The 142,822-nt window shown below is 32.2% G+C and overlaps 17 protein-coding genes and 1 non-coding gene across 26 annotated transcripts in view; 10 read left to right on the top strand and 8 right to left on the bottom strand.

Annotated features, from left to right (window-relative positions):
• Positions 1–4,759, bottom strand: part of LOC137807669 (G patch domain-containing protein TGH) — an 11,258-nt gene extending 6,499 nt beyond the window's left edge. Inside the window, exons 1-4 of the mRNA XM_068608419.1 lie at positions 4,411–4,759; positions 3,704–3,794; positions 3,518–3,612; positions 2,605–2,708 (exon numbers count right to left, since the gene is read on the bottom strand). Of these exons, the coding sequence (XP_068464520.1) occupies positions 2,605–2,708; positions 3,518–3,612; positions 3,704–3,794; positions 4,411–4,545 (425 nt within the window). The 5' untranslated portion in view covers positions 4,546–4,759. The remainder of the gene's footprint in view (positions 1–2,604; positions 2,709–3,517; positions 3,613–3,703; positions 3,795–4,410) is intronic.
• A 4,220-nt stretch (positions 4,760–8,979) lies between these two features.
• On the top strand, positions 8,980–12,886 carry LOC137807668 (protein Dr1 homolog). Of its 4 annotated transcripts, none has more exons than XM_068608415.1 (6): positions 8,980–9,206; positions 9,302–9,364; positions 9,847–9,936; positions 10,885–10,979; positions 12,177–12,245; positions 12,401–12,886. In XM_068608415.1, exons 2-6 carry the CDS (start codon positions 9,310–9,312, stop codon positions 12,560–12,562), a joined length of 471 nt encoding a protein of 156 aa, XP_068464516.1. In that variant the 5' UTR covers positions 8,980–9,206; positions 9,302–9,309; the 3' UTR covers positions 12,563–12,886. The 4 variants fall into 4 exon arrangements, with proteins under 4 accessions (XP_068464516.1, XP_068464518.1, XP_068464519.1 ...); XM_068608417.1 differs by having other exon boundaries at positions 8,982–9,206; positions 12,404–12,886; XM_068608418.1 differs by having other exon boundaries at positions 9,061–9,199; positions 12,404–12,886.
• Positions 12,887–12,959: 73 nt separating this feature from the next.
• Positions 12,960–14,960, top strand: LOC137807667 (protein MIZU-KUSSEI 1). The gene has a single exon (XM_068608414.1). It carries the CDS (start codon positions 13,780–13,782, stop codon positions 14,578–14,580), a length of 801 nt encoding a protein of 266 aa, XP_068464515.1. The 5' UTR covers positions 12,960–13,779; the 3' UTR covers positions 14,581–14,960.
• Positions 14,961–26,925: 11,965 nt separating this feature from the next.
• Positions 26,926–31,492, bottom strand: LOC137807666 (kinesin-like protein KIN-8A). Its single transcript, XM_068608413.1, has 7 exons — positions 30,445–31,492; positions 29,598–29,871; positions 29,343–29,393; positions 29,143–29,235; positions 28,498–28,863; positions 27,708–28,391; positions 26,926–27,336 (listed from the first exon to the last, which is right to left on the bottom strand). Exons 1-7 carry the CDS (start codon positions 31,104–31,106, stop codon positions 27,304–27,306), a joined length of 2,163 nt encoding a protein of 720 aa, XP_068464514.1. The 5' UTR covers positions 31,107–31,492; the 3' UTR covers positions 26,926–27,303.
• Positions 31,493–41,229: 9,737 nt separating this feature from the next.
• LOC137807665 (DEAD-box ATP-dependent RNA helicase 27-like) lies at positions 41,230–46,116 on the top strand. Its single transcript, XM_068608412.1, has 12 exons — positions 41,230–41,691; positions 41,816–42,001; positions 42,119–42,304; positions 42,695–42,778; positions 43,227–43,268; positions 43,494–43,565; positions 43,654–43,953; positions 44,449–44,487; positions 44,561–44,665; positions 44,949–45,017; positions 45,106–45,231; positions 45,733–46,116. Exons 1-12 carry the CDS (start codon positions 41,338–41,340, stop codon positions 45,904–45,906), a joined length of 1,737 nt encoding a protein of 578 aa, XP_068464513.1. The 5' UTR covers positions 41,230–41,337; the 3' UTR covers positions 45,907–46,116.
• A 1,430-nt stretch (positions 46,117–47,546) lies between these two features.
• LOC137807664 (early nodulin-like protein 6) lies at positions 47,547–48,822 on the bottom strand. The gene is made up of 2 exons (XM_068608410.1): positions 48,295–48,822; positions 47,547–48,028 (listed from the first exon to the last, which is right to left on the bottom strand). The coding sequence occupies exons 1-2, from the start codon at positions 48,476–48,478 to the stop codon at positions 47,682–47,684; spliced, it is 531 nt and encodes a 176-aa protein (XP_068464511.1). The 5' UTR covers positions 48,479–48,822; the 3' UTR covers positions 47,547–47,681.
• Positions 48,823–49,010: 188 nt separating this feature from the next.
• LOC137807663 (piriformospora indica-insensitive protein 2-like) lies at positions 49,011–51,545 on the bottom strand. Its single transcript, XM_068608409.1, has 2 exons — positions 50,596–51,545; positions 49,011–50,391 (listed from the first exon to the last, which is right to left on the bottom strand). Exons 1-2 carry the CDS (start codon positions 50,806–50,808, stop codon positions 49,180–49,182), a joined length of 1,425 nt encoding a protein of 474 aa, XP_068464510.1. The 5' UTR covers positions 50,809–51,545; the 3' UTR covers positions 49,011–49,179.
• A 19,494-nt stretch (positions 51,546–71,039) lies between these two features.
• Positions 71,040–76,591, top strand: LOC137807661 (uncharacterized). The gene is made up of 8 exons (XM_068608407.1): positions 71,040–71,393; positions 71,693–71,906; positions 72,772–72,895; positions 72,978–73,315; positions 74,303–75,106; positions 75,286–75,400; positions 75,571–75,770; positions 76,204–76,591. The coding sequence occupies exons 1-8, from the start codon at positions 71,314–71,316 to the stop codon at positions 76,294–76,296; spliced, it is 1,968 nt and encodes a 655-aa protein (XP_068464508.1). The 5' UTR covers positions 71,040–71,313; the 3' UTR covers positions 76,297–76,591.
• On the bottom strand, positions 76,507–78,351 carry LOC137807662 (peptidyl-prolyl cis-trans isomerase CYP26-2, chloroplastic). Its single transcript, XM_068608408.1, has 2 exons — positions 76,925–78,351; positions 76,507–76,780 (listed from the first exon to the last, which is right to left on the bottom strand). Exons 1-2 carry the CDS (start codon positions 77,980–77,982, stop codon positions 76,678–76,680), a joined length of 1,161 nt encoding a protein of 386 aa, XP_068464509.1. The 5' UTR covers positions 77,983–78,351; the 3' UTR covers positions 76,507–76,677.
• Positions 78,352–82,258: 3,907 nt separating this feature from the next.
• LOC137807660 (single-stranded DNA-binding protein, mitochondrial) lies at positions 82,259–84,742 on the top strand. The gene is made up of 4 exons (XM_068608406.1): positions 82,259–82,590; positions 82,676–82,902; positions 82,976–83,076; positions 84,206–84,742. The coding sequence occupies exons 1-4, from the start codon at positions 82,342–82,344 to the stop codon at positions 84,286–84,288; spliced, it is 660 nt and encodes a 219-aa protein (XP_068464507.1). The 5' UTR covers positions 82,259–82,341; the 3' UTR covers positions 84,289–84,742.
• Positions 84,743–86,136: 1,394 nt separating this feature from the next.
• On the top strand, positions 86,137–88,960 carry LOC137807659 (uncharacterized). Of its 4 annotated transcripts, none has more exons than XM_068608405.1 (5): positions 86,137–86,278; positions 86,400–86,806; positions 86,947–87,068; positions 87,695–87,847; positions 88,610–88,960. In XM_068608405.1, exons 2-5 carry the CDS (start codon positions 86,585–86,587, stop codon positions 88,704–88,706), a joined length of 594 nt encoding a protein of 197 aa, XP_068464506.1. In that variant the 5' UTR covers positions 86,137–86,278; positions 86,400–86,584; the 3' UTR covers positions 88,707–88,960. The 4 variants fall into 4 exon arrangements, with proteins under 4 accessions (XP_068464506.1, XP_068464504.1, XP_068464503.1 ...); XM_068608403.1 differs by having other exon boundaries at positions 86,896–87,068; XM_068608402.1 differs by having other exon boundaries at positions 86,152–86,806; positions 86,896–87,068.
• Positions 88,961–93,328: 4,368 nt separating this feature from the next.
• Positions 93,329–93,401, bottom strand: TRNAK-UUU (transfer RNA lysine (anticodon UUU)). The gene has a single exon. It is a non-coding gene; the product is annotated as a tRNA-Lys (tRNA).
• A 1,914-nt stretch (positions 93,402–95,315) lies between these two features.
• Positions 95,316–98,817, top strand: LOC137807658 (arogenate dehydrogenase 1, chloroplastic). Its single transcript, XM_068608401.1, has 3 exons — positions 95,316–96,646; positions 97,045–97,173; positions 97,660–98,817. Exons 1-3 carry the CDS (start codon positions 95,511–95,513, stop codon positions 98,588–98,590), a joined length of 2,196 nt encoding a protein of 731 aa, XP_068464502.1. The 5' UTR covers positions 95,316–95,510; the 3' UTR covers positions 98,591–98,817.
• Positions 98,818–100,334: 1,517 nt separating this feature from the next.
• LOC137805924 (uncharacterized) lies at positions 100,335–102,399 on the top strand. Its single transcript, XM_068605799.1, has 3 exons — positions 100,335–100,576; positions 100,778–101,184; positions 101,535–102,399. The coding sequence occupies exons 1-3, from the start codon at positions 100,412–100,414 to the stop codon at positions 101,971–101,973; spliced, it is 1,011 nt and encodes a 336-aa protein (XP_068461900.1). The 5' UTR covers positions 100,335–100,411; the 3' UTR covers positions 101,974–102,399.
• Positions 102,400–104,063: 1,664 nt separating this feature from the next.
• On the top strand, positions 104,064–109,166 carry LOC137807656 (putative AC transposase). 2 transcript variants are annotated; one of them, XM_068608397.1, is made up of 5 exons: positions 104,064–104,375; positions 104,479–104,552; positions 104,980–105,201; positions 106,795–107,666; positions 107,990–109,166. In XM_068608397.1, the coding sequence occupies exons 2-5, from the start codon at positions 104,507–104,509 to the stop codon at positions 108,905–108,907; spliced, it is 2,058 nt and encodes a 685-aa protein (XP_068464498.1). In that variant the 5' UTR covers positions 104,064–104,375; positions 104,479–104,506; the 3' UTR covers positions 108,908–109,166. The 2 variants fall into 2 exon arrangements, with proteins under 2 accessions (XP_068464498.1, XP_068464497.1); XM_068608396.1 differs by having other exon boundaries at positions 104,152–104,375; positions 104,483–104,552.
• Positions 109,167–109,439: 273 nt separating this feature from the next.
• Positions 109,440–113,796, bottom strand: LOC137807657 (uncharacterized). Of its 2 annotated transcripts, none has more exons than XM_068608398.1 (7): positions 113,419–113,796; positions 113,177–113,305; positions 112,297–112,646; positions 110,996–111,740; positions 110,817–110,913; positions 110,684–110,738; positions 109,440–109,869 (listed from the first exon to the last, which is right to left on the bottom strand). In XM_068608398.1, the coding sequence occupies exons 1-7, from the start codon at positions 113,630–113,632 to the stop codon at positions 109,807–109,809; spliced, it is 1,653 nt and encodes a 550-aa protein (XP_068464499.1). In that variant the 5' UTR covers positions 113,633–113,796; the 3' UTR covers positions 109,440–109,806. The 2 variants fall into 2 exon arrangements, with proteins under 2 accessions (XP_068464499.1, XP_068464501.1); XM_068608400.1 differs by having other exon boundaries at positions 113,177–113,300; positions 113,419–113,759.
• Positions 113,797–118,665: 4,869 nt separating this feature from the next.
• Positions 118,666–119,691, top strand: LOC137807655 (oleosin G). Its single transcript, XM_068608395.1, has one exon. It carries the CDS (start codon positions 118,893–118,895, stop codon positions 119,373–119,375), a length of 483 nt encoding a protein of 160 aa, XP_068464496.1. The 5' UTR covers positions 118,666–118,892; the 3' UTR covers positions 119,376–119,691.
• Positions 119,692–128,943: 9,252 nt separating this feature from the next.
• Positions 128,944–129,402, bottom strand: LOC137805630 (uncharacterized). Its single transcript, XM_068605571.1, has one exon. It carries the CDS (start codon positions 129,400–129,402, stop codon positions 128,944–128,946), a length of 459 nt encoding a protein of 152 aa, XP_068461672.1.
• Between the last annotated feature and the right edge of the window lie 13,420 nt (positions 129,403–142,822).

The raw sequence follows: 142,822 nt of genomic DNA, 5'->3' as shown, positions 1-142,822 counted from the left end.
AATATTGAAGATTACCCAAATGGTTGCTTATTAAAACATCCATATTCTGTAAGAGCATCTCCAATGCAGATGTATTATTAACCCGTTGCTTAACAAAAGGTAGTTGTGTCTTAAAAGAAACTGCGGTGGAACAGTTTCTAAAATTTTAGCAGCATTGCCTCTACAAGGAACGGCGCTTAACAAGAAAAATGAGAAAAATTAAATTAATTTTGAGTTGTCAAAAGGTGACGTGTTAAAAAAAAATTATAGAAGGGTGATATTAAGAACTACCCATTGGAGTAAAACTTGTAAAAATTTGGTATGAATTGCTTAAAAATGATGTGGCATAACAGATTCCATTTAAAGTGAAATAAGAACTCCAGTATGTTGTTTGTAAGAACCAGCTCTGAACATGATCTATGCTAATGTTAATTTACACCATTATATTTAGTCATCCTATATTAACAAAATCAACTCTTCTTTAACTTTTAACTTAGTCCCCTTTTTTTATCCTTTGTAAGTATTTGGATATTGGTTACTATCATCTAATTATACCACTAAATCCCCAATACTTTTGTCTAACAATTGAACAAGAGTGACTTGGATCAAGCAAAGTAAGATTGGAATCCAGGAAAGTGTAAATAAAAGGTCAAATTTGGAATTTCCACAATTTCCTGCGCCACTTGGATCAAGCCTCCATTGAGTGCTTCTTTCTTTGGTTATTCATCCTCCTTCATTTTGTAGGGGTTAGATCTAACCAACTAAACTCTCATGTAATTGGTATTGTTTATATTTATATATGTCTTTTCATTCAATGTTAGTATTTTGCTTTTATGCTTAATGCTTGTTGTGGTTTGATCATCCATAGCTTGATATTTGATTTATTGGGTATTGGAAAACATCTTTTGTAATCTAAAACCGAATCAAAATACCTAATGAAGCTTGTACCTAGGAATGAATGTTGACTCATTAGTTGTCTTAAAACCTTATCGTGAAAGCAAGTTTGCTTATTAAGTGCTCAAGGAATTTAGGGAAACTTAGACTCGTTATACTAAGGAATTAGAGGTTGAGTATACTTGTGGGTTGAGTTTAGCATTAAATTAGAAAGAAATTGAGTGATTATTATTATATGTATGAGGGTGAGGTTGGTGAAGTCTAACCATGACAATAACATCATTCATTTCAAATATATTCTGCATTCTAAGTGTTTGATAAAATCCCAAAAGAGTTTTAATTGTTTTGGCACAGTTTTAATTTCTTGAACATCAAAACAATTTATGGAAATATTCTTTAGTCTAAACTAGTTATCAATTGCAATTATTATTGTGTATTGTACAAGTTATTTGGGAGGACGATAATTACTTACTACTTGCTATTGTGCGATTAGTACACTTCCGAATCGTGCTAACAATCTCACATATTAAGATTGAAAAAAATGGTGATTATAGACATGCACATAGGGAGGATTTCATTAAAAGAAAATCAGACTATTTGAAGGAGAGACAATGACAAATAAATTTTAGTTTCAAGCTTCTAAATTCTTTTAACTTAAAAGACCACAGTGCATCACATTTCAAGGGATCATAAGTTCAACCATTATACTCTCACACCATCACCACCACAGAGGGAAAAGAATTTAAAAGTAAAACTTTTGTCTAATATTTCAAGAACCAAGAAAAACTATAGGTGAGCCTAACAATCATTTGAATAAAAAAAAGCCAAAAATCACATACACGGATAACTAGCATGCCTAAACCCATCATCACCACCACAAAGGGAAAATAATTTAAAAGTAAAAATTTTGTTTAATATTTCTAGAACCAAGAAAAGCTATAGGTGAGCCTAACAATCATTTGAATAAAAAAAGCCAAAAAATTATATACATAGATAGCTAGCATGCCTTATTTTCTATTCCTCCTCATCACTGAAGATGAAAAAGGGAAGCCCAGTGCATGAGGCTCATTTCCACCTAGTGGGGTCTAAGGAGGATAAATGCACATAGCTTTAGCCCTGCAGGCAAACAAGCTGTTTCTAGGATTTAAACCCGTGACACTCAGATTGTAAGGTAGCAGCAACCTTACTGTTGCACCAAGGTTTGCCCTCTCTATGTGAATAAATGAAATCAAAACTAAAATGTCAACAGTTAGTCTATAAGCATGATTTTCAAGAGAACTTTTGGTGTCATTTGATCCAAGTAGCTGGCTCCACCTAGTGAAAAAAGGTTTGGTGATGCTTGTTCACTATAAGGTGATTACAATAGAAAGAGAGAATAACCTTTAACAAAAGAAGGATTAAACACACACACAAGTTGAGTACTGCAACAAAATTCTCCAATCCCTTGAATATTTATAAAACGAATTCTCCAAAAAGAATCTACCATGGGTTAAGCATCAAAAGCTACCGAACAGTTTCCCATTTCTAACAAAGTTTTGTAATACATAAGAATCAATTGTCAAAAAAACATAAAATAGAGGTCTGGTAATGGTTTTCCTGTAAAACACTAAAGCTAAAGTAAAGAGAAGCAAAAAGCATTTTAAAATCCACTCTTAAAAAAAAGAAGACATCACAGATAGAAGTTAATTGATATATAATGACCATAATAACAATTAGAGAAATAAAATGCACCTCTGTTTCTGTTCCTTCTCAGCTTGTTTGCGAGCAACGTCAGCAGCTGTGAAACCAAATGTATCAAACTGTGAAGTAGTCCCCAAAAAACGACCTTCCAAATCCTATGATACATGGAAAGGGTATGTTAGAACAGAAAAAAACTTAATCTACCAAAAAAACCGAACCCCCAAACACCAATTAAGTAACAACCTACTTGATTCCATCCACATCATAGAAATGTTGTAATTAGGTAAGTGATAGTATCACCATTTTTACAGTATAATTTTAGTTCAGATTCCTTCCAGACAAGCAAACAAGATTATATCCCTGCCCTAAAAGCATCACAGTATCTAATGATAAATACATAGCCCTCACCTATTGAAATATTAAAAATATCCCCCACTATGCTCCATTTCAACTAAAATTAAGAGAAACTTCCTTGCTTAAATTTTAATAGAACACACATTCCTTATTTTTAGAATTTTAACATAACAAATTTAATTGCTTTACGTATTCTACAAAGGATTTGCTTCTAACTTTTACCATTTTTAAGTGGGTGCTTGTAATTTCAAAATCTCAAAAGTGATATATGGAGGAATCTATTTATGCTAGTTTAAAGTTAATAAAATTTCACATCAAAAAATATTGAAAATGACATAAAAACGCAGAACCATTTAAAAGGCACCAATAAAATTGATCAACAATGAATAATATATATTAAACTTAAGGACAACTGATCAATATTTACAGAAATATCCAGCATGAAATGGCTCTAGAGTAAAAGGCTGGTTCTGCTTGATATCACACCTCCAATATCTACATCTATGCTGCCTTGTAAGTGAACAGGAGGACTTTGAAACATATAAATTTAAATATCTTGAAAATTATACATAACACAAAAACCTATACTGGCATGTATCATTCAACATACAGATTTCTCGTCTTCATCTAGAAAATTCATTATATTCTGCTCTTTGAATTCTGCTCTGTTCTTCCTGGATGATTTAAATGACTGGGGTGCCCACCCTGCATATTCATTCATAAAGTTAACACACACAGACAGCTTTAAAATTCAATTCTGTAACAGGATGATTATGATTTCCTAATGAACTTATACCTTCTTTTGAGCCCACTGTATTATAGTAACCAGCAGAATAGCCTCCTGTAAATGCTCCATGGAATCTTCTCCGTCCTTCATCGTCTCTGACCTGGAGTTGGTGAAGTCAAATTGTAATGCGGTTAAGATACAGGCAGCATTACGTCATTCCAAATTATCATCTTTTTAAAAGGGTAATTGCACTAAAACCTAGTATCAACTTTAAATATAAATCACATATGTCCACACAATTGTCACAACTACAAAAGCAATCAACTGCCTTTCCTTGAGTCACAAAAAATGTTGAAATGTAAATTCAGTACATGAACTCACCATTCATCCAAAACAACAACTACATAGCAGAAAAGAGATACGATTACAATTAATAGGAACACTTCGAACTTTCAAACTATGTTCCAATAGCCTCTAGTCAATTATTTTCACCAAGTATGTTTTAGTCTGTAACCCAATAGCAATAGCGCTAGGGACATTGCTGACACAAAACAAAATTGAACTCCTCCATTAACTAAGAGGCAGAATTCAGACAACTCAATTCCACAGGTGATACAACAGCATAATCAACTTCAGTTTTTAATTTCACAGTAAGAAACAAAAGCAAAAACCCTAAGTCTTTTGCCATGTGCATTCGTAATTTCTGGAAACAGTGCCAAAGTCCAATCTTCTCACGCCAACGAAACGGAATTTCGGTGGAGAGAGTAAATGCTTACCTCTTGCTTCCAAGCGGGGAGGGTTCGGAGTTGACCGGAAGACTCAGCAATGGCCTTCTTTTTACGACTGATTAAATCGTCCTCACGCTCTATCGGAGTTCCATAAAAAACAAAATCGTCTTCGTCAGACTCCATTTTTCTCCACTGAATCCTTAAATTGAAAGATTATTATTGCCCAATCCAAGTTCAGATGCTGTTATTGAATGACGAAAAACAAGTTAGGGTTTCTCTCAAGCTTGTCTTGGGTGTGCAGAATTCATTGGCGTGAAGAGCGAGAATAACATGCTCGGCGCGTCGGGTTGAGAGAAAAAATCTTTCCATTTTTATACCAGGCGATTAATTTTGCTTCGGATTCGTGTTAATTTCATATTTAATAAATAATTATGTTTTTTTAATTTCTCTTCTAAATCTAATCTTCATTTTATTAATTTCTGAAATTCAAAACTTGAAACTTGAATCTGTAATTTAAAATCATTTTTAACAGTTAAACTTTAATTTTTAAATTACAAGTTAAATTGATAAATAAGTTCTTTAGCCTTCAAAATTGAAATTGATGTTCTCCAGATTTTCTTAATTTCCATATCTAATAAATATGCAAATTTAGTTAAGGTGTTGATATATTACTTTTTGATAGCATTGCATATATATATATATGACTAAGAACACATACAAAATTTATAAATACCTACACCTTATTCAACTCAATTTTTAAGATATAGTTTTTTATTTATTTATTTAATTCCAATTCAACCCAAACCTGAGAGAGAAGAGGCTATGTTTTTAGATGTTAGAACAGTTTATTTGTTTATCCTTTCCCTAATTTATGCGTAAGAAAAATAATATATTACAATAAAATAATAAAATATAAATTGAATAAATTGACTTGGTTGTATTTATTTATATTTAGTATTTCTATATTGGAGAGGGGTCAATTTACACAAAAACGTTCGTATTCAAATTTTGTAGTACATTAGAAAATCATTTTATATAAATCATATTTTCAAAGGAAAATATTAAATATAAATTATTTAATACAAAATTTACGTATATTAAAATAAATGTAGTAGATATTTTTCAAAATATATAATTTAGATATAATATTTATATATTAAAATCAATTTAATATATATTTGTAAAATTTACTAAATGTGAATAATTTGATCAATTTACATTAATAATTATAATGATGTGAAGTTACAATTTAACAGTTTAATCAGTAAAAAATTATAGAAAATATGTCAGAAGAGAGCTATTTTCTAAATGTGTTTCATGATTATGATTAGTAGTCTCAATATTCTACAAGTCACTTGAATTATATTCATCATAATACAACCAAAAATTAAATAAATGATGTGTTTGAAATCTAGAGTGTTAAAAATAAAGAATCCAAAATACTTGACAAATGATCAAGTTTTGATAAATAACATAAAAATATTGATTTTCCAAAATATCATTTTTTAAAAAACTTATCTGCTTTCATACACTAAACATAATATATCAACAATTGATTGACTCTTTAATCAACTTGTTTAATAATGTAATACATTTCTTATACTCTAACTAAATAAATACTTATTAAACTTTAAATAAATATGATGAATTAATAATAACAAAAGAATTTAATAGGTTTTTTTTCTAAAACTTTATTAGTTTTTTTTTCTAAAACTTTATTAGGTTTAATTTTTTATTTTTAATAAAAAATTTAAAATTTTGATAAAAGAAAAAAAAACTAATACTTATGAATAAAAATTGTCACGGATTGAAAACTAATATCTAAATGGTACCAATGAAGTTTAAATGATTTTTTCTTTATATTTATTTTATAATAATAATAATATTATTATTATACTACTAAGTCGAAAGGTGAACCAAAAGGTCGAGTCAAAAAGTTAAATGTAAAATATATAAATAAATAAAATTATAAAATGGTTATTGTAGAAAAGTTCACAATGATAGGGTCTAAATTAACAGGTAGGTGTTTAAAAAAATATATTAGGTAAAAAATAAAAATTCAAATACGTTTTGGATCCAATAAGAAAACATTATAAATATGTCATCAAACTAAGAGGTATGCAGAGTGAATCTATCTGATAACTATATCAAATTGATTATAACTTTGACATCAGATCACCTTACAGACACACACTCAACCGTGAGAGGAGACTGGGAGGAGAAGCCGAGAGATCTGGTTTATCTAGCCCAACCTAGTAAGTTTGTCGGTCATAGGCCTAACCTGAAACAGGAGTGAACCGAAAGTCCAACCTGAAGCAAGAGTGAACCGAAAGTCTAGTATGAAGTTGGAGTAAATTGAAAGCTCAATTCTAAAAGTTCAAAAAAATCCGACAAGTCAACACATTTTGCTGAAAGAATAATAGTTTATCGGACTATTTGTAAGAACAATTATTATTATATTAAATGTTATTTTTTATAAATTTGAATGTTTTCAATTATATTTATATTAAAAAAATTATTAAATATTTAAAATACTTTTATTTTCATTCATATACTCTATTGTTTAATTTTGTTGTTATTTAGTATTTCCGATTTTTAACTTATCAATTAATTCTCTCAGTCTCTAATGTTCTTTAACTTTTCAATCAATTAGTTATTTAAGAAAGAAAAGACGAATTAACTAAAGAGTTCAAAATATATACAAACAAAAATAACGATTAAGTCCATAAAAGTAAGATAGCTGATAAAAATAAAAATAAAATATTTAGAATATTCCAGAGAAAATATTTTTATTAAGAATTTAATTGAAAATATTAAATTTATTATATATTTAAAATTTAATTAATGTTTTATTTTAATGATTTCGTCATTTAATAAAAAATAATATATTTTTAACTACTTGTAATTATTTTAAAATTATATATATATATATATATATATATATTTTTTTTTTTTAAATTATATTATTTAAATTAAAAAATGAGATATACAAATAAAAAAATGCATACATTTATTTAATATTGCATGTCATATTATTAATATATTACCCTAAAAAAGTATATTTGAATTTATACTATAAAGATCATGTTTTTCTTTTGCTAATTTCAATCATTTGTTTAAAACGCAATAAATATTATATACTTATAAATGGGGAAACCAACGTAAATAATGGACATCTAAGTTTTTTCAATTTGAATAAATAATAAAAAAGATTATAGTATTTTTTTTACAACTTTTTTAATTACGAATTTCTTATTACATTTATAAAAAAAATCCAATGATCACTGAATAACTTTTATTAATTACCAATATTTGTTTTAAACGCGTATGGTTACTCGTGACTACTAATGATCATGAATAAATTTGTAGTAGTTTTTTAACTTGTATTCATAACATCACATTTCTGATTAAGCTTTTCAAGTTTTAGCATATTTTTTTTTAAAAAAACTAAAGCCTAGCTATTTCATAAGGTAAAGTATAAGTTTTTCAACAATATTTTTTTTAAAAAAAGTAAAAGGGTAGGTTTTAAAAATGGATAAGTTACCTATTTATAATTATATTATCTTATTATTATTATTTTTATAACAGATTTATAATTAAATAATGTGATTTTAGATTTTAAAAGTGTTGAACATATTAATTTAAAACTATAGTAATTTAAATGAAGTGAAATAGAAAATGAATACAAGAATACTAACATTCTTGTAGCATTATTTAATTTGTATGATTTTAGAGATAATTTATTTTAATAATTATTATATAAGCAGGTACATTTTTTATGACGGTTTTTTTGTGAGATTTTCTATCCTTTATCACATAAAAATATTTTCTTTTTAAGCAGGTAACTAGCATAATTTCTTTAGACAATTTTTTTCTCAAAACCAATGCTACTTTGTGTTTTAAAAAATAATATTATTTTAATATAATAATATCATGCAAACGTGTTGGTGTTTGTGCTTCGCTTAATTAATATAAACTAATAAATTTATTAAATACGACTATTCATAACTAAATATTATTTTTCTTCTTGAAGGTATATAAGTTTCTACATTAATCAAGCCTTTTTATTGCATTTTTTTATTTTATATAACTTAATATTAATATCATGTTTGGTATATTTGAATTCAGAATTGGACATTAGATTACTGATGTAAGGTGTGATGTCTTCAACATAACTTTTATAGATATAATTAATACTCATTAACATAATCATTTTATAAGATAAAATCTAAATTTTGAGATTAAATAGACAATTTACTCTTATATAAATTTAGTGTGATCCAATAAATAAGTACATAAATAAAAACAAAAAATTTATTAAATCGTATTTATTATTTTTACTTACTTGAAACATTGAAGTACCTTTTATATACACATTTATTTTAATTTTTCTTTTAACTTAGTAATAGTATTATTGTTAAAAAGAATGAGGACATGCCTCTTAGAACTCTCAGTTCCACCATTACTTCATGTAAGGTGAGTTTTACTATCTTCTTAATCTTGATTACAAAGATTAGGGAAAATGTGCAGATTTTTTTTTTAAAAAAAAAAAACTAAAATGAAATATGTGATAATTCAAGAGACAATTGATGAATTTGTAAAAATGAAAAAAAAGACAGGAAATGTCAAGCCAACGCGCCGAATGGGAGCGCGTGGAAGAAGGCATCTGGTAAACGCGTTTGGGGCAGTGTGGGTTGCCCTAATCGGATGCGAGCGAGAACTGGTTCTCTTATCCTGTGAAACTGTCATCATAAATTCACCTATCAGCCTCGGCCATGTCCTCGTTCGCGCACCTCCTCTTCCTTCAGCAACTACGAAGTTCAATCGCGCCTTCTCGGTAATAGGTGACTTCTCCTTTTCCTCTTCCATTTCAGATCTGTAATTTTCCCCTATTCGTCTATGTATCTGTGCCCTGATTATTCGTTTCGTTCGATTCTAGGTTGAATCATGGAGCCTATGGACATCATCGGCAAATCAAAGGAAGACGCGTCGCTTCCTAAAGGTTCCCCCCTCACTTTCCTCTCTTTCAATAGTTTATATAATCATATCGAGTTCTTTGGAATCGGTTATTATTGCAAAGGTGAATTCTGGAGACTGCAGAAAAGAAAGATAAATTGTCCGCAATAGGTCTAGTTTTTTTTTTTGACAATTAGGGCTAATAGTAATATATCGTGATGAATATTTTTCCTTTGCAAATGCTGCGTATAAGCTTTCAGCAACCTAATTCACTTGATAAAACGTTTTTTTCTAAACTGCACTCCTAGTGAGATCATATCAAAACGGTCTATATTTAAAATTTAATCACTAGAAGATAGTTAATGCTTTTTTGAATAGGTTTAATTTATAAAATGTTGCTGATTAATAATGAATAGTGATGTCTGGTTCTTTTAATTTTTAGGATACTTGATCGTCAATCTTTTTATTCTCTTTGATTGGCAATACATTATTGTGTATTGCTTACAGAATCTTCTGATTTTTTGGCAGCAACAATGACAAAAATTATTAAAGAAATGTTACCCCCAGATGTACGTGTTGCAAGAGATGCCCAAGATCTATTGATCGAGTGCTGTGTAGGTCAGGATTTTATAATCAATGATAATTTTGTTTTCATTATATTGTCTTTTATTTGTTGACTTAATTCTTTTAGTTTTAGGAAGCCAGAGATAGTGTTGTCAACTATTTTTATTTTTCTGATGTCTGTTAAGGTTAACTGTCTTGGTTCTGGCATGGATTATAATAAGAGATGTCAACCATGCTTTATAGCAGCTGTATACCATTGCAGCTCTGGTCCCCTTCATTGAAGCCCATCGTACCAGCTCATTGTCATGCCTTGTGGTATCAATTGCAGCTGCATTCATGGCTATTTGCACCATTAGTGTGTGCTAAATCCTCATTTACCCCCGCTACTGTTTTTGCTTGAGTTTTTTTGTGTGTTTTTTTTTCTTATTTTGGTTCCCTTATTCGCTGTTCAAAATTGGAAACCATATTCCGAAACTATCATGTGCCCTTATGCCTCTGAAACACGGACCATTATTCTTTGACACCATATTTGGCCAACTCTGATGATTTCTGGCACTTCCTGGTGTTTCTGGTCTTGCCCTACTTTGTGGCACTATTTCTAATGTTCTGCTGTGTTGTTTTTATTCAATTCATTCTCACCGTTTTCTGCTCTTCATTTTGTTGCAGTATCTGACCCACAGGTCTTTCTTGATTTCATTTATGTTTGCTATTAACTAACCCTATCATACCATATTAGCTGTGAATTACTAGAATCTATAGTATAATAACATTGTTGGTAATAATTTCTTTTGAACTTGCTGTATGTTTTTTCATATAAGTTCACGTTGAAGTAACACAATTGTTTGCTAGTATATCTATACCGTGGACACGCTGAACATGTGTGTCATTCATTGCTTATATTGTCTAAAAACTTAGGTAGTTTCTCGTTAGAGTTTCCTGCTTCATATTCTTAGTTGACATTTTTTAAGAATTAAGATCATAATGGTTTATTTGTCATTGTAGAGTTTATAAACCTCATCTCCTCAGAATCCAATGAAGTATGCAACAGAGAGGAAAAACGTACAATCGCACCTGAGCATGTATTGAAGGCTCTACAGGTATTTGTCTATCCTTTAAAGCTTCACATATGGATATTTTCTACTTTATATTTGAGCGTTTGTGTCGTTTCACACCATGCATTATCTTGGGTTACATTTTGTTTGGCTGTGAAGATTTCATTCAGAGGTTCTTAATGACACAGTTTAAGGAAGCTGAGTTGAAAGGATTAAAGATTAGTGATTTAATATTAACAATTTTGTCTTTCCTCTCTGCACGGAAGTTGCAGCGCAACTATTTATGTCTTCATGGTAAAAATTGCTGTAATAGTTAAATAATTACATTCTTATTTCTGATGAGACTGAGCACAAGTTGCTAACACATGAAATTAAAATACTCAGTAAGCTGATTAGGCTCCTCTTACAGATTTACTAGTGGATCCCACTAAATATTCTGCTGAAGGAAGTAATAATAGTACTGAGAAAGACAACATAATATGTATAAACTGAAATTGATTTATTGCATTACTTGTTTGAGGTACATATATCTTTAAAGAAGTAGTCACTTGTTCTACAAGTTTTGCTCACTAGACCTTGTATCTAACTAAGTTACAGCTCAGCATAACTGACTTCAGTTAGTTTGTTACCACTTTGCTAACTATACTATAGATCTAAATAACTGACAGCTCAGCATAACTAACTTCAGTTAGTTAGTTGCATTGCAACAGATGCTGACTAGGCACCTACAAAGCTAAGTGTTTACAATAGCTAGCATGGTTATACTCTATCATTCTATCATCTACCATATAAAAATGTGTGCACATAGACATAAGATACTACCTTCCGAATAATAATACTCTGTAAAAAGAAGTTAAATGAAAAATTAAGTGCATTTAATATCTTAGAAATATTTGAAACGTACTTTCTTCATCTTGTAAGTAGGATGATGCTGTAATAAGATTTATAATTATTCTTTTCTTACCCTGAACCTAAAGTAGCTGTTGCCTTTTCCTTGAAAAATTAGAGTCTATTTTGGTATCCTTCTGAGTTTGATAATAGATCATAGCAATATGCATGCTCTCTGCTGTATATTTTGCATCAGGAGTGCCTTATTAATTGAAAAGAAAAGGAACAGTTTTTTTAAAATGAATTTTTCTATTATGCTGTTAGGAGTGTTCCAAACTTAGGTTCATTGAATCCTTTAAACATGCTGCATACCTGTTTCTAGTTTTGTTTATTTATTTGCTCCTTTCTCCCCAGGTTCTTGGATTTGGCGAGTACATCGAAGAAGTTTATGCAGCATATGAACAGCACAAGATGGAGACCATGGTAATTAATATTAATGCCCCATCTGCATGTTGAATACTTAAGTGATACAATACAACACAACTTAGCATATTCACTTTCTTGAGTCCCTGCCCGACACACAACCTTAATTTCTTGTATGAATTTAACTGTTTTTGTTATTGATTTTTATCTTCCAGCAGGACACTTTAAAGGGTGGTAAATGGAGCAATGGAGCTGAGATGACCGAGGAAGAAGCATTAGCAGAGCAGCAAAGGATGTTTGCAGAGGCACGTGCTAGAATGAATGGTGGAGCCATTGCTTCCAAGCAGCCAGATACTGACCAAAGTTTAGATAGTTAACTTTAGGATCTTTATAGAAGCACAGGCAGCACCCTGACTCCTGTCTGTGCTTCTAATATTGTGTACAAAAACCATTCACTACTTTGCTGGCCTATGTGGATGTGCTCTCAATTTGTATTCTATCGATGTATCCATCTTTGTAAGTCAATGTAATTAGTGAGAGACCATGAAAAGCCTCCCATTTAGCGTTACATGTAATTATTTAATTTACTTTTTGTATCTTCCATATTCTAACAACTCCTAGCTCAATTCTGACAATAGCTACTAAATTTTATTAGATTGTAACAAATTATCAAATACGTAGAAGCAATGGTGTTTGGTTTATTTGTTGCCTTGATTAGAATGTGGGAGATCTTGCAAGCTCGAAATACTGCCGTAAACGGAGTCATGTCATTTCAATACTACAATAGCAGTGTCCCTGTCATTCTTTTTCTTTACGGATATCCCATCAAATTTTCTCGTGTAATTTACTAGCTCATGAACTCTAGACCTAGCAACCAAAGTCTAATTATGTAGAGCTAAACCTTAAGTGTCAATTTTCATAACAGTGCAGTAGGATTGAGTGCTTAGGGGACTAACCTAGAACGAGGTGTCAGTTTGCTGATACGTGTAATGTAGTCTCTGTAGCCAACATGAGCCACGAGAATTCAGTAATGGTTAACCTGATGTCACCATGGTGCGCCTTTGCACTAGAAGACATAGATGGTGCAGAAGAGTGTGCTAAGTGCATGTCGAGTTTCAACAGTGATGGCTTTGTGTTTTGTTTGTTCTTGCTTTAGGTTTTTTAATCCTTTTTACCGTTTTGGGCATCAAGTCAAAAGAGTTTAGTCGAGCACAATGGCACAGGGCGAAGCCTCTCTCTCTCTTTCTCTCTCCCTCCCTACCCCACCAGAAAGTGAAATAACAAACACATTGTCTCCTTAGATTCCTTTCTTTTCTATTTGAAGCGCACTCTATCCCAGTCTCTCTCTGATTTCCTATATCAGCTGGTGGGACTGGTTATGTTTCTTTTGTCAGGATTCTCTTGCACTCACTATATGAAAGGGGGGAGATGGCCAGAATAACAAAGAAACAATTAAATAAACCTAAAAGCCCAACATATCTATCCCCAACAGTAAAAAGAAGAAACCAGATTCATACTCTCTCGTCTCTCTCTGTCTACCACCTGACCTTCTTTTTAAAGCCTGTTCTTCCTTTCTCTTACGAAGACACTAGTCATGGATACAACCTCAACCCCTCAACCTCAAGACTCATCCTCCAAGAGGCATTTCCATTGGACCAACAAGGTTGGAAATGAAGACGTCCAAGTCCCCCCCACCTCTGAAACAATGCCCAAAACCATAGACGAAGACACAAACACAAAGGGAAAAGAAGAACAAGAAAAAGATGACAAGGCTGTTCCACTCCCAGGCCCTGCAGCCACTTCGCAAAAAAAAAAGCTTCAGGCCGTCGCAATCTCAAGGCTCCGCTCCGTCCTCACCGTCTTCGGCAAGAACCGCTCCAACCTTCCTTTCGGCCTTGGTTCTCGAGTCGTCGGCACCCTCTTCGGCTACCGTCGCGGCCATGTCCACTTCGCCTTCCAGAAGGACCCTACTTCCCAACCCGCTTTCGTCATCGAGCTTGCCACACCCATAACCGGTTTGGTTCGTGAAATGGCTTCTGGGCTGGTCCGAATCGCGCTGGAATGCGACAAGGACAAAGAGTCAGAGAAGAAGAGCTTGAGGCTGCTTCAGGAGTCCGTGTGGAGAACCTACTGCAACGGCAAAAAGTGTGGCTTTGCCACCAGAAGAGAATGTGGAGCGAAAGACTGGGAAATCCTCAAGGCCGTGGAGCCAATTTCAATGGGTGCAGGTGTTCTGCCAGTGAGTAATAAGAGTGATGGAGGTGACGGGGAGGTGATGTACATGAGGGCTAGGTTTGAGAGAATTGTTGGGTCCAGAGACTCTGAGGCCTTCTACATGATGAATCCTGACAGCAATGGAGCACCTGAGCTCAGTATTTATTTGCTTAGAGTCTAGTTACTAGTTACTACTACTACCAGCCCTTTCAATTATCATACTTAACTTTCTTTCCCTTTTAGTTTCTTCTCTCTGGATGTTAAACACTAGGCTATTCCTATACTACTTGTTTAGCTAGCTCCTCAATCATGAAAATGGTCTCTTAGTTCTCTCTGTTTTTTTCTCCTTTTCCCCCTCTTCTTCCACCAGGAAGAAGAAGTGGGGTTTCAGTTTTTTTTTTTGGCTAGGATAGAGGGGTAGGGTAAAGGCAGAAAGTGGGAAATTAATTGTGGGTTACCAATACTTTACAGGGTGATGGTGGGGTGGATCATGAAAGGTGTATATGTATAGTATCGTTTCCAATCCTTTAATTAGTGATATGAGGCGAAGGTTAATGCAAATCATCATTGTCTTCCCATTTTTATTTGGTTTACTAGCTTTTGCAATTTCGTGGTGCAGTGTTGTTTTATTTGATTCCACTCGATGGCTTGCCTTTTTTGTACTGTGCTCCTTCACGCTTCCTTTTTTCATTTTTTTACTTGTGTGTTTATTTGCATGATGATTAACTCGGTCCCCATTGTTGAAGGGTTGCTTGGACTTCTAAAATTAAATTTCACAAACCACTGCTACTCTATCTGGTTTAACATTTTACTGTAAACTACTATGTCAGTTCTACGCTTTCAAATTCTGTAAATGATACCTGGTTTGCTTAGAGACAGGGAAGATTGTTTACGAGAATATCACTTCCTCCCCTCTCTCCATGGATGATAACTTCATTATTATTTGGTTTGAGTGCCCTTTCATTTGTTTCCTTATGCTCTTTTTTCCCTGTTTAGTTTGGATTCTTTATCAGCATGTTCTTTTAACCCAACACAGTTTCAGTATTTGGTCTAAAAAGTTAATATTGTTCCAATGATTGCTTTTTATGCACAATTTTGTTTGCGAAGTGATCCCAAGAATTTTTCTTAATGTCTAAGCCTAATCATAGAAGTCATCAAAAGCAAAATTAAAAAAAATAAAAAAATAAAATTTATATTCAGATACTAACAATCTGACAGCAGACCCCATCTTCTCCTCACTTTTTTCCTTTGTTTATACACTCGATCATTTGCTTTCCCTCTTGTTGACTACTTTTATTTTTGTTGGCCTAATTCAAATCTGAAACATACTCACCAGGTTGTTTTCATAGGAATTTGTGCAGCTTTAGTCGATAGCTGTAGACTTAGCCCACTACTGTCAACATTTAAGGCCACTATCCTTTTTTTTTTGTTCTCACGTTATTATTTGAGGCAATCTTATCTGAGATAAGTTCAGCACTAAATATAGACATTTTTCCTTAAGAATTTGAATCTTTATAGAGAGTTTTTTTTGTTAGACCCAACCTTCAATGCTACTACTCTTATTTAATCCCCAGAGGAAAATCCTTTACCCGGAGTGTTTGATCATAATAGTGATAATTCCTTTTGCCTTTCCCTTCCTAGTTTTCAGGCTTTCGAAAAATCCTACTATTTCCCTGCAACTTTGAGAGAAAAGATTGAAGATGAAGAACATATGTGGCTTACAGCCAGGACAAAATAAAACTCTCAAGAAGTCTTTCACCGAAACCAAAGTCCTTTTGGTTATTTTAATCATCTACTCATCATTCTTCTAAGGATAAAGCTAGTGGCTTCACATAAAGTTGAACCACAGATTTACATTATTATTGTTGTTCAAACTAACGCACCAAAATCTCCCTCAACCCACCACATTCAAAAGAAACAGTACTACAGATTAGAAGAATGCCTTAAGATTGTGTGGTACAAAACCATAGGTCATTACAAAATCCTATTGTTTGGTCTTTTACATTTGCTATTGTAGGACATGCAGTCCTTACCAGTGACCAATTATAAGCTTACTGGCTAACTAATTTTTTTACAATATGACAAATGAAAGTATGTATGATATGTCCTGGTGTACAGAAGTGGGGCTGCATGTCAAATAGACTAATTATAATTGAATAATCACTTCAGATTGATATGATGTGTATGCTTTCTTTTGATCAGGCAAGAGAGACTTTTCTCCTACCAGGTTTGAATTTGAGTGACAAACTCAGCGATCATAGGTACCACTTGATGTAAATCAAGTGAGCAAAAGGGTCACACGTACACTTACATGGTACCTAGGAAAACAACCACCTCAAATAATGCCTTCAGGGCAGTACCACGTATTTTCCTGCAGGTTATATATGTGCTGTTTTGGGGTCTACTTGAACAGTACCATATTTCCCAACATGATTAATCAAACCTCAAAATTTCATTCAAATAACAAAGATAAGTGATCTTACAAATTATAAGGAGGAATATCCCTATCAAGTTGTTCAACCTTCAAGTTCTTTGGTCTTCTATTTTAGTCTCTTCTCTCATGGATATTTGCAAAAACACTCTGACGGTCAAGTTAGTCTCATTGCAAGTTCAAGATTAAAACAGTCATTATCTTTTATCATGGGGTTTCCTCCTATTTATAATTTTCTGGTGGGCCTTTCTATGTGTTAGGATTAGTGCAAGTCTAATACTCGTTTAATCATATTTTTAGTGTTTTAGTTAGTTTTTGATTCATAACTACGAAGTTAAGACGTGTTTGACTTGTCCAAGAAGCTAAAGAGTCGATATTTCGTTAATCAGCTTCTCGATTTATCGAAACCTTCCAGTGCAATAAGTTTGTGTAACAAATTACATGAATGAATGTTAGTGTTCTCTTTCTTTCTTTCAAGCATACATTTAACAATAATTATTTAGATTTAATTTGTATATAAATATGTAAAGTGAAAAAAAAAACGATTTTAGTGTTGATTTGAGGTTAATTAAGTTTAGGACATACTTTACCACGAATCACCAACATTAGGAGAGTGATTACACATGATTATGAGAACAAGGTGATTAGGAAGCCCACTAATCCAATGATGTTTGTGGAATTAGTCTATTTAGTTACATCTCATAACCTCCCCCAACATGTTTAGATCCTGAAAACCAACCTCGTGTAGAATGCTATTTTTCTAATAAATTCTTATTTTCCTATAATCTTTACTCATTTTGGATGTTGAAATTTACTCTCTTCAACCGTAAATTTCTTTCTCAACCAAAAGTGACACTAAAGAGCATATTTGTAGGAAGAATATGAATTTGAAACTATGTTGTTTTTGTAAGAAAAACATATTTAAGTAATTAACAACATTCATATATTTATTTATATGTTTAAATAAAATATCAATTGTTGGATATCTCAAGTTATCCAATTAAATATGTTTGATGAAGTCATCAGTTTTGAAGAGAAGTTGATGAAGTCATAAACCTTGAAAAGTAGTCTTGGTGTTTCATAAAGTGTCTAGGTAGCTTAACCTAGTGTTTGATGTCTTGATCTATCTCTTATCTCAAGCATATGATGAAAGGTAAAAACACAAAGTCTTTTTCAGGAGGAGTTAAACTGTTTTGAAATAACTAGAAGGTTTTTCAAAAGTGTTATTAACTTGTTTTAGAAACACTTTAGCTTTTTCAATTGGTTAAAAGTACAGTTTTTCAATTGGTTATTCGAAGAAACAAATTGATTAAAAGTTTTCTGGTGTGTTTTCTTCTATAAGTTATTTGAAATTCTTTAACATTTTTTTTATGTGGAAACAAAATTTAAAACAATGTATTATAGTGATATTTAAATTTTATATTTTTTATATAAAAATAATTCATGTGAGTTATTACAATAGAGTTGTCTTGAAAAATCTATAACTTCAATAAGAATATCTCTCCTTTTCTAACCGTTTTGTAACTACTTTTTAATATACATATTTTTCTTTGTTTTTTAACCTGATCAGTATAACATTTTATTAATTTTCTTATTTATAAAACACTATTTATAATAAATAATAACTATCATCAAATACTTTATAACTATAACATTATAAATTTAATAAAAAATAATTATTTTATAATTACTCTTTAGTAATTGTTATAATATCTAATTTTATTATCATAAAAAATAGATAGCACATGTTTTCACATAAAATTTATAATGGAAAGTTGGTTTATTTTAATTTTTTCTCCATTTCTGCAAATTCTCTCTACCATACAAATTCACTTAAAGTCATGAACCTCTTTCATTATTAATTAATTCTTACAGATTTTTTCTTCAAAGATAAATTTAAAATAAGATTCGATGTTAAATACGAATATTTCTTCCTGCACACATTCCAGCATTGATTATGAAGTTGTAAGATTCAAGGATGAGGACTAAAAACTGCAAAAGTAAATTAATCAAAAAAAATATCTTCAATTTGATACTATGCATATATTCAAAATTTCAAACCAAAATTGAAAAATAATAAAAATTTACTTCAATATGAGATAATTAATTCATAAAGAAAATTAAACTAGCTTTAATATCGAATAGTCGTGTTTCATCAACAACTTTTGTTTAAGTAAATTATCACAGTGACCATGTTTACTTAAAGTTTGTTGAACATATCATTTACGAAAAATTAATGTAGTTTGGCGTGAAAATTATTTTCGCTTCTAATCCAAATTTTAAATTTATTAATTTCTTATAGTAAAAAAAAATTATTGAAATGCATCCTTTTCAGTTTTATTAACGTAACAAATAAATTTTAAGTGTAAACTAGAATATTAAAATATTTATTATTAATGTATATATTATAATATAATAATATAATTTTCATTATGATTTCGTTTGTTATATATATAAAAAAATTAATAATAATCATTCTAATAATTTATTTATTACTCATGAAATTTAAAATTTGGACTAATAATAAAATTAATTTTGCGTTATAATAATAAAAAAAAATATCTAATTCAAAAAAATTACATGTGTTTACTTTGTGAATAAAATAATAATGTCATATTAACGTAATTTATGCTACAAAATTGCAAATTATTTTATGTATATTACTTTTTTTTAAGTGTATGGTTTGATAGAAGAAATTGAGGCCATTGTCCTTTTTGGATTATGAATGTGAAGCTAACTTACCTAATATCTATTATATTGTCTTTTCCTAACTAATTGCCTTTAACATTCACCAACCCAATCCCAATTGATTTGAGGGACATATGAGCCATAACTACACGTTGGTTTTATCTAACTTCCCTTCCTTTATCACTCATTATTATTATTATTATCATTAAAGATTATTAGGTGTTTAAGTCTTAATAATGTATACAAATAGTGTTAATATCCGACTGTAAAATCATAATCATTTTGCAATGCCATTGATGTGTGTGAGATGGGGCTAAGTGGGACTTCCAAATCCTTGCATTTCATAAACTAAATAAGTGAGATATATATTTTTATAAAAACATTTATTTATTTATTTGAAAATGTATAAGCATTGGTGCTTAAACAAACAATCAATTGATGTTAGGGATGTGTGAACAACTGACAAATACAATTATTTGAGTTTTTTTTCATATTTTACAAATACAATTATTTAAGTTTTTTTTCATATTTTACAAATACAATTTTTGAGTTTTCTTTATATTTTTTTTTAAATAAAAACCTTCAGGTATTATTATTTAACCTGATATCTCTGATATATCAAGTAACAATAATATTTACAATAGTATAAAAAAATATTATTAAAATAAAATATAAAAATATGAAAAATTAAACCAAAATTCATATGTTAACATCTTGTTTTTTCTTTAATTTTTATTTTTTTTCATAATAGAAAAGCTTGATCATAAAAGAATAATCTAATTATCCTTTGCCACATATGTATATGTTCTTGATGATAAAGTGGTATTACATGGCTTGTTTTTTGTAGTTATATAATAAGTTCCAAGTCTTTATTTCTCGACATAATGATTTTACTCATCTGCAAAAAAACTAGTATATATTAGAAAATTACTCACATTATGTTCTGTTTGGTAGAGAAGCAGGTTGAATTTTTCTTTTCTTTTGGAATATACCCTTTTAAAATAAATACATAAGTAAATTTTCTCTCTATTTTATTTACTAAATTAGAACTTTTAAATTGTTTATATGGAGTTAAAAATGTGAATTTCTGACCTCTTATGTCTCTTAAATTTTTGAAATATTCTTTTTATTTACTAAATTACTTTAAAATGTGAATTTCTGACCTCTTATGTCTCTCAAATTTTTGAAATATTCTTTGTTAGATTTGGTTAGATTTCTTTGAGAAGTTTTATTAAATGATTTCACACCATTAAATCATGAATTGTAATTCAAAATCTTAAAGATAATGATTTTGTGAGTCTTAGTGATAACTCTTATTTATACATTGTTTGTGATGATAATTTTGTGAGGTTCCATTACTTAATTTTTTTAACAGTAACCCTTACTTATGTCGTTGTTTACTGAAAGAATATTTTTTGTTTTATTCAATTTGTCTTTCATCTATAGCAAAGATATATATATATATATATATATATATATATATATATATATATATAACCATAGCATTAAAACCGTACAGAACCGTACAGATTCTTTTTCTAACATAACATCTCTAATTAAGTCTAATAATGATTTTGTCCGGTAATATCCCCTCAAGTTGGAGCATGTAAGTCTTGAATGCCCAACTTGACCAAGATGGCTCCAAAATTTTTAGCACCGAGAGCTTTGGTGAAAAGGTCAGCTAGTTGTGTATGTGTGGGCACATAGGATGTAAGAAGGTGTTTGTGAATGATTTCATCTCGAACAAGGTGGCAGTCAACTTCAATGTGTTTGGTGCGTTCGTGGAAGACCGGGTTTTTAGCAATGAAGTGTTGCTTGACTATCACAATAAAGACGAATTGGGTCAGGATGAGGAACATGTAGAGAAGCGAGAATGTCTTTAATCCACTTTAATTCTCGGGTGGTCTTAGCCATTGATCGATATTCAGCCTCAGTAGAGGAGGCAGAAACCATCCGGTGAGAGATTTCCGTGTCAGTGGACAACTTGCCCAATCAGAATCACACCACCCAAAGAGTTGTAAGTTGTTCTCTCGAGGTAGGAGTATTCCTTGTCCAGGATGCCCCTTTAAATATCGAACAACACGAAGAGCAGCTTGCCAATGCTCGGAGCGTGGATTTTGCATAAATTGAGATAAAGTTTGGACACTGTAGGCAAGGTCAGGTCGAGTGAAACACAAATAAATTAACCTCCCAACAAGTCTACGATAAGTAGCCGGGTCAGAAAGAAAAGAACCAGTAGCGGAGCTCAATTTGTGATTTTCTTCACATGGTGTAGTGGCGGGCTTCGCACCCAACAATCCGACTTCAGTAATGATATCTAAGGCATATTTCCTCTGACAAAGGAAGATTCCGTTGGGGGAGCAAGCAACTTCAACCCCCAGGAAGTACTTGAGGCGGCCTAAATCTTTCATATGAGAGCATTGATTTAAGTAGCCTTTAAAACATTGGATGACAGTACCATTATTCCCTGCAATCACAAGATCATCAACGTAGACTAGCACAACCAACTGTATGTCATTATTATTGAGAGTAAACAGGGAATGATCCTTCGGGGATTGTTGGAAGCCGTAACGAGTGAGAGAAGAAGATAGTTTAGCAAACCAACACCTGGGGGCCTGTCGGAGGTCATATAGAGACTTTTGAAGCTTGCACACTGCCCCTGGTTGAGATTCTTGGAAGCCAGGAGGGAGTTTCATATAAACCTCATCATCAAGATCACCATGGAGAAACGCATTGTGAACGTGCATCTGATGAAGCTCCCAATCTTTTGCGGCTGCTACTGCTAGAGTTGTGCGAATGGTTACCGTCTTTACGACAGGAGAAAAGGTCTCGTTGTAATCGAAACCCTCCACTTGATGATTGCCAAGAATTATCAATCGAGCCTTGAATCTTTCAATTGTTCCATCCGAGTTGTATTTGATTTTGTAGATCCATTTACACCCAAGTGCCTTCTTTCCAGGAGGGAGAGCGGTGAGTTTCCAGGTGTCATTCAGTTCGAGGGTTCTCGGACCGCTTGAGAAAAGAACAGGGGTTCCTGCTCGGTGTGTAAAGAGGCAAGAAAACTTTGATGATGTTTAGAAAAGGAATCACAATTCACAAAATCATGTATAGGATACGAAACACCTGAGGATTCTGTTGAAGGAGGTGACGGAACAGAGGGGCTTGACGGTATCGTGGTGGCTGCGACAAAATCGCGTAACCGTACGGAAGGCAGCTTCGCGCGATGCCCTCGCCCAAGGGGAACCGCGGCCGTCAGCGGTGGTGAAGAAACCGACGGCGCCGTCTCCGTCGGACGCGACGGTGGATCCGCGGGTAGCGTCGAGGCTTCTATACACGGATCAGAGTCGTTGATAGTGTGGTCAAAGTCATCTGTGAGGGTAGCATCCTCCTTGGCTGGGATGGGAGATGCAATGGGTTGGTTGACGATGCATTCATCTAGGTTTGAGGAGGCAACTTCATGAAGAAAATGTGGGTCCGTTCCAGTTTCTAAAGAGTTGGCAATAATTGGGTTTTGCAATGGTGGTGCAGTGTCCATCTTTTTGGCTTCAAAATATGGAAATTTATTTTCGAAAAAATGTACATCACGAGAGACAAAGAAAGTTTCTGTTTCCAAATCAAATAATTTCCATCCTTTTTGGCCATATGGATACCCGACAAACACACATTTTCGGCTACGACTATCAAATTTATCCTGCTGTCTATTTTGATTATGAGCATAACATAATGAACCAAATACTCGTAAGTGCGCGTAACTGGGTACACATCCATGGATCACTTCATAAGGGGTTTTTCCTTTTAGAATGGAGGATGGTGTGAGATTGATTAAGTAGCCTGCAGTCAAAACGCATTCCCCCCAAAATTTAATGGGAAGATTGCCTTGAAACCGTAATGACCGAGCAACATTCAGAATATGCTGATGCTTGCGTTCGACGCGTCCATTTTGTTGCGGGGTCCCGACACAGGAAGTTTGGTGAAGGATACCTTGTTGAATGAAATATTGTTTTAGATACATGAATTCGGTTCCATTGTTAGAGCGAACCATTTTAACACATTTGTTGTATTGCCTCTCAACGAGTGTGAAATTTTTTTTCAAAGTCACTGATACCTCTGTTTTTTCTTTTAACAAATAGATCCAAACTGCCCGTGAACAATCATCCACAATTGTTAAAAAATATGAAGCACCACAGGATGAAGGAGTTTTATAAGGACCCCATAAGTCACAATGAATTAAATCAAAAATATTCAAAGCTTGATGCGCACTTAAGAAAAACTTATCTCTCGTTTGTTTCGATTTTTCACAAACTTCACAAACTTTATTCAACTCATCACGAGTACATTTCCCACTTATATCAGGAAGCATTTGCACAATCTTAAATGACGGATGTCCTAATCTTTGGTGCCAAAATGCTAGTTGATTTTCCATCTTGACATGACATGCTTGAGTCTTCCGTACCCCACGATACCAATAAAGCCCATCTTTCCGTTCACCTGCTCCAATCAGCGTCCTCGAAGTGCGGTCCTGTATAATACACAATTTATCAGTGAATGTTACAACACAATTTTCTTCATCCGTCAATTGAGGTACTGAAAGTAAATTGCATTTTAATTTGGGAACATAAAGGACATTTTTCAATTCAAGTCCTTCTTCAAGAGTCACTGTTCCCTGTTCGCAAGCTAGAACACGTTCACCATCGGGTAACCCTACGGGGCACCCTTGTATAGTTTCCTTTTCACCCAAATTTTCCAGTGACCCGGTCATATGGTTTGATGCCCCACTGTCAATAATCCACAAATCCCAAATGCTCTTACCAGTCATTTTCTCTAATTCATTTGATTTTTGTTTGCTGATCATATCAACCAGTACCTTCCATTGTTCATAGACTTGCCATCTCAAGTTTCTTGTCGTCATTGTTGGCTTGACTGTTGCTTCCACTAGCGTGTGCCACATTTGCACGTGTCGGGTTACCTTTGTTTCGCATCCCTTGGCGTCCCCTGCCGTTCCATTTGCCTTCACTTTTTGGTCTGTCACCCCACCATTCGGGATATCCGATCAATTGGAAGCATCCCTTCATGTCGTGACCATTTTTACCGCAATGACTGCACGTCATTAATTTTTCTACCATATCTCCACGCCCTTTTTCTTTGTAGTTGGCCTGCATCGCGAGACCCACGACCAACCTCCTTTCTTCCGTTGATTTGGCCATCATTCTCACTCTTTCTTCTTGTACCAACATAGCATATACGCGGTTCAGAGACGGCAATGGGTCTGAGGTCAGAATGTTTGATCTTACTGTCCCCTAGCTTGCGTCATCCAACCCCATAAGGAGTTGATGAACCTTCTCCTCCTCCCTTCGTTTTTCCAACTGAGCACCAATCCCACACTTGCATCCACCACACGTACAAGATGGATTTTGTCACTGTTAGCAAGCTCATCCCAAAGGACCTTCAATTTTCCAAAGTAAGTTGCCACCACCATTCCCTCCTGCTTGCATCTTGACAAGTCCGACCTTAGTTGTTGAATTCTAGGTCCATTCACGACCGAGAATCTTTCTTTAATGTCTTCCCACAAGTTATGTGCAGTCTCAGCACTGTGGATCGTAAGCTTGGTTCAATGGTGTTTAGAATCCAAGAGACAATCATGGACTGCACGGTCCACCAATCTTCAAGGTCGGGTGCCTCATCCTCTGGTTGGATATGTGTTCCATCAATGAAGCCCCATTTTCTCCGGGCATGAAGCGAGATCTTTACTGCTCTTGCCCATTCGTCGTAATTTTCTCCGTGCAATTGGACTTGCGTGATTATGTTTCCGGGATTGTCACTCGCGTTGATATCATATGGCGAGTAGGTCTTCTTAGCACCTCCTCCTTCGTGCTCTGCTTTGTTGGCATTATTCTTTTCTGGTGCATCTGCCATGGTTGTGCACCGTTGCCTTTGCTTTGTGTTTGTCGGGTATCAGAGTTTTGATCTGATACCATGAAAGAATATTTTCTATTTTATTCAATCTGTCTTTCATCTATAGCAATGATACATATATATAACCATAGCATTAGAACCGTACATATTCTTTTTCTAACATAACATCTGTAATTAAGACTAATTATAGACCCATTAATAGTGATTATATTCCTATAATTAAGTATAATTATAGACTCATTAATAGTGATTATATTCCTGTAATTAAGTCTAATAATGATTTTGTCCGGTAATATTTACCACAACAAAATACATTCGTTTGAAATTCTTATCATGAAGACTTTCAATATAGAACAATGAATTGTGACTTGACTCACTTGACTTATGTTAAAAGACAATTGATATCATCTACAACAATCTCTCCCGTAACAATTACCTATTGATAATCAAACTACTGATATTAATTTTGATACCAGTTAACCTATCATGTGTTTACAATTAGGTTAAAAGTTATAGCAGGTAGTCAAGGTATAATTCTTTCTACTCTAAAATATAACAACTCAAACACAATTATTTAATTATAACTTAACTCATTTGACTTACGAACCATTGATGTTATCTTCATCGGTCTTTGCACTCATCACTCCTAACATTATGCTAATGCATAAACCCCTCAACCTCCTCCACCACAAAGTCACTATCTTTTGCCACAGCAATGGTCACACCCTCAACCACTCTTCCTATCCTCTCCTTAAGATCCAACCTCTCAGTCTCGTCAACACTCATCCCATACTGCAAATTGTAGTTCTAAAGAGTCAGGTTGATGCACATAGAGATAGAAAGGTGCGACTTGCAATGTAACAGAGGAACTAAATGGATCTAATATGAGCTCGAGTTTAATTGGATAATTTAAAAAATAATACTTCAGAAAAAACTATCTCTATATTTACTATATAAAAACTATATATTAGTTTGTTAAATAAAGAAATTGATGGATGATTTTATCATTTTTTTAAATGATTTCTCTTCCCTCTTCTCTCTTTTCATCCTCCATAAATCAACGAGTGTTGATATACATACATCCAAGAAGTAAAAACACCTAATGACGTGACTTATAATATATTATTAAACAAGTGTTGGATTAATGTTCATGTTTTAAAGGGTGTCTATGTTTTTTCTAAACAGAATAATACCTTGGGCATGTAAATGGTAAGGTATCATAAAGATAAGTTTTTAAACAAGGTGAGTATCACATATATCTCATTGTGGACTCTCATACAAGTTCTGCATCTTCATTCTTTATCATTATAATAAAGAAAATTCTATGTACAACTAAGAACAAATTTTGTACACATCCAACTTTAAAAACTAGTTGAAAAGGATGTGATTGCCCAAATCATTACAAGATACTTTAACCATGTGGACCCTACCGATGTGAGATGTCAACACACCTTCACAAGAGTCGACCAAAAAGCTCCAAGGCAGAAGAACATGGAAACATGAAGCCTAAACAAATTCATTTAAGGAGCATCACCGGCCCATAGACAAATTCGTACAAGAATATAGGTGCGTCTAGATTGAAAAAACAATGAATTGTACATGTATGATTAAAGATTTTGGAGTTTTCTCCATAAGCTTTAATAGCCTGCAATAATGAAATTGATGTGGGGAGATGGAGGCTGTGAATGAAAAAGCACGTATAAAGATGCTTGAGTCTGCAGCTGCCTACTCAATCGTCCTTGGAGTACATAAAAAGATGGTCACAAAGGAGAGGAAGCATATAAACGTGCAATTATCTTTCTCTCTCTATATGATACTGTAGTACTTCACTGTGCTCTGGCAACTTCCTTTCCACTGGCTCATAAAAATCACTTAAATATTGGCTTTTTGACGAGCAAAACCAGGCTGAAACAAACAAGAAACATTGATAAGTTGGTTGGAATTATCTGGATTAATTTGGACTAATAATTTTGATCAGTGAACTCGTCGTGTTAAAATTAGTTTATTACCCTCAAATCCTATAATACAGGACCTAGTCAGGATCCTTCTCTACTCAACAAACAAGTTTGTATAGAGTAGGAGAAAATCATATTCTTGACATAAACAAACTTGTACACTTTCGTAATCAATCAAATCACATTCTTAGACTTGAAGAGGTACAAGGTATATCGTAATTTTCTTGTTGCTTAAATCCTAGTATTAATGTAAATAATTCTAACGAAGTTGCTATATGCATGTTAAAAGAGAAAGGAGCAAGGAGGGGAGAAGCACTGTACCTGAAGAAGCATGGATGGAGGAGGTGCAGTAGGTTCAGCAAGGACATGACTTCTAGTTTTTCGACCATTTAATGTGGTAACTGATGGACTATTATTTGTGGTTATGTCCCAAAACGATCGTTTCTTGGCAGTGGGGGCTGGTGATCTAAAACGTTGACTTGGACTCTTTATCTCACTATTGTTTGGTTCCTTTGGCCGTAGGCTAGACCTAGTCACCACTCCCTTCCCCGCTTCCCCAGCTGTTAATGTTTGTCTGCCACCGTTCTGTGAAAGCTCGCGAATAATATCATCTTTTTGCTTTAGCTGCAATCTGTGATCCTTCTTCATTCTCTCAATCTCTGCCTCTAGTGTTTTCACAGTCCGTTGAAGTGTCTTGATGGCTAGTTCAGCTCCCTTCTTCTTGGTTTCTGGAGTGAAACAAGTTCCAGCCAAGAAAGAGGATCTACTCCTTCGTTTTTCAATTGGTTGGGCAGAAGATGGAGGACTGGAAAGAGGTTCAGCTGAAGGTGGTGTTGGGGAGGAATGTGAAGCCAAGGATTGTGCTCCGAGAGTCAACAACTTCTGCTGATGTTGAACCAGTTGTACTCTTAAGTCACGATTCTCCTTTTGCAGCTCAAGTACCAGCTTGGCTTGGTCAGTTTCTATCGCAGGCACTGGCAATTGATCCTCAATTGCATCGCTTACCTGTCCACACATAACAGATTACATTATTAAATTTCATCACAAAAATGTCACGTTTATGTCTCAACATTTGGATAATCATTAGTTTGAAAGGGTTGAGGGTTTCAACCTTCAATCGAATCTCCTTGGCTCTATCAGCCCAATGAACTGTATTCTGAGTTTCACCAAATGAGAAGTTACTTGGACTTATGTTTGCAATCATGACAGTGTTACAAGTTCCTCCTAGTGAATCCTTAAGAAGCTGAGTGAGTTTTGAGTTTCTATATGGTATATGTTTCTTGCCTTCAACTAGAGCATTAATACAGCTGCTTAGTGCAAGAAGAGACCGGTTTATATTGGCACCCTCAAGGGATCTAAGTGTTCTTTGATCCGTAGCGAGAGCTCTCTCAGACCCTGCAAGATCAATTAATGAGAGCTTACCCACTCGGTTAATAATATTCATTGCGGCATCTCTAACTCGGTATTCCACCACAACCTAGATATAACAAATAAGGTGCATTGGGTTAGTGTGAATAACCTGTCACAGAATACATAAAGGATTAAAAACGGCGGTGCAGAACCATAATTATAGTACCATTCTCTAATCAGATTTAGCGTTTCACTTAGCTTAATAACAATATTTCACATATTATCAAGGTAAAACTCTATTTTTTAATTGAAAAATAGTATAAAAATACTTAAGGTTGTGCACTTATGTTTTATCCAAACATTAAATGGATTCTTCACCTTTTCCTCAAAAACCATGACGGATTACCTGCAAAATTGCATGTGAACGGGAAGATGTTTCATTTGCACGTGTTGGTTCTGTGGTTCGGTTCTGATTTCCTTGTTGAAGCAATGCCATCACCTGAAGCAACAGGATAAAAGAAAAGTTAATAATGCTAAACAAAGGTTCCATTTTAACTTGAAACAACTGTCTAAAGTTCTTCCAAAAAGGATAAATAAGAACATTACTTCATCTGTTGAATACGCCCTATATTGTGTAAGACCTGCTGCCACAATCCCCTACACAACACAATTTGAGCAAAGTATAATCAGCTATCTTTCAAGCACAATTTAAACACAAGGCAAACACGACCTTTCAATGTTATAGACTATAAAAAACTTATCACATACTAGTAAATACTAATCTGTAAACAGATTAACACAAGCAATGGCATGAACCATCTACACATCAACAACTCAACTTGGAGAACTAAAAAAGGGCACCTGTTTATCTTCTCTAAGAACTAAAGGTCTTCCAGGTGAAAGCAAGTCCCTGACAGTTTCATTATAAACCTCAAGATAGGACAAATGAACCACATGGTTTCCATCACAACTCCGCTGCCTGATTTTACTGAAAAGATCCTTAATAGCCAAAACCATAACCCCAGGATTCTCCACCGTCCCAAGCATTGTGTAAGTCTTTCCAGCTCCAGTTGCACCATAACAAAAAACGGACCCATTCCTCCCTTGCAAAACTGCTTCCACAAGCTCTGAAGTCCTGAAAAATCAAATTCAACCGTCACTAACAATGAAGTGAAAGTATGAAGCAAGTTGTACAAGCAACCTTGTGGTAAACAATGTTTTGATTTTGTACACACCACACCACAGCTACCCTCTGTGAGATGATTCTATTTTAGCTGAGTTGGACCACTATAGGAAACAAAGTTATCCTTCCAATTCGAGATATCTAGTACTGCATACCCAAAACTCCAACAAAGCACGAGAACCACTGTAGAAAACACAATTTCCTTCCAAATCGAGATATCTAATACTGGATTCCCTAAACTCGAAACAAAACACAAAGTCAAAGATACTTTAATAAGCTAAAACAACTCTACACTAGTTAATTCACAGTGTTGTAAACAATTTTTCATCTACACATTTTCCACGATGATATGAAAACTTGTTTAGATAATTTTTTCTGCAAGTACCTACACAATAAACAATGAACAAGGTTTTTCCATAACTTATGCACTTCAGTTTCACTACCAGGTTGCAAAAAGTCTAAAAAGATAGCAAGCATGTAAACAATTCAAAAAACAAGAATGGTTATGACTTGTGAGGAACTCACGAGGTGGAATAAACTTCTTGCTGAGAAGCGGAATCTGGAAAGGCAGCGTCAAAGGTAAGGTGGCGTCCACGAAGCCTATTGAGTCTGAGATAATCGTTTTCGTTGGCAAATTCCGTGAGGTAAACATCACGGCGATTAACAACTCTGACACAGCACCGTGAACCCGCTTCCTTCTCCTTCGTATTCATGGGTCTCAGCCTCACGAAAACCATGATCCTGCTCCCCACTTTCCCTTGCTTCTCTGAAACCGCATCCACTCTCTCCGGTTCCTGCATCGAGAGCTTCCGCGCCACCGTGGCAGAACATGAAACCGAAACATTATTATTCGTTGTCGTTTTTCTGGGACAAGAAAACCCGACAATGCGATCTACGCCTATGATGGCGTTTTCCTTGGCGTCATCGTCGTTTGAGGGGGGTTGGGGCAGCACGAAGGTTCTTGTGACCATGGTGTTGGGCATTGCGTTCTCTCGCATGACCGTCTTCTCAGGGAACCTGAGAGACGCATTCTTTAGAGACGCGGAGGCTTGCTTCTGTTGCTCGTACAACAGGGTCAGTGTTTTGAGCTTCTCCTTCAGTCCATGGTGCGGGTTTCTCAGCCGCGTCGCCGTCAATGGGTTGGGTTCGGCTTCCCCGTTTATCTGGGACCGTGTTGAAACTGGCATTCTCGGATTCTCGTCACTACCTACACATGTGTGCTCGGAACGATTCAGATTCGCGAGAGTAGTGCAGAAATTAAGCTCACTCACTCAGTAGGAAGAAGAAGAAGAAGAAGAAGAAGAAGAAGAAGAAGGAACAGTGTTGTGCTGTGTGCAATTTGGAATTTGATTTTGGGGAATTCAATCTGAGACGTTGGTTTGGGAGGGAGATGGACGACTCTGAGAGAGGTGAAATTGGATTCAGTAAAAATAAATGTTTAATTTAATTTTTAAATTTGATTTTATTATCTTATTAATTTCTACAACTAAAAAATAACTGATGTTTTCAAGTGTTTTAATTTTATTTAAGCTTCTACAATTAAAATTTTAAGTCAATTCTCAAACATAAATGTAGGTTAAAACAAAAAAAGGGAGTTAATTTTAGAAACTCAATAGAATCTTCCGAAAACTTCAAAGATTTATTTAAAATTTCATACTAATATTAGAAATATATAATTTTTGGTATTAAATTGGTGTATAAGAATAAAGTTGACTATTTTTTAAATAAAAAAAAAAGTGGGGTAGGGAAAAATTTGAATGATAGTTCAAAAAAACGTATCAAAGGTACCATGTAACGGTCATGTCAGTTCATTAAAACGGTTACATATTGAGTTAGGTGTGGTCCGTTTTGAAATATCCTACTTCACGGGAATTCCACTTTTTCATAAATGGCCAATTTAATATTCAAAACTATATCACATAAATGTTGAATTCTAAAAACATTAATGATACTATGAAATTAAATAATATATATTTTCACTATGTGAAACTATTGAACTTTTGGAACTTAACTACAAACTTTTCATTTTATTTATTTTATATGAATTAAAATTAAATACAAATTTAAATTAATATGGTGCTACAAACTTTCCACCTAACTCTGGGAGGAATGTGAATAAATTATGAAGAAAATCATAATTCTTTAAAAAAGTCATAAGTTTGTTCTAAAGAGTTTATTAAATTACTGTTCTTCATTCACTTTCAATCATAATTCAAAAGAATATTTCACCTAAGGAAGTTTCAAGTGTCATTGAACTTCAAAGGCAAGCAAAACATGTGATTAAATCTTCAAATATATATATGATTTTGGTAATATCATTACTTAAACTGATTTTTTCTTTATATTAATATATTTTCTTACATTGTTTTACACATAAATAAATACTTTTTTAGTAAGCAAAAAATTACAATAAAAAATTTACCTCCTTTACATGATTTAATTAAAACATAAGATTTGGCGTTTATATTTATTGAATGAAATTTACTAAACAATCTAGAGACCATTTCTGTTATAAAATTGTCTAGTTATTGAACAAATATTAAAAAACTTAATAAACTGTTCCTTTTTCAAATATTATCTTGTACACACATAGTTATATTTTGTCAAAGATTAACAGTTACCAATTCAAAAAATCTGAAATTCATAAAAATAGATTATTAAAATTCTTGTAGGTTTGGAAATATGAATTATAGGAATTTTCTTTTTATTAAATTGTTAGATACATATATTCAATCATCAAAATGTGTTATCTTTAATTATTCTGGATATAATTTCTGAAGGTTCAGATTTAATTATAAAATATTATCTTCCTAGTTATATTTACCAATTGACATAATTTAACATTTTTTACGTGTTAAAACATATTAATATTACTATTTATTTTAATTTATATACAATAAATAAATTTATCACCGATAAAGATTCAACAAAAATAATAAATATTTAAACTGTTAAATGATATATATATATATATAATTAAAGATTATACGCGTTGAATCTTATACAATTATTACATTTTTTAAAATTTAATAAATATATACCCTTTTCTTAACTTTTTTTTATGATTATATTCATGACATCTTAGTTTTCCTTTTCGGGTTGCTCATAACAATAGAAATATTTTTATTCTATAATTATAATTATAATATTTTAAATAAGAATTTTTATATTTCATTATAGCTTTATTTAGTTCTACAAGTGTTTTTATTATATACTATAAACATTATAACAATCAATTAAAATTCTTTCTATAATCATTTGTTATATATACAATTTTTTTAGTTTTAATAAATTTTAATTATATTTTTAATTATTTTATTATAATAATTAACTTGTAATTACAATTTTTTTTATTATAAAATAAATGGACATGCACACATGTAATTCCACCACTGGCTCTAGCATAATGTAGTCTTATAAAAAAAACAAATTATGAGCCTTATTAATATACTAAAAACTAATTATAAAAATAATAACAGATAACTTCTAAAAACATATTAATTTTTTTCAATTATTTAATATTTATTTTATTAAATGATTTAAAATAGAAAATTTAATTACATTACATAAAAAAATATGTAAAATAATATCAATATATTATAATTAACATAATATGTTATAAAATTATAATATATAGGACATTAGGTGAACACATAAAAAAATAAGATGAAAAATGAATTTATAATAAATTATTTTTTATACAAATAATGTATATTTACTGTATAATTTTTTTTACATATTATATACATAATACTCTGTGCTTTATATTTAACATAAAGAGCAAAAAAATTTAGATCATATTTTAAACCCTTCAAGGATTTACATAACTTTTTTATTGTAAATACTAGATTTATACATTTATAACTCATAATTTTAAAATATATTTTTATAAAATTTAAAATAATTTTAAAATTATATTTTAAATCATTTTGTAGGTTTTACTTTTGATAATATATGATACTGGCTGAAAATGATTAATACCAATACAGTTTAACTGATTAAAATATAAATAAACATTAATCATAGAAATTATATTTTAATAAGTAAAATATTATTTCTTAATACTAAATAAAATATTATTTCTTAATACTAAATAAAATATTAATATCAATTATAAGACATTAATTTAAACAATGAAATTATTCATTGAAATTAAGATTATTAAATTCAACTATATCTAAATATTATTATTAGCAGTTAGATAAAATATATTTATAAACCGATAAACTATATAAAAAAAGTTAGTAATATTTGTAGTATAATATCTCAAGTATAATAAACACATGTGAAAAACAAATATATTACCTAACTAGACAGTATTCTATTGCAAAATAATTTATAAACATAATTTTATCTTTAAAAAAATTCAAAATATAAATTTACATAATATCAACCATTCACAACAAAATTGTAAATTGATTCACAAAAACATATAATGATGGTTAAAAATCATTGTTATTATAAATGAAAATAATCTTTCGTATTTTTTCATACTTTCTCTTCTCTTGCCTTTTTCTTTGTTTGAAAAAGGATCATAAGAAATAATTATTTAAAAAAAGAAAAAAAAATATGTAATTAAAGAATTTATTAAATTATGAACTTGATGATACAAACAATTTTTTATATTGTGAGAATAATAAAAAAGATATTAAAATATAAAAAATAGTAATTTCAACACAAAAATATAAAACATTAGGATTAACATCCATAATAATATAATTTGTATTTCTTTTTAATTATATGGTCAAAAATTTAAATTATAATTGTTCGTCGTTCGAGATGGATAATTGAGTTTTGGGTTAAGTTGATTTTTCTATTGAAAACTTGTCGAATGTTATTGAGAAACACCGAGTGGAGATTTAGGTGCAAAAAATTATTCAATACTCAAGTTAACAAAATCTTGGAGAAATATGAAAGCATTTAAGTGGATGAATGAGACGGAGTGAGTACTCCCTAAAGAATAAAGTTATATTTATAAACTTATGGACATAGATTAAGATCCAATGAGATTGTTACCAAATATTGGATTGATCAATCTGGTACAACATAAATAACTTTTCAAGTGAATGAGTTATTCAAATTTTCAAGTGGTTTTATTTGTTAGTATAGTACACAAGTCCCTAAGTTTAGGAGAACTTTATTCTAAAATTTTAACTCTATCACATTTTTTAATGAGCTTCAAAGAATAGGTTGTCTTTTCACAACTAGATTTAGGTCAGACTTTGTGACTGTTCGTACATCTCAATAATACGAGCTTAGTGTAATTATAATGTTTTGAGATGGAGCAAATCGCCATAAAACATTGATTATGAGTATTCATGATAAGTTTGAGGCATTGTGTTATTTATGCGGCTTCACTCAACGGGTCACATTGCCCTAGGATAACGTGACATGAAATGCAATCTTTTTAAAGTTCAATTTCGTGTATTTTACTTGAAAAAAACGAATATTTTTCAAAATGCGAATGAAAGCGAAACATTTTTAAGCATTTATAAATATTAAAATATCCTTGTTCGCTTGCACTTTCCTTATTAGTTTTATTAGTGTTTTTTTTCTCGAAGTCGATTGAGTTTCGTTGAACGAAGTTCAACATGATCATCTTTTATAATTTCTTGTTAAAAACATCATTTTTTTGAAATTGAAATGTTCGCCTCGAGACTCTTATAAATGTCTTTTCTTTTATTAGAACTCTACATCTAAATTTTTCCTATATTGGTAACGACCAAACAAATTTAAGTTCAGAGTCGAATGCTCTTTTCACATGAAGAAATAATAGATATAAAAAAAAATAAAAAAAATTCACTCCATTAACAGAAAAGATCTCATGGAAAAGAGTTTACTAGTCAACTTCCAAAATCCATCCAAGCGGAAGAAGAGTGAAGCAGGAAAATAGGTTGGAACCTCATAGACTATTTCGTAAAAAGAATTCCAACCTTAAGTCCCCCGATCGAGGGTTAGGGAAATATGATTCATCATTTAAATCATTTTTCCACATACAATACAATACCAATGTTTCAAATTTATGTCCGTTGAGATATCATTATTAAGTTAATCACTATATCTAAAGTATTGTTTACTTTAGAGTTCAAACTTCCATTACAATTTTATCTTTAAAAAAGAAATAGAAAAATTAAAGAAAAAATATATTTAAATTACTCTTTATCTCCATTTTTATATGTAATGTAAGATTATTTGATATATTAAAACAATAATTATATCTTTTACAATAGAAAATGAATCACACTTACTTGTATATTATATTATGCGCATTCAGATTTTGTATGCACTTGTATAAGTAACAAATGTGTCTTGAAACGTGTTCGTCATTTTCCATAAAAATAATGTTGTGCAGTTTTAAAAGATTTGTGTAGTGGAAAATAAGAGGGTGAGAATAGTGCTCCTTCACCCATGAGTAAAAAAGAGGTGAAAGAATGGAAGAACTATAAGATTACTCCAAACGCATATTATAAATATGCATGCAATAGAACAGTTGGACTTAATTTGGTTGGCGCATTCAGCAGATTCATGCTACTTTTTTTTGTTGCATAAGAGTGAATAAGTTTTTTAAATTGGTGTAATAAATTACTTAAGTTTGCAATTTGGAGGTAGGTCTTTGAACTGAAATTTAATATAATTACTGTTCTCATTTAATATTAATAGCATTCAATATTCAAACATCGGTTACCTAAGAAGAGGTGTAAACATAACAGATTATTCACTTCTTAAATGCTTTTATCAATGCAAAACCTTCTTTCAATGTCAAGAGGAAAGAGAGAATGTATGTTTTTTTTTTAATGGTTTTGAAAGTGGGAGAAAGAATATGATTTTTTACATAAATAAAGAGATTTGTGCTTTATGTAGGATTATTGTATTTTATCCAAATATCTTTGTGCATGCATTTTATTATACAATATACAAAATTAAATATTTCATAAATTTGTTTAATACTTTTAAAAATATTTAATTATATTATTAATAACAATGTATAATTATAAATAATAAAATAATTTTATTATATCAACAAAACATATATAGTTAGTTATATAAAATAACAAATGAATATAATAATAAATATTATTTTCATAAATTTTAATATATTTAATAACTTTATTTTAATTTAACACAAAAATATTTTTTATTATATTTTTTTATTGAAAAATACAAGTAATTATGAATATTATATATTAGAAAAATTTAATTAATTCAAATTTACAATCATAATTCATTGTTCAAATATTTTTTTAATAACAAAGATAAATTTGTAAACTTAGGACTCTATCCTCTTTCAATCCAAACAACCTCACGTATCCTCACAAATCTTCCCACATCCACTATAATCCTCACAAATTCACTACCTCCCTTTCCCACAAATTTCCTCCTCAAATTATCCATAAATTCAATTCTAAACTAACAAAATGACAATTTTAGTTTATTTTTAAAAAAAGTACATAATTAAATTAATATTTTAAAAAATGATAGCCTATAAGAATTATTATTTTTTTTCTCCACGTTCTCTAATTGTAAGAAGACCAACTTTAACCAAAAAAAATGTTATTCACTAATTAATAAAAAACATTAATTACCCAGTAAGCAAGACATAATAATAAATCACGCCACAACAAATTATAATGCAGACGAATTCTTCTTTTTACTCTATCAATCAACTTAACTTTCGAGTGGAATATTTGATTCATTGAACAATGATGAATTACACGAATTTTGATTTCTGCTAAGGAATCATTTGAACATCCATAGTGTTTTTGGGTGCATTCATTGGCCAACACTGTCTTCAACCTGTTCTTCTTTTTCTTTTTCCTTTAGGCTTATGAGAAACAACATCAATGAAATGTAATGACCAAAGCAGACAATGTTCTTGAATATTGACTACTTTTGTTTTCCATATTTTATAGCATTTTGGATCCTACTGAGAAGAAGAGGAACATAATTAAGTGCAGTGGGAATAATGAAAGTTGTGACCAAATTCAGCTTATTGTCTTCATGCAATGACATTAACTAATGCACTATTTCTTCATCATAATGTTTCCATTTTCCCAAGTTCCTATAGTGTTTTGCCCAATCATGTCTCTTTGTTTTCAATGTCAACTATTAAAGAACTACAAAATGTGTAATGCACTTCTTATCTATTTCTGATATCTTCTTTTTCAGCTCTGCACCTTTCTTTTTCTTTTAAGTTTCACTGTGCATCAAGAGATAAGTTAAATGGAAAATAAGTGTTTATTAAGAATATATTCATTCTCAATGCTTTAATAAAGTTTCACCACATTTCACCAATTATTGTTTCTCATTCAAATGGGTTGTCTAAAAAGTAACAAATTATAGTTAATAGTTTAATATTAGTTTAAATCTCTTTAGATTATTTTGATGCTTGATTCCATCAATTCACATTTTTTTGACTTATTTATCTTTTTCTATCCTTTTAGAATTATATATTTATCCAAACAAGTGGTTTATTACCTTCTTAATTTCCCCTAAATAAGGTCTTAACTTGGGTATGGTGACGTGAGTGTTTTCGGAAATCGGATTATAGGAATGAGTTCCGAGATTGATATTCCAAAATTGGAAATTCGTGAAAGAGAAAAAGACCTCCCAAAATATTTTTTTCATTTCACAATTTTTATGGGTGCAGGAAGAAAATGATGGGTGGAGGAAATATTACATAGACCAAATAAAAAATATTACAAAGATCAATAAAAAGGGCAAAAAATATTAAAAAGATCATTAGTCAAACAAAAAGGGCAAAATATATTACAAAGATCAAAGATCAATAGTGAAAAAAAAGGCAAATTCTCCATGCACCTTGTTACATTCTCATTCATTTCTATATATTTTTTTAATTCCAATATTACTTTCAATTAAAGCACAAATTAAAATTAACAAAATATTTAATCTATATTAACTTCCTGTTAATAAAATATATATAAATAAAAACTCAATATGTCTTAAATAATTTTTCCTATAAAAAAGGAAGTTAGTCAAATATGACATTTAAATTGATTTTTTTTTATTTTAAAAAATATGTTTGATGTTGCTTATTTTTAAATGCTAGAAAAGCTAAATAATAGTATTAAGTTATTTAAGCTAATTTGTGTCATAAAATATATGTTAACAATAATTAAATTATTTCTCTTTGAATAATGAAAAAACTGAATTAAATAAAACATAAAGATATTTAAAAAATATGTTTACTTTTATTCTTAGTTTAAGGGAAAAAAAAATTATTTTTCTAAATTTTTATTCATTCTTTTGGTAGCCACAAAATCCATAAAAAAATGAAGTGTAAAAATGAAGTAGAAAACTAAAAATAAATCATCTTCACATCGAAGAACATTGAATAAACGAACACTTTCGACAACTCTCTCACACATTCTGAAATAACGGAACTGCTCTCTCGAATTAGGGATGACAATACGAGGCGGGTCATGCAAGTCGGCCCGCTACCCGTTAGCAAAAAATCCATGGCGGACTCAGTAATTCAACCCACCAACTCACTTAAGCTCATCCTGCATAACCCGTAGTCAATCATATTTTTTTAAATTGGAATGAAGTAGTTGAATCTTCATTCCAATTTATTGTGGGAGTATGATCATATATTTATTGTGTATGATAACCATTTAGTTTATACGATGATTATATTGGTTGAACAATTAATTTTAATTTACACAACTGAAAACATGACCTTGTGTTATCCTTGCTTATCAAAACAAAATTTGATTGTAATAGACTCTTATGATGCAAAAAGATTTTGGTAGTACATGTAATACATATTGAATAGTTGAGAACAAATTAATTCTGGATGTCAAACACCTATATTTGAATCAAAATATAGAAAGAAAAAAAAAATGTCAATAATGTTTCTTGAAATTGGATTGAAATAGTTGAATCATCATTTCTTATTTATTGTGGGAGTAAGATCATATTTTATTTTGTACGGTAACCATATTGGTTAAACCATTAATTTTAATTATATGTTTATTCTATATTTTTTCGACATGATTTTAGTTTGAAAATTGGATTGGAATGGACGAGGAATGTACCAACATGCATCTAATGTTATTAAAATGGAAGAATAGTGATGTTTTTTAATTGACTATGTTTAATGTAGCGATGTAGTTATTTGATGTTTGATATGTTTTGAAATGAAAGAATATTGATGTTTGATGCTTTATGTTAATGAAATTATTGATGTTTGATTAAGTTTTAAATGGAAGAAAAGAATATTGATGTTCGATGTTTTATATTAGTAACAAACATATCTTCAATTTTTTATTCAATTGTAATCTATTTATATTAATTCAATTTTATTATTCATTTTTTCAGTAGCAATGCAAAAAGTGACAAATATTTTGATTGAATTATTTTATATTCAATTTTTCAATAACAAACATTTTTATTGAATTTCTTATAAAAACAATTGTATGCGGGTTTGCCCTTATGTGGGCAGACCTTTGCTGGACGGACCAACCCGCATTGCCATCTTATCTCAAATGTTGTCGTCGCAGAAGAATGGATGTGTTGCGTCCGGAAGGAAGATATGAGAGTGCAATTTAGGTTATTTAAAAATATAAAATTATGCTTTATTTAAGGTTATTTGATTTTTTTTAAAGTTAAAAACTGATTTTTTACGATTAATATGAAGGTGAAGATAAGGATGTACCAATAAAAAATTATTGTTGACCCAATATTAATAGGGCAGTTTCTTCCTACACCCCTACATTTTTCTTTCTGCACCCCCACAATGTTATGCAAAGACCAAATTATCCCTATTATTTTATAAAAATCCTAAAATGCACCTGAACTGTATTTATTTTTTTGCATTATGGATCATGGAATCCGGTAAAATTTCGGATTGGCACTTCTGGTAAAATTTCGGATTTACCAATCCATAATTCAAAATATGCATTTCACAAATCCATCTTTAAAAAAAAAAGCATTCTGGATCTACGAATCCATAACAGAATTAGGCTTCCAAATTCAGCAATTCGGAAATCAATAATTTATGTAAAAATTACTTCTAGAACACCCCCTCATCCGAAAAAAAAAAATTCAATTCTGGATTGATGAATCTGTAGCACACCCCCAGATCCCTATTTCCGGTAACCACAGTGTCCTTTTTCAAATAAAAGATTAAGCTCAGTTTCGGGATTTAAAAAATTGTGGGGATGCAGGAAGAAAAATGTAGGGGTGCAGGAAGAAGAAGCCTATTAACAGGAGTGTGCTGACTATTACCTTACCAGATTTTTTGGGCCTGATTGAAACCCATATAGCCCAAACCATTCAGCTATTTACAATGTCCCGCCATCGCGCACGTGCACATATGAAGCGTGCGAAAGTAGGGTTTAACAAGGGGGAGAAGAAGGAAGAAGAAGATATTAGCCATTAGGGTTGAGTGTGCAAAATATGACAATGGCAGAAGCAGAAGAAAACCTTCAAGCCTCACCGATGGACGAAAAGAAGAACAAAAATCAGAAGAATAAGAAGAAGCGCGAGAAAAAACGTCCTCGGGATAATGCTACCGAGGAGCGTCCAGAAGAAGAGGAGAATGGGAATGACACAGATAGCGATGGAGAATCCTCGAAGAATAAGAAGAAGAATAAGAAGAAGAAAGTGGAAGGAGAAAGTGAAGGGGAAGAGAGAAAGGTGAAGAACAATGGTGGGTCTGGAATTATGAGCTCCGAGTCATTTGAATCTCTGGGATTGTCTGAACCTACTTATAAGGCCATCATGGATATGGGATTCCAGCACATGACTCAGGTAATGCTACAGTTTCATCTTCCATAATCCTTCAAATTATTAAGCTAAGCTTTTTTAGGATAGTGTTTTTTTATTTTTTATTTGTGTGTAACACAATAGAGTTGATTATGAATCATGAATGCAGATTCAAGCGAGAGCAATTCCGCCTCTCTTGATTGGAAAAGATGTGCTTGGTGCTGCAAGAACCGGTTCTGGAAAAACTCTGGCCTTCTTAATTCCTGCTGTGGAGCTGTTGTACAATGTTAAGTTTACACCCCGTAATGGAGCTGGTGTTGTTGTTATATGCCCAACTAGAGAGCTTGCAATACAGGTAATAAATTCCGGCTTATTTGCTCATAATATGCGCTTCTTTGCTTCATTTGTTTTAGCTTGCGGTTTGATTAAATAGTTTTTTTTTTCTTATTTGTTGATTCATCGTTTCAATTAGACACATGCTGTGGCCAAGGAGCTTCTCAAGTATCATTCACAAACTCTTGGATTGGTTATTGGAGGTTCAACTAGAAAACTTGAAGCTGCACGCCTAGCTAAAGGGATAAATCTATTGGTAGGAACTCCTGGTCGTCTTCTAGATCATCTTCAAAACACAAAAGGATTCATATACAAAAACTTGAAGGTAAATTACTGTCCCCCTTCGTTTAAAGGACCATTCGTTATTGTCCTTTCTCGCGGTCTGCCTGGTTACAAAATATCAAGAATATTTCAATTGAAACTTTGTCCATCTTACACTTTGTCCATATTACTTTTGCTGTTGTGTTCAGTTTGGTGCGTTCTTTTTGTGGGAGAAAACAGGAATTAAAGAAAGCCACCTTCAGTTCATGAATCTCTATTTAGTGATGAAATATTATAAATAAATTTGATCTTAGAAGCTTTTCTAGTTTCCATTATGGATTGAATGTTCTTGAACTTTTTAATATTTTGAGTTCTAGTAGATGTTTACGGGCATGTGTTAGTGAGAGTGTACTTAGGCTATTCACTTACTCTATATTCCTGCATGATATGGCAGTGTCTCATGATTGATGAAGCTGACAGAATCTTAGAAGCAAACTTTGAAGAGGAAATGAAACAGATTATTAAGATCCTTCCAAAGGTATACAGAACTTGTTTTTCCTTTTCCTCTCTCCTTTCCACATGCACGTGCCTATGAATATATAATGGTGTCCTGAAATTGGTCTTTTTCCTATATCATTTTCTCTTTGGATTGGATTATTTGGCTGGAGGAACACCTATAAAAAAGGACTTCAATAATTATAATTTCGCAAATATCTTCTTTCTTTTATCGGAGAAGAAAAGTAAAATTATGAATTCTGCCCAGGAATCTATTAACTTTGAATGTAAGAAGCTGCTTGCACTTAGCTAGATACAGGAACAACTCCTGGTGCTTTTGCCTCAACTTCTAAATTGTATTTTCTCATAGTTCTAAGTATGCCGTATCATCTTGCTTGTATTTTTATACAGGGGCAGGGATAAGTTTATATTTTCTGTGTTTTAGCTAACATCTGAGAGTCTGACCAATTAATCTGTTTATCCTTCTACAGAGTAGGCAAACAGCTTTATTTTCCGCGACACAAACAAAGAAGGTCTGTTCTTCATTTTCTATCCTTCATCAATTTCTTTCTCTGATATAAAATCCTAATTTCATTGTTTTCAATTCTTAATATTTTTGCACATGCAAGCATACATACATATACTTGGATACGTTAGGAGTTGATATTCAATGCATTGCTTGATACACTAGAATTCTGATGCTTGATAATATATTTCGAAGTAAAAATAAGGAAATGTGTGTCCCCCTTTAAATACAGGTTGAGGATCTTGCCCGCTTGTCATTTCAGACAACTCCCATCTATATTGATGTGGATGATGGGAGAACCAAGGTCATTTCTCCCCACTTTATCTTAATAACTGAATTTTGTTTGTAGTAGTTATACTTATAATAATCATCATTACCCTTTGAGAATGCAGGTCACAAACGAAGGGTTGCTTCAGGGTTATGTTGTTGTACCCTGTGCCAAGCGCTTTATTGTTCTCTATTCTTTTTTGAAGAGACACCAGTCAAAAAAAGTGATGGTCTTTTTCTCTTCATGCAACTCTGTCAAATTCCATGCAGACATTCTTAATCTCGTTCAATTGAATTGCTCAAGTATTCATGGAAAACAAAAGCAGCAGACACGGACAACAACCTTTTTTGATTTTTGCAAAGCAGGAAAGGGGATCTTGCTATGTACTGATGTTGCTGCTCGTGGACTTGACATACCTGCTGTGGTATATTAATTTCCTTATCAACTTACATGAATATTTCTTGATTGAAAATGACTGTTTTTAAACTTATAAGATATTCCCCCTCTTTCCGAACGACATGCAATCAATCATCTTCAATCCAATAACTGGCTAAAATAAACTGAGGCAACATAAGATAACTTCAGGAAAGAAAGGTAGAAAATCTTCCTTCATAAAATATTATAAAATCAGAATCAACATGCAAATCATGTCAAGCCAGCAATGGCCATCATATATACCTCTATGCCCAATGACACAACCTCTCTAAACTATTAACTGAGCTGCATAACTAGGGTTGATAAACCATTCTATCCTACTAATAGAAGCAATGACAATGCTATCCTAGAAAATTCTGTCCGTTTAGATCGTCTCTGTATATTTATATCTTTAATTTGGTTTCTGTGCTTATGAGCATTATGTTCTGTTAATAGAAAAGCATTAGATATACAAGATTTATGTTTGTTTTTGTTTGCGTTGTAGGACTGGATTGTGCAATATGATCCACCTGATGAACCTAAGGTACCTTTCATTTGCGTCTTAGCAGTCTTGTATGTTTGGTGTACGGTATAACATTTTTTTTTACTGCTTCCAGGAATATATCCACAGGGTCGGTAGAACTGCTCGTGGTGAAGGTGGAAAAGGAAATGCTTTGCTTTTTCTAATTCCTGAAGAATTGCAATTTCTCCGCTACCTGAAGGTCAGTTTCTTTCATTTAACAATATGGATTGGTAAGCTGGCTGATGCTGAATTATAATTTAGTTGAGGATTCTAGTTTATGCTTGTACTTATCCAAGAAAGTAGGGTTTCCAAAAAATATATTCCTCCAGGAAACCGTGTGATTTTCAAGCCTGGAATATAATGTTAGTGGAAGCAGTGGTTGCTACTCCCCCAGACCAGGCCCCAAGATTCTAAGCCCATTTTTGTAAATAATTATACTCAGCTTTCCCTAATAATAACTTTATATTTATGCTTAATTTCAGGCAGCTAAGGTCCCTGTTAAAGAGTATGCATATGATGAAAAGAAGGTGGCTAACGTACAATCTCACCTGGTAGGTTCCTTTCCTTATACTTAAGTAATATTTGTTTTATATAGTAGCCAACTGCAATCTTACAAAGGATTATCCTGATAACTCCCAGGAGAATTTGGTTGTCAACAATTTTTATTTGAACAAGATGGCGAAAGAAGCTTATAGATCATACATATTAGCTTATAATTCACATTCCATGAAGGATATATTCAATGTTCACCGTCTTGATTTTCAGGTACGGCTTTCACTTTATGTTGCTTTTTGTTTTTTTGTACTATCTTTCGTGTTTTTTAGAACTACATGAATATGAACTCCTATGAGAAACATTAGGTAACTCCGTTTTTTATATGCAAATTGTGCACTGCTATTGCAGCTGTGGCATTTTAAATCATGTTACTCTTATCTTTTCCTTTCATTTTGAGGATAGGGGGGGCAAATGGGCATAATATCGAAATAGATGGCTGGTAATAAATTACTGGAACATTAATAGTCAAGGAACGAACATATAGATTAAAGAAAGCTTGAACAGTTAAAGGGCACATCATATCATGTTAGACGTGCATAGATATTATGAAACTGATTGACACTCTAAATTGAGAGACTTAATGGTTTTGGATAGCCTTTTGTTTTTTTCTTGATCAGGGGAAAAGAAAGAGTTATTGCTTATATATATATATTATTTGAATAGTATAGCATGTATCATGATAATTAATTACCAATTTTGGTACTTGAGCAGGCTGTTGCTTCTTCGTTTTGTTTCTCAAACCCACCAAACGTGACACTAAACATAAACAGCAGTAAGCAAAGGAATAAAACGCGTAAAGTTGATGGAGGTAGACACGGATTCAACGACAGCAATCCCTATGGAAAGAGAGGTGCTGATGACAGGCGGCAGTTTGTGAGGCACTAGCAGTAGACATGCTGCTTTATTCTGTGGGTTTCTCTGCATCTTCTTGCCACACCCACAATTTTTTACATATACCCAAAATTTTGTCACAGATGTGTTGTGTTGTGTAAATTAGTCAAACATTATTCCATTATTGAAGCGATTAGTTATTCACCTTAAAATTTGTATGCCATTCTTCAACTGTAATATTAATGAAATTATACCTGAGTCCAATCAATGATTTTTTTAGTATGGTAATCTGTAATGCTTTCAGTCTTAAAATAAGAAAAAAAAATTGTTTGATGTTGTTTCAGATATAAGCAGGTTTTAATTACCTTTATCATATTTAATAAGACAATTGAAAATTTATTTCTAATGACTTATTTTTATATCAAATTCCAATTAAAGACAGTTTAAGAAATTTATTTGCTTTTTAAATCAAATAATATAGTTAAAAGACATCAATTAATTTTTAATTATTATAAATTACTATTTTTTTTGCTTATATTCAGCATTGGAAGAACTTCCGAAGATCTGAATCGGTTCAAAATTGTATGCTAAGTTTTTTCATTTGCTTATTTTAATGTTTTTTTTATTGAATTGACTAAAATTCACCTAGGCCTATGTAACTAGGTTATTGCCCGTAATACTAAAGGAGTAATAACTTTTAGGGTTTTGCTTCATGCACTCTATTATTTTATAACTTGCCCTATATAAAATGATAGAAATATGGTCATAAGTACCCATTTTTACCTCAATCAACTAACCCAAACTTCAATCACAGTCACAACTTCAATCCACAGTACCAACAACCAACCTTCACACTCTTTTGTTTAAAAATAAAATTAAAGAATAATTTAGGTATTTAAAATAAAAATTATATAGTCCAAAATGATCGGGAAGCAAAAGCCTCTTTTATCATCTATCTTGGCAAAAGAGTTATAAGATTAAAGCAAAAATGATTTTGAATCAAATTATGCGTTTAATAGACCTTTGAGAAGTTAACACATTTTCATTCGGTGCCTTTTTTTACACAATTTTATAACATTATAAACCCTTTAGTGTAAACCTTTTTTCTAGTACAGTTATATGAATACTTTTGAACGTAATATAGTTATGTGGCAAAGTAACCATTGATTAAGCCACAATTAATTATTGTTCAGACTTGTTAAATAATAATAAAAAAATCTTTTGATTAAATTGTGTTGAAAAATAGCTTTCATACCGTAAATTATAAAGTATGAAATATTTTAAAATATTATTTGTTAAAGTATAAATGAATATTTTTTACTAAGTTATAAAAATGTGTGTTCTCAAAATTTTATTAACCTAAACTCATATAACTTAGAGTCTAAGGATTATGTATTATACTGTTAAGTCAAAAAATATTATTGATGGATGACAATTAAACATGCATAACCTATTTTCTCTATTTTTCTATTATTTATTCATGAAATGGAACTTTAATTTAAGTCCTTGACCATCATATAGCAGATTATTCTCCTTCAGGTCACAAAATACCCTCATATTGGTTTCTCTTTGATTGAAAAGAGGATCAATAATACTAGTTCATTATCAGAAAGAAAGATCATTTTCAATAGAAGTAAATGAGGATCTCATGATAAATGTAAATCAGGTTGAGTCATAGGAATAATCTATACCAACTCAGAAAGGAAACATTTTAACCCCTACAAACATTAACTAATAATGAAGTCCAATCCTTCCAACACTGACACATGACCAAAACAACAAATAAACTGCTACTCACAAACCTAAGACTCTGATATAACACACAAGAATCAAACATAAAGCTGAAGCAAGAAGGTTGACATAACAAAAAGTGTGGATGCTGTTATTATCCTCATAGGAGTCAGTTCAGCAACTCCACTTTTTTTATGTGGCTTTGGTGCACTTTCATTTGCATATTGGGGTGATGGTGTTGCCTCTATATCCAAGACCTTGATGATCATCTTCTGCCCTCTGTCACAGTGACCACGAACCCCACTAATGAAGTAGAACAAGCCTGGCCTGTCAAACTTGAAGACAGTGTCACCATTGTTGGAGAAAAAGAGGGGACGAGGGGATTTACAATCTTCATATTCTTCTTCTGTCACCTCCATAACTGAGTCTTTCTCGTACTTGAAAACTAAAGCAATTCCAAAAGTTCAACAATTCGTGGACACCCCATATGCTACTAATTACAAAATAAGCATGATTTTTTTACAAGGAAAAATGATCAGATTATGAATTTATATGATTTCTTTGATCTTTATATGGCATAAAATTGACAAACATGAGGATTTAAGAACCTAGTTACAAATTTTGAGGGTGATCGTGCATACTGTATTTGAATATGCAGAAAATTAAATGGTTACACGTTATATATTTAAGCTGTTAAGGAGTGTTACTTACGAAGAGTGTCATCAACCTTGAATCTGTTTTGGGATGCCCACTGATTGTACATTTGAGAATCATCGTCTGTCTTTGGGACAACCCAACCATCATGGCCTCCAACTTCAAACTCAGTGCAATTGACACCACAGAAAAGAATCAAGCAAAGGAAAAGTGGGTATGAGGCTTTGAAGGGAATAGCCATATTTGGATTTCTAGATACTCTCTCTAGTGTAGTGTGTGCTTTCTTGCTGCAAAAGAGTGAAAGTGTTGGTGGTATGGGAGATAATGGGGTTGGTCACCTTGGACTTAAAAAGAGACTTAAAGTTGAAAAATGAAGTTTGTTGACGAGGGAGAGGATTGAGGAGCACGTTTTGGGGGTCGTTTTTTTTATCAGCAACGTTTTGGGGGTCGTGGGTGAGCTTTGTTAGCAAATGGTAACAATGGTCTATGACTTGGTCTTAACTGTTTTATAGTGATCAAGGTTGTTGAGAGAAATTAGGTGATTAAGTAGTGAGATATAAATTATAATTAAGATTTTTTTGTTTGTTTTCTTTTCTAAATTAATACTAATTTTTTTGTTCATCTGAATTTGATTACATTCATTAAGTTATATAACCTTGAAAAAACAGTTAACAAAAAAAGGGTCAGCAAAAGATGAAGATAGCTACTTGCATAACAGAAAAGAAAAACTTAGGAGAATACATGTTCATTGTTAAATCAAATATACGCAAGAGTTAAGACTTAAGAGTGTGTACATATGTTGATTAGAGAACCATGGATGTACTTTTTCTGGGCCATCATAAATTCATAATGCAGGTATTAGAAATTAGAGGTCGTAAATTTGTTTAGCAATAGATGGCATCAGTGGTAATTGTAGCTACTTCTCTAGATTTCTCTGATGAACTAAAATAACATATTCCACAGGAAAGCATTAAGAACTCCATTTACAGTGAAAACCCACCAAAGTCCATGAAAGCCTGAGGCTCCCAAAGAGGCCACTACAAAGGAATCCTCGTAATTCCCTTCAGTTATTTTTACAGTTGAAAACCCTTCAGATATAGTAATGTTCTGCTCACAAGGTTTTACTCCATAAGGTATTTGGTGGTTTGGTTTGACAATGTAACAGAGATTTGCATTATTCCAAGCTGCAAAACGCATTCCCATTTTCATGTAAAACCTCTCTGAGAAGTCAAGTGTCCCAGTCAAGTTGTTTCCATTTACATGAAGAGCTCCAAGACATGTCAGATTTTCCAAACTTTTAGACACATTTCCAGAGAGATTATTGTTGCTGAGGTCAAGAAATCTAAGCCTTTTCATTTTTGCCATGGACTCTGGGACACTCCCTTCCAAACCTATGTTAGAAAGGTCCAATGTTTCTGTGTTTATGAAATTTTCCCACCTAACTCCCAAGAGATCACCCCCTATATGGTTGTTGGACAAAACTAAATGCTTTAAGGAAACAAGTTCTTGGAGAGTCCTAGCTAATCCACCTCTAAGTTTGTTATGGCTGATATCAAGTATGGTTAGATTCTTTAGTCTTCCCAGCTGCCTTGGCAACTCTCCCTCTAGCATGTTGTTGCTCAAATCAAGCTTTAGAAGTGAATCCAAAAATCCAAGTGTTGATGGCAAAACTCCTGAGAGATTATTCCTGCTTGCATCAAATATTAAAAGCTCAGAAAGCCCTCCATAGTTGGCTGGAACCTCCCCCACCAAATAGTTTCTTGCAAGGACTAGTTGCCTCAACCTCACCAAATTACTAATACTCAGTGGTAATTTACCTATTAACCCATTTTCCAGCAGTACCAGAGATTGAAGCTTCCTAAGGCTGCCAATTGTGGATGGAATGGTGCCAACAAGACCAGGGTTTGATCTAAGTGTTAAAGATTCCAAACTGTGTGAGAACTTGTCCCAGTTGGAAAGAGGGAGTTTAACAGGATTTTTGGTTGGGGAAAGGAAGCAACTGGAGAGTGAGAGGACTTTTAGGTGCTTCAGATTGAATAGTTGCTGAGGGAATTGGGCATCATGGCTGCACATGTGAGAGTTGTCAAAAACTGGTCCAAAGTTTACAGTACTCACATACCAGAAGCCATCATCATATTGCTCACAGGAAACTCCCTGCACATAATCCAAAATATAGAAGTTTAAAGTTGTCAGAGCACTGAATAGAAACACAACCTTTGTTTTAGTGGTAACAGTTTAGAATTAAGATAGTACTGTTCCACTGAAATTGGTAGTGATTCAGACCGAAAAAGGAAGTAAACAATGGTATAAACATTATCCGATTGATTTTTTTTCCTTTGAAAGTTCAAGATTTCAAACCTGTATAGGAGTCCATCCACAGGGATCTGGATACAGATATGAACCGTTCCACCACTTCCCTACAAACCCTTGAATAACAGAGTATATGACCTCCTTCTCTTTTTTCTTCATTGGTGTCAATGAAGAGTCTTGGCCCTTACAAAGACATGACAAACTGAGGAACAGAAAACAAAGAAAATAGTGGCAGTTCCATGATAAAAATCTCACAGCCATTCTCAGTATCAAAGCAGAAAATATCACTCAAGAAAATATGTAGCTTCGAGGAACAGAATAGGAAAAACTCATGGGGCCAATCTAAGTTATTTATGGGCTGGATCACAGGATGGTACTAGCTATAACATGCAAGGAAACAGGAACAGTGATAGAGTGCTGCTGACTAAAACGTTCAGGGCCAGTGCAACAGAGAATATGAAGGGTCTAAAACGAAGCCTTGCTAGCATAATTTGTTAGTAAAACCTCCCAAGGAAGAAAAGGAAGTAAAAGCAAACACAATAATGGACTGAATGAGACTATAAAATGGAAAGAGATGCATGAGAGGCGATGCAATTAAGAGGGGTTTTTTACTTTGCAGAAAAAGTGAATGAACCAAGAGCCATCTCAAACTATTAGCACATGTCTTAATCACAAGTAATTTCACCCAAATACAGAATACTTAACTAGCTTCTTGCCACGAATTTTCCTTGGGGAAGGTCCACCAAACAAGGTGGCAATTAAGAGGTCGATAGCTGAGAAATTCAACTGTTCAGCCTACAATGCAAATGCATGTGCTTTTCTGATATGAAAAGCCAACTAATCATACATTATAATAAGTTCCTTCTTCTCCTTTTGCTAAGGAACTGAGTTCATTATAGATCAAACGTTGAAAGAAAGGAAGGACAAACTTCCAAGCACGTCATTTATCAACTTCAATCAATATCAGTTTTTCAACTCTCTCTCTCACTATGCTCAGACTCAGAAGGGTACCTTCTCATTCATTGCGCAAGTGCCTCAATCACAGTTTCATATTTAAATTTTATGTATAACTTTAAGAATCCAATAAAAGGTGCATATTTTGTAGGATAAATTTAAACATAAACTCATATTCTAAGAATTTGTACAAGATAAAGCATGAGAAGTGATTATGTAATAATTTATAAAGTACAACAGAGTCTTTAAACATAATATTAGAGTGGGGTAAGGTTGAACTAGGTTGGGGACCCTTTTTATAACTCCTCTTCTGAAACACTAGGAAGAGTCACATGCACATATGCAATATACATGGACACTGTTTATACCAAATTACAACAATCTTCTATTATCAAGTGGTAATCATTCTGAGGTACTGTGATATGTTTCTAACATTTTATTAGCAATGGAAGCATGTTTAATGGTTCAACTGTGCAACTCATAAGAGTAACAGCTTATTTATTTACTTCACACAAATTAAGCAACTCTTGATTCTATAGTGTAGTTTTAAAAGGTTAATCAAAGAAGTGCTACAATCACCCCACAATTGACTTTTTTTCTTTTTGTGTGTGAAGATTTTGTTTTTCCTTTTCTAGCAACTCAATCCTGTTCAGAAAGGATAGATCAGCAAATCCAACCATGACATTGGGACAACATGGCATTGCTTATTAGGAAAGAAAAAGTAACCTAAAGAACTACTATTTTAGTTGCTCATTGAAGGTTGTAGACATTCATTTATATTATCAAATAACAATAATTATGGAAGCAATGTTGCAAATGCAAGTAAAAGTTTGGACCACCCTAGGGCATAGGACAGGCTAAAACAGAACTTGGCTACACCCCACTGAGTACTGCATGCAGCTGCAAGGAAGCCAGCTCACAGTCACCGTCCAAAGTCCTTTTCAACAGTTCTTCATCCAAGACTAAGGTCTCTCTACTCTCCCCAGCCATCAATTTTCATATCAGAAGCTTGGTTTTGAAAGTACATGTAAGAGGGTAGGGCCTGGTTTAATGAAAAAATGATCTCGTTGAATAAAAGTGCAGAATCTTTGGGAATTAAGGGGAGAAAAAACAAATGCTAAATGCCATTAATTATATGATGTTAAGGGAACAGATAAAAGTGTACAAGAAATGTGAAAAATAGTCTTAGTTATCTGATTTTCCCCATTCCTCAACAACATTACATATTTTTTATACTTGTTTTTTCCTTTCCTCACACCACACAACTAAACCAATATGATTTGTTTCAATAGTGAAAAAGAGAGAAAATATTTGATAAATATAGTTTTCTTTTTTTTAGATTATTTTTATATAGATTACAAATGTTATTTATTAAAAGTAGTTTTGCCTAAATTTATTTATTGTAAACAATAACTTTTTTAAATATTTAATATTGTTGAAGATCTCAGACACACTAGTTGATGATGAAGATATAAGTTGGAGATATTCAAATCTTAAACATAAGATGTGAAATTGATAAATATGACTAATATTTATTTAAATACTTTAGATCAAATATACTAACAGTTAAGAGTGTGTAGATATGTTGATTAGAGAAAAATGGATGTACTTTTTTCTGGGCCATCATAAATTCATAATGCAGGAATTAGAAATTAGAGGTCATAAATTTGTTTAAATATTAAATAATGTATGAAAAAAAGTTGTAAATATAATATTTTAAAAAAAATTAGCAGAAGATACGATTTATTATGAAAATTCTTAGAAGATTTTGTAGAAAATATTGAGAATTTAACAGTGAAAAGTATAACTTTAAAAAACAAGCACAGACGTTTTTTTTATCAAGTTGTATATCGTTAGCACTAATGAGAATGGTATTATCAAAATGAACAAATTTTAAAAAACATGATTTTAAAATAAAGATGTTTTCTAATCACGAATTCTGTTCAATACTCTCTTGTTTTCACTTTGGTTCAAAACAGTTTTTGTTTTCTTATATTTTAAATTTTGTTTTTTTAATTGAAAATTGGAAAAAAATGAATTTACAATATTGTAGTTTTTAATGTCTCTAGAAAATTTGCGCGTACTTCATAAACAAATGTATTATATTTTTGCATGCGGTTAATTAATTAAATAATATAAAACTACAAAATGTATCAAGGCACACTATCATAAAAAAAAATCTGATCAAATTAAATGGATTTATTTAAATTAAAATTAATATAAAACATAAGGCAAATGATAGAAAAAAAAAACATATAAGAGGGTTGTTTTTAAACTACTACATACTCGTACCTAACAAAACCTATCACATAATACATATTATTATTATTAAGTAAGAAATTTATATAATTAATGTAATTTTTTTCTATTTTTTATCGGGTAAATTTCGAAATAGTTATAGAAATTAGTCTGATGTGCATGGAAGAACAATTTTAATATGAAAAAGTCATGTTTAGGTACATGACTTTTGTTGTGAAGAATTTTGTTTCAAATTAGAAATCGTGCTTCTATAAATGATTTTCAAAGTTTTTTTTCTATATTTCGCAATCGTCCTTTGAAGCACATTTTAATAGTTTTTGTTTTTCAAAAAAATGTTAGGTTTGTTTTTTAAATAGGTGAACAGAAGTCGTAATTTTTATTTTTTTTTCAATTTTCACTCAAGTCTTGTAGAGACGACTTCCAATTTTTTCTAACTGAAGTCGTATTTGTATTAGTAGAGATGATTCTTTTTGTTCCTGCTAGGGAGATGGGACCTAGAGAACTGTTGAAGTCTTCTTCTCCTTCCTTCGGTCGGGCAGGTGGCTGAGTGATGAACTGGGATCCTTCTCTTCCTTCTGCTTATCTTTCGGCACTCGGGACTCGGTCGTCGGGTGAACACCGGATGGTGGGGGTACCTGCGAAGGCACTCCGACGCTCAAGTCAGTAAAGCGGGTGGTTAGCTCTCAGGTAGGTGGTGAACAGTAATAATGACATACCTTACTCCTTGGGATGCGCGCTATTTATATTATTCTAATGGACCTACCTTGTTGGGCCCGTTTATCGAGGTAGATACCGCTTAGGATTGCATTACCTACTTCTTGATGATGGATTAGCTTTACTGACCTTTGTTTGAGTGTTAATTGTAACAGGGTTCGGCTATCGGCCAAGTTCCCGTGGTGTGGGTCGGCCATCGGCCAAATCCTTGTGGTCTCGGTCGTCTTAGTTAAGTCTTCTAAGGTCTCGACCTTTCGGACAGTCGGCCAAGTCTTCCAAGGTCTCGGCCTGCCGGCCAAGTCTTCTAAGGTCTCGACCTTTCGGACAGTCGGCCAAGTCTTCCAAGGTCTCGACCTGTCGGCCTGTCGGCCAAGTCTTCTAAGGCCTCAGCCAGGTTCCCCTGGTCTCGGTCAGGTTGACTGGGCATCGGGCAGCCAGGTGGGTCCCGGCCTCGCCCCGTACCGGTACACTTGCCCCCCAGACTCAAGGGCAGATGCGTAAGTTATGCCCGATGAGTCTTTAACGATGGGGGTCGGTCGGTCTCCCTTGGTCGTGCGGCTATTTCATTTCTCGAGGTGTGATGTGACCTGGGCGGCGTGACGTGACCCTTGGTGACGTGACATGATTGGCATTAATGAGGGGTTTTTCGGGCGGGAAGTATTGTGAACCGTTGGATCTAAGAGATCTAACGGTTGAGATTGACTCGTCGCTTCGAATTCCGAGGCCCATGGGCCCTATAAATAAGGGTCTTCAACAGTGTTGAAACCTTGCATTTTCTGAGTTAGTTTATCTGATAGCCGAGCCTTTCATCGCCCACTGCTCTAAGAACCGAGTGACCGTTCGGCCTTCTTGCTAAGCTTTGCCTTCGCCTTTCTTTTCTTTTCACAGGTTAGTGATGTCATCCGTGTCTCGGCCAACATCCCCCTCGTCCGGTCATTCTTCCCTCGGTCGTCCTTCTCCTGCCCTTGGGCTTTCTTCCTCTTTGTCAACCTCTTCATCATCCTCTTCGTCTGCCACTGATTCCTTATCGGCTGGGGTGGCCGAGGTGCCACCCATGGTAGAGGTGGTTAGGGGGGACGACCCGGTTAACGCTGTTGACCGGTCGGACTCTCCCCTTATTACCGTTGTCGCCCGGCCGGATCACCCCCGACGGCCGTTCCACTCGCGGATTTTAGTTTGGTGGATCCTAGTGTTGTTGAGTTCTCGTCGTCTTATGATACCGAGAAGTCTGTGGCCAAATTTTTGGCTAAGTGCCCGGTGTTGAAAGCGGGCGAGGATTCCGACGATTCTAGGGATCCAGATTACTTTAGAATCCTGCCTTGTGGTCTGACCGAGAGGGTGTGTATGGGTCGGGCTGATGCCGGTCCTCCCTTTTTTTATATGTATACTTGCTTTTTTTCAGATCTTCACGTCTCCCTCCCTTTTGATGAGTTCACAATGGGCGTCCTACGGACGCTCAACGTGGCGCCCACCCAAGTGCATCCAAATACGTGGGCGTCCCTTCAAGCGTTTCGCTTGCTGTGTGACGTCATGCGACTTCGCCCCACCCCTTCTTCTTTTCTTTGTTACTATGGTTCTTACCCCGGTTGTTTAGCCTCTTGGCTCTCTTTGGCCGGCCGGCCGGGACGTGTATTGTTCGACCCCTTCGCGGTCTCGTATAAACGGTTTAAGGAAAGGTTTGTCAAGGTCGTCATTCGGCCCGAGGCGACGGCTTTTTTCTTTGACCGAGCCGGTCGGTCTCGGTTCCCCTTATACTGGACCTCCCAACCCACAGGGTTTAAGTTTTGGCCGAGGCCGACGGAGAGTGAGGAGGAGGTGGAGATTCTCTCCTTCTTCGACGCACTCCCAAGGAAGCTTCCTTGCCGATCGCTGATCGGTGCATACACCGAGTCAGCGCGTTGGGCGGCCAATAGGGGTATGGGTTCGCGTTTTTGTTGTGCCGGTCGGTAATTTCGTTTACGCTTTCTAACTTGTGTTTTTGTTGTGCCGGTCGGTAATTTCGTTTACGCTTTCTAACTTATGTTTTTGTTGTGCAGCTACAATGGTTCAAGAGAAACCGGCCGGCGTTAGCGTCCTTGACGAATACCGGAAGAGGGCGGCTGACCGAAAGGGACGTCGAAGCATCGACGTTCTTCCTGCGAACGCTCCTGCCGCCCCTGCTGCCGAGAGGGACCCGGCCGGTCCTTCCCGGAAGTCCAAGAAAAGGGCGAGGGATGGTGGTAACATTGCCACCACCTATCGTTCCCCCGGCTCTCTGCCGACGCCGCCTCCTTCTCGCCGCGAGTTGGTCGAGGTGGGCTCTCTCTCGCCTCGGCACGTGGAGCAAGCATCCGGTGCTTCAGCTGGTGGTCATCGGCCGTCGACCTCGGCCTTAGATCTTCTAGGGGGTAGTCACAAGTTTACGCGTAGAGTTCGCGTGGCTCTCCCTGAGGGGACCCGGGAGTCGATCCGGTCGGTCGCCCCCTTGGACCTGCTGAAGAGTGGGCTGGAGCTTATGTGCCGGTCCATCGTTCTTGTTGAGCAAGGGATTGAAGGTCACGGTCAGCATGCCGAGGATGTCTCAGGGTTGGAGCAAGAGCTGGCCGAGGCTCGAGAGAACCTGAAGCGGTCCTTGACTGCCAATGATGACCTGTCGGCCAACGCCGCTCGGGAGGCTGCCAAGAGGGAGCTCGCTGAGAAGGATGCTGCCGAAGCGAGACGGCTTTTGGCCTCGGCTAAAGAGGAGGCTTTGAAGGCGGCAGCCGAAGCTGTTGAAGTGAAGAGGATGGCTGAGGAGAAGCTGTCGTCCTTGGCCGCTGAATTGGCCGCCCTCCAAACTGCCAAGGAGCAGGTTGAAGCTGAGCTCGACCAGAATTATGACGAGTCGGAGGAGCTGTTTAAGCAGTGCTTCAACCGAGCCGTGCGCCAAGCCCATTTTCTTTATGGGGGACCGCCGGCCTCTGGTGATTTTAATATGGACTATGAAGTTCACCAGGGTCGGTTGATTCCAAGCGCCGAGGCGGGGGCTTTGGAGGCGTAGGAGGCTCAGGCGGCCGGGACCCATGAGGGGGAGGCCGAGGCTGAGGAGGGAGAGTGCGTGGAAGTTCAAGACTAGGTTTTACCCTTGGCCGGGGTGTGGCCTGTTCTTGTTTTTAATTTCCTCCCAGGCCGGGGTGTGGCTTCTTTATTTTGCTTTTTGATGTATCGCCCGGTCTTTCTTGTTTATTAATGCATCGTCCAACTTTCTTTTATCAGTTTGGCATAAAAATGTTACTCAATCGGTCTCCCAAGAAGATGGGCGGTCGGCCCTTCAATTGCGAATGTAAAATTCAAACAAGTAAAATGTGGGCGGTCGGCCCTGTAATTGCGATTTTAAACTCGAGCAAGTAAAATATGGGCGATCGGCCACTAATTGCGATTTTAAACTCGAGCAAGTAAAATAAGGGCGATCGGCCACTATTTGCGATTTTAAACTCGAGCAATTAATATATTGGGCGATCGGTCATTTATTGCGAGCGTTGGTCTCGAGCAAGTAAAAATATGGGCGACCGGCCATTTAAGTGCGAACGTATAACTTGAGCAGATAAAATTACCGCCGATCGGCCATTTACTTGCGAATGTAAAATTCGAGCAAGTACAAATGTGGGCGATCGGCCATTAAATTGCGAATGTAAAATTCGAGCAAATGAGAATGTGGGCGATCGGCCATTTAATTGCGAATGTAAAATTCGAGCAAGTAAAAATGTGGGCGATCGGCCATTAAATTGCGAATGTAAAATTCGAGCAAGTAAAATTACCGCCGATCGGCCATTTACTTGCGAATGTAAAATTCGAGCAAGTAGAAATGTGGGCGACCGGCCATTAAATGCGAGCGAGTGATATGAGGGCGATCGGCAATATCTACGATCGTCGAAATTCGAGTAAGTATAATTCGGGCGTTCGGCCACTATTTGCGAATGTTGGATTCGGCAAGCCGGCACTTGCGATGTTAATCGAGCAAGCGGGCGTTCGGCAGGCCGGCACTTGCGATGTTAATCGAGCAAGCGGGCGTTCGGCCAATACTTTCGGTAGGATATTTCCAACACTTTTGATGAAAACGCTTCGTTAAAACCTCCCTGGTTGGGTGAGGAAAGAGTGCGTGATTTTATTCATTTTAGCTGTAATAGAATTTGAGGTGCGTGGCATTCCACGTCCTTGGTACAATTTTTCCTGAAAGCCATTCTAGGTGATAGGCTCCTCCTTGTGCGACTTCTCGGACTCGGAAAGGCCCCTCCCAGTTGGATGAGAACTTCCCTTCGTTTTTTCTTGCGTCGCTGCGCATTCTCCAGACAAGATCGCCCTTCTGGAAACCTCTTGGCCGGACTTTGGTGTTGTACCGTCTGGACGCCCGGGCTTTGCAGGCAGCCTCCCGAATCTTGCTCTTGTCACGAAGCTCACTTACCAAGTCAAGGTTGACCGCTAGGCTTTCCTCGTTTAGGGTGAGATCGAACATTTGCCGTCGTATGGTGGGCTCGGCCACCTCTACCGGGATCATGGCCTCGGTTCCGTACGTCAGACTGTAGGGTGTTTCCTGTGTGGTAGTTTGGGGGGTGCACCTGTACGCCCAAAGTACCTCGATCAGTTCCTCGGTCCATCGGCCCTTTGCTTTGCCCAACCGCTTCTTCAGTTCGTTGAGTATGACCTTGTTGGCGGCCTCGGCCTGCCCATTGGTTTGTGGGTGTTCTACCGAGGCTGTGATGGACTTGATGCCCAGGTCGTCATAGAAGGACTGCAGGCCTCGATCGATGAACTGTCGGCCATTGTCAGTTACTATTGTGTGTGGGACGCCGAATCGGCAGACAATGCTCCTCCATACGAAGCTTTGCACATTCTTCGCCGAGATGGAGGCGAGGGGCTCGGCCTCGATCCATTTTGTGAAGTAGTCGACTCCCACCAGGAGGAATTTGGTCTGCCCCTTCCCTGGGGAGAATGGACCGATAATGTCCATCCCCCACATGGCGAACGGCCACGGGGAGATGATGCTGTGCAATTCTTCCGGCTTGGTGTGGAGGAGGGGGCCGAATTCTTGGCACTTGGCGCATTTCTTCACATATTCAGCACAGTCGCCCTGTACGGTCGGCCAGTAGTAGCCGGCTCTCAAGACCTTGGCGGCCATAGTTCTCGCCCCGGCATGATTTCCGCAGACTCCTTCATGGATCTCGGCCAGGATATACTTGGCCCTTTTGCTGGTTATGCATTTTAACAGGGGGGTTGAGTAGCCTCTCCAATACAAATCTTCGTTGATCATGGTGTACCGAGCGCATTGTTGCTTCATCGCCTTCTCTTGGTTGGCCGTGCACGTGCCGTCTGTCAGGTATTGGATGACGGGTGTCATCCAACTGTCGGTCTCAGCCTCTTCTTCTACAGCTAGACACTCGGCCTCGGCCTCCGTCACAGTTGGGTGTCTCAGCCATATTTGTATGACCGACCTCTGATGGCTCTTCTTTTTGGTGACCGAGAGCTTGGACAGGATGTCGGCCCTCTTGTTGTCCTCCCTCGGTATGTGTTGCAAGGGTGCTTTGCTGAAGCGGGCGATACTGTTTTTGGCCGCGTGGTAGTATCGCTGCAACAAAGGTTCTTTAACCTCGAAATCTCCATTAACTTGGCCGACCATCACCTGGGAGTCGCTTTTGCATGTAACCTCGCGCGCTCCCATGTCGTAGGCTAGGTTCAGCCCGGCCAGCAAGACCTCGTACTCGGCCTGGTTGTTGGTCGCCCGAAATCCGAACTGGAGGGCTTGTTCCAAGAGGAGATCGCCCGTCCCCTCCAGCACGACTCCCGCTCCACACGCTGTTTTATTTGAGGAGCCGTCCACGTAGAGAGTCCAACCGGCCGAGAGGGTGGGCAGTGGTGTCAGCTCGGCCGAGAAGTCGGCCAAGCATTGAGACTTGATGGCGCCCCTCGGCTCATAACGTATGTCGAACTCGGAGAGTTCGACCGACCATCCTATCATTCTCCCTGCAAGGTCCGGTTTAGATAAAATTTTAAAAATAGGGTAGTCGGTTCTTACAGTTATGGAGTGATTTTGGAAGTAGGGGCGCATCCGTCATGCCGTGAGGACGAGTGCGAGGGCCACCTTCTCAATCATCTGATATCGGGTCTCGGTCGAGTGGAGGGTTCGGCTGACAAAGTATATGGGTCGCTCCTCGCCCTCGGCTTCTTGCACTAGGGCAGCGCTGACTGCTTCTTCCGAGACTGCTAGATATATCAGGATTGGGATGTCGGGTCTCGGCTTCTGGATGACGGCCGGAGACGCGAGGAACTCTTTGAATTTTTTGAAGATTTCCTCGCATTGGTCGTCCCAGAAGAATTTTTTACCTTTTCGGAGCAACTGAACGATCGGCCTCGTCCTCTCGGCCAAGCGGGGGACAGACCGAGAGAGGGCGGTCAGCCGTCCTAGGAGTTGTTGTACCTCCTTCACGGTGTTCGGGCTTCTCATGCTGAGTATGGCCTGACATTTGTCGGGGTTGGCCTCTATCCCTCGGTGGGTGAGCATGAAGCCTAGAAACTTTCCTCCCTCCACCCCGAAGGTACATTTTTCGGGGTTGAGTTTCATGTTGACTCCCCTAAGGGCCTTGAAGACCTCGTCCAGATCCTTCAGATGTTGCTCGAACGAGTCGGACTTCACGACTATGTCGTCCACATAGACTTCTACCGCCCGACCTATCAGACCCTTGAAAATTTGTCCATGAGGCGCTGGTAGGTCGCCCCGGCGTTCTTGAGGCCGAACGGCATGACCTCGTAGTAGTAGTTGGCATCGGCCGTCATGAAGGCCGTCTTCTCCTTGTCCCACGGGTGCATGCTTATCTGGTTATAGCCAGAGTAAGCATCCAGGAAGCTCATAATTTTGTGGCCGGCCGCCCCATCCACCAGGCGGTCAATGTTCGGGAGGGGGTAGGTGTCCTTCGGGCATGCGCTGTTGATGTTTCTGTAGTCGACGCACATCCTCCAGTTACCGTTAGGCTTGGTAACCATGACGACGTTGGCCAGCCATGTCGTGTATCGGGCCTCCCTTATGAATCCGGCCGACAGGAGCTTTCCGGCCTCCTCCTTCGCCGCGAGTCGTTTTTCGTCGCCCAAGTCCCTCTTCTTTTGGGAGATCGGGCGGGCTTCCTTGAATATGGACAGCCGATGGGTGATGACATCCGGGCTGACTCCCGGCATGTCGGCCGGCGTCCATGCGAACATGTCGACATTCTTTTTTAGCGCGGCGTGCATGACCTCGGCCTCGGCCGCCGCCAAGGCTGTCCCTACAGCCGTGCTGTGCTCTTCGTCGAGGAGGGGGACCCTCCTCAGCTCCTCTCTTGCCTCTAGCCTATCCTCGGTTGCCCGGGGATCAAGGTCTACTAGTGCCACGGTTGGCTGGGCCTCTCTCAGCCGGTCCTTCCTGGGGGAGCGGTCCTTTTGGGAGGACTTTCTCGCCCGAAGGGGAGAGGTGTCTGCCCTTAGAGGCTCCACCCGGAGGCTCTCGGCGTAGCACTCTCGTGCTTCTTTCTGGTCCACGTGGACTGTGAGAATGTCTCTTGTCTTTGAAGGGAATTTCATTGCGAGGTGGGGGGTTGATACTATGGCCATCAGCCGGTTGATGGATGGTCGGTCGAGGAGGATGTTGTAGGAGGTGTTGGCGTCGATGACCAGGTACCGGATTTTGATGGTCCTGGTGTTCTTCCCCTCTCCGAAGGTGGTGTACAAGTCGATATATCCCTTGGTACCCACTCTCTCGCCCGAGAATCCTACCACGTGGTCGTCGTATGGCATCATCTCGGCCTCGGTCATTCTCATGGCCTTGAAAGTTTTCCAGTAGAGGATATCTACCGAACTTCCTTGGTCCACGAGGGTCTTCCTTATGGTGAATCGATCTATGTCGACCGCTATCACCATCGGGTCGTCTTGCTGGCGGTAGTCCACGCCTTTAAAGTCTTCGTCCGTGAAAGTGATGGGTGGCATCCTTGGTCGAAACGCCACGGCGTTTACCTGGTGTACCGCCCGGAGGTGCTTCTTCCGGGCGTTGTTTGTGCTTCCTCCCCCGGCGAAACCGCCGGCTATGGTGTTGATAACCTCTCGGTCCTATCGCCCTCCCTTGGGGGATCGTCCCTTCGAGGGGGGTCGGCCCTTGCGGGTTGCCGGTCGCCTCTGTTATTTTGGTTTTCTCGGCCGCGCTGGGGTGACCTCGTCCGCCTGGGTGGATCCGCCCGGCCGGGTGGGTCTCGGCCATTCCTGACGAAACAGCGGAGATGCCCAGCCTGGATAAGTTCCTCGATCTTATCCTTGAGGGCCTGACACTCGTCGGTCGAGTGTCCGGTGTTTTGATGGTACCGACACTGCTTCCTCCGGTCGGCATTATTTGGGCTGGCTACCTTCCTTGGGGGAGGGATCAACTCGGCGTTGAGGGCCTCGTCCAAGATCCTCCCTCTCTCAGCCGTCAACGGCGTGTATCTCGAGAATCGAATTGGTCGGTCTCGATTCTCCCGTCGCCGGTCAGTTCTCTGTATCAGCCGCGCCTGGCGGTCCTTTTCTTCCTTCCTTTCTCCGCCGGCCTCGGCACGGGCCTGGTTGCGGAACTCTCTTAGTTCCTCCAGCTGCATGTACTTAGCGGCTCTCTTTCTCAGCTCATCCAGGCTGTCGGCTGGTTGCATGCATAGGTTGTCGGCAAAGGGCCCCGGGCGCAGGGCCGTCAGCATGTGGTGCATGGCGACATCCGGACTCAGATTTCGGATGCTCATCGCCACTTTACTGAACCAATCCACGAAGGCTCTCAGCGACTCTCCCTTCTCCTGGCGGATGCCTACTAGGGCGATTGAGGTCAGATGATGCGGCCGGCTGGTCGCGAACTGTGTTTCGAACTTTGTGACGAGCGTGGCAAAGCTGTCGATGGAGTTGGGTGAGAGCTTGGTGAACCAGCTAAGGGCTGCACCCTTCAAGGATGTGGGGAACACTCGGCACAAGACAGCGTCGTCCGAGGTGTAGAGACTCATATGGGTGGTGTAGGCGTCCATATGCTCGTCCGGGTCGGTGGACCCGTCATATCGATCTCGGTTGAAACCCTTCCACTTCTCAGGAAGTGGGACTTCGATGATGTTGTTCGTAAAGGGGTGACGGCGGTTCGGGTCGGCCGTCAGGGTCGTCCGGGTGGATCTGATTAGGCACGACTCGTCGCCCATTTCAGTCTCGTGGGGAGGGGGTCGGCCTCTCGTCCCCTCGGCCACATCCGGGTTGGGGGGAGAGGTGTAGGACTTGCCGACCACGTTCGTCGGTATGACAGAGGGTCCTCCCTCCCCCAGCTTCTTTCTCATATCTTCGTTCTCCTTGCGGAGAACTTGCAGCTCTTGCTCATTTTTCTGAGCGGCCTCCTCGGCCTTTCTTCGCATCTCGGCCATCTCCCTCTGGAGAGATAGCAGCAGCATTGTTTGGTCGGCTTCAGTCATTCTTTCCATGCTTCTTGTCGAAACCATCTACTTTTTTCCTTCAGCTAGTTTCCCTCGGCCCCACGGTGGGCGCCAATTGTTCCTGCTAGGGAGATGGGACCTAGAGAACTGTTGAAGTCTTCTTCTCCTTCCTTCGGTCGGGCAGGTGGCTGAGTGATGAACTGGGATCCTTCTCTTCCTTCTGCTTATCTTTCGGCACTCGGGACTCGGTCGTCGGGTGAACACCGGATGGTGGGGGTACCTGCGAAGGCACTCCGACGCTCAAGTCAGTAAAGCGGGTGGTTAGCTCTCAGGTAGGTGAACAGTAATAATGACATACCTTACTCCTTGGGATGCGCGCTATTTATATTATTCTAATGGACCTACCTTGTTGGGCCCGTTTATCGAGGTAGATACCGCTTAGGGTTGCATTACCTACTTCTTGATGATGGATTAGCTTTACTGATCTTTGTTTGAGTGTTAATTGTAACAGGGTTCGGCTATCGGCCAAGTTCCCGTGGTGTGGGTCGGCCATCGGCCAAATCCTTGTGGTCTCGGTCGTCTTAGTTAAGTCTTCTAAGGTCTCGACCTTTCGGACAGTCGGCCAAGTCTTCCAAGGTCTCGGCCTGCCGGCCTGCCGGCCAAGTCTTCTAAGGTCTCGACCTTTCGGACAATCGGCCAAGTCTTCCAAGGTCTCGACCTGTCGGCCTGTCGGCCAAGTCTTCTAAGGCCTCAGCCAGGTTCCCCTGGTCTCGGTCAGGTTGACTGGGCATCGGGCAGCCAGTTGGGTCCCGGCCTCGCCCCGTACCGGTACACTTTTTTTTTCAATTTTGTTTATATGACTTTAAAAATTGTAATGAATTATCTTGTAATTGAATGTTTTTTATGTGCTGAGAAAAAAAAATGTTTTTTATGTTATTTAATTTTTAAACTATTTATTTAATTATTTTTTAATTGAATATAATATGAAAAAATTATCATCGTAATTTTAAAAAAATAGTTAGTTTAAGTAATTAATTAATGTTAGATATTTTTTTATTGTAATGAATTTACTTATAATGAAATGTACATTACATTTATAACTAAATGTTTTTTTATTTTTTAAACTATGTATTTAATTATTTTGTAATTTAATATAATTTGGATAATTTATCATTATAATTTAAAGAAATATTTACATAATATAAGTAACTAATTAATGTTGGATTTTTTTTATTGTAATGAAATTACTTATAATGAAATGTAAATGTAAATTACATTTATAACTAAATGTTTTTTTTTTAAACTATGTATTTAATTATTTTGCAATTGAATATAATTTGGATAATTTATCATTGTAATTTAAGGAAATATTTAGATAGTTTAAGTAATTAATTAATGTTGGATTTTCTTTATTGTAATTAAATTACTTATAATGAAATGTAAATGTAAATTACATTTATAACTAAGTGTTTTTTATTTGAATATAATTTCGATAATTTATCATTGTAATTTAAAGAAATATTTAGATAGTTTAAGTAATTAATTAATGTTGGATTTTTTTTATTATAATGAAATTAATGTAAATGTAAATTACATTTATAACTACATATTTTTTATTTATTTTTTAAACTATGTATTTAATTATTTTTATAATTGAATCTAATTTGGATAATATATCGTTGTAATTTAAAAAATATTTAGATAGTTTTAATTAACTAATGTTGGATATTTTTTTATTGTAATAAAATTACTTATAATGAAATGTAAATTCAAATTAAATTTATAACTAAATGTTTTTTTTTTAAACTATGCATTTCTTTTTAATATAGTAAAAAGATTAGTTTAGTTAATTAATTAATTAACGAAATTGGTTATGTAAATAGAATGCAATTGCAAACAAATTTAAATTAGTATTGTTAGATTATATGTTACCATACACTATGAAATTACGAAATGAATTATTTATCATTGTTTATATAGACAATTTTTATTATTGTGATTTTCACTGCGACAATAAGAGATTTTTTTGGATTATTTTGAGCTTGTTAATCCATTCGTTATGGATCCTAGTAGTTATTGGTCTTCCTGAATATTTATGACGCATGTGTGGTTCATGAATGAAGTATGAACTCGTATATGTTGACCAGTCATCTTTATTTTTGATTGGATGAAATTGAATTTCGAAAGCCTTGTAGATGTTGTGTAGACTGTAAATTGGGTTAACATATGTTACTAGTTGCAAGTGATAAGTAGAATAAATGACAATTACATGAGGATAAAGGAGTCGATGAGCTTAAAATGTCTAAAAATCAAACCATCATTAATTTCATTCGATTGTGTATGACACAGGTCAACAACCAAGTTATATGTTCATTTTTTTTCCGAGTAAGGTTATAATATTCTCGGGGTATTGATGTTCAACTCACACCATGTACTTTGCCTTCATTCCTCTTTCAACAAACCATGAATTTGTTCTTTCAAATGTTGTTTTAATAAGAGCATAACTTGGCAACGATCGTGCTCTCTTTAAAATATAGTCCATGCATTCAACTAAGTTGGTTGTCATCTGTCCATACCTCTTGCCTCCATCAATTGTGTGAGTCCATTTTTGTAGTGTTAGTTGTGCTATCTATGAAACTATCTCGCCACATTGTTGATAACCTAGCTTCAACAGTGAGTTGTTTCATTTCATAACTTGAAAAGTACATTCAGGTCAATAATAATTTTTTTTGTCACGTATCATAATAGACAATGCTAGTGTGAGAAAGTGTAATACCCATATTAATGAGTTGTGTTTTCAACTTTGAATTTTTTAATTTCTTATTGAAGTTGGATGCAATATGGTGTATGTAATACATTGAATGTAGGCCTAGTTTCTCCTAACCAACTTTTTCATATCGCAAAGCAGACAAGATAGATGAACCTCTATTTGTTGTATTCATCTTTTTATGTACGATTTATCCATTTTTTTTATTTTATAGAAATTTATCCATTTTCATAACAGAAAAAATTGTACTTATAAATTAATTCCACTCAAAATTCAATGATTTAAGAACGTATCTTAAGAAACCAAAAGACATTCCATTCACATTTATGAAAAATGAAAACAAAAATAGAAGGTTAGATGAGCTGTTTACGTAAAACACACATCAGTCTAAGTTCCTCACACTTTACTTTTAAATTCATAACTACATGGACAAAAGTGATTTGAAATTATCAAGAGTGGAATGTTGCAAACTATTACAGCAAAAAAAACAAAAATAAATTCGGTTATGAAGTGAATTTGGGAAAGTGAATTTAAGAAAAGAATACGAAGAAAACAAGATTATTTGAATTAAATAAATATAATGAAAACTGTAAAAAAAATTATGAAAAATTGTTAATGATGTGTGTGATTGAAATGCTTTTTTTAATGGATAAGAATATAAGTACAAATTGACCTTTATATTTAAGAATTGTTAAAAGAATAGTTTGAATTATTTATTTGTGGACTATAATTGTTTTTAGTTAAAATATTATTTTTAGTGTAAAACCTAGCTTAAAACAAATATAGTTTATAAATTATATGAAATTGTCGAAATATATCTATGATTGTTGAAAAAATTATTTATTGTTATTCCTAAATTAGTCAAAATATGAAAAAAATACCAATCCTAAATTATATAATGTTTTATTCAAATAAAAATATAAAATTCTTAAAATATTTAAAATTTTAAATAAATACAGATCTTAAATTATTTAATGTCCTATTTGAATATAAAAATTTAACATAAATAAGATTCTTAAATTATTGAAAATTCTAAATAAATACAAAATCCTAAATTATTCAACATCTTACTTAAATAAAAATAATTAATAAATAAAATTCTTAAACTGGTTAAAATCCAAAAATAAATACAAATTATAAATTATTTAATGTTCTATTTAAATAAAATATATAAAATATATAAAATTCATAAAATATTCAAAATCTTAAATAAATAATTTAATATCTTATTTGATTAAAAAATTTAAATAATTTTTTTTTCTAAATTATTGAAAAATCTAGATAAATACAATGTCCTATTTAAGTAAAAATATCAATAACTAAAATTCCTGAATTAGTCAAAATTAAAATAAATATAAATCATAAATTATTTAATATCCTATTAAATAATAATAAAAAATAAATAAAATTCCTAAACTATTACAAATTCTAAATAAATACAAATCCAAAATTATTAATATCCTACTTAAATAAAAATCATCAATAAAACAAAACATACAAAGGAAAATGAAAAAAAAAAACATCCCATAAAGGATGTTTCCAACCGTATAATAGATTGCAAACTCAAAAAACTCAATCAATTATGGGAAAGAGATCAATTCTCCTAAAAGAATCATGCATAAAATCAATTAGGGAAGTTTCAAACATCAATTATTTCTCTCAAATCGTGAACATGAAAATACTTCCAAAAACCCGAGTATCACTCTAAAAGATTGAGTGTTGAGAACTATTCACTATATTACAATTTAAAAAAAAATTGTTGAAATGAAACAATTTTGTTATTTAATATTGCCAAATCATTGTGGCTCTCAAAAATGCATGTAGTTCCATGAAAACCACTGGACACAACCAATGTCTCACACAGTCACTGGGCCTCTCAACTAGGAAAAAAAAGTACAGAATAGCCACGTGCACCTCTCATTTCTCACAAATCTCCTTATTTATGAAAAAAAAAAAAACTTAGGTATTCTCTCCTACAAATCCGCACCCAAAATTCACCTTAAACACCAAACATGATTGACACCTTATTTTCCATCTCCATAAAAACTACTCACCGTGATCCAAAGAGAAGCTAAAAGAGTAACTGGCTCAAGGATTTAAACCAGAAATTCTAATAAATAAACGAAATAAGAAACACATTGTAATCTTAAACAATTCCAATTTTTATAAACACAAACTTAAATCGAATCCAAAGAATAAACCAGAGGAAATTTCAGATTCAGAACAGATTACAACACTAAACAAAAACGGAAATATATGGTCAAATTCAGAAAACTGAACTGATATCCTGATGAAGGATCTTGAGAGTTTCATATAACAACAACAACAGAAGATGAAAGCAATTGAATTCATACAAGATAAGAAAAACAATATGAAATAGCCATAGTTAGTTAATTGAATGAAAGAGGACGAAAACATGATCCAGCACATATCTATAATCAAGGAAACACAGTGGAAAAAGAGCAGCAGAGATCTGAAGTCCCACCGTGTCACACTCTCTACTGTGATTTCCTTGATTAGAAAGATGCTATGAATCAAAACCTACTACTAAAAAAGACAGTGACGTAAGGATTAATTTATAGAGAAGAAACTAGGGTTCAAGTTCTCACTTATGCTTATGTGTTTCCCTCTTCTTATACCGGGCTTTTCGGGTACCGGTATTTTGTTGGGCCCAACTTTCTCTACTTAACAATAATTGAAACTCATTTATTTTATTTTCAAATGGATATTTCAGGTTTTAATACACAGTTTTGTACTATAAATTTTTCATTCTAAATACACTGAAGTGAATCAAATGTAGCAGATGTAGTCAGAATACACTTTTTTTTTTCATGTGTTTTATAAAATTTGTCTCCTTGGTTAAATATAAAACTTTTTATTTCAACTTTAATTTCATAGGAGCTCTCAAAATACCCAATTCATCACGTTAAATTTCTATTTTAAGATTATAATTATTTTACAAATGCTGCATTTGTTACTTTATAAAAAAAAGTCAATATAAAATAAATTACAAAAATATTATATAAGTGATGAATGCGCTCCACTAACAGGTTTTTTTTTCAAAACTTTATTTATTCGGGTGTGGATGAAAAGATGATTATATTTATTGGTTTCAATTGAACTCCGTTATTTTTATCTACTTTTATATAAAAATAATAAAGTTATTAACGATTGAATAAAATAAAATAAAAATAATTCTTCACCAACAAAATTATAGAATATTTCCTTTCAGGTAAAATAATTTAATTGAATTAGGTATGGTTGTATGTGTGATAGTATCTGCTACACAATGAATATCAATGAACTCTATTATTGAAATTGTTTAATATACCGTTTTTTAGCTTATAGGTATTAAGCTTGTTTATGAATCAATTTAGTCAAAATTATAAATATATATATATATATAATTTATGTTTTCGTCTAAAAGGGGATTCAGTAAGACCCCTTATCTTCGGTTAGTCAGTCAATCACTCTTCCTTCTTCCACTTAGCTCACAACTTCACCTCACCTTTGTCAACCTTTGATTCTTCACTTTAGTCAAACTCCTTCTTTATTCGTAGGTTTTCGATTGGGAGTACACTTGCAAAAGGTGCTCCAATGATCAAGTAAGTGTTCGATATTCAGTGCTTGCTATAATTAATGTGCGATAATGATGTACTTTTTTCTTGAAACTTGTGACTATTTATATGATTATCATGAGTCCATTATTATTGGACCGTATTAGCGTTTGGATTTTGGTTAAGACATGTTACCTAATGTTTACTTACTGATCAAACTCGTTAATCTTCTTTTGATCTTTAATACCTTTTGAACATGTCGTCGAACTAGGTACTGAGGTATTTGGAATTCATCTGGTACAATTTATGAGCTTAAACTTTTAATTCATGTGTTAGACTAACGTTTCATAATAATTATGTAGCATAATTATGAAACTCAAAATAAAGAAAAAAGAGTTTTTGTCTATGATATGATATTCCTATTTGTCCAATAAACTCGTATCACGCATGAAGTGTGAAGAATAAGAAATCAAATGTAGATGTCATGAGCAACTTGATGCATGATTATAAATCATAAATCTTAAATTCATGACTCCTCTAATCAAATAATGGTCAAAACTTATTTTCTTCTCCTTATTATATTCTATTTAGTTTTTGGTAACTTTGAAGTTATCTTCTTTTTCACATTCCTCATATAATAACATCAAATTCTTTTAACCTTATTTTTTTTTAAATAATATGTTAAATTTAAACAAATCATATAATAAATATATATTAAAAATGTTAAAATTAGAATTAACATACACATGAAAATGTAAAACAGTAAAAATAAATTTTAACGAACAAAATAAAATAAAATTACGAGTTAGAATAAATTGAGCCCAAACCCAAAGAATAGGCCTAGCATTATTTGTGTGAAGCGAATCCAACCTTCATGATACATACGTACAGTTGCTATTGGAGGAGAGCCACAATCCAAACAGGGCCTTTAAATTTGAAGCAGGTGAAGGCGAGTTCGGAAATCACCGTAGCCGCTATTTAGGCCAGCGGAAGTGAAACAGAACGCCTTTGATCTCAAACTGAAACTGAAATAGGCTTTTAGGTTTGCGTTTGCTTTGATGCTCCACTCACTCTTTTGTTTTGAAATCTGAATTGAAGAAATAATTTAGAAATGGTGCAAGACTCTGAGAAGAGATTCCATTCCATCATGGACAAGCTCTTCCATCCTCCCAAACCCCCGTCCTCATCCAGGTTCTCTTTTTCGATAATTTTCTCGCTTTGCAATCCATGAAATTTCATAATAACACGATATGAATCACGATAAACGTTTATATCTACACTCATTACATCACATTGCGTAACAGTAGTTTGCTAAATTCTAGTTACTGGTTACCAGTGTTGCATCTTGCTACTTCTGTTAATTTGTTTGCTATGGAATTTGATTTGAAGTGTTTAGCGTGTGTGCTTGTATCATTGGTTTTTGTGACCAAAATTTTGTAGGAAATAGGGATTGGTAATGATAACTAATGCGTCTGTGGTTGTGTTTGCAGTTCATCTGGAGTGCAGTTATCAGGGAGTAAGAAACGTCCTTACCAGTCAGGGTTGATGGAGTTGAATCGGAGAGGGGATGTTGCTGATGGACAGCAGTCCTCCTCGGCAGCGACCACGGCACTGCAGGGACCACTCTGCCGACCGTGGGATCGTGGTGATTTTATGAGAAGATTAGCTACATTCAAATCTATCTCATGGTTTGCTAAACCAAAGGTAATTTCTTGCTGTCTATATTCTTCTCCCTACTGATAAGGGCGTGTGTGTTTGGGACTGGGGTTTTACAGTGAAAGAACAAGATTATTAAAATAAAAGATCGTGGCAATAACTTTATATTAATCTGTTATTAAAATATTATAAAATTTGGTTATATATATCGAAAATTAAAAAAAATTCCCTCCCTTCCCTTCAAAATTTGGCTCCTAAACACACCTAAAGTGAATCAATTCTTGTGTTTTTATTACTGTGTACCGCCATCTTAGTGCCATGGTTATAATTCTAAGCTTTCAGTATATGTGTGTGGGTGTCCATGCGTTGCTAAAATATAAGAGGCAGATACACCATAATAAACTGGAAACAATGTTTGATGAAGGTACAAAGTATGGGAAACCTTTTATTGATTAGTCAAATTACAAAACATTTGGCTAATTGGGAATTTTGCTTCATTCAGTCTATTTGTAAACTATGAAGGAATTCTTAGAAGTAACACCCTGTGCTAGTGAAGATGCCTTATATGATTTGTCAGTCCTTTATAGATAAGCTGTTTAAGATAGGCTTGTTCTACTGAAACTCAAAACTAATTCTATTTGGCTTTCTGCTAGGTTGTTTGCTTTTAATTAAGAATGACAGTCCTGTTGAAGTAAAAACTTATCCTCCTTTAACAATATCTGGCAAAGAGTATCATCTACTTTTATAAAGAAAGTCTCTTGCCTCATGGTTTATGACTTCCATTTGTCAAGAAATGATTCGGCTGTATAATTAGTAAACTTTGGTTTACTGCCAACCTTCTTTGTCATCTTTCCCCACACTGTTTCTGCCAAATTTTATGGCATATAATTTTATGTCTGATATTTGCATTCAGGTAGTGAGTGCAGTAAATTGTGCTAGTAGAGGTTGGATCAATGTGGATATTGACACCATAGCCTGTGAAGCATGTGGAGCACGTCTTCTTTTCTCTACACCAGCATCTTGGAATCAGCAACAGGGTATGTTGTTGTTCCAGTTATTATATTACTCACAACAACATTCAATGATATGAGTTTTCTAACTAGAATGTCTTCTGTTCAGTGGAGAAGGCAGCATTAGTATTTAGCTTAAAGTTGGGTAATGGACATAAATTACTTTGCCCATGGATTGATAATGCCTGCAATGAAACACTGGCACGATTTCCTCCTACAACTCCTGAGATATTAGTTGAAAATTTCAGAAAACACTGTTTTGCACTCTTACAACTATCAGCTCTTCCACAAATTTCATCTTCAGCTATAGCCTACATTCAAAGCCAAAGCCCACTTCTGGAAGACTTTCTTGGACAATCTTTGCTGCTGGAGTATGGAAATGGATCTACTGAAAATTTTGGGATTGGGGATCTTAATAGTCAGGAGGAACTGAAATTTTATTATCAGGTAATTACTGATTTTCTATTACGTTCAAAAATCTCATTTTCTGTACCAGTATGACAATATTTTCTTCAATTAGTGGATGTGATCTGGTATGGTGGTCTCGTTTTGTGTCCATTTTTGTTGATGCTGAATAAACATGACACTTATTTTCTAGATAGAATTTCTCTGTTTGCTCACAGGCTCGTGCACTTAATTAACATTCTTAAGATAGATTCTTCATGTATTTTTGACTTAGGTGCTGCTTTATCAGTTGGTGCTTTTCAAAACTGAACCTGTCTTGAACTACGATTCATTTGCAAACGAATTAGAAGCAAGATTGTCAAACTCATTATGAAAACTTATTGCAGCTTCATTGACTTGTAAACTCATAACTGTTCACATAATACGAAAATAAATATTAAAATCCTTTTTCCTACTTTTGGAAGTGGGCGTTGAAACAGTAATTTTGGTTGAGTACCTTGACCAACCAATTTCAGACATTTTGTAAAATGGTGACTGACAATACATACAATTTATGCTTATGTGCATGTAAAATGTAGACAAACAATTTCAGAGTTAAAACAAAACCCACAAATTCGTTACTTTGAACGGTTCTGACTGAATTTCTCAAATTCACCAAGTCAAACAAAAATGAATTGTGTTCAAGTCAACACATTTTTTCACTCCTAGAATTGTTAACCTCACACAAGTTTAAAATTAAATTCATGAGTTTAACAACCATGATTAAGGTTGAAACTTGGCTGATGATATTATGTATCTGTCTCTTCCATACATATGTTCTTCATTTTAAGCATAACATAAGTAATGTTTATCCTGGATTTTTATCACTAAATGGCCAAATGGTTTTGATGAATCGTCTTGTATCAATATATTTTCATTATCTCTCTACCCTTTTATTTTTCTTTAGGAAAACATCTTAGTGTATATATTAACATTCCTTTATTTTCTCCACTATGAAATAATGATTACTGGTGCTCTTAAATTTTGCAGGCTCAAAAGCTTATAAGTTTATGCGGTTGGAAACTTCGTCCTCTACCTTATGTAGTTGATTGTAAGGATTTATCAGATCAGTCTCTAAAAAAATCAACTACTCTTGCAATTCATTCTGTTGGCACTGATGAAAATAAAATAGATGAAAATTCCATGGATTCTATTGGGGAACAAGTGGATCCAAATTCTGCAGTATTAGATTGCACCCTATGTGGAGCCACTATTGGATTGTGGGCATTCTGTACTGTTCCCCGGCCAGTGGAATCATTCAGACTAGTGGGATATGCTGAAGTGAATGGTGAAAATGCTTGTGTGGTCCACAATTTACTGAATAAAGATGATCTTGAAAATAGGCAGGGTGCCAGGCCTGATGTTGCAAATTCATCAAAGGATACTTCTTCAAGTCTAAATATGACAATTGCAGGGGGGCCTCCCCCAACAAAGCAAAACTTTAAAGCAATAATATCTCTGCCTGTTATTGGTCAGAATTTAAGGGCTCGTCTTTCTTATGATTCTAATTTTAGGGATCATGCTTTTGTTAACAAAGGTGGTAATGAATCAAATTTACAGGAGAAAACTGACAATATCATTAATTCTTCTATTGGAGAACTTGTTCCCGAGTCATCTGAACCCAGGGAGACCGCAGATTATGAAAATGGTTCTCAAACAAGGATCTGTGATTCAGATGTTATCGTGGACACCCATCATGCAGGACAATCATTTTGTCTTAACGATAAGATGACTACACACACAGATGCTGATAAATTGAATAGTTCAGCTGCTGGATATTGTAGTGGTGCTCAGGTTAGTGGTTTTTATTTGTCAAATGGACAGATAGTAACTTGTGACAATTATAGAAATAAATTATTGCCTAGTTATTATCTTTTCTGGTATTCAAAGACTTAACAAAATGCTTGATCATAAGTAGTTTTGCCATGACAAGTTGTTTGGAAGTCCACATTAACTATAGTATTGCTGTACAGAAAGACTCTGCAGAAGGTGAAGCACTTTCTGTTTTGCGTAAGACTTCCGATGGCAAAGTTGGTACTGACAGAGAAGAGAATCCTATTGGTAGTGAAGATGTACATTCTAGTATAGGTAAGCACTACGATATGGTTCGTTCATAATTCATTAACACTGAATGTTTGTATATTCTAACAATTATATCTTTATCTGTTCGGCATTACATTATGTAGTTCACTTGTCATCATGAGTTAATTTATTAGAGAAATAGAAAGTTTACGAATCTTCATTCCTTTGCTTTCCAGAGAAGTTTAAGAACCCAGCACCTTCTGATAAAGCAACGGAATTTGATCCAATCCGGCAGCACAGACACTTCTGCCCCTGGATTGCATCAATAAATGATGGGGAACCTGGGTGGAAACAAACATTATCTGCTCTGTATCATCAGAAAAATCCGTTGCCGCGTTCACCAAATAGATCCCCCTCATCTTTTCCCATTGTTAAGGTATTTCTTGCTGATACTAGGACTTGTATTTAATCATTGGATGGCTATTATATATCACAGTGACCCTGTCTTATTTTAACATAATTCAATCCATTCTTTGACAGACCATGAACGAAAACCAAAACCTTAAATCTGGATTTAAATTATTCAACCTGTATCTCAAATTAGTCATTTATATAAGCGTACGAAGTGTGGATAATTGCCAATACTGTTGTAAAGAAGACAGAAAGCCTGAAAGTATGAAATTGTAGTCTTTCATATTGTCTCTATTTTACCGTGGCTTGTTTTCCAACACTGTTGCAAGTTGCATCAAACTATTCCTTTCGTGGTCTGTAAACATCTGCATATGCCTAATTGACTGTGCCTAATTGAGTGTGGAATGGTTACTTAGGGAGATTCACTGTCTTGACATATAACATGTGTGTACATGCAGGTGGATGATCCTGTGGGTTCAATTAGAAAGCTTTTCATGTCTCCATCAACGAAGAGAATGAAGTCCACTCATAATATGGGGCAAAATACATAATTGCTTGGACCCATGACGTAGGGCATAAGAGAATTAGTAATTCAAGAACAGCTCCCTCCTAGATCTAGATGTGGTGTATACTGTCATTTTTTTTTTGTGGTATGCTATTCTATTTAAAAGCCTTGTAATTGTTGTATCAATGGTTTAATTTTTTTTAACTGAAGATATATCTTAACAAAAGCAGGTGATTTGTCTGTAATTGACAATTAGTTTGTCATTTGGAACCGAGCTGCTGTAATATTTTCCCCCTCATATTGTAATACAAATGACAGACATTACGTAGGGTTGGATGACAGTGGTGATTATTATAGAATGTGACATTTCTTCTTACATATACTCTGGAAATCAACTAAAGAAGGGAATCGATAATACAATTTTGTCTTACTGCATTAAACCGCAGTTTGTAACAATGACCTTTGAATAAGGGCGGTTGAATCCTCTTTCTGCTACAACAGCTCTCTTGTCTCCTATCAGCTTTGCCACCCTGTAATAATATAAGTATAATTGCAATATTATCATAGGTACATGTTCAACTGTATATAGCAGATATAGGGAAGAAAACAAAGAATGCGTGCCTCAAGATCAAGTCATCATACATGATTCGATAAATATTGTCTGTTTGACTCACCTAAAATATGGAGATCCTGTATTCTCCTGTACAGTTTTAACCTGACCGATCCTCTGCACAACCTCCATGCCTCCTATCACTCTTCCAATTACAAGAGACGATGTATCCAATTCTGGTGAGTCCTTTGTAACTATGACAAATTCTGTACCATTAGGATCAATACCTACTTCTTCTTGATCAATCTCCAGCTTCCCTTTCTTTGCAACCAGCTTCATCTTTGGGGGTGGTTTTGACGGGTTTCTCACAATAATGCCTACACTTCCAGTCACGTTTTTAGTCCCAGGACATTTCTCATACTCCCTCTCCCATTCCTGAACTAGACTATTAGGTCCTAAGTTGCTACCTGTCCTCGAAGAAAATTCAGCATCCACCCCATAAGATCTAAGGCCGCCATGTTGAACATAATTGGGCATGATTTTGACAAACTCTTTTCTTCTGTAGCTAATACCAGCGGCTCCACTTACAACCTTACTGAACCTGTCAACTCCTGCAGGGACCTCGTCTCCATAAAGCCCTATAGTAACGCGACCAGCAGGTTCACCATCAATAGATATGTCTAAGAATACTTGTTTGGTAGTTTTTCTCTCAGTGCAGCTAGGAGTGGAAGTCAGATTCTCTTCTGTTTGATCGCTGTTGCTTGTGTTAGTAACATTTTCTTCTGCTAAATTCAAATCTTCTTCCTGTTGGTTACTGTTACTTGTGTTAGCAACATCTTCTGCTAAAACCCTATTCTCTTCTGCTCGAGCACTGCTGCTTGTGTTAGCAACATCCTCTTCTGCAAAAACAACATTCTCTTCTGGTTGATCACTGTTGTTTGTGTTTGCAACAGCTGTTTCTGCTCTTGCGCTGGATCCATTCACTACCTGAGTACCCCAGAGAAGTAGCAAGCAAGAGTTGCTGAAGATTGTGAGCTCTCTACGTGATAATCTGCATTGCTGTTTAAGGATTGGGAAAGATGGAGAAGTGGGTATTAATTGAATTGGCGAAAGTGATGGTGGTATCGTGCGAGTTGGAGGATTGAATGGTTGGGTGGAATAGCGCACTACTCTTTGTAGCATTTCTGCGTTGTTGAATTTGCAATACTCGAGAATTGGTTTATGTTAATGTCTGCATTTGCTGTTCATTTCATTTATAGGGAGATCATGGGATTAAGAAAAAAAAAACGAAGCAAGGAAGAACAATAGATAGATAAAGGGATACTGATGAGATTTCATGGATAAGAAGATGCAAATAGCTATATTGTATAACAGCCGTTCGTTTGTTCCGTGTTATAATTTTAGGTACACCAATTTACGTGGGTCCCTTTTGATATTGAGAAGGAAATATGCTGAAGAGGCACCCAAAATATGCACACATTCATTTTAGCTTTTCGCTTCCTAGATATCATTGAGGTTTAATCTCTTAAATTTCAACATGGTCAGTTAAATTTTTTCAATTACTTATTTACAAAATCTTTACCTTTCAGCTTTTAGATTTAAAATGTTCTATTCGAATTCTTATACATATTTTCCAATATTTAATTCTAGCAGTAAGAATTAATAACTTAAAATATAATCAAATAACAAAAGGAATTAAAAATAACATGTTTATAAGACTAGAATCAGCATAAGACATATTCTCGTTCATTATTTTTCTGGTTGACACCAACTACTTTCTTCTTTACACTAATTCTCTCGGTCCCATAGTGGACATCAATTGTTCTCGAACGGGTCCGCAAGATCGACACTCTGACTTGGCATTCGGTCCGACCGACACAATCAAAACCCTAACCTCTAAACATGATTAACGAGATTAATTAACGATCAAGTACTAGGTAAGACACTCCTAATAATGACTCAACTCCCTAATCCTGCCCATTAACAAAGGGTCCATGGTAATCATATAAATAGACACAAATTCCAAAAATGAGTTATGTCATCATCCGATACTAATAGCACCAAGTGTCGAACACTGAATTCGCACTTGAGAGTCAGAGTGTCTTTTGCAGGTACCATCCGAGCTTGGAGTTCACGGAGATGAGGGATAGAGCCGTGAAAGGAGGGAGTGGAGTTTGTTTCAAGAGGAATTGAGGAAGAACCAACTGATGGGTGTTCAAATCGTTCTCTATTTCCAACTCTGTTCGAGAACATAAATAAATATATATATATATATATATATATATATATATTTATTTATTTTTAAAAAAATATAGAGACTAAAAAAATAAAATAAGCAATTAAACCCTTTTCCTATAATTAAATTAAGAATACATGTATTTTTTTAATTAACAATGAATAACTATTAATTTAAAACTTAAAATAAAAAAATTAAAGAGAGTAATATTCTGACAATAATTAATTGCTATTTAACGTAATTATATCTTGCACGTTTGAGACGTGAACTCAAGATTACTAATTAAACAAATATAATCATGATCCCACTCAATGATTCATTGAAGATGTATATAAAAGATTCATACTATGTCAGATTTTAGCATTGATCACTTTATATATTTTTAGAAGCATAAAAAGAAAATCTTCTTATCATGATTACCTTAGTTCATTAATATATACATTATCGATAATTGATTGACCACTTAAAAATATTTAAATTAAATAATAAATTTTGTGCTGAATTAACAAAGCATACTTAATAGTTTAAAACTTTAAATAAAATAAAAATTAATTTAAATATAAAGATAATTATATACCCACAATAATTAATTGTTATTTGATGCAATTAGATTTTACACGTTCAAGGCTTGAACTCAAAATTACCAATTAAACAAAAAATTATCATGATCAACAATTTCTAAATAGGATTTTAACATTGGCAACTTAATACATTTTTTAAAATATAAAATAATATCTTATCATAGTTACTTTATTTTAAATATAATTAATATTTAATAATAAATAATTACTAAACTAATCTATAAAATATGAGAATATACATTCGTTTCTTTGATTAATTTTTTTATGTAAATGCGTCCTTAAAAGGTTAATCTATTTGCATATAAGTTTTTTTATGTACATTTAATATTTAATTGTCAGACACAAACTTTTCTATTTATATTCGTTATTAAAAAAATATATTTAAATAAAATATTTAAAAAAATCTATTTACAATAAAATTATAATTAATAATCTATTAATCAAAGTATTCCTATTTTCGGGACTAATATTAATACTTACTTATGTATTAATACTAGTTAGCATACGTGCAATCAGCGTGTATATATATATATATATATATATATATATATATATATATATATATATATATATAAATGTAGAATATTTTTAATATATTGTTCAACTTTTTAAGCAAGTTATCAAAATTTAGTTTTCTAAAAAAAATAACGAAGAAGAAAAACTATACTAATGGGAATATCTAATAGATAGAGAGTGAATAAATATTTATTATTTATAACATGATAAAAAGTAATGATATACATATAAAAATTCATACAATATAACCTACTTCTTTTATATTTACTCATGTCCATTGTAACATCCTATTTTATTATAATTAATAACCATAATTTATGTAAAATAAATATATAAACATATTATATGTTTATAACTCTTTTATATAGGGTTTCAAATACACCATTATTATAGATTACAAATAAAACACAAAACAAATGCAATCTCATATAACCATCAAATGTGTATCAAAATTTATAAATCATCTTTTTAATGTTAGACTTCTGGTGACTCACAACACATAAACACTTACTCTACTTCTGAAAGACTCGTGTATTGAAATTATCATCATAAGACCTGCATCTGTCATACTACTCGTTGTGAATCCACACAGTCATGCGCATAAACATCTCATCATCTCATATGACAGGGTAAATTCATATGACATGAAATACCACTAGATTATATTTCAAACCGCAGACAAAGTCATATAAACCTCCTTCGACTCTCACCCACTGAATAACTTCATCTACGTCATTCCATTATATCAATAGAGTCAATATCGTCTCATTACGGGGCCTAACAAATCAATGCACCATAACAACAATTTCAACACGGTATTTTATTTCCTGAAAACACTATGTCTTGATCACACTTTCACACCATTTCATACCTCATGTAACACATTAATACATCATTCAATCACATCATATTTTAAACTTTTCTAAACAATCCAAACATATATAAAAAATCACTTAAACACATAACTAAGTTCCTTTAAATAAAATTTATAATTTTCACTTAAAAACAATAAGTAACGATAAACTAGGCTTTCAAAAACAAAAATAAAAATTTCAAGATTTTTTTTTATACTGGCTTGAGTGAAAAAAAAATCCTCTTACTTGAGCGAAAGTAAACCCAATAGCACCTCCAAAATTTATCCCATTTTCACCTGAGTGAGATTCCTTTTCGCCTTAGTGAGATTGGATCCAAGAACACCCCATTTTCCATTTTATTCGCTTGAGTGAGAATTAACTCGTCTGAGCGAGATATGCAGAAAAATATGCATAATTATGCCTAATTTCATCAACAACAATTTCACTTCTAAAGTAATTTACATTATATCAATTATATAAATCAACCAATTGTTCAAATTTAAACAAAAGCATCTACCATAAATCATCCATGTCAAAATCAACATATTCACATTTTATTTTAAACAATATTCTGCATTACTCATAAACCATCAATCTTGCAAACAAAATTTGGAACTGGTGACCACGTCACCTCCACATCCAGATCATCTATCCTAGGGTTCTATTGAAAATTTAAACTAGTTTCCCTTACCTAAATCCTAAACTTTAGCAGATGCTCAATAAGAACTCTAAATCTACCAAAAGCTCAAGGTATCTTAACCTACACCAGATAATCTTGATAAAAAAAATCTAACTATAACACAAGGACCCTGAACTAACAAAGATTAACCCTGAACCTAAAAAAGTCACATGCAAAGCCTATGCAGAGAGACAAACCTAATAAGTTCAAAATTTGATTCAAAGATAAGAACAAAAATGAACTTATTCTATTAAAAATGATAATCGGGCAGTCTTATAGTATTCACTGTTAGGGGTCTGATGACAGCTTCCGATTGTCAAACTGACGAGAAAGAAGATCAAAATCTTAAAGAACAGACGGAGAAAAACAAAATTTTTAAAGAGACTATAATTCTTCTCAAATAAAACCCAAATAATTAAATTTCTATTTATATATTTTTATTATTTTAATAATAAAATATTTAAGTATATCTTAAGTATCACTTCTATCCTAACACTAATTTTCTAGGTCCTACACCATAGCCATAATGCATAATAAATGATGTGAAAGAGAGATAAATATAAAAAAATATTTACTCTTGAAATAAAACTTCTTACATAGAAGAATAACTAAGGGTTTGGTGTGGAGCTGCTAGGGTTTTAGAAACTAGCAGCAGCAGTGACCACTACACAGAAAATGTCGAGTTCCATGGTCACGCTATCAAGGACCCTCTATCGCTCTCTTCTCCGAACCCCTAACGCGTATCACCACCTTCCACAACACTTCTCCACCGATCTCATTTCCGACTCGGACGAGGCTGACTCACCACCCGACTCACCACCCGACTCACCACCTGACTCACCCGCACCCGACGCCGCGCTAGGAGAGGAAAGGATCGTCGCCGATCGCCCCCTAGAGAACGGCCTCGACATTGGCATCTACAGAGTATTTCTATTTCAAATCCAATTTCACAATTAGCACCGCGCATTGTTCAATGTAATCTCAATTGTAGTTCTGTTTTTTTGTGTAGGCCATACTGGTTGGGAAGGCGGGGCAGGTACCGTTCCAGAAGACGCTCAAGAGTGGCACCGTCGTCACTCTTCTCTCTATCGGCACCGGTGGGATTCGCAACAATCGGAGGCCTCTCGAGAACGAGAACCCTAGGGATTATGCCAATCGTTCCGCTATTCAGTGGCATCGTGTCTCCATTTATCCTCAGAGATTAGGAACTCTTGTTGCCAAACACGTTGTTTCCGGGTGAGTCTCGCCCACGTGCCACTCTTTTGATCAACCAATCACTGCACATTACTGACGGCGCTTGTTGTTGTAGTTCAATGCTCTATGTGGAGGGGAACCTCGAGACCAAAGTCTTCACTGATCCAATCACTGGACTTGCCCGGCGAATTCGGGAAATTGCTGTTCGTCGGAACGGTAACTCTTCACTCTATGTGTTAATTTGATTGGTACTGTTGGATGTTTGAATGACTCTGCCGGTGTTGTTTCTAGCTCTGGATTTGCTCTTGTCTGTGCTTTTATTGTTTTATCCAATTTTCTTGTAAGAACTAGGATCCAGAAGTCTTTTTTTTTTTTTCTGAATTATTTATGAAGTGAGAATGTTGCTTGTTGTCTTGTGTTCTTCTGCCTTATACTCCATGACTCTTGCCCATCAGAAGGCTTGCTTTCCCAGCATTCTACTATAATGTCATGTTACTTGGTTAGTTGTTGCTTTCTAACATAAGATGCTAAATGGCCTAGGAATAATTTCGAAGTTCAAAATGCTTCCAATGTTTTGTTTTTGTATATATCATAATCCCTTGTTTTTTACTCAATTTCGTCTTACCTTAAAATCATGAATTTGTTAAGCTCTACAAATTAGAATATCGAGCCTTGTACTACTTAACCTTTTTATATTGAGTAAGGGATGCTCAAATTCATGATTCAATATATGTAAGTTTTGTCCCCTACTCCTTGTTGATCTTGCACATTTAAAAAACAAGAGGAATTAGTTGTTAGAAATTAGAATATCTTAGTATATCTTCACAATATATCTAATAATATCTTGGAATATTATGAAATTGAATTCTATTGGTCATCTGATTGGGGACGCAGCCTTGGGAGTGGTTTCCACCATCCTGTTTTCATTATAATATCAGATTTTTTCTTGTTTAAATATGTCAATGATCTTGTTATATTAGTGGCCTTTGGCGTATACTCGTCCTTGGCTTATTTATTAGTATAAATAATGACGATTTGGTTAGTATTTTGTAACATCATTGCATGCTACATAAATGTAATATTTCATGATTAAAAGTTCTTCCTTTCCCCCTTCCCTACATAAATCTTATAGTTTTAACATTAGTTTGTTATACCCATGATTGATCTGCTCTCCATATCTATCTGTTCTTCCCCTGTATCCTATTGGAACATAGATGTTGTCATGATATATTTCCCATTTTTCTCCATGGATTGTCAGAGGCTAAAGATTTTTAGGTAGCTTATGATTAAAATAATGTTTGCCATGTGACACAAGATTGCTTGATGCAATACCTCTTCCTTTCAGGTCGCGTTGTATTTTTAGGTGAAGGCGGTGATACTGAGCAAGATACACAGCAAAATAATCTGAAAGCTGTTGGCTATTACTAACGTAGATGCTCGAAATGGGAACTTGGATTTAGTTAAAATGGAGAATTTTCAATTTTGTAATTATGTCTTGATTTTTTTACCACAAAGTTATATGTTTTCATATTTGTCTGCATAAAACTCTTGGTGGTTTGGGCGATCTTGTAGTTTCTGTGTGCAATTTAGAATCAGGGAGAATATTGAGGCTCAACCTTCCTTTTTATGCATGGGGATAAAGAATGTCAATTTCTCTTTGGTTTGATCTCGGAGGAATAGTTCCTTTATGTTCTTACAATCGAGTGGCAAGTGAATGCTTATTTCTGGGACCAGATTCTCATTTTGCTCGATCGTCCTCACAATTCTGTAAAACTTTTGTGCTCAGCTTATACATCCTTCTTCCAAGGCCTCACTTAACTTTTCTGAACAAATAATTGTTGATTATATATTGATGAAATAAAAGTGAGTAGGATTTTCTCAACTTTTTTTTCATTATGCTGTCTCGAATTGGTATTTATACGCCATTGTTGGAAGTCACTAGAAGTTGGTTCCAAAGCGTTTGCGGTTTAAAGATGCTTCGCGTTTATGCCTACGTATTTGAAGCCTAACTGATAAGATTATATATGTGATGTTGGGATGGAGTTAGTGTTTGTTGTTTATGGAATTGAGTGAACTTGTGCAGTGTCAAGGTTGCAGGTTCCCTTACACAGCATTTTCAACGACTGATTTTCATTAACTTTACAAACTTGGTTTAAGTTTTCTATTGAAGGAAGAGGTGGGGTAGTTAAATTCTCTTTTATCCTAATTTTGGCTCTTTCAAAATTGAATAGATTTAAAAGGGAGAAGATAAGCTTTTGAACTAATTTAGGCGGAATTATATTTAATTTTATAGCTTTATTTTATCAAAGAATATAATAAATTGGGATAAATGAGTTTCTCATCTTAACTGTTTCACGTTTTGATTTTTTAGTTTTTTTGAAATTTTGTTGACAAGTTTTGATTTCTTGTTACTCAATACAAATTTAATATGATGTCACGTGGTACAATATTTTTCAGTATTATTTAGCTTTTTGATAAGTACGAAATTAATTTTTTTCTAAAAACTGAATTTTAGAATTTCCTAAATTAAAATAACAAAAAAGACCCTGTATACTAGCTAAACACAGACTAACATATGACTCTTTCTTAGTTTCATGTGGTGTCAAATGTCAACTTTGCTATGTGCAACATGACACCTTTATATAGTGCCACGTGGTTACTATGTAATGTAACTTCCCCTTCTCATGTTATCATTTAATGGATTTCATTTAAGATTCATAACTAAAAATTCATAACCGGATAAAATTTGTCAAATATTTGAACAAAAACTATAAATTAAAATTTGAAGTGGTTGGATGACAAAAAAAGAAAGTTATCTAACTCCTAATTTTTACACACATTTATAGTATCTTTTTCTGTCAAATGATTTATCTTGTCTCCCTTTTTTTATTCCCCTTTCTTATGTAGATAGTCATTTTTTATTGTATAGAAAATGTTACTCTTAACAATATAAGAAAAGGACAAGGGAATGATGCTTTGGTAGATTAAGGACAACCAATTTAATTCCATGAACAAGCATTTACGTTACATAATTAACACTCACGCTCACATCACCTCTATTAATTGTTAATCACTGTGACTTCACTGAAGATGAAAACTTGTGCAACCACGCCACAAGAATTCTCAATGCCATCCCAAACATATATATTTTTCATACATCATACTTGATATCACATACTAATTAAGACCATTATTTATTTATTTACCATTCAAACCAACCTAATACCACTTCCAACTTTATAATATTTTTATATTGCAAAACATAATGCAGTATATTTTACAAGGAAGATTCTTTTAATTGAGATGAAGATGGGTCTTAATTCTGCATTGTTTCTCTCAGTGAGTCTTATAGCTGGTGTTAAAGCATGAATTAGAGACCAAACATGATGGAAACATGAAGCAAGTTGTTTCCGTCTAGGTGTGTGTCTGTCTATATGGACATAAATTTTCTTCTTGTGAAATTGACTGTACACTAATTAATATGGCACCCACCTTTATCTTTTCTCCTTTCCTTTTCTTTTCCCCATTTATTATGGCAGAAGCTTAAGGTAGCATAGACAAACCAACGTGTGCTTTGGCTTGTGGAGTTGCGGGCTAATAAATTTGAAGTCAATCAAACGTTGGCTACAACTGTACAAACAGAAACCATCTCAGAGAAGTTTATCCCTGAGTTAATGATGATATAAATAAAGAGAAGAAAGAAAGAGAAAAGAAAAACCAGAGAATGGATGTGAGGAACATCGCTGTGGTGGTGGAAGATGTGGATGCAGCTAGAACTGCACTTCAATGGGCACTTCACAACATCATTCGTTATGGTGACATAATCACACTCCTCCATGTCTACCCTTTAACAAGATCCAAAAGCAAAAAAAAAGCTCGTCTTCTTCGCCTAAAGGGCTTCCAGTTAGCACTTTCTTTCCAAGACATTTGCAGCAACTTCTCCAATGTAACAACCCCTTCTTTTTATTTTCTCTTGTGCTTTTGTTCTTAGTAGTACTATATATACTATCATTTTTGTTTCATTTATTTTGACAGATTTTGCTTGTTCAAATGGGTATCTGCTATAATCTTAGGATTGTGTTACAGACGAAGGTTGAGATTGTTGTCACGGAAGAGAACCGGGAGGGAATGAAAATTGTGGCCACGGTGCGTGAGCTTGGAGCTTCGATGCTTGTGGTTGGACTTCATCATCATAGTTTTCTTTACAGGTAAGTAAGTCCTGTGATGAATATTTCAGCTTTCAACACAATTCCACCAGGTTTATCAGTTGGAATTGTAACTTTTACTGCATTCAATAGTTAATTGAATTTCTGAAGGTTGTGATCAAAGGTATTACCTCTTTAATTACTTGTTTTGTTATCACAAGGAAAGGTTTGTGGGACCTGGGTTCATTATCTAATCTGGATTCTGCTGAACATGAAAGGATCATGCTGTTGCCAGTGAGCTTCAGAATTGGTCACTGAAAACATTGGCACTTGCACATGCCTCCTTAATGGTGATAAAAAAATGCCAAAAGCATTTGGGCTCCACTTTTTGATTGGCCTTGCCCACAATACAAGTACCCAAGTTGAAACATGAAAGTGTTCAGAAATTATCCTTGCCTTGTAACCTTCTTAAACATGTTTTTAGTTACTTTAATGTTTTGAAAACATTATAATGTTATCCGAATAGGAAAAAGATCATGAATTACAGTTACAGAAACCATTGCACTACTCTGTGTCTTAATCAAAGTGATTCATTGAATTTTACTTGCTCCTGTCTAACGTTGTACAGAGCATTATTACTGAATCTAACAACTCAAAATTTTTTGACTGTTTGTGTTGATATTTGACAGGTTGTCGATGGTCGAAAAGAACATAGGTAACTACTTTAACTGTAGAGTGCTTGCCATCAATGAGCCTGGTGCGTCCCCACTGAGTCCAACGATAGGAGTGGAAGGCAGTTCAACCAACATGGACTTTTCACAGATTCACATATCTAACTTACAGTAAGTCTACTCCAAAAATTGCTAACCACCACCCACAACACAGGCCACGTATTTTACTTACAATTCACTTCTTTTGCTAATCACTCTCACACAAAATTTTATTAAATACTATTTTAACCATTCTCTTATCTCAATTTCGTTTTTTCATACTATGGGTGGTGTTAACACCCTTAACATAGAAAAGACATAATACACTTCAAATTTTAATAAATTAATATTTTATTTATTTTTATTTTATTTTTAATTTAAAATATTATTGTAATATTATACGCAGTTGTTAAATATATGTTTCAAAAAAACTTATGATATAAAGAAATGGTATTTTCGTTATTTTATGTCTGAAATTTACAAAGAAATGAGATTATAAATTTTAAATCATAAATCTTAAATTCTAACTGTTTAAAAAAAGTTAGTTTGACCACATATCCACCAGTTTACAATTGTGATGTATCATAATGCAATTTTAAAACAAAAATCTTATTTGGATAATTGTAGATTGAAATCTTCGAATTGATAATTATAATATTTTATAATACAATTTTAAAATTGTTTCATTTCTTTAAGTGAGGTCTATCTAAGATTTACATTTTAGTAAAATAATTATTCTTAATGTTTTAATTTAGTGCATAATTGTCAATATATTATCACTATTTTAAAAATCATTCCATTTTAAAAAAAAATGTATATATATATATTTTATTTATTTTTTCTTTCTCTAGTTGTGATCACTCTTTGTTTGAAATCTCTGACGTTGCATTGCAGAGTGCCTGATACCCCTAAACCAAAAGAAAAATATCGAATTTGTCTTGATCCAACTGCAATTATTTGTCGATTAAGAAGGTCAAGAAGAAGAAGATGAATGAAAAGTCAACACCTCAAGCATCTCTCTAAACTCACTCAGTTAATTGGACAATAAATTTTTCTTTTAAAGAAATTGATTTCTAAAAATTGTAAATATTTGTTTTATTCTTCAACATATTTATTTCTATCTAATGTATAATTTAAACTCATGGTTAAATTTTTAATACTTTAAAACAATATCTTAGTTTGATCCTTATAACTTGTATTTTTTTTTTTTTGACGAAATATGAATTGAACCCTTATATTCTTCAAGTTATCATATTTCTCTTCTGCCTTTTATACTCTTATATTGTATAAGAAATTATGAATGTTGATCGTAATTTAAAATGTAATGGTTAAAAGATTTAACAATTAACATAATGAATATGATATTTAGTAGTTTATTTTGCGACCATGATCTCGACTATGTTCACAATAATTTTAAAGTAAAAAAACAATTATTTTTTGTGCAAAATAATTAATGTAAGTTGTTTCTAAAAGTAAACAATTGTGAAACTTTTTTTAGTGACTTATATAGATATGTAAAAACACATAACAATCCATTTTCAATGCATGATTACATGAATATAGCCTTCTTTTTAACATGAAAATTTTCACAAATATTATACATATCAAACTTGAATAATTATTAACTATTATTAACATCTAACAAATATTATATTGATTAAGTATATGTAATTATTAACTCCCTTAATTAGAGATAATGTAACTACTAACAAATCTTATTTAGCTATTGGTAAACCTTCAAATATCAAACATGGAACTAACATCATTCCCTTTATAAAATACTGAAAATGGATAATAGATACAATTCTTAATAGAAAATAAAGTAGTTAATTATATTAAGAATCTAATAAGTCATAATTGATCATCACCTTACTCTCTTTGCATAAATATAATACTATAGAATTATCATCTTAGAATTTTAGAGTTTAATAAAGTTTGGGTTTAAAAGATGAAATTATGATGTAAATGATTTTCTACTCTTTAGTCACGAAATTTTATTTGTATAAAACTGAGATCTTACAAATTTGGAAATCATTTTGATTATCTGATAATTATAAAATTTCAAATTAAATTATTTTGTAATCAGAAGAGCATTGATTACAAAAATTGACACGTGTAGAATTTAAAAGTCCACAAAAAGATATTTTATTTTGATTCGGACAAAAAACATTTAATAAAATAAAATTTGTCTTCATATAAGTACGCATCTCAACCTAATATATTAATGTTTTTATTAAGTCTCTCTCACCATCATAGCTGCCAAAACCCTATCATTGTTTATTTATTGTCTTAATCTTATTATTATATCTCTTGACTTTTTTTATTTGTGTTGTATTCCTTAATATTTGATTTAAGGACCATTTTATCATTTATGTTATTTTAATTACTGTAAGGCTTTATTTACATTAACCTCAACAAATTTACTTAATTTCTACTAATCCTCCAATTACTTAATGTTTATTTATGTTCATTCTCAATTTTTTTTCAATCTTTGTTTATATTGTTATACATTTTTGTGTTGATGTTTTTTTTTTTTACATTTCTAATTTTTTTACTTTATTTGTTATTTTTATTAATTATTATGATGTATATTTATTTTTGCTTAAACACCATTTTATGTCATGTTAATTTCTTATTTGTTTTAATTTTATCTTGATAGTAATTTCTATTTTTTCATTTAAATTTTAATGATTTACATTTTTAATTTTGATAATTATTTGTTTAACTTTGACCCACATGAATATGAATATTTAGATAAATAAAGTTATTGAGGATATTTTTTCAACACAGGGCTTTCAGCCAACAATTTCGTGGATCTATTTTTTTTTTTTTTTGAAAAGTTAAAAGCACTTTCGACTAATTAATTAAAATAAAGATAGAAGATTAAAATAAATTTAATTAGTTATAGAACTGGCAAATGATATAATTTGAGCATAAAAGGAGTAAAATTATTGATGTTGGAACTAAAATAGGGTTCAACTCTGTTTTTTAGTTGAGTTTGGAATTACATAGTTTCACGACAACCACTCAGTAGATAAACTAAAATCAAGTGATTATTTATTAAAATCAACCTAATTATTTGTGTTCTAATGTCAACATGCGACAGGAACATATGAACGTATGCCTTTTTTAATTAAAATTTTAAAACAATTATTCACGTTTTAATTACATAAGTTAATATTTATTTAACATGTTAAGTATTACATAAATTAATTTAGATAAAGTGTCTAATTTTCACATAATGAAAATTATGAAATTCCAACATAATCAATTATTTGTAGTATAAATAGTTAAATTGTTTTTACAAACTATCGTTGTTTTTGCCTACTATAGTTTGTAATATTTCTCGCTTTTTCGTTGTAATAACAATAAATAAATGAATAAATTAAATAACTTAAAAAAACTCACACAATTATTTTCTATTTTTAATAACAAAACAGCTTATCATTTTTCATTTATTTATTATTTTTTCTATTTCTTTGTACCTTTCAGATTCTGAAAGTCAACTTTAGAGATTGAGTTTATTTAAATAGTGATACAACTGATATATAATAATGGAAGTTTGAATTTGAGTTTGATAGAGAAGACATTGTAATACAAGTTGACTCTCCAGAACTTCCTTAGGTAAGATTTTAATACATGTATACTACATTTTAAAACTGTGTACAGGTTTATTTCAATTTTTTTTATATTTTTCAAGTATATGTTCATAAGTAAAATTATTAATTTTAAAAATACTTGAAAAATTATTAATATAATTACATTAAATTAATGAAATAAATTTGATAAGAAAATAAATATGAATACAAATTTATTCAATATTTAACTCTTACAAATATAAAAAAAGATTCTTCTATTCTTTTTATAATAGTTGTTTAATGTTTTTCATGCAAACAGTCTAACTTTTATATTTTTAATATCATTTTACATAAAATATTTATTCTCTCAATTTTTTATCATATAGTTTCTTTGAAAAAAATCCATGAATAGAATGGTTTTTTATAAAATAAAAACTCATTATTTTTTAAAAATTTTGGTGTTTTAGAAGAATTTTCTCATAACAAATCTGCAACTAACACAACAAATTATAAATTAATTATTGTTAAACAAGTTACTTCTTGTTTTTCAATATTTAATCATACAAAATTATTTTACATCTTTTTTAGTTGGCAAAATTATTTTACATCATTTTGCCACACAAATATTAAATTGAATATTGATCATAAATGTAACGATCAATAAGGTAATTATACCCTATTTGAATTATGAAACTTGTTTTCCCGTATCTATATCTTTTATCTTTCAAATCAATATTCCAATAATTAAATTTATCAAACGAACATAAAAAAAAAAAATCTATAAATATAAAATGTATAAGGCTGAAAGAGATACTTAAGCTTGTAAACTTAAAGTTATTATTTTAAACAAAGACAAACATGCATAATATTACAATCAATAATTAACTAGAATATTATGATTTATTTTTTAAACTTAATTATATGTTTAATGTTATAATTATGGACTTGATAAGTTTTATCATGTGAAGAAAATTTAACACCTGTTTTTCTAAATGAATCATTTCCACAATATCATTTTTTTTATCAGCATTTCCACAATATCATAAAATTAATCAGTATATTTTTTAAGCTGACCTATATACCTAATTAGGATAACACTATATACAGTTAAAGAGAAACTTTTAGAGAAAACTATATTTCAAATATTATTATAATTTATTGCATGTTATTTTAAATATAAAATGTAAAATAAAGGGAAATTTTGCATTGGTTTAAAAAAAAAATCCATTTAACAATAACTAATACATTTTTTTTACAAAATAATTAATGCAAATTATTTATAAAAATAAACAATTGTGAAATTTTTTAGTGACTTATATAGATGTGTAAAAAAAATAATGGCAAAATAATTTTACCATTGATAATTTAATCTAATTTATATATTAACCATTTATGTAATGTGTCAATTATTCTAATTTATATTAGTTGGTGTATATAATAATACAATTCACACACTAGTTTATAGCCTAATATATATTAAATATACAAAAAAAATATAGATAAGCATTACTTAACTCAACTATGTCACTGGCAAATCAAATCACACACACCACTTAACTATAATCATCAATGATATCACCATTAACTATAACTTCTTTTGTTTGTAATCATGATTTAACCTTTGAGTTTTACTTAATATAATAAAGCAAAATTCATCACCATAACACATAAGAATCCATTTTTAATGCATGATTTACATTCATTTCATTCCAAATTTATCAATTTAATTTATTCACCTTTCTTATAATGAGGAACACACTTTTTAACATTTTTTTTCCATCTCAAACTTGAATCACTCATCTAACCAATATCATATTAAATAGATATAACAGTTAACTCCTTTACTTAGAGGTAGTGTACCTAATAATAAATCTTATAGATATTGGTAAACCTGTAAATATTAAACCTAATACTAACATTATATATTTCTCTAACACACTACAATCCTTAGTAAATGTAAACTAGTTTATTATATTAAAAATCTAAGTACATTTTTATTATCTAATAATTAAAAAGTTCAAATTAAATTATAATTCGCCGTCTGTGGGAATCGAACCCACGACCACATGGTTAAAAGCCATGCGCTCTACCAACTGAGCTAAGACGGCCGGACATTTTTAATATACGTTTATGTGTTATTACAATTTATAACTCTAAATAATAATAAAATTATACACTCAACTACCTTTTTTTTTAGTTTCTGTATAAGACTCAAAAAATTCAAAATAGTTTCAAAAGGCTGAATTATAATTTTTTATATATTTTTTAAAAATTTAATGTATTTTTTCGATTAAATTCTCTTCGTTAAAACATATTCAGTGAACTTTATTTTTTACCCTTAATATAAAATTAAAAGAGTAATTAAACCCAAAATTATATTCTCTTGGATTTTTAAAAGAATAAATAAAAAACAAATTTTCCGTTCATAAATTAATTCCAATTTAATCAAGTTTTACTAATGGAGTATAATTAACTAAAAGATATTCAACCACTAATAATTCTTATACAAACCAAATAAAAAAGGAATCTTAAAGTTTTGAGGAAAAACATTTTAAGATCTATTTCTATTAGTTAAATGAACGAGTGTGTTAAAGATTAAAATTGAAATTTATATTGTTTATCTATGTCTTATTAAATTTATATTCCTTGTTAAATGTTAATTAATTTAAAGACAAAATATAATTAATCGTTATATTACATAAATTAAATATTATTTTATAAAATAAAAATTGTTGATATTTAAATTAGTTCTATTATCAATATAAATTTATAAAATAATTTTTAAATTTATATATAATATTATCTACAGTTACTTATTACTTTAAATTATAAGTTAATCATTAATTAAATTAGTTTCTAACATTTTTTTAATAATAAAAAATTATATATATTATAATGTATCATATTTGATAGTCAATCTATGTCTAATCAAGAACGTGATGATGAATGGGACACTTATATAAAATAAGTGTTAGAGAAATTTAAGCTTTTAAGTGTCAATGAATTCAACAGAAAGATCATATTTGACAAGTTTACAAGTCGATAAGTCACTCAGAAAGATCATATTTGACAAGTTTACAAGTCGATAAGTCACTCTTTAGACTGTGAGTGTGTCGGTAATGGAGCATCATCATCTTTAACAAGTCTAACGATATTGTAAGAATATCAATTTTGTTACTTAAATGAGAAATGTCGATTTTATTACTTCAATGTTGGGAGATCGAGAAACAACTAATCCTTAAATTCTAAAAAACAATTTTGTCCCTTCAAATTTAAAATTTTAATTATTTTTTTTAACGTTCATTTGAAAAGATAAATGCTAATTACTTTATGTGCTTTACATTTTTTTTCCAAAATATATTACAGGCCTACGTTATTAGACTTTCTTAAATTGATAATTTGACCATTATTTAACATATAAATAGTTAATAAGTATCATCAAGATAAAAAGAACTAACCTTTAATTTTAAAATAAATAAATCAATAAAAATTTATGCAATAACGAAAGATAATTGCTTATTTTAAGAAGACCGAAACATATCTAAATTTTATAAATTGATTTTAAAATAAAAATAATGTTAGTATAAATATAATATTTAATAATACAATATTTATTAATATATAACATTTTAGTATTTAACTTGGACTCTTTTCTCATATTTTGTTTATTAAATATATTATTAATAGCATACATACACAAATATATTTGATTTAAATTTCAGTGAATTTGGTAATTATTAAATAAAGTAAAGAAAGTTAACTGCACTTTATTTTAAAAATACAAGAAAAGATGAGTATTTTTTTAAAAAAACTAAAAAAATATGAAATCTTGAAATGAAGAAGTAAAATTTGAAACAATTTTGTTCCATTAAGCTGATATTAAAGTAAAATTTATCAAAATTTACCTTTGATGTAAATTTTTGGTATAATTATACATTTTAAATAAACTGAAAATAATAAATTTAAAGTCACACTCATGGTAAAGTAAACGGGATTTGTAAGGGAGATACAGCTGAAACTATGAGATGATCCTTTTCCACAAAATTAGTACTCATGAAAATTAATGCTTGTTTCCCATAAACAAACAAATGTGCACCATGTACGTAACATTATAACAAAAACAAAAACAAAAAAACATAGTTTTTAAGGTGGTGGTGAACCACTCAACTAAACTTTAAGGTTACTGAGTCTTCCTGCGGATTCGATTCCCATCAGCAATGGTGGCTGTTTCAACCTTTCAGGCGCCGTCATTACCGAAGGCTTCAACTTCATTGTCTTCAACAATTATTTGCGGAAATCTCAAACTCAACTTTCTTCCATTCTCCTCTCCCAAAGCCTTCTCTTCAGGCGTTCGCGTCCACAGGCCCCTCCGCATTCGCGCCATCGACGCGGCCCAGCCCTTCGATTACGAGTCAAGAGTGGCCCAACAGTTCCACGATGCCCAGAGGCTGAAGATCGCCATCGTGGGCTTCGGCAACTACGGCCAGTTTCTGGCCCAAACCCTCGTCCGACAGGGCCACACCGTCCTGGCCCATTCCCGCTCCGACTACACCGACGCGGCCCGCAAACTCGGTGTCACGTTTTTCCACAACCCGCACGACCTCTGCGAGGAGCACCCCGAAGTCATCCTCCTCTGCTCCTCCATCATCTCAACCCAGCGCGTGCTCCTCACTCTCCCACTCCAAAGCCTCAAACGCAGCACGCTCTTCGTCGATGTTCTTTCCGTCAAGGAGTTCCCCAAAAATCTCTTGCTCCATGCTCTCCCCTCCGATTTCGATATCCTATGCACGCACCCCATGTTCGGTCCCCAAAGCGCGCCTCGCGCGTGGGCCGGCCTCCCCTTTGTCTTCGAGAAGGTTCGAATTGGCGACGACGACCGCCGAATCGAGCGGTGCGACAAGTTCCTCAACATCTTCGCGAGGGAAGGGTGCCGAATGGTGGAGATGTGTTGCGCCGATCACGATATGTTCGCCGCGGGGTCGCAGTTCATCACGCACACCGTTGGGAGGGTTTTGGAGATGCTGATGTTGGAGTCCACTCCGATTAACACCAAGGGTTACGAGTCTTTGTTCAATCTGGTGGAGAACACTGCTGGGGATAGTTTTGATCTCTACTACGGGTTGTTTATGTTTAATAAGAATTCACTGGAGATGTTGGAGCGGTTGGATTTCGCGTTCGAGGATTTGCGGAAACAGCTCATGGGGCGGTTGCATGGTGTTGTGAGGCAGCAGTTGTTTGATAATGCTGGGATTGGAAAGGGGCAGAGTTTACCAGATGACTATGTGTATAAGCTGCTCAAGAAGGCTCAAAATGGATCAGCACCTGTGCTGTCACTACCCTCCAAAGAACACAGGTGTTCGTTTGTTTTTCAAAGACTTACTATAATTTTCATCGTTAGTTTGCAATGCTTTGCAATCACAAGGCATGGTAATTTTAAGATGATCATGACATATATGACTTGACTTTTAAGATGGTTATGGTAAAAGTTAACAAATATGATAGTGTGTGATTGAATTGTATGAAAGTGGTTGCATGATGTTTGGTGTTGTTTAATACATTATTGGGACATGAGTTTGGTTCTTTTTTTGGAGGGATTTAAGGGCAGGTTAGCTTTATTATGATTTCTGATACTTTTTGTTTTGAAATTGATAATAAATAGTGACCATTTGTAGGGAGGATTTGAGATTGTTACTATTTTTTGGTCTTTCCGATCAAGTCTAATTTATAGTTAAATTCTGTGATAATATTCAGATCCGATGATGTTGCTAAACTTGACAAATACAACACAAATGATTCAAGCCAGTCTGCAGACAACTCAAAACTCATGAATGCTCTAAATGGATTTGCACCGGTACTATCACGGGTCTCCAAAGAACTTAGGTATATTATTTGTTTTTAAAGGCTTATTGTAATATCGTTTTTAATGTATATGCATTGCTAGGTTAAAATGTTTTGTATTGTCTATCAATAAAAATCATGGTTGACTTTCATGATGGTTCTTGAAAAATAGCTAACAAACTTACTATATATGATAATTTATTGAGTGATAGTGTGATTAAATAAAACAATGTATAAACTATTTTACTCGAATCACAATGTTGTTTAGTACATTAATGGGACATGAATTTGGATTTTGTAATTTCATTTTTGGGATGTAAGGGAAATTTTGCTTTGTTATGAGTTTTGCTCTTTTTTGTTTTGAATGGACTTAGTGTTTACGTGATGGAACATGATTAAAGAATGTTTTTGCAATGCAATTGATAATAAATAATGACCATTTGTTGGAAATATTGAAGTTGTCACAATTTTGTTTTATTTGGGGTTGGTCTATGAAGTCTAATTTATATTTATGTTTCATGCTATCAGATTCATTGATGTGACTGAACTCAACAAATACAAGCCAAATATTTCAAGCCAATCTGAAGACAGCACAAAGCTGAAGATTGCAATTATTGGTTTCGGCAATTTTGGTCAGTTTCTTGCAAAAAGTATTGTGCGTCAAGGTCATAAAGTGTTGGCATACTCTAGATCGGACTACTCTCGTGTGGCTGAGGAAATGGGGGCTTCGTATTTTAATAATGTTGATGATCTTTTTGAACAACATCCAGAAGTGATTTTACTTTGCACTTCAATCCTTTCCACAGAGAAAGTTCTTAAATCATTGCCCGTGCAGAGATTGAAAAGAAGTACTTTATTTGTTGATGTACTTTCTGTCAAAGAATTTCCTAGAAATTTGTTTCTTCAACATTTGTCACATGATTTTGATATTCTCTGCACGCATCCTATGTTTGGGCCAGAGAGTGGAAAAAATGGGTGGAACGGTCTTGCTTTTGTTTATGATAAAGTTAGAATAGGAACAGATGAATCAAGAACTTCACGATGTGATCGGTTTCTGGACATTTTTTCTAGGGAAGGGTGCCGAATGGTTGAAATGTCATGTGCAGAACATGATTGGCATGCAGCTGGATCACAATTTATCACGCATACTACAGGAAGATTTTTAGAAAAACTCAAGTTGGAGGCAACGCCAATTGACACAAAGGGTTACGAGACATTGTTGAGTTTGGTCGAAAATACTGCTGGAGATAGTTTTGATCTGTACTATGGATTGTTCTTGTATAATGCAAATGCCATGGAGCAACTAGAAAGATTCGATCTGGCTTTTGAGTCATTGAAGAAGCGGCTTTTTGATCGTATGCATGCTTTCTACCGACAGCAAGTGTTTGAACATGAAGAAGAAAAACTCCAAAATTTGTCAGAGAGGCGTATGTTGCCCAAGGGATCTGAAGAAAAATAATCTAGTGTCATCTTTTTCTAGTACCGTGTACACTAAATGAAATCAACTTCCTAGATTTACCTGTCATTCATAGTTATCGGGGCCTTTCTCATTTTGTTAGTTAGTTTAGATGAGTTTGTCATTCGTATAGTTCACGTCCTGCTTTCTTGGAGTTATGTTGATCTGCTTCATTGAGATGAAAACAAAAATGATTTTAAATTTTTTTATATATATCTTTAGTTCTAATATTTTGATTTTTGAATATATGTTACTTTGTTCTTATTTCTATCTTGCTTCATCGATGCTTAAGGGACCTTGCATCTGCATATTTGTGTCCAATTGTTATATTTGTGGTAATGAATGTGGACTTGAACGTTCTGAATCTAGAGAGAGATATTAAAAGAGTGCAATTGAGTTATGATGAATGTATAAAATCTTTAGATGAGACTTTGGTCACTCTAGTAATGATTTAAGAATCCAAATATTTACTTCTTTGTTGTTCATCTGCAAGTTGGATAAGATCATTTAAACCAGTATGATCATGTATAATTCTGATACTAAATGCCTTTGTACAAAAAAGCTTAGAAAATTGAAACAGGAAACCTAGGAAACATCACTCAATGTGTCACAGGCACTTCTCATTCAAGTTGGATTTATCTGTCATCAAAGTCAGCTTAGTGTGTTTGAATGTTGTGATCAAAGGTCATCATCATCTTCTACCTGATGTGTATTGGGGATTTGGCACTTTAATGACTTGTTCAGTTATCACGTGGAAAAGGATTCTAGTTATGGAATCACTGTTCTATTTCATTCTAGTTATGGAATCACTTTACCACGTGGGATTTGTGGGACCTGTGTTGGTTATTTAATCCGAATTATGTTCAACATCAAATGAGCATGATGTTGACAGTGAGCTCCAGAATCCCATGTTGGTCTCCACTTGGGTTGATCTTGTCCATGACAGCAGCACCCAAGTTTAAGTTCTTCTATTATAAATTATTCTATTATTTTTTCTATGAAGTGGATGGAACTGGTAAGGTATCATTACCCAAAGTAAAAATTAATTGCACAACCCAAACACATAATTAGATTAATTTAAGAAAAGTAATATAACTTTTAAAACCTAAATTTTAGTTTATGTAAGTTAAAGTTGAAGAAGATGAATATTCACAATTTATTATCGTAGCCATTTTAAGAAAATAATAAATCAAATTAGTTCTTAGAATTAAGAACACCCGTTGATTATTTCTTAAGGTTATAATATTTTTTTTCTGAAATTATGAAAACGTTTGGTCTTTTATTTTGTAATTTTAAAACTTAAATGGAACATTGTTGGATAATAGTGAAAGTGTTTTCTAACTTAATTAGCTAGTTTTAGTATTAAGAATGCAATTATATCAAGACTTAATAAAGAAAAGTTTTCTACTTTAATACAATTGTTTAAGATAAAATCAATGATATGTAAATAAAATAATCTTATTTAAATATCCATTTTTACTAATATAATCTGAAACTAAACTTGATGAATTGGAGAAAATTAGATCCATGATGTTTTAACATGTTCGAGTAATACTTTATGCTGTTTTAAGTTTAATGCAATCCCTTATCACATATTATTTTAAATTTTAAAAATTATCCATTATTTACTAATAATAGAATTTATTGATTTGATTAATACTACCCAATATTTTATAAGATGATATTAAATTTATATTAAAGTGGGCTAATACCACTAAAGTAAGGAAGCAATATTGAATTCAGTGTCTCGAAGTTTGACATATATTCCATTAACAAGATAATCAAGAAGCTTGAGTCTTGAGGGTGATTCAACAGTGAAGGAAGATGGGTGTGGACTACTATAAGATTTTGCTGGTTGACAAGAATGCCACGGAGAAAGATTTGAAGAAAGCTTACAAAAAGCTTGCCTTGAAATGGCACCCCGACAAGAATGCAACCAATAAGGAAGAGGCTGAGACTAAGTTCAAGCAGATGTCTGAAGCCTACGAGGTTGCTTATCTTTTCCTTCCTTAAACTTCCTCTGTTCAATTTGTGTTATTGGAATTTGTTTATGCAGGTTAAATGTTTGTAGTATTCTAAATGAGAATCTTTCTTTCTGTACTGTAAAAATAAATAGCTTCGTCTTTCCTTTTTGTCTATTGCAACGTGTCAGATTTTGTCTATTTAAGTTGGTGTATTGGTTTGGTGAAGGTTTTGAGTGATCCCAAGAAGAGAGCAATTTATGATCAGTATGGAGAAGAAGGGCTGAAAGGGCAAGTACCGCCTGCAGATGCTGGTGGGCCAACGTTCTTCCAAACTGGGGATGGTCCAACAGCATTCAGGTTCAATCCAAGACACGCAGATGACATTTTTGCTGAGATTTTCGGGTTTTCAAGCCCATTTGGTGATGGTGGTGGTGGTGGTGGCATGAGGGGTGGTTCCTTCGGTGGAGGTTTTGACGAAGATATATTGGGTTCATTTGGAGGAGAAAGGCCAATGAAACAGGGTCCACGCAAGGCACCTCCTATAGAGAAGAGGTTGCCTTGCACCCTTGAAGAGCTCTATAAGGGCACTACCAAAAAAATGAAGATCACAAGGGAGATTGCTGATGCAAGTGGGTAAGTCCTCTTCTTTATGTACTTTGCAAATGTAGTAATAATAAGTGACAAACCTATCATATGGTTCTTTGTTTCTGGTATATATTAAAACAGTTAAATGTATAAATGTCAACCGAATTCTTTGGTAGTAGGGCGAAAAAGGCGATGATGATAATATTTTAACCACAACATCAGTTAAAAGTAAGAGAAATCAAGCAAAAACAATGTAGAGCTGACACAAGTTTGTACTCATCCATGTAATAGACTATTAGTTACATCATGTTATGTATCCTACATTTTATATTTGTTTAATGCATACTTTGTAAACTTTTTGTATGCAACCATGTTATGGAGTTTTTTCTTGTTTGCAGGAAGACATTACCTGTGGAGGAAATATTGACCTTGGAAATTAAACAAGGGTGGAAGAAGGGGACAAAGATCACATTCACAGAGAAAGGAAATGAGCTGCCAAATGTGATTGCTTCGGATATTGTGTTTGTTATTGATGAGAAACCTCACCCAGTGTTTACTAGAGATGGTAACGATTTGGTTGTAACACAAGAAGTGTCACTTGCAGAAGCTCTTTCGTGTTACACTCTCCATTTTACAACACTAGATGGCAGGGTTCTAAACATTACCATTAACAGTGTGATTCATCCAAACTATGAAGAGGTGGTCCCCAGGGAAGGGATGCCAATTTCAAAAGACCCTTCAAAGAAAGGTAATCTTAGAATCAAATTCAACATCAAATTCCCAGAAAAGTTGACATCAGAGCAAAAGGCCGGAATTAAGAAGCTGCTGCAACATTGAACTGCATCTTCTGTGTCTGTAGTTTTCCTATTTGATCTCATTATAGTTTTGTTTTGTATAGTTTGTGTGTAATATCTTGAAGAAAGTTTATCATGAAATGGCAGTCTAGCAAGAACCTAAGCAAGAAGAAGGATACTGAGAGTACAACCGTTATGTCTAAATAAAGGCTAAATTGGCCATAATATGCAAAATGTGACATTACCAGTTTTGGATTCAGCAAACCTACTATAACATGACAATGGATGCAAATTCCAATTGGTTAATCCCTTTCATATTGATTGAAAAATAAAGCAACCAAAAGGGGATATGTCTTTCAAGTTTTCTGCAATGATCAGAACAGATGAGAAAAAAAAAAGGATAAACACACTACAATAAAATTAAATATAAACTAATTTTAAAAATAAAAAATAATTAATTATAATTTTAGGTAATTTTAACTTAAAATAGATACCAATTTAAAAACTAATTAATAATAAAAATTATCATCAATATTTAAAAAAAAATTAATATATAAAACAATATATAGTTTAATTAATATTTTTTTATTTAAAATTAATTTTTATTTATTAATTTTCTTATAATTACAGTAAATAAAGAAATTATAATAATAGGTATAACATGCATACATTCGTAATCATGACTAATTAAATAAATTAAACCAAGTTTATATGATGTCTTTAAAAAAATTATATAAATTATGTTTAATATAAATTAATATTCTATTTCTGTTATAAATTAGGATAAATTCATTATATAAATAACTATAAAGTAGTAGAAGAATCTTCATTGAATTCTCAAATAATATTTTAATTTAGGTTATTTATACGCAACTATCTTCTTTCAATAATAAAAGTTCATGTACTTAATAACACACAGAATATATATATATATATATATATATATATATATATATATATTTAAAAAAACATGTATCTTTACATTTTCTCAATGACATTTTTTTATAAAAACAAACAAAAGTTACTCATGCTCAACATAAAGATAAATATGTATACAACACATATTGTATACTTCTAAATGGCCTAATTCAAAATTGTCAAATATACTTTTAATTGACTATTCCAAAAGTCATAAACCCACTTCTAGACTAAGTAATCTAAAAAAATGCTTTAGAATTACTTTTTCAGACAATACAATGCATACACCATGAATAACTTGTTGGAAGTATTTTACCCAAAATTTAAAAAAACATTCAAAATGCATAATCTAAATAATTTTAACGTGGTGCTCTTATTAGATTGTATAATTTAGAACTAGTTTCATTGGAACTATGGATTATACTTTGTAAAAGGGCACATTTACATTTTAGAAAGTATAATCCTAATATATTTCAAGTTGCCCGATATGAAATATTTTTAAATTCAATTCGAATTTTTTTTTACCAAATATAGTACCAAGAAACTCCGTTTGTTGTGAAACATTGGAAGTGAGAACCAAGTGTCCAGAGTGGAGTCTCATTAATAAAAGAAGAAATAAAGAAAGTGGTTATTGTTAAAATTTGAAATTTGAGGGGTTCATGTAGAAGACTTTTTTCTTCGTGCACCTACATATGTTCTTCCGTTACCCATATATAAAACATAAAAATATTTTTGTATTCTTTTTGTTTCACTCCCATATTTTTGGATTATGTAATTCAAAATGGTATTTTAAATTATATAATCTGAAAGTCTCGATTTGAGAGTAGCTTCCGAATTATGTAATCCGGACAGACACGTATTTAAAAAATGACTTTTGGATTACATAATTCAGAAGTTAATTTCACATTAGAAAAGACTTCCAAATTATGTAATCCAAAAATTAATCATACATCTGAAAAAAAACTTCCAAATTATGTAATCCGAAAGTTAATTATGAATTTGAAAATGACTTTTGGATTACGTAATCCAAAATATTATATAAGGATATTTTTGGAAATACAAAAGCTTATGGAGGTGCGAAGAAACAGTCCAAGTAGAAATGGACAGATGAAGCAAAAGAGGGCCCAAACCCAAATTTGAAAAGGAGAAAAAAGAGGAAGCCGAGTGACGTTGGGCTTAGGTGAAAGCTGGCTGGTGGCTCAAAACGCCAAACTCAACTCCAAAACTCCGTTCATTACTATTCCTATCTCTTTTTTTTACTCTTTTCCTCTTTCTAGTAACAATAAATAAATGAATAATAATTGCGAAAAATAGTTTTAGGCTTTAGCGAAGCCGTGTGTTAAAGCTAACGAGTGCAGATCTCAGCAACCCTCAGCCACGCCGCTCTCTCTTTCTCTTTCCCTCTCTCTCGGCTCCGATCCACTCCACGCCGATCTTCATCAGCTTCAATCATCGCTCTCTGATTTCAATTGCAATTCAATTCTCCGCCAAAATTCAATTATGAGTCTCATCAACTCTCCCACTCGGGTATGCTCAATCCCAATTCTCTCTTAACCGTCTCCAATAATCCCAACACTTGCGCACACATAAATGTATATCACATGCTTATGCTCACTTTCTTCCTGATCAGACAGGTGACGGTTGGTGATGCTAATTACATGGACTGGACTGGCGTTAACAACCACTACAGAACTGCTTACAAAGGTATATCCACAGTTTCTTTCTTACAACCAACTGGGTTGTCAAAAAAATTGAACTTGTTCACGTAATATTGCTGTTGAAAGTGAAGCAAATTTATTGACAACTAACTTTGTTTGGGGTTCTGGTGTACTACTTTGATTGCGTGCTTGTTTTAATAAGGAATCAATCAAGTGATACTTGTCAACTGTATTTCCAACATAGTGTGTGATCAAAGAAATGAGTAAACAGTGTGAAGAATTTTTGTTCTCTAATTCAACTTTTAACGTTTGTGGATGGTTAATTTATTCGATTTTATTATACTGCATATAAACTAATACTGCTGCTGATTTTTAAGTGATTGATGGTATAGAAACAGTATATAAAAATAAAGTTGAAAGAAGTAGACCTGGTTTGAAGTATTCTATGACTGAGTTGTGTTTTTGTTTTTTAGTCGACGACCAAAAGTCCGTGATGGATGTGGCACTCATTTCAAACATGGATCCTGTAAATATTGGGTTGGGTTGTTCAGAAAAGGCAGGTCCCGTTACTTCCCTGAAGCCCAGAAAGAAAACAATGACATCAGTGTATTTGAAGTTCTTTGAGACAGCTGTTGATGGCAAGACTCGCAGATGCAAGTTTTGTGGACAGAGCTATTCCATTGCAACCGCCACAGGTTACTACTTTCTGCATCATCTTTTATTAACTCGTTATTTTACCTTGTGTTTTTCTTTTCTAATGGGGTCGTGTATATCTTTTCATCACTTAGGTTTGCATATAATAATCCATCCTAAGCTATTGTTATTTTCCCACGAAACCTTAAACTAATACATACCAGTTGGTTATGTAAAGATTAATATAAGCTGCTGTCATTTCATCAAGTTAACAGCTTCCGTCTTTGCCCTTTTTATTTTTCTTATTTCAGTTTCTGTTTAAAGTTTGGTTAAAACTAAATTTTAGCACCCTAAATATATTCTGAGAAAAAGCTAGGTGTCAAAGAAACTTTTTACATAGTAATAAGTAGGGTTGTGTTATTTTATATGTATGAAAGATTCAAAAAAATCATCTTTAACATTTTGCAAACATTTGCAGACAAGTTTCACATATGAAAGTAAGTTTATTGAATTCAGAAGAATAATGTCGATTGGAAATTCAAAGGTTGAGTACAAGCCTGAAACAATTCAAAAGCTAAGCATGAGCCTAAAATAAGTAAGAGGTCAAGTTGAAGTTGAACTTATGTGGGCTCCACTTCGAAAAGTCGAGTCCCATTTATATTAAGAACATTAAACTCCTTAGACGATTAAAAGGATTTGAAATGGGTGTTTTTCAAATAAATATAGTAGTGTTATGAAAATAATAGCGTATTAATTTTGTATACTGTTGGAATTATTTATAAAATATAGTAATCCTTTTCCTTACACAACATTCTTTCCTGAAATGGCTTTACTTGAAAAGGTTTTAATAAAGCAATCTTGAGCATTCTTTGAATGAAAGATTGGGAAAGGGGTGAGTCAGGTTGAATTTTTTCTTCTTAAGTATTTGACGGTCGAGTTCGAGACTTAAATTGTGGGTTTGAAAAATGAGTTTAAGTTTGAATCTTAACAAACGCCAATTATCAAGGTCAATTGTGAGTACACCGTTTGCTATGTGGCCAACAAAAAAATGGTGTAAAAAGTATTGGACATTTGTGTCAAATTCGATACAACACATAGCTTAGTTGGCAAAGTTTGTACTGTGAACAACAAGGACACGTTTTGCCGGCAGAATTGTTTTCTAAGGAGTCTAGTATTAATATCAGCTCTATCGATAGTAGTTCAAAAGGTGGATTAAATATTGATCGTGGCGTATACTTTGAAGTACAAGAGTTGTAAAATATAATTATTTGTGGAATTGCCACGATAACTTTATACATGTTTTAAAGTTATTTTTAGAAGTTTAGTAGGAAAAATGTTCAAAAGAACTCCAAAATGTTCAAAAGTATATCTTATAAGTCCGTTCACTCTCAAGCTAAGAGCTTGGGAGCTTGTTCCAGTGAGAGTTGAGGTCAAAGAGTAATTCTTTGCTTAGTTTACTAGGACATCCTTTTAAAACAAGACTTTAACAGAACCATTGAGCATCAAAATGATCAGTTTCTCAGAATGCAATGACCTTAATGACAGCAACAAACTCGACATTGGAACATTGATGATGAATTTTAAACTTTCTACACTTTTTTTTTCAAATAATTGTTCTTACATGTATATGCACTAAAGTTCCTTTGTTCTTGAAGGCAATTTGGGAAGGCATCTTGCTAATCGCCATCCAGGTTACGACAAGTCAGGGGACGCTGTCAGCAATTCAGCTGCACGGCCCATTACTGTGGTAAAAAAGTCACAGCCTCAAGGAAAAGCAAACCAGGTGGATTATGATCATCTAAATTGGTTGCTCGTTAGGTGGCTTGTTCTAGCCGCTCTCCCTCCTTCAATTCTAGAAGAGAAGTGGCTTGTGAATTCCTATAAGTTTTTGAATCCTTGTATACAACTCTGGCCAAGTGACAAGTATAGAACTGTACTTGATGAAGTCTTCAGAAGCATGAGGGAAGATGTAAGAGCATTGTTGGAACAGGTTTCTTCAAAGTTGTCCATTACACTTGATTTCTGGACCTCCTTTGAACAGATTTACTATATGAGTGTAACATGTCAATGGATCGACGAAAACTGGTGCTTCCAGAAGTTGCTTATTGATATCTGTCGAATACCCTATCCATGTGGGGGTACAGAGATATATCGTTCCCTCGTAAAAGTTCTAAAATTTTACAATATTGAAAGCAGAATTCTGTCCTGTACCCATGATAATAGTACAAGTGCCATGCATGCTTGCCATACTTTGAAAGAGGACTTAGATGGCCAGAAAATAGGGCCTTTCTGTTATATTCCCTGTGCTGCTCGAACTTTGAATGCGATAATAGATGATGGATTGAGATCTGCAAAACAAGTAATTTCTAAGATACGGGAGTTTGTAATAGAGTTAAATGCCTCACCAGTGATCTCTGAGGATTTTATTCAAATATCTACTGCTTATCAAGAAGGCATTTGGAAATTTCCTCTTGATATTTCAGCAAGGTGGAGTGGAAACTACCAAATGCTTGATCTTGTTCGCAAGGTAGACCAAAAGATAATTCTTGCATTTCAGTACCAATGTTTTTCAAGACAAAACTTAGGTTTGGAATGGCTTTTCGTGCATTAAGTGACCCATATTTGCTCGTCTAATAACTGTAAGAATTTTTCTGTTTGGTGATGAATTCAGCCTGTGTCTTGATGTTAATATTTCGATTTGTGAACTGCAACAATGTAGCATGTTACGTCTCTCGCCTAAATTGAATAATAGGAATTAAGATGTCTTGTGATGTATCTCATGCATGTCATTTCCAACCAAATCAGAACAAGGAAACAAGAGTAAAATAATGTGTATATTTTATGGTGCAGGCAGGTAAATCAGTGGATGCTGTTATTCGAAAATACGAAGAAATGCTGGGCAGTAGGATGCTGCTGGGATCTTCTGACAAAAGTGTGGTTAGCATCATGCATCAATATCTTGAACCATTCTACAAAACCACAAACAACATCTGCACAAGTAAGGTGCCAACTGTTGGGCTTGTGCTTTTCTTCATGGATCACATCTCAGAAACCATTACTTCCTGCAGAGAATCGCGTCACAGCCCAGAATGGCTAAAAAATGCTGCAGAAGAAATGGCTAAAAAGGCCAGAAATTATATCCATCAGGTTTGCAACATATTTACTTATATGACAGCAATTCTAGATCCTCGAATAAAGGGAGAGCTGATCCCTGACAGTTTAAACTCAGAAAGCTTTTTGGTCGAAGCGAAATCCCATTTTATAAGAAATTATTCTACCAGCCATTTCTCATCCATGAGTTCTGGATACAATGCTCAAGAAATTGAAGAAGGAGGAAGTGTTTCCTTTGCTGAGGAAATTGCACGCAAGAAGCGAAGGACAACCATGACCTCTGCCACTGATGAGCTTACACAATACCTATCAGAGGCTCCAGCTCTAATACCAACAGATGTTCTAGAGTGGTGGAAGGTCAACAGTACACGCTACCCTCGACTATCTGTTATGGCTAGAGATTTCCTGGCTGTGCAGGCAACTTCAGTTGTGCCTGAAGAACTTTTCTGTGGCAAGGGTGATGAAATTGACAAGCAAAGAATCTGTATGCCACATGACAGCACACAAGCTATTCTTTGTATCAAGTCATGGATTCAGGTTGGCGTCAAGTTTAAGTTTAAATCAACTGAGATAGATTATGAGCGGTTGATGGAATTGGCAGCTGCAGCTGCTGCAACAGATAATAGTCCTGCAAGTTCTGATAAGAAGCAAAAATAATGGTAGATGATGGCAGCACTAAACGGCTACATGTTAATTGATTAATTAATCGGGCTTCATTACTGTCACTGTTAGATTATATCTTGACTTTGGCCCACTGCCACTTCAACTTAGAAGGTGTAAGTAAAGTGGTGGGTGTTTTGTTCTTAAAGTACTTCTCGTTGTATCATATTAATATATAATTATGATGTACAGTTGTGGAAATTACTGACCCAGTGAAAAATCAAATATGTATCAAGTAGATGGAACTTTGTGCCAACTCCTCTTGTGTCCACACTCCACGCAGATAACATAAACTTGTGCTGACACCATTGAAACCAATTAAACTTACTGGAAGACTTTACTAAAAAAAAAGGGACCCTTAACAATTCTAGCGTTTGTTTGGATTTACTAGCACCATAACTGAAAAGACTATATATTTACACGGGGAAATGACAGTCGTAAGAAAAACAAAGATTATGTTAGAAAGTGACATTTTGTTATTATAATAATAAATATAATGATGAGCAGTTATCATACGAGTCATATCTCCTTCTTTAGACTTGAAGTTCAAGGGACTTGTATAAACCTTCCACGGTAACAAGTGATACATCATCTCAGCTCCGGCATGCTGCCAAGTGCTGATACAAACATAGGAAACTAACTAATGGCTTGTACAAATATGACCCAATAGCACTCTACCCTGTATGCACAATTGGCCTGGCGTAGGATCCTGTTACTCTTCGACACAAACATCAATACAATGCAGAGTATAAATAATTATATAATTGAAAATAAATGCATCACCGAAGTTGTTGGGGAATGGAAAGCCTAAACATTAGCAAAATTATATATAAAAAAATTCCATGAATCTAAACCGATTGCAAGGCTGTTAACACCATTTTCTGACTTCTCTATATCTACATCAACAAATGCTCTCGTCGATATTCACGTACTATTACAGGCACGCTTGAAGGAGGAAGCTGTAACAAACAAAAAGAGTAAATAGAAGATTGTGAAACTGGTAAGCTTCGTCCATCTAGAGGAAAGAAAATACAAGATATCAAGTATCATGTGTACATCGTATGAATATTTTTAAAACATTTTAAATATAAAAAAAAAACGTATAATTAGTTCAAATAAATAGAATATAAGTAACTTGGAAAAAAATTCATATTCGATACAATAAGTGGTTGAGATATGAAACAAAAAAAAGAAAAACTTTAATACAAAATTTAAGAGGAAAAATAGTGAATTCTAAAATTAAAAGGACAATTTTGAAATCAATTAACTTTTATGGTAACAAAAGCAATTAACAATTAGAGGATTTATAAAATATAAAAAGTAATAAATAATAGCGAAGGCATAGTGAAAAGAAAAAAAAAAAAGGGGTGAGTATGGCAACTTATTTTAAGAACGAGAACTCAAATTTATAATACAAGAGTTTATTTGAGTGAGAAGGAGCATAATACAAGTCTTGAAGTGTATGTAGGAGAAGAAAACTACATATTTTTCAAACACACCAGCATGGCTCTATTCCCCTTTCAAACGAAAAAAGAATTTAAGCTCACAAAAGTATATAGACAAAAGATTCAGCAAAAGTAAACAGAATTCTAAAAGTTTTGCCAACAAGTACTCAGAATTCTAAAAATTGATTGATTTAAAAATCTGTATGAAGCAGTTAACAAAGTATGCATATAGATTTAGAAAGTTAAATATAATGTACCAAGTGACTGATGGACCCAGTCTCACCCAACACTACCGTCAAAATTTTCCAGTGTTCAAGAATTAACTTACCATACCATAATCTGTTACAATAACCGTGACATAATCTGAAGGAGTAGCATCATACCTGTCATGAAAAATAAATCAGTGGTTATCTTTTCTTGGGGTATTGAGTGTTAACACAAACAAAACATCTCAAGCTTACATCAAATTCAAAAGCCTCAAATTGTCTTCACTGGCCCAATTATCTAGATAATTGACATCCATTCGTCCAGGAACCCTGGCAATAGCATCTGGGTCACCTGCAAGCAATTGAAGTTTATCAACAGAAAGCTTCCAACTCCTTTACCAAAATATGAGAGCAGGTATAAAACCAACGTTTACCTAGTTCGTTAGAACATATTGAATCCAGTAGCACCCTTTCATTAAATTTATATGCTTCACAACAGATCAATACAGGAACACGAAATGCATGAGCCACCATTGCAACACAAGAAGTCCCAACCCTTGAATATACAGTTCCATTAGACAAAACTGCAGAAGCTCCCAGAAGAACTCGTGTGACCTCATGCATGATATAAGAAACAGCATTAATATGAGTATATGTGCAACTCAGACCCTTAGCCACTAGCCTACGAAGCAAGACCTGACCTTCAAGTCTTGGCTGAGAATCTACCACAACAACACGGAAATGTTTTCCAAGTTCATGTGCATATAAAAGAATCATCTCAACAACACACGACAATCCATAGGTGAGAAGCACATCCCCGTCCTTAATCTTTGTAAAAGCATGTCGGACAATCACCTTATCAGCAAGAATTATTTTTTCATTTATAAACTGGTCAATATCTGAACACAAGGTTCTTTTTGCCTCAAACTCGGAATGATTCGTAGACAGGTTGACAATACGACTCTTTACAAACCTAATTGCATTTCCCATGCTCATAGAAAGTGGTCTGCATTCAGTAAAGAATGAAACATAACTGTTGATTTTTGAAGTTAAATCCCTAACAAGGGCTTTTTCATGATCTGTGCAGTAATCTCTAATGGCATCTTGAAGTGCTCTTAGCATTGCTACACAACGAGCATTACCCCCCCATATATCCCCTGCCGAATATCGCTGTCCTACCTGAAAATTAAATAAGACAAAAATGAGTACCATGTCTGAATTGCTATTTATGTCTTGAGTTTACTTTCATACGTACAAAGCTCATTTAAATTGAAGAACTACCAATGTTGTTCAAAGCTCCAAAAAACAATTTCATGTCAAATCTGACTTATACATACTAATGTGTCATGACAGTATCCAAACCAATGGATACAGAATCTCAGAAAAAAAAAATTAAATTAAATGGTTTGAATGAGTATGAAGAAATGTGAATGCTCAGCACACTGAACATATTTAGATCAGTGAACATACATATTTGAAGCATGCAAACAAAGGACATACAGTTTAAGTTAAATATTCGATAGCATCAAGGTCTTAAAAAATAGACCACAAGGCATTAAAAGTAGTGAGATTCAATATGAAATGAAAATAATTAAGGGACAACAGATGAAATATATGCAACCATAAATATTGAACAATCATGAATAAACAGTCGTCAACATTTATTTTTTAGAACACAATTGTAACTGTCCTGATCTACAAGTAGACCTCATGTGAATTAATTCCAAAAGAGTACCTCAAATACAGAAGGGTGCACTAAACCAAGGTGGAAAAACTTTGATTCAAGATTAGAAAGCTTAGTCCCATGTTCATATTGAGGCAAATGCTTAAATAATTCAACTCTGGTTCTAGATTCAGTTGGATTGACTACTGCACGCCTTCTAGCCTTTTCCATTCGGCTTTCATCATCAAATTGCATTCGTGGAGGAGGAGCATCCTTTTTCCTGTCTTTATCCAAAGGACGGTCTCCTGCTTTTTTATCAGCAGCCAGTGGAAACGAAGGACCAACTTTCTTTTGAGAAGACTGTTTTGTACTTCTACCCGTGGCAGCTCCACCAGTTTCAGCAACAGCCTTACTTCCCTCATCTGTACAAAAAAATGACCAAAAACATAGGTGCAAGTACACAAACACAAACTATATGAAAGGAATAATTAAGGTTCCTGCTTATTGCAACTGCACTATATAACGCAGAATTCCATATCTCTCTTTCACTGCCAAGGCCAAACATAGGGCATAATGCAAACTTAACACAATTTTATAGAATTTAATCAGACACCTTCAGAAAACAAAAGTGACACCCTCAAATAAGTGCAACCAAAAATAGAAACCACACTTAAAACTTACTACAATTATGTGAGTTTCATCGTAAAAGGATTCATAGTCCAACATCACTCAAATTCTGTTAAGAAAACAATAATAATAGTCCAACCTAATATGTTAAAATTTATAGTTTAGAAAAAAAAAATCGTATCCAGAGAAGTAATGAATCAACAAATACCATCTGAACTATAAATTACGGACTATGATTTAATCAATTATACCTATAAATTATACCTATAAAGGTCAAGGGAGAGAATAAATTGCAATTAACACAAAAAAAAAAAAACTAATCAACCTTTAGAAGCAGCAGCTTTAGCAGCTCTCTGTGCTTCCTGCAAGGCTCGTCTCTCTGCCTTAGTAGTTTTTTCTTTCAGCGGCTTTGACCTCGATTTCAGAACCTTTTTCTCTCCCTCTTCCCTCTTTTCTAATACATGAAAGAAAAAGCAAGCCAATAACCAATAAATAGAGTATAATCCACAAATCATGCATGCACAACAACAGTAATAATGAAAAAAAAAATGAGAATTCCGTATGTACCAATGCCAGTTTCAAGGTTTAGGTTTTCCGAGGCATCATTGCTCTGAGATGACACTTGGCCATCGACGGAAGTCTGCATATCCGGGAGCGTCCCGGAAAGATGACGTGGCGACAGAATCTTGCAAGAGTCGGTGGTGGAGGATTCGGGAACAAAGAAACCCACTCGACGAATTTTGGGATCGCCAAGGCTGTGAGAGACACGAGTTGCATCCATGTGCGGATGAAGGAGCCAATATGTGTTTCAGTTAACTGAAGATTTGAGGTTTGTTACACGAAGGGGAAATTAGGGTTTGTGTTCATTTGAAATTGAAGGATTTTTTGGTTTACAAAAGTTGCGTTGTGACGACGTTCTGTTTCTGGCCGTTATTTCTTTGCCCTAGGGGCGGGAATCCAAATTTTATTTATTTTATTATTATTATTAAAATTAATATCTTCTGTCCCACAAGACTTAAGAGAAGAATAAATATAATGATTTTGTTTTAATTTTTTTACATGTAAAATAAGATAACTTTTCTTACAATTTTAAAACTCAATAAAGGATCAAATTACTATAAAACAAAATATGAGTTTAATATTTTTTAGTATAAATTAATGAAAAAAATTACTCAAATTCATAAGGTAACCATTATATAAATTAATTAAATTATTATACATGATAATTTATAATTAGATGAAAAATATAAAGCAAATATATTGTTGTTTTAAAATATAATAAAAGCCTTCTATTAGTTTAATAAAAGCTTTTTATGTTAGTAAAATACGGCTTCTAAATTTTTTATATTTTTATAGTATATTAACTTTAAAAACATTATAATATATTAAGATTAATAATTTTTGTATAAAACTTTAAAATATTATATAGGATGACTTTTACTTGACTGTGAGCAAGTTGATATTTCACAGTGAAGTATATAGTAGTTTTTTTATTTTTTTACTTTTAGATTATATGGAATATCAATTTTTTATTTAATCTTTTGTATTATTTTTTTTATATATTTTTTTAAATATATTAATATTTTGTTTCGTTAATCTTATTGTCTAACTTATTATCCAATATTAGTTGTTGAAATACTTATTATTCAAGGTTATTTTGCTGAGTTTTTTAAATAATTTTTTGAAACTTTAGAAGACTTATTTGTAATGTAAAGTTACACTATCAAAATTTTAGAGAATTTAGTTATAAAATATATTAAAACTATATAATTTTAATTATTTATTAATAAATATATTTAATTATATTTACTTACTGAAGTTTGAAAAATCTAGAGTGTTTTATTGATATTTTGCAATAAATCTTTATAATTTAACAAAGGTTAAAAAAACCTTCGTTATTTTGTTGATATTTAGAATAAATCTTTGAAACTTAACAAATATTAAAAAAACTTCTGTTAATTTGTTGAGGTTGTAGAACACTACATGAAAATTACTAAATAGAAACTAATCTTTTTTTTTATCAGCAATAGAAACTAATCTTGAAGACCAAAATAATTAGTTATTATTTGATTAAATTATAGACTGTTTTATAAACTAAAAAAACTATTGATATCTAAAGTAATTTTTATTATTAATACAAATTTATAAAATGATTTCTAAATTTGTATCTAAGTTAGCATACTAAGTTTTAGCAACTAATATTTTAGATTCTAAATTAGTTTTTAAAAGATTAATAAAGACTAATTTAGAATATAAAGTAGTAAGTAGCTAACACCTTTGGTTAGATACCAATTTAGAAACAAATTTATAAATTTTCATTAATAATAGAAACCACTTTGGATATAAATAATTTTTTAGTCTCTAAATTAATATATTTTTTTAGTTAATATAGTGACTAATTATTTTTTGTCTCTAACTTTAGTTACTATTTAATGATTTTCTTGTAGTGAAATAAACCTTTTGAATTTAATGAAGATTAAAAAAATGTATGTTATTTTGCTGAGATTTTAGAATAAACCTTTATAATTTAACGAAGGTTAAAAGGACTTTTTGAAATAAACTTTTTGAAATTTAATGAGGTAACACTTGGAACTTAATGAAGGTTAAAAAACTTCAGTTAATTAAATCAATTCTTAGAGTTACGTTAACCTCCATTGCATAACTTATTTTAAAGTTTTTTTTCTTGTAATGATTAAACTCCATTTATAAAAATATGAAATTTTTTTCAAACTTTGTTTTCTTTTTATTGTGTTATGCAATATTGAGACACTTACACCTCTAATATAAATATCGGAATGGAAAAATAATTATATTTATTAGTAAATATTAATATAAAAAAAACATCAACATGTTATGCGTATTATGTTAATAATTTCCTATAAGATACAAATGATTTAACATTAAGATAACGCATCAAATTGATAACTATAATAACATAATTATTATTAATAATAATAAGTTATTAAAAAAAATAAGTAGAAGAATATTAAAATGCAAAGTGTGAAGGAAGAGTGTATATATAAATATTAAAGTGTTTATGCTTGCGTAGCGATTATGTTTTTGTTTGATTAATTTCTACTATATCCAACATATCAATAGCGTATTTTTTAAGAAAAGTGCTTAATTTCACAATTTTTTTTAATTATTTTGACAAAATAAAATCACAATGTTATGATCGGTATTAAGAAATTTGTTAATTTATTAATTAGTGATATGAATTATATTTTAGTTATATATTAAATAGATAATTTAGAAGCTAATTTCTTAATGTATTTTAAAATTTTGACCTTTTCAATTTGTTTATTCTAACTTTATTTATAGGATATTTTTATTGCTGTTGCATTATCAAAAGTAAAAAAAAAGAAAGGAGATGGTGAATTTTGTAGATCAATTGAATTTGAATCTTGATAAGTATATATTATTCCTTATCAAATTTTTAATTCTTTTTCTTTCCCTCTATGAGTGGATTTTAAAGAGAGATGTTATTTGTATATAGTAGTTGGCGTATTTAGATTTCCCAATTGGTTGTTGAAAGTGCTGAGAAAATTTAAGTCATGTAGGTAGTTAATAATGACATCTACATAATGATTTGATTGTTAAATGTGTGTGAATGTTATAGTGTAATATGTATATAAGATAGGATATATACATATTTACATATATGAAAATAGATTAGAATATATGTTAATTATATTAGATATTATTATTGTTTTAAAGAAATTTAAATGGTGTTTTGAATTAATGGGAAGGATAAGGTTGTTATTTCTTTAGTTTTTTTTATCTTAAATTGAAGAATATTGTTTTAGTTTTTTTTTATCTTAAATTGAAGAATATTGTTTTTGGGTTGAGTATCGTTTAAGCGATATTATATTGTTTAGGTAACACTCAAGTGATATGTAATAATTATACTAATCGTTTAACATTATTCAATTCATAGTGTGGATGATGAAGCGATGGAGGGTATGGCTCAAGTGACCGATTGTAGGTTGAGCGAAAGAGAAGTTGAGACAACTCTCTTCTATGAAAAACTTGGAGATTCATGCATATGTGTTAAGGTACTTAAGTGAGGGATGATCACTCAATTGCCAGTGAAGAAGTGGTCGAATGTTTTAAAACTTGTTAGAGGATTACCAACACATGTACAACACTTAAGCATTGACAGGATGCTCAAGTGATGAGCACTCAAGAGACAAGTTGGCATTGGAGTGAGGAGAGTACATAATTGAATTCTACTTGTAAGTCTCATCTCACTTAAGTGAAAAATGGTTGTTCAAATATACATATATGAGATTATATACCGTAATATATTTACTTTTATTATATGTTGTGTGACGAGTACCCTCTCTGAAGTGATATGTGTGGAGAAATGTACAAAATTCATTAAATAATTAAAAATATGTTGATTTATAATACATATTAAGATCTTAGGTTGTGAAAAACTAAAGAGCATACATATATCATATTTAGATAAGTATTTGTATGAAGTGTCTTGGATTAAAAAAAAGTTAGTTATATGTATAAAGTACCTTGAATTAGAATAAGTATATGGAGAATGTGTTTAATATTAGTGTATCTTTTAAAAAATGTATCTATATACCTATATAAAAAAGAACAATCTCCTCGTAACCATTTTTTGTTGTACACATTTACTTTCCCATTTTATTTTTATACCAATATTTTATTTTATTATTTTGGAAATATATAATAAGAGATTTTTTTGGCATTCCTGTAATTTTTTTATATTCACTTTTATTTTTCTATTTCTATCATCTAAAAACCAAACTTAACTACCTTAGAAATTCACGTTCTCACTAATGTTTAAAAAATGAAAATTATGATTGCAAAATGTGTGAAAAAATTGAATGGTAAAAATAGTGACATCTGAATAATTTAGAGAAGAAATGTACATCTAATCCTAATTATTTTATTTCACATCCAATTTTTTTGTTTGTTTTTTATAAAATTAATATGGTATAAACATCCAATTTTAACAATAGAAGAGAGATAGAAATATATAAGAAAAGAAAAACAAAATAGATCTTAAAATTAATTCATTTAATGATTCTTTTTAGAATTTTAACTTTTCAAATTATTTTTAAAAAAAATTATTTTATTAAAAAATTATAACAGATGAGCTCATCTCTTTTAAAAAAAATCATAAATTATCAATTTTATAAGTTCTTATAACAAATAATTATAATACATACTAATATATAAATAAATTGTGTAGTTGGATTTTACTAAATAATTATAATTATTAAATAATAAATTTTGTTATTATAATAATTAATTAATATTATAAATTAAAATATAATTTTTAAATATATATAATCATGATTAAGTTATTATCATATATATATATATATATATATAACTATTAAGTTAGTTATATTTTCATCATAATATATGAATAGAGGTAGATATACAAGATTTCTGTGTTTTTTTTTATATTTATATTTATTAAAATGAATTATAAATTTATACCGAAAGTGTGCCAGTAATAATATTTTTATTCAATATTTAATATTAAATATAACTATATAAATAAATAAAAAATATGATCCTATTTTGACTAGTATGTATTGTTTGATGATTATATTCTCCTTGTTAACATATAGTTGTTTAATTTGGTGAGCAATGAATTAAATATTATACATATCACAACATGAAAACAAATAATATTAGAGACAGTAAAGTCAGAAAATAGTGAATTGAATAAAAAAAGAGCTTTAATGTGAATTGAATAAAAAAAAAGAGTTTTAATGTGTAAAAAAAAGCTTTAAACGGTGGATAATCTAAAAATGAAAATAAAAAAATAGGAAGATAGTAGTATTAGAAAGAAGTAGGTTGTTGCAGAGAAAAAATAGAAAAGAAAAAGTCTGAATCCTACACGTATCCTCTTGCATGTCACCAAAATAGAACTCTCTCTTTCCCACACCACACCTCTCCTTCATTACCTCTCTTTTCCCTCAATCACTCCCTTCTCTCTCTCTTTCTCTCTCACACACACAACACAACGCAACACATCCAAACCTTCAGGCATGGCGGACCAATATCCTAGGCCGGCCCAAGCCCAGGCCCAAACACCCTCCCTCTCCGCCGCTTTCCTCCGAAAGCTCCAAGACCGGGCCCCCAACTCTGCCCACCTGGGCGGCATCCTCACCCTTCTCGTAACCGCCTCCGTCTTTCTCCTCCTGGCGGGACTCACCCTCACAGGCGCCGTTCTCGGCCTCATCTTTTTCACGCCTCTCATCATCGTCTCAAGCCCCGTGTGGGTTCCAGCTTCCATCCTCTTATTCGTAATCACCGCAGGCTTCTTCTCCGCCTGTGGATTCGTGGTTGCACTTGTCGCCGCCTTGTCCTGGATGTACCGCTACTTCAGAGGGCTGCACCCACCCGGTTCCGACCAGGTCGACTATGCCCGGAGCCGCATATACGACACCGCCAGCCACGTCAAAGACTGCGCCAGAGAATACGGCGGCTATTTGCAGAGCAAGGTCAAGGATGCAGCCCCCGGCGCGTGAGGGACCCACCCGATTACCATCCGAATACGGTGTGTAACTGTGTAACTCAACTATCTTAACTTTTGCTATTCTTATGGTGCTGTCTGTGATGTGTTTGTTCCCTCCACGTGTATCTTTAGCTTCATCTGAGTGAGAATCACCCGCCACGTGTCTGTTTCCGTCTGTCATTGTCGGTTATCCTTTTCCTTCCGTTTTAGAATTCTCAATGCAAAATGTAGTTGTTAGTTATAAACTTGTAATTTTGGTCTCTTGTTGCTTTTACTTTCATGAAAAGTTGAAAACAATGAAAATAAAGAGATATAGAAATTAATTGGAAGGAATGTGTATGATCACAGTTTTCTTTCCATTGCTAGGATAAAACTCTCTTTTTATATGTTGATGGAATTTATAATTATTAGTTACTTCAAGCTAATCATTATTCAACAAAAACATCAATTACAGATTTTATCGAAAACAGATGTGGTATAAATTGGCATGAATTGAAAGCAACCTTCGAAACTTTTTCATTGTTTTTTATATTATTAATATTTTCTAATATGTCACTAGATTTTGAATTAATTAATGGCATGTGCATATCAATTTTTACACCAGCATAGTCTCTCATATTTGAGGTAAGATGATTACATCTAATATTAAGAATATCATATTCATATCATTAATAAATTTTGAATATTAACAATAATTTTTTATTTCCATCAGAGCTAAAAAATATTTAATCCAGAATACATAATAAAATTTTATAGAATGGTAAAGAGAAATAGAAAATGGAAGAGAGAGAATGAAAGTATAGGAAAATATTTTTAAAAAATGATGATATTCACATAAAAAAATCTGCACATCAAGTAAAATTAAATGTTCTAGTAATGTCCCATAAAAACTGTTTTGATGGTGTCCCCAATCATGACATTGGAGCCAAGATTTCACATAACTTATTATGGTGACGTTGTATAATTATGTGTCATATTGATGATCATAATAATATGTAATTAAAATACTAAAAAAAAAATCTTACTTTTCAAAATTAAACGATCTGAAAAACTCAATATTATATTTACCAATCAAGTAGTTTCTACTTTTATTATTTTATTTTTAATAATATATTTTATCTCCCTATTTTCTTCCACTATCAAACACTATGCACAAACATATGCACATTTCAACCTCGAAGCTACAATATTGGCACTTTGAGGATTTTAAAATTCGATAAGTTTTGTATTCTTTAATTATTTCATTTTCAAAGGGTCTTTGTTGTATCTGGGAGTTTGTGAAACATACTGTGCATAAGTTTTTAAATGTACCTGTTACAACCTTGTTTGTATTTTTAGTTAGTGTTTATATCTCATTCCGTAATGGTACTCATTAAACTCGTGTTAACTTTAATGTCAGATAAAAATATATTTTAAACTTGTCCTAATCTTAATTAACTAGCACAAACAAACACATACGTAAGAGTGAAACACATTCTCAATAACGAAAAGAGGTTAGATTTGCATAATATAGTATGTTAAAAAAAGAAATTAATGTCTAGTTTGATTAATTAGTTTAGAGGCTTTTTCTTTTTTTTAATCTGATTTGGCCTTTTAAAAAATCTGACATGATTTATTAATTTATTTAGAAATCCTTTTCCAATTTCAACATACAAATAAGTTAATAATCTAGGTTGATATAGTCCTACAACGTAAACTTAGCAAAATATAATATACATATAAATTTTAATATATTTAAATAAATAAACAAATCACCCCATTTAGATTATTATGTTTTTATTAGTTTAGGCTTAGTGTATTAAATAGGTGTTTTTAATAGTCTAAGCCTGGAACTTTTACTAAATAAGTAAATTAAGACTTCGAATGAGTGAGGTCATATTTGCCTTCATGCATATGGGATACTAAACATGTGTGTCCATTTGTATTTCATAAATAAAAATAGTTACCCCTACCAAACTGTCAAAATGGATTTTCTCCATTAACAAAAATAATTCTTAAAACAGTTTTAAGTTGGATGAAAAATAATTATAATTTAAATTGAAGCAAACTATTTTTATCTTGGTATCTTTCAACTTATAAGATTAGCTGGACTCTGGTTTGTAAACATATATACCAACTAATTTATAAAATATTAATTATATTTTAAAAATCTATATATTTTAATAAAAATATTTATTAGATCATATGTATGTATTATGACTTATACATGAAATAATTATATTTAAAATTAAAAATAATTTCATTGATATAATTCAAATTTTAAAAGTACATTTTTTAAACTTTTTTAAAGAAATTTAATCGATTGAAATGATTCGTAAACTTAAGATTGGGTCGGACTAAATAAATATGGGTTTAATTATACCAACTAAACCGAAGTTTATTAGGTGGGCCATGAAACTAGTCCGCTTAACATTTCTATATACAAATGAATATATATATATATTAAAAAAATAAAAACCAATTTTAGATAAAAAGTAATTTGTTGTTATAATGATTAAATTAAAAATTATTTTAGAAAATAACAAAATTATTTATTTTTAAAATAATTTTTATTATTGATAAATAATTTATAAATTAGTATCTAATTAGCTATAAGGTTTTTGTTACTAGAATTTGAGTAATTGATATTTAAAACTTTGATAGTTAATAGATACTAATTTAAAAAATATTTATCAATAATAAAAATTAATTTAAAAATTAATAATTTTTTTAATTTTTAAAATAATTTTTAGTTTAATTATTATAATAATTAATTATTTTTGTCTTTAAAATTGATTTTTATTCAATAATTTTCTTGTAATAATATTATAGAACAAGTTTTCATTTTTATTTTCTCTCTCTATATAGTTTTTTTTTCGCATGCAATTACATGGATCCATTGTCCTATTATAACTTAAATGTAGAAGTGTGGAAACATGTCAACTTAAGGCTTTTTCTTCATTCACCCCGTTATTACCAACTGTACTCCCATACACACGCCACCCTTGTCATCACTATGCCATTTTCATTGTATTGTTCTATCATGTATATTTTGAAAATTTTATTTTGGAAAGCTGGTCTTGGAACACAGTTTATGTGTTTTAAAAAATTTGTTTTGAAAAAGTCGTTCTAGAATTATAATGTGTGTTTTGGAAAATTTATTAAAAAAATTATTTTGGAAAGTGTATTTAATGTGTTTTGAAAAGTATGTTTTTAAATTTTTATTATAATATTTCAATTTTTTAATTTAAAAATCATATTCTAAAAATTTAAAAAGTTTTTTGTTTTAAAAAATTTCCAAAATAAATAATCCATAAATAATTTTTACAAAAATATAATTTTAAAAAGTATGCGAGTGCAATTAAAAAATTACAGGCATAAAAAAGAAAAGTCTCAACCTAAGTTATAAGCTTTAAAGGAGTTGAGACCATTTAATTCCCGTGAGTCATGAAATCTTATATCTGATTTAGATTGCTAATATAAATTAAATTTTTTTAAATTTGAACAATTAAACTTGTCAATGACGTTTCTTTATCTGTTTTAAAAAAGTTATCAATTTTTTCATCAAAATATTCAATAATTCAAATACAGATAAAGAATAGAAGTATATATTAACATAATATAATACAGTCATTTTCATATTTAAAAGGGTTACACGTGGCAATGTTTGGTAATAACAGTAATCATAAGAATATTATATTATTATTATTATTATTAGCTGAATCTAAAAGCAATATTCACAACTACACAGTAGTGTCAAAGTTTTGAACATTTGACTTATCTATGACTATGACTGCTGAATGGGTCAGACACAAGTTAAAGTCAACTACCGTGTTTTAAACTTCATATTTTTATTAATGTTTTTTATATTATGATTATAAATCACGTGACCGATTCAACCTAAAGTTTCAAAAGTAAGGTTCAAATTAAATGATAAATTGAATACCTTGTATATTAGAAGATCTACAGCTTAAACAGGAGTTCATTGAATACAAAACAATCAAAAAAAAAAAAAAATCCTTAAACAAAATATTGAAGAGTTGAATTTGTAAAAGTTAAAAGTCAACGTCACTTGAAACTGGAAAATAAAACCAATTTTGTTTGCGCATTTATTCTGAGAATAGATAGTTTAATTTATTATATTATTATGTAAATATGTTTGACAATTTCGCAAAATTTATCTTAAGATTTGATTTGAATTATAAGTTATAATAATTTTTTTAACTTAACATTTTAACTAAAATTCAAATAAAAATTAATACTTTGACACGAAAAATACCCATCTTACAATTCATTATAATGTTATAATAATATATCAAGATTTTAAGTAAATAAATAAATAAAATTAAAATATTACTATTTTAAATTGTCAAATGAATTTTATTTGAATTGTCAAAATATCACCACCCAATTCAAATATACACTGCCAATAAGAATAAAAAAACACTTTTTCTAAGTTATATTTTTGAGAAAAAGTTATACAATAGAAAGTATAAATCGTAGCAATTTTTCTTTTAATTTCTAATAAGTTTTACATTAAGGTACAATTTTTATGATTTTTTTCGAATTTATTTAGAAGAAATTTTGTTTATAAATACAAATTTAGTCTTTATTATTTATACTAAAAGTTGGGATTACAAATATAACATTAATTTTTTATTTAAATTTTGGTCATATATTAATTCTTTAAAATTAAAGGTGAAATCTTATTAAAAAAAGTAATTAAGTCAAAGTAATCTTACAATAAAATTAGTTAAAATATTATAATTTATAACTTTCATTTTTTATATAAATAATTATTACAATTATAACTTTTATTATTAAGTAAAAATAGAACAACATTTAGTAAACTTCAATTTCAATGAAAGATAAAAAATTTGTTGCACTTGTTTATCAATGATGATTTCATTTATTATCAAAGAGATTTATACTCAATTAAACTTGTTAGTAATATTTTTTTATTTTTTATTTTGAATTCAAAAGCCAATGAAAATGAGAAAGTTGTTAAACAACATGTAAAAAAATATCTATAAATTTATTATCTTTAAATTTTTGGTAAGAAGTAAAGTCAGGTAATGTTATAAAAAAATTCTTATTTAATTATTTATATTTGTTTAAAGTAAACTAAATTTGTATGTTGATTTTTAAATGAACGATGGTTTTTTAATTAAACTCTAGAGATTGAATTGGGTTAAGTTTTTTTCTGGAATTAAGAGTTGATGTACAATATTTTGATAGATGATAGAATCGTGATTTTATTAGTCATACCATTAGGTAGTATTTAAGTTATAATACAAGTATAAATATGTAAAAAGATGAAAATTGGTTTTGGGACAATATTTGTGTGCAATTTGCTAATTTATTTTTTATTTTTTTATATATATTGTTTAAGTGTCAAGTAAATGTTTGAGTTACTTAAGCGATTGGAATACATGAACTTAACTTTATCGCTCAAGGTTTAAATGATAATGTTTTTTTGTCTCTCAAATTATGATTTGCAGCTCACGCAAAAGAGGTATTGAAGTAATTATCTCTCATCTCAAGCTTTCGTCGTTTAAGTGACAGGTGATCACTCAATTGGTAAATAGTTGAACTTTTTGTGGTGTTTTGAAACTTCTTAGCTCACACACCAAGTCATGTTGTTCGAGCATATAGTGAAACTTGAACAATTGTTAATTCTCTTTCCTTTAAAGTTGGTCATTCAAGCAATAATAGAATGCTCAAGTAGGAGAGGTTAAACCAATTATCTCTAATCCATAACTAGTATCTCTTAAACAATATTAGTTCGTTTAAGTGATATGATTGGTAACTCGAGTCACACAGTTCTACAACTTAAGTGGTTAGTTTTCCCTAATTTAGTGAAGACATATATATTCGAGCGTGATAATATCTTTTATACAATATAATATTGTTTCAGTGAAGTACCTGTAATGTAGTGATATGATATGTTGATGACGTGGTGTTTATAAATTGAAATTGTTGATATATAATATTTTGTGTATGTAAATACAAGTTGTAATCAAAGATATAGTACTAAGATTTTGATGTGGAGTGAATATTAAATGTTTAAATTGTATTATATTCTAAATTTTTATTAACATAATAAGTAGAATTTCCATATTAAACTCAAACTAATATTGTTTTGTAAAACAAAATACAATTTAACTAAAAAATTGTCTCATTTAATCATTGAATAGAAATTAAGATATGCATATATTTTGAGTCAAATTTGGTTTGAATTGGTGATAATTTCAAAAGTTTTTGGAATGAGTTGATACTTTTTTTGAAGCATCACTAGATTAAATAAATTCTAAGTTTCTTTGAGAATTTTTATTTTTTATATAAATTATTTAATGAATTTAATTATATTTTTATAATGGAGCATAGTGAATTCTCACTACAAGAAATTTCACATAATATATTGTTCTCGAATAAAATAATTATGGTTTATAAAGTTTTAGTTTATCTTAATTTTATATAAATATATTTATTTTAATGTTATATTATGATTTTAATTGTTCTCTTCGATGAGAACTAATTATGTTATAAATAGAGTTAAGATTTAGTGAACGAGTGATTAGCGATTTATTATCGTCAAATTTGTTGGAGATCTCATGTATATTAGAAATAAAGATTTGTTTATAGTACATAACTGTTTGCAAATTTTAACTTATAAATATTCATTTTTTAATATTGTATCATAATCATTTAGAGATTATCTAAGTAAATCTCATCTCATGAGTCAGTTTTATAAAGTTGAGTAAAATTTAAGTTCACTTTCTAATAAAATTGTCAACCGCATATTCATTAATGATAAATAACTCCACCTTATAAATCAATTTTATAATATTGAATTAGACTTAAAATTCACTTTCTAATAAAGTTAACAACATCATTTTCATTAAAGTAAGAGTACAATAAAATAAAATAAAAATATAATATTAAATGAGAGATTAAAGAAATATGCAAATATCTCGACACAAAATATTACACTCCTATTTTATCTTAGGAAACTGTTCATGTGAGTTATAACTTTAACCAATATAAAAAAGTTTTTTTTTTATATCAATTGAAGTTATAATTAGCATAATTTTATTATTATTTACTATTATGTAACCGACTTTATTGCTATGACCTATGTATCATAGATACGGTAACGAGTACTGACACGATACGGATACGGACACGGACATACGTATAATCTCTAAAATGTAGGACACGGGGACACAAATCTATATTATATAATTTTGAATTATATAAATTGAAAATAAATATTTATGTGCAAAAGTATGTTTCAAATTCTTTTGGGAACAGAAAGATATTTTTCATGACTAGTTCAAAAGAATTTGTTCATTATTTTTATAATCATAATAAAAATTTATACAATAAATTTGAGTTTTTAGAAAATTATTGTATTTATACCTTTTAAAATTGTGTTAGAACCGTGTTAGAATTTTAAAAAATCCAACAAATATTTTTTGAATTGAACATTTCAAGTGTCCTACGAGTGTCAACACCGATACGTATATGTCCGACACGGATACGCTTATTTAAGAGAAGTGTTTGAGCTTCCTCATAACTGATGAATAGTACATTGAAGAAGTGAGGTAATACGTACTTAGTATATTTATATAGTGTATATATTGAATAATGGAATATATGAATGAGGTATTCAGACTTTTGTAATAACTTCTCAATTAAATAAATGAAAATATTAAAGAGTAGAAAAAAAAATTGATGGAAGTTTTTTGTAGATGAAAATTCACTAAAAAGAAATTTAAATTGATAACGAAATATATTTTGATATAGAAAAAAACTTTAGTCTCGGATATTTAAATTGAATATAGTATATATTCTAGAATTCGTGTAGTTTTTAAGTTTTTTTATTTGATACTTTGTTATTTTATCTGTATTATAAATGTGTTTGATTATTTTATAAAATAATCGGTATAATTCATATGTATATTTTCTTGAGATAGATTCCCCTGTTTGTAATTGTTTTATATTACTAGAACAATTTAGCGGCAAGAGTAAATTACATTTAGTGAATCATTTTATAATTTTTTTTGTTCAATTTATTTTATAATTATTTTAGAAAATAAGCTAATTAATTTTTTACTGAAAAATTACAAAAATAAATAAATAATATCACAACCTATACATGGATATGGTTATAAAATGTAATGGCTTATTGAGTTATTATTTAATGTGGGGAAAAAATAACAGAATAATATATGTTACTCTTAGTTAATGAAAATATTTTTTTTTTCTTTGGCAACAATGAAAACATTAGTCAAACTTTTTAAGAATATGATTGATAAAATTATAAGGATTAGATACTTCAAACAGATAAAAGATGAAATTCATTAATCAGGGATATGATACAATTAATAAAAAATAAAACAAGTCAATTAAGACTAAATCATAAATTTATGTAATGATTGAATGGAGTAATAATTATTGCTCTAAGAAAGGAAATGAATTAAAAATAGAGAATTCAGTGAATAAAAAAAACAATTCAAACATGGAATGGAAATATTAATTAGAACAGTTGAATAGAGACATAATATGAACAAAATAAAGTCATGAGAGTTATTAACAATTAATAAAACATAAAACTAATAAATTAAAAATAAATTATACAATATAATGCATTTAATCCACATAAATGATACAGTATTAAATTGGTTTAGTTATTTTTATTTTGTTTCCAGATATGGAGATTATTGAATGGCATTTGACAAAATCTTCCATTGTCATTGTGATCCAACTGAATTCGGATTAGACTTAATCAAATACACTGTTCCATTTTTTTATACATATCTTACACGCAAGGGAATCACCAAATCTATAATTAACTAAAATCTTGTTCTTCATTCTTTTGAAGTTATGTTTCATTATATTAATATGTGTCTATCTCTATTTTATGTGTTTGTTGCTCTTTCCATCCCTGTCAATTATTATACATAGCTGCCAAAACCAACGAAAAAGAAAACGGAATTTCATAAAACATTCTCTGTTTCTTTTTACATCATCATCATCATCTCATAAAGCTGCATCGTATCTCCAAATTATATTTTTTGCTTCTGTTAATTAATTAAACTATATTTTAATTTACAACCATATATATATATATAAAGTCTATAATTCAGTTAAATCATGTAAAATATTGAGAATTTGATCAAAATTACATATTTTTTAAAATTAGAAGACTAAAATTAGGAGTAAAATTCGTTAGATTTTTTTTTAATATATGAACTTTAGACAGAAAGTAAAGGTTATTTTTTTCAACAAAGATATCTTCAAAAGAAGTGCAGAAATATTTTGAATAAAACTCTGTTGAGTAAATATGATGAAACAAAACCCTAATAACATCTGTTGACTACTTGATATGGTAAAATGAAACCTAACAAGTTGTAATTTGATCTGAGACGATTAAGCAGAAGGAGGCTGCTCAAAAGTGCAAAAACCAAAACCCTGTACAAATGTTTTTACCAACGAAAACAAAGCAACCACCTACGACTACAACGCTAACAAACACTGATATGAAAATCAAAACTAAAACAAGAGAGACGCGCCGCGTGTTCACAGTGAAGGAAGATTCAGCGGGTATGTTGAGGAGTGCGGCGCGTGAGGTAACCGGGCAAGGGGCTGGCGCGTGGCGATCTGAGAGGGATTTCGCTCAGCTGTTTCCCGTTTCCGTCGTAGTAAATAACGCCGGAGAAATCTAACGGCTCGCACTTGCCACCCATGAGAATCTCCTTCTGCCAAACGCCGCCGTTTCCCCACCCTCCGTTCTCTTCCGCCACGCTGCTCTGCTTGCTGTTACACTTCTTGTGGTTGGGAGCGAACGGCAAAAGCGCTTTGTTGCTTATGTTGCTGAGAAGCTTCTTAGGCCTCGATTTCTGCGACTTAGGATCCATTCTGCAATCATCGTCCTTGCTCCGCTTCAGCTTGCGGGCGGCGCGCTTCGTCAACAGCGCGAGGATCGCCGTTATGGTTACGATGAAGCCGTGGGTTTGGCGCTTGGTCGAGTCGGAGGTTGCAGTTTCCTCAACCATGGCGTTTTGTTTGTCTTAGACTCTTTGGTTAACCGAGGATAGTTGTGATATATATAGGTGCGTGTGTGGAAGTGGAATTGGAACCACCAGAGAGTCAACCATTGTTTGGGTTGACTCGCTCTATTCCTTCTTATTCTTATTAAATACTATTCGGGGATTTTGTTAAACCCTATTCTTGTTTATACCTTTTTTTTTTCAACAGTAAAAAGATGTGTGAGAAGTAGTAATTAATTTATTTATTTGATGAATAATGATCTCAAAAATAAAAATGATATATATATTTATTTTATTTTTTTGCATGATTCACAGTGCACGCTATAGGATTTCGTCTGTTAATATTATGACAATGACATATGTACGTAGCTGACCAGATTTGGTTTGTTTTGTAGGTTGAAGACGTGTATGTGAAGAAATTGATAAATGTTTGGACTTTTCAATTAGTTTTCATTTATTTTGTTTTTTTATTGGTGCCTTTTAATTAATGAATAATTAATTAGTTTTTTTAACTACCTTCCTTTACAAAATAAATCATAAACCACTTTTAATTAAAGGATAATTAATCAGTTATGGTATTTTAAAGACAAGACTGCTATGTTAGAAGATTCTATGCTTTTTTACTTTCACAATTAATTATATAAGTCTGATACCATTATTTTAATATTCATTTGGTAGGAAAATATCAAAGAAAATATGATTCGGAGTCGATTCAATATAAATTTTGTAAAATAATTTTAGAGAAATTATTAAACATTTTATAATTAAAAATTGTCTAATAGAATAGAATATGGCATGAATCTTTTTATATGCTTCTTCTTATTATATTTATAGTTTTTATTTTCTTACATGTTCATAAATAAATTATATAACATATAAATAAATATTATAATACAAATTTATTATTCTGATAAATATAAATATATACTTCATTTAATTTTATATAATTATTAGTTGTTAATTAACTTTGAATATATAACATTATATTTAAATATAATAAATGATTGATTTATTTCTATTTTTTATTTTTAATCAAACTATTTGTTTGATTAAAAAAGTTACATTTTTTTGGATAGGTTTCTTATATTCTGGAATGATTTTAGTTATTTTTTTGAATTATTCGACTTTGAACACTATATGTGTAAGAACGATATCAGAAAGAAAATAGAGGAATACAATTAAAAATATGTAATTATTATATATTCAACAAAGTAAGATAACTTTCATAATTATATATTTTTAAATATTACTTAATTAATTTTCTATCAACTACATCAATATATACATATGATAAATTCAATACTATTTTGTGAATAAAATAAAATATATAAATAAAAAATGTAATGCATTATTATTAATTTTTGTAATTATATTAGTTGCTAAATTTTTTTACTAAATTATATGATGAAAAATAGTTCTTACTCTTAAATTAATTTTTAAGATATACTTTTATATCTTGTTTATTCAAATTAAAAAAAAATTGTATATATGATCCTGTTGACTCCAGAATATATATATATATATATAATAATAATAATAATAATAATAATAATAATAATAATAATAATAATAACAATAAAAGATAATATTTATTTGTTTTAAATTTGAAGTTGTCAATCCTTAAACAATGCTACTAAGCATATCCAATTAGTAAAAATTAACAAATATTTTTTAACGAAATTTTATAAAAATGTTTACACTAAAATAAATTATTAAATATAAATTAATTTAAAAATAACAAATAATTACTCATTATTTTAATTAAGTTAAATATTATTTTATAAATTATTTTTAAAAATATTAAAGTAGTTAGTAATAACTAAAAACTTTATAAATAATATTAAATACCAATTTAAAATAATTTTATAAATTTTATTAATAATAAAAATTAATTTAGATATATTAATATTTTAGTTTATAAATAGTATATAACTTAGTGAATATATTGACTAATTATTTTTATATTTAAATTAACTAATATTTAATAATTTTTTATAGTATTAGATAATATAACTTGATTATTTATTGTAAAAAAATGGACTTATTTATTTATTAAAAATAGTTGGAAGTATTAGTTGAAATTAGATGAAGAATTAGATATATATTTAAAATATAAATTATTTTCATTTTTTTATAAGTTGTTAACTAATCATTACACCTTCACAACATATAGAAGTGAAGTAAAATAGATAAACACTACTAGAAAATCATGGAATAAAAATCAATTTTAGATAAAAAAATAATTAGTTGTTATAGATGACTAAATTAGATACTATTTTAGATACTAAAAAAATTATTGGTTTTTATATTAGTTTCTATTATTGATAAATAGTTTTTAAATTGGTATTTAATTAGCTATCAAGATTTTAACCACCAATGATTTAGATTCTAAATTTAGTAACAAAAACTTGATGGCTAATTAAATATCCATTTAGACTCTATTTATCAATAATAGAAACTAATTTAAAAACCAATAAGTTTCTAGTATTTCAAATAGTATCTAATTTGATCAATATAACAACTAATTATTTTTTGTCTCTAAAATTGATTTCTATTCAATGATTTTCTTGTTGTGAAAGTTTATCCTATCAAAATTTTGATTTGAGTAAATTTCTTATTATTTTATAATTGAATATCTCATTTTCTCATTTCTAAGAATGTGTAAGTTTTTTATGCTCAACGTGTTTGATCAGCTGGGTATAAAGTCTCTCTTAGATTATTCTCGTGGTAATGTTTTTATTTCTAGGTGTATGCTCGAAAATTATTTTATTTTTTATTTTTTGGATTTGAGAGTTAGATTTTTCCTCATTAACAAGTTACTTTTAAGTAGGAGAAGCTAGCCTAACTTTTAGATGAATATAATTGTGAGTGATATACACCACCTTAATATAGATTGATGATGATAGAAAATATATAGTTATTTATATGGGGTATTTGATTGAATTCAATGTGGTATTGATATTGATGTTATTTTGGAGATTTTGTAAATCAAAGGCAATATATATTGATGAAAATATTATAATGTCTATTAAACAATATTGTACTTCATTATTTTAAACTAAGCTAGTAGGTTTGAAATTTATGAAAATTGGTTTGAATGTTTTTAAAAGTATATTTAGAACATATGTTTATTGTTATGTGTATATATTGTTTGAGCACCAGATTGATTCTTTAAACAACAGTCAAGTGGTGACATTAAATTTTGATACATTTCATTATTTTCAAATATATCTAATAATAAACAACTTTGCATCCAATTTTTTAAAAAAACATCCTTCCTGTCGTCAAATTACCTAGAATCTCATTTTTTTTTCAAATTAAAGACTGAAAAAAATGCAAAAATAATGTTTGTAAAAATTGTTTCGAATAAATTAGCAAAATAATTATGAAGATTATGTTTGGTTATTTTTAGTTGGAAAATTTCAGTATTGAAATATTTTTATTTCAAAATCTAAAAACTGGAACAATTTTTAGATCATCTATACTATACTATACTATGAAATTGATTTTTTGTCTCTGTTTCAAATTTTAGATCATCTAAGTACATGTAGTATGAAAATGATTATTAGTTTTTTCAAAGATTGTTAGTTTTTTTTTCAAAATTCGTTATTGTTTTGTTGCAAGCGGATGGTCAGATTAACTACTTCCAATGACTTGATGAAATGAAATCTCAAATTCAATGAATTCTACAATACAAAATAACTTATTTCAATCATTCTCATACATTACAAGTAAATAATTAAATAGTAACAAAATTTAGAGACAAAAAAAACTACTCACTAAATTAACTAAATTAGATATTAATTTAGAGATTAAAAAATTATTTATATCTAAAGTGGTTTTTATTATTAATAAAAAATTATAAAATGATTTCTAAATTTGTATCTAAATTAACTACCTAAGGTTTAGCGATTAATATTTTAGATTTTAAATTAGTTCCTAAAAGTATAATATAAAAATAGTAAGTAGAAAAAACATTGGTACCTAATGGTTAAATACCAATTTAGAAACCATTTTATAATTTTTTATTAATAGTATAAACTATTTTAGATATAAATATTTTTTTTAATTTATAAAACAGTATCTAATTTAATTAAATAAGAACTAATTATTTTGATTTATAAAATTAATTTCTATTTTACCACACTGGAATGATTTATATTATGTTTAGCACATGTCGGCATTGGAGTGATTGAGTGTGTGAAAGTTAAAGCAAGTTGTTGAATGAACGGGGGGTGGAAGCGGCACTGATGCAGTGTTGTTGACTTTGGATTTTAATATTTATATATTTTGAGAATCAGTTAGTTACTCTCTTAATACAAATTGCAAACCCTTGATTCTTTGATAAGGAGAGATTAAGAATATTATGCATGAAAAGTTTATATAATAAGAACCCATACTTAGTTCTAACATTTTTTTTCATTGCTTTTGAGAAAAGAAGATAAACAATGAAAGGAAATTTTCTGTAACCATGTATTAATATTATTTGATGTAAGAGAAAGAAGTTGTAATTTGATTTGGTATTAGAGGATTATGAGATTAGTTAAAGTAGGTTAGGTTCCACTTGCAAAGAATTTGGATGAGTTATTGATTTGGTGAAAGAGAAGTTTGTGTTGGTCCACTAGAATCTCAACATCGATGGTTCAACACTTGCGAAATCAAATAGTGATAAATAATATTTAAAGGAAGAAGAAAGTAAAGGCCCTTTGCACACGCAAGTTGAATTGGGTCCATGGATTCTGACCTACCCTTTTAATCATTCCCAAGAGCCATCTTTACATGACTTGTAGGGATCATTTTTAATTCACCATGCAATTCGCCTTTACATTATTTTTTTAATTTATTACACCAAAATATCATCATCATTCATCAAATGCCTTATTGGTATGCAACACTTCTCAACATTTCCCTACCATGTGTAAGCCTTCTTTAACCCAACATGTTCTTACCCCATTTCAACCTTTGTAAAATTGCTACAAATAACAAGCACATCTCAACAAAAGTTGTTAGTAATCATAATAAAATAAAGATACAACTTGAAAACATCTATGATTTTTGTCATCGATTAGTCTTATGAAATTATCTACTTTTCACTTAAATGTTGATTTTGAAACTGTGTAACCTTTATAATAGTTAAAGTCTTATTTATCCTCATTGGGATACATATCTAGATGGCATGGTCAATGAACAGTTTTTTTTTTTTTTTACACTGTGTGAGGATATTGCTCTCTCTAGATTAAAAGCTTTTAAAAGTCATTTGGATTCTTTACTTTAATGCAGGTGCCTTAAAAAATTAACTGGAACGAGCTACCTCAATTTTGGTTAGATGAAATTCTAGTTTGCAGAATTCGGCTTCTCTACCTATGCTTTTTTTCTCATCTCCTCTGTATGAATTAAAAAAATTAGAGACTATGTGCAATATGTTACCTAATACAATGATCAAGTTTTGGACACAACATAGTACCACGTTTTCATCTCATCCCTCACTTCTTCAACCCTCTGTCATTCTTCAACCAGTCAATCCAATATCACTGAGAATACAAAATACAAAATCACAGAGAATCAGTGAAAATCAAAACACAATGTTAGGGCAAAACTGAGAGTAGGAATCAAAAATAAAATTACACATAACACAGAAAGAAAGGAATCAAGATGAAAACCTAGGGCAAAACCGCGAAGACTCCGTTGGCACGCTGCTTATGAACGACAGTGCTCAAGATGAAGCTGAAGGCTATTCGAGACTTCTCCCTGGCACGTTGCTTATGAACGACAGTGCTCAAGTTGAAGCTGAAGGCTATTCGAGACTTCTCCCTGGCACGCTGCTTATGAACGACAGTGCTCAAGCTGAAGCTGAAGGCTATTCGAGACTTCTCCCTGGCACGCTGCTTATGAACGACAGTGTTCAAGCTGAAGCTGAAGGCTATTCGAGACTTCTAATGAATGAACCTTAACAATTAAGAATAACAACACTTTCTGAATAAGGGTTTAAAATTTTCTCAAAATATTCAAAACCTTAACAATTAAGAATTTTCAAATAAATACAAATTAATTCTTTGTTTAAATTTAATTTAAAATATTTAGCGTGCTTCAAACATTTAAATTTTTATTATTTTTATACTTTTAATAGTGGTCGTTCCACCCACGCAACTTTTTTTTTTAAAAGTTTGCGTAGGTATAACCCACGCTTTCTCACATTTTATTTAAATTTTGTGAATAACGAAGGCTTATTTGACACTATTTAGTGTCGACCTAAGACCTTCGCTTATTTTTTTTTGCAGCTAAATAAGCAATTTCTTGTAGTGTATATCTCTTGACTGTTTAGAAGTAAGGAAAATAGATACTTTTTCTTTTCCTATTAGTAGCTAATTCTTATTTTTATTCTTAAATTTTCATTTTAATGTATTTTTAATTGGGGTGAATTGTTAACATAATATCATATCAACTTTTATTTATACATTTTTTGCAATTATTTTTATCATGTAATTGTTACTTAGTCACTTAAATTAAGCATTTTGAATAATTCGACCAATGCATATTATATTTATATTCTAGGGAATATTGTAGAATAATTATCTTTTTTAAAGAGTTAAATCCTATAGAATTTTGATAAAGAAGATACAACAAATATCGAGTAAGGATTAAATCGTCATCAAATTAAAAGTTTATGCCTCTCTTTCAACAATCATAAATTGATTTTTCTGATATCAACATCTCAAATGATAACTTCACTATGTAAATTCAAATAAAAGTCATAACTTATGGGTTTTAGATAAGGAACTACCACATATTTTTTTTAATAAAGATTCTCCAAAATCACAAATAATCTTATTAGAGAAATTAAATTTGTTGAATTTCATGAATTGAATGATGTATTGCACATTTTTTTTTCTTTTCTTTCAATTTTATTTTTATCTCAAGGTTAACAAAAACAATGGATCGTGTTACTCTTTTTTTATTCTTCAAACTACTTTATTTTTCAAGAAAATCCATAAAATCTAAATACTATATAAGGAAGAACACAGTCTTCTATTGTATTTCTTCTTGCTCTCTTTATTCCACCCATCTCATCTAGTATTACTCAACTTTGTACCATTATTAACTAATTTTCATTATTATTTTACCTGATAATCCAAAAGGTTAATTATACAATAAAGTTTGAATAAATTTCCATTGGAATGCCTGCATGTATCTTTGAAAATCCTATTAAGTAGTTTGTTAAAAAAGATTATAATAAGACAGTGTGTGTTTTTTTTTTTTCAAGAGAACTTGGCTGGTTATTTTATTGGAAAAATAGGATCACAATCAAATATATTTTTTAAAAATGACATTTAGTAGGTAGTTGTCTTTTTGTATTTAAAAAATTTCTCCTTACATTAATGAAGGATTTGTTATTTTTTAATTCACTAAGACAATAGTCATCAATTCCAAAACGTAAATTATAGTCTGAATTAGCTATTGATTAAACTAAAAATGATTAGTTCCTTAAAAAAAATTTACTTCGAACTGGTCAATACGAAAGATAAAAGAAGGTGGAGGAAGAAATTTTGAGAGTGCAGAAAGCAACTTCCCATTTAGTATTGATGGTGGATTCGAACATTTTCATGGACTTTTCTTCCTCTACCTCCCTGATTTCAACCTGCACCCCCTTAAATTTAAATACTTCAAATTTATCCTTGTAGTGTTTGTATGCATTTTTTAAGGTACTGCTGCACAATCCAAAATGTACTTTAAAAAAAAAAATATTAATAATTATTTGTGAATTGTGAGATTGTATATCCATATTTATAAATAAATTCTAAATTATATAATCTGAAATATACATAAATATTAAAAATAAATTATGTATTATGCAATCTGAAAGGTAAAGTATTTAATCCAGAATAAACATGCATAACAACTATAATAAAAAAAAAAGTTACAAGGCGGAGAGGAGTTGCATGATGCTGGTATACGAAAGGAATAAGATGAAATGAGAAAGCGAGAGAAATAAGTTTATATTAAATATTTTATTAAGGGTATAATTGTCATCTCATCACCATATGGGAGTGCAGTTTGAAAACAATAAAGGTGCAGAATGAAATAGCCCATTTTCATACCCAGCTCTCAAAATTCAGTTAAGCCCATTAAAACAATTGAATCAGTAATCGGCTGTTTCTTCCTACACCTTCTTATGTTCTCCACGCACCCAATAAATCAGATAAAAAGACCATTTTATTCATAAAATTATATTTCTGGATTCTATTATCAGAAAATATTATTTTTTATTTACCGAAATACATATTTTTTCTTTAAAAAAATACAGTATAAATTATAAAATTCAAAAAATATTATTTAATTCAATAAGAATTATCAGATTATACTATCCTAATACCCTTTTACTAAAATATGCATTTCAGATTATATAATCTAATAGGTAAATACTTTATAAATTGTACAATTCATAATATAATTCTAAAATAAATTTTAGATTCTACAATCCAAAAAAATATTTCTGCATCAAAATTACCTTTTAAAGTGTGTTACGAATTTTTTTAACATATACTTAGAAAGAATAAGATTGGAATTAAAAAAATGAAGGTGTAGTTTCCGTAGTAATCTCTGGAAGGCTCGTTATTGAAAAGTGATTATCCAATCATAATAGCATGAAGGCTTCCTGTTGTTCTTTGCTGACTAACAAAAAAAATTGTCATTCTTTGTAGCTTCTACACCACATGAACATATTATTATTTCTTTGGAAATCTTAATGGTGTAATATATATCTTTTTGAGAATTTAATTCTAGAAAAATTCTTTATCACTTTCAAATCAATTTTTTGAAAAAAAATTCACAAATCAGGTTAATACTCATTTTTTTTAGTGAATTTCATTTTAAAAGGGCATTCAAACACTCTATTGAATTTTAATTTTGAAATATGTCAAACACTCCTAGAAAAATAATTTCTGGGAGAGGGAATATTGAAACTCTTGTACACACTTTTAGAAAAAAAAATTACCCAACCAAATTATAATATATAAATAGAAAATAAACTTAACTTAGTCACTTATTGAGAGAAAGAAAAAGTTAACTCGAGTTATTATAATACATTAATTAATGGATTCACATGTTATCCAACATTTAATAAGCTCGTGCATGAGTTTTTTCTGTTAATTTGTTCATCGAATTATACTTTATCATATATTTTTTAATGGTGATTTTTGAAATTAAAGACAATTTAATAGTTTTTTATATATTTTTTTACTTTTTATTTACTTTTTAATTACTTTATATTAGTGATATGGAAATAAAAATAATTTATAAATATTTGACTAAAAAATTATTTATTTATTTACTGATTTCTTTTAAAAAAACTAATACTTAAAAAAACGAAATGAGTTTGACTTGTTATTATCCCTTGAAAGGGGATATTATGTTAAACTAATAAAACCTTTTGTAAATAAATGCAGAACAATGTAAGAATCTTTACATAAATGATGTCTAGAAATTAAACATTCTCTTATGTCTTAATTATTTGAACGGTAATAGCTAAATCTAACGTCTTTGTACATAATCTTAAATAGTGGTGCAACGCTTTAGAAATTAAAATAAATAATCTTTCACATATTTAAAATTTATAAATAAACTAAAATACTAAACATAACCTGGTATAACTATCTTACAAACAAAGTTGGTAAGATAATTATATACTTATATTAAGTGAATAAAAATATAAGTATCAAAATCATCATAATTTTTTTGTCCAAAATAAAAGTAATTTGATAATTAACAAAGGAGTGAATTAGCATTGATAAATTTTTTAATAATTTTTTTTATACCTAGCTTCATAACTCGTGGATTAAATGGATTTTAGCTGGAGATTCTATATTATCAAGATCACTTAAATTAAAAATTTAATATCTCTTTTACTTTTATTGACTGGTATTATTTAGTAGATTGAGCAAATTGTTATTACATAAATGAATACAAAAATTATACTGTATTTTGTTGCAAGTGTCAGCCAACTCGTATAACTCCCAGATATTTGTAGGACAAATACAATTTTAAGAAATTAAAAAATATGTAAATCATATTTATTGAATAGTTGGTTTAGTACATTAAGAGTCGTATAACTGGGAAATATCGTCAAAATATAAAAAATGGTGCTTTTCTTATATAACCTAAACACATTATATTGTTTGAGGCTCTCGTATCAACCTTAAATAGTGATAAAACATATAAAGAAAATCAACCAATACCATTCACTGTAATGATTAGAGATATAAATTTATCTTAAAGTTCTATATAAAACAATTACTCATTAAAACCATTAGATTTTTAGAAAAATTTATGTCTATAGGATGAAAAACAACACTCTTTAAATTACTCTAAGACCAACTTATTTAATTCCATCTTTTTAAGGTAATTGATCTATTAAATGAAGAAATAGTTAAATATTTTTTAACACACTGTATGTACTTATCTCTCCATTCAATTATTTTTTTATAAAACATTAAATAATTGAAAAATTGATATTTTGTTATATATGTTTACGTGTAGGTTGAGCATTGAATTGGGCCAATAAGTATGGTTAAATTTTTTAACTAATTTGAATAACTTAAAAACCTATGTAATCAGTCTATGAAAATGGGTAAAGTGAGAGTAACAAAATCATAAAAACAGTAAGAAGAAAAAAAGATAAAAACCCTCTATGAACCAAAAGTGAGGTGACAGAAAGGAGATATTTGGAAGGGTTTTTGAGAGGGTGAGTGAGTGAAAGTACAAAGGAAAGGAAGAGGTCCCAAACCACAATTAAGCACTCCACCAAACAGACCAAAAAGAGGCCTAATTTCACTGTTCAACACTCATTGGATGCCTCCACTCCACCATTCAGCATTGTGGGGATGAAAATGAAGTGGTTAAACTTCTTCAAACTAATACCCACCCGGTTGAAATTAGAAGAAGCAAAATAAAATATTAGAAAATGGTAAAATGACCTACGTGAGCATCATAAGAAGTTAAGTCAACCCTTTTCTAACATCCCTGCACGATCACATGTATTTTCAAAGACCCTTCTTATCATATAACTAATACCAATATTAAAATGCATTTCTTTTCGGATACATTGTAGTTTTCTTCTTCCTTGATGTGCCGTGCCGTCACAACCACTACCCACCAATATACTATTTTTTTTTTTTTCGCATAATATTTAAGCATCTCCTTATCGATGTATCTAGTATGTCGCTTTAGGACAATTGATTGGTGGGCCATATTCAAATTGGCGCCTGTTTCATCAAAACCTAACTCTATAATTCGAACCACTTAATACAAATTAAGTGCTTCTCCTTGGATCAATCATGCACCAAATTCTAAATTAAAAACTTGAATGGATCAATGAAGTATAGTACATTTATATATGAATGATATAATAATATTCATCGCACACATGTACAGAAAAAGATATAATATAAATAATGATAGGAAAATATGTATATATAACACTCTTTTTTTTTTTACTAGAACTAGACAAATTCTTTATGAATACATAAAATTACATTATATAACGGTGAAGAATAAAAAGAAGAAGAAAAAAAAAACAAAAGTATGTGAACCTCATTAATGGTGCAATGGGTTTGGACCAGTCGGAACGAGGCGTTTCTCAACACCGTAACGTGGATCAATCTCGGTTTGGTTTGGGTCCGGCATGTGAGTCCGGTGGCGGTGACGGCGTTGATGGTGGCGGTGTTGGTGGTGTTGGTGGTGATGGAGAAATGGGGTGAAGTCAAATCCTGGGGCAGTTGCTAAGATTTTTCTATTTGTAGAGAGAGAGAAGTGGAGTCGGTTATGAGTGTTGGAGTTGAAATGAGACCAGCCATGGAAGAGAAGGGAAAAGAGGAAGAGCCAAAGAATGAAGCTTAGTAGATGTGGGAGTCTGATGATGAGGGACATGATGATGGGTGAGATAAAGTAGAAGGAGATCGGAATGATTGCATGGAGAGAGAGAGAGAGGTTTTTGGAAGGAGAAAGAATAATGAGGTTTTAGAAGAAGAAGATGATGAAGTAAGAGTTTTGAAGGTTTGACAGCTTGAAGGTGGTAAGCATGCATAAGAAATGCTGCTACGGAAGCTTGACATGGGACTGTTTGCTTCCATTATAGACTATAGCTTATTATTTTTTTATATTTTCAGAGAGAGAGAGAGAGAGAGAAGAAGAGGGGTTGAGTTAAGTTGGAAGGTCCAGTAGATGCGGAGAGGGGGCAGAATTGTCGACCATTCTTCTTCCAATGAAGCTTCCTTTGCGTTCAAGGAACAAAGAGTCATTAAGACCACATTGTCAAACCTTCTATTATATACTGACACTACCACCACACCACCCTCATCAATTTCTAACTAGCCTAGGGCTCTTAGCTACGGGTATAAATATATATATAATTAAATAATCACATATAGTGCCAACATTTCTCCAACCAAATGCCAAAGTGGAAGGATAAATAACCGATTATTCTATTTGTTACATATGCAAAATTACAATTGTTTTATTACTAAAACACAAGCATCTTTAAGTGTTGTTATCAGCGATTATGAGGCTCCATCACTTCTCATAAAAAGCTGATATATAATCGCTTATGGCCTAAAAAGATAGAGTCGGAAAGAGTTAGGGGACGTCTTGAAAAGGTACTTTGCCTAGTAAAATTTGGTGGCTTCTTAAAGTCTTCAAATTCAGCTTTCTAACACTAATGTATCAAAAACAGCGACACCTCCGTTGAGTACTTTTGTGTACAAGAGAAGTGGAACAATCGAAAATGGTAAGAGGGTAAAATGGAAACACAGCACTGTAAATGCAAGATGAATTCATTTAATTCGATATACCTTCCCTCCTGTTTTCCCGGGTTAAATATCTGTTCTGAAGATATTCTTCGTCTTAACGCAGGTAAAGGCAACATGATGTATAGAAACCGGCAGAAAAATAGAATTGTGAGATTATTTTGACTAAGATTTTTGTTTTATAGGTATTGACCGACAATTGATTTAAAATATAGAAAATAAACTTATACCAAAATTTGAATTCCCTCTTTTATTTTCTATTTTTAAACCATAGTTATAATTATAAAATGTCATTGGTATTTGACATTTAGCTCAGCTTCAGCGTAAACGAGCTGGCATTAAATATTCGGATACGTTTCACCAAAATTTAAATATAATTATAACAATCATGTAAACAATATTATGCCAATTCACACTTCTGTACTCTACATTATATATATACATATATGTTGGAACACGCTAAAGTTGCATAGAAGAGCTGAAAACACTTGCTTCAACTAGACTCTTTCTCCCGTCCTCTTTCAAATATATTGTTTGTTTTGATTTAAGCTGACAAATGAATTGATAAAATATGTTCCCATATATCTCTTCTGATGGACTTGGGCATGTGGATGTGGGTCTTAAAAACT

This window comes from Phaseolus vulgaris, chromosome 3, assembly GCF_000499845.2.
Source record: "Phaseolus vulgaris cultivar G19833 chromosome 3, P. vulgaris v2.0, whole genome shotgun sequence".
NCBI lineage: Eukaryota > Viridiplantae > Streptophyta > Magnoliopsida > Fabales > Fabaceae > Phaseolus > Phaseolus vulgaris.
The sequence above is the reverse complement of the archived record's forward strand: the minus strand, read 5'-3'. Positions and strand labels throughout refer to the sequence as shown.

Coding starts and splice junctions, on each gene's coding strand:
- LOC137805630 (XM_068605571.1), bottom strand. CDS start 129,402: ATGGTTGAGGAAACTGCAACCTCCGACTCGACCAAGCGCCAAACCCAC.
- LOC137807664 (XM_068608410.1), bottom strand. CDS start 48,478: ATGGCTATTCCCTTCAAAGCCTCATACCCACTTTTCCTTTGCTTGATT. Junction 48,029..48,294: donor CAAGGTTGATGACACTCTTC/GTAAGTAACACT, acceptor GAATTGCTTTAG/TTTTCAAGTACGAGAAAGAC.
- LOC137807667 (XM_068608414.1), top strand. CDS start 13,780: ATGGATACAACCTCAACCCCTCAACCTCAAGACTCATCCTCCAAGAGG.
- LOC137807663 (XM_068608409.1), bottom strand. CDS start 50,808: ATGGCTGTGAGATTTTTATCATGGAACTGCCACTATTTTCTTTGTTTT. Junction 50,392..50,595: donor GTGGATGGACTCCTATACAG/GTTTGAAATCTT, acceptor GATTATGTGCAG/GGAGTTTCCTGTGAGCAATA.
- LOC137807656 (XM_068608396.1), top strand. CDS start 104,349: ATGAGTCTCATCAACTCTCCCACTCGG. Junction 104,376..104,482: donor TCATCAACTCTCCCACTCGG/GTATGCTCAATC, acceptor CTGATCAGACAG/GTGACGGTTGGTGATGCTAA. Junction 105,202..106,794: donor TTCCATTGCAACCGCCACAG/GTTACTACTTTC, acceptor TTGTTCTTGAAG/GCAATTTGGGAAGGCATCTT.
- LOC137807659 (XM_068608403.1), top strand. CDS start 86,585: ATGGATGTGAGGAACATCGCTGTGGTGGTGGAAGATGTGGATGCAGCT. Junction 86,807..86,895: donor TTTGCAGCAACTTCTCCAAT/GTAACAACCCCT, acceptor TTATTTTGACAG/ATTTTGCTTGTTCAAATGGG. Junction 87,069..87,694: donor CATCATAGTTTTCTTTACAG/GTAAGTAAGTCC, acceptor GATATTTGACAG/GTTGTCGATGGTCGAAAAGA.
- LOC137807661 (XM_068608407.1), top strand. CDS start 71,314: ATGGTGCAAGACTCTGAGAAGAGATTCCATTCCATCATGGACAAGCTC. Junction 71,907..72,771: donor CATGGTTTGCTAAACCAAAG/GTAATTTCTTGC, acceptor ATTTGCATTCAG/GTAGTGAGTGCAGTAAATTG. Junction 75,107..75,285: donor GATATTGTAGTGGTGCTCAG/GTTAGTGGTTTT, acceptor ATTGCTGTACAG/AAAGACTCTGCAGAAGGTGA.
- LOC137807655 (XM_068608395.1), top strand. CDS start 118,893: ATGGCGGACCAATATCCTAGGCCGGCCCAAGCCCAGGCCCAAACACCC.
- LOC137807666 (XM_068608413.1), bottom strand. CDS start 31,106: ATGCCAGTTTCAACACGGTCCCAGATAAACGGGGAAGCCGAACCCAAC. Junction 28,864..29,142: donor GTTCACATGCAATTTTGCAG/GTAATCCGTCAT, acceptor TGTTATATCTAG/GTTGTGGTGGAATACCGAGT. Junction 28,392..28,497: donor CCAAGGAGATTCGATTGAAG/GTTGAAACCCTC, acceptor ATGTGTGGACAG/GTAAGCGATGCAATTGAGGA.
- LOC137807662 (XM_068608408.1), bottom strand. CDS start 77,982: ATGCTACAAAGAGTAGTGCGCTATTCCACCCAACCATTCAATCCTCCA. Junction 76,781..76,924: donor ACAGGATCTCCATATTTTAG/GTGAGTCAAACA, acceptor ATATTATTACAG/GGTGGCAAAGCTGATAGGAG.
- LOC137805924 (XM_068605799.1), top strand. CDS start 100,412: ATGGGTGTGGACTACTATAAGATTTTGCTGGTTGACAAGAATGCCACG. Junction 100,577..100,777: donor AGATGTCTGAAGCCTACGAG/GTTGCTTATCTT, acceptor GGTTTGGTGAAG/GTTTTGAGTGATCCCAAGAA. Junction 101,185..101,534: donor GAGATTGCTGATGCAAGTGG/GTAAGTCCTCTT, acceptor TCTTGTTTGCAG/GAAGACATTACCTGTGGAGG.
- LOC137807657 (XM_068608398.1), bottom strand. CDS start 113,632: ATGGATGCAACTCGTGTCTCTCACAGCCTTGGCGATCCCAAAATTCGT. Junction 110,914..110,995: donor AATATGTTCTAACGAACTAG/GTAAACGTTGGT, acceptor AATTGCTTGCAG/GTGACCCAGATGCTATTGCC. Junction 110,739..110,816: donor TTGAGGCTTTTGAATTTGAT/GTAAGCTTGAGA, acceptor TTTTCATGACAG/GTATGATGCTACTCCTTCAG.
- LOC137807658 (XM_068608401.1), top strand. CDS start 95,511: ATGGTGGCTGTTTCAACCTTTCAGGCGCCGTCATTACCGAAGGCTTCA. Junction 96,647..97,044: donor CTACCCTCCAAAGAACACAG/GTGTTCGTTTGT, acceptor GATAATATTCAG/ATCCGATGATGTTGCTAAAC. Junction 97,174..97,659: donor CGGGTCTCCAAAGAACTTAG/GTATATTATTTG, acceptor TCATGCTATCAG/ATTCATTGATGTGACTGAAC.
- LOC137807660 (XM_068608406.1), top strand. CDS start 82,342: ATGTCGAGTTCCATGGTCACGCTATCAAGGACCCTCTATCGCTCTCTT. Junction 82,591..82,675: donor TCGACATTGGCATCTACAGA/GTATTTCTATTT, acceptor TTTTTTGTGTAG/GCCATACTGGTTGGGAAGGC. Junction 82,903..82,975: donor GCCAAACACGTTGTTTCCGG/GTGAGTCTCGCC, acceptor TTGTTGTTGTAG/TTCAATGCTCTATGTGGAGG.
- LOC137807668 (XM_068608415.1), top strand. CDS start 9,310: ATGGAGCCTATGGACATCATCGGCAAATCAAAGGAAGACGCGTCGCTT. Junction 9,365..9,846: donor AGACGCGTCGCTTCCTAAAG/GTTCCCCCCTCA, acceptor ATTTTTTGGCAG/CAACAATGACAAAAATTATT. Junction 9,937..10,884: donor ATTGATCGAGTGCTGTGTAG/GTCAGGATTTTA, acceptor TTGTCATTGTAG/AGTTTATAAACCTCATCTCC.
- LOC137807665 (XM_068608412.1), top strand. CDS start 41,338: ATGACAATGGCAGAAGCAGAAGAAAACCTTCAAGCCTCACCGATGGAC. Junction 43,269..43,493: donor CCGCGACACAAACAAAGAAG/GTCTGTTCTTCA, acceptor CTTTAAATACAG/GTTGAGGATCTTGCCCGCTT. Junction 43,566..43,653: donor TGGATGATGGGAGAACCAAG/GTCATTTCTCCC, acceptor TTGAGAATGCAG/GTCACAAACGAAGGGTTGCT.